The sequence below is a fragment of the Streptopelia decaocto genome (assembly GCF_964273445.1).
Source record: "Streptopelia decaocto genome assembly, chromosome: 12".
NCBI lineage: Eukaryota > Metazoa > Chordata > Aves > Columbiformes > Columbidae > Streptopelia > Streptopelia decaocto.
In genome coordinates, this window is record NC_138667.1 from 4,921,541 (window position 1) to 5,039,627 (window position 118,087).

Sequence of the window (118,087 nt, forward strand, 5' to 3'; positions counted from 1 at the left end):
TGCTTTATATACACAAAAGTTTCCGTGCACTGAGAGCTCCTTTCTCACCTGTGAAAACAGAGCACGGGTCGCATGTGCAAACAGTTGTACTTACAAGTGGCACAGCTGTGTTCGGAGAAGCCGGGTGGAAAATTTAGCCCATAGCAATTTTGCATTTTTCACAGGCTTTATTATGAGCTCTCTGACAGTTTCACCCTATGGTCTCCTGGGATCGTGTCACAGTTGGTTTTCATTTAATGGTGTTAATCAAGAAGTAACTGTGAAACTGATGTTTGTCGTTGCTGCAGCTAGAAGACCATTCACCTGGCAGCAAAAAGAAGTTCATATTTGGAAGAAAAGGAAAAAACAACTACCCAAACGGTTTGCCCTTTGTTCATGTTGGGGCCTCCTCCTTTCTCCCACAGCAAATTCTTTGGCAGTATTAAGTGCAATAAAATGAACCAGCACACAGAGGAAATGATTGCTCCGCTGAGCCTTGCAGTGAAACAAACCCTCATCTTTTCTGCTCAGCTTCTTAAATGCTTTAGTGCAATTGTTCCACTAGATGTCAGGGCCGAGCATGGAGCGACCAGACAAGACCCAGCTCCCTGTTCAGCAGGTCTTGTGAAACAACTGCTATTCTTCATCACCACCCCAGTTACAGGCAGCTCTGTGTGGCCCTCAGGGTCAGCCTGGAAGGCAAACAGCTCTGCATGCTGGTGAAAAAAGGTGCAGGAAACAGGAGGGGGCCGTTCCCTGTTGGTGTCCTGCCTGCCTTAATCTGCAGAGGAGATTTGCGTGCTTGAGTGGCTTAGCGGAGGAAAGCGGAGTTAAAAGTGAGACTGGAATGTGCCGATGTATTACTTTGTGGTGTGCAACATGCAAATGTTTCCAAGGGTCCCTGGGAGGTTACTGAAGGTGCAGCTCCGCAGCAGTTTAAAGCAGATTTAAATGAGGAGGGAAGGAAAGCTCCTGGAACAAGCATGCTTGGCATGGTAGAGCGTAAGGATGGCTCATCCTCCTGACTCTGCCATCCAGAGCAGTCTGCGACCTGTCACTCATGGGAAAATACGTGCTGTGTATCAGATCTCCAGATGGTCAGAGCTCTCAGCTGTGGTGCAGAAAAGTACCCGACAGGGATTTCAGTGCGCATGAACTTCACCTCCCTCTCCTGACCCTGACCTGCCGTTCACATCCTCAGCTTCCTGCCATGACCACCAAGGTGTGAGGCTGAGAACCGACATGACAATGAGACAGTGATGCACTGACCTGACTGTGGGAGAGCACGACGGGGGATTCAGCCATGTGAGTCCAGAGCTCAAGGCTTGGGACTTTGGGAGATCTGAACTGGAGAGTGGGGGCACAGGGGGTCAGAGAGGTGCTGGGAGACACCCTGTGAAGAAAGGCTGTCTGGGTGTCAGACCCTGGGCCCTGAAGCTTCAGGGTGCAGGACAGGATATCTAAAGAATGACCCACAAAAATGATTTGCACAGTTCTCACTAGAGCTGCTTGAACCCATCTCATGGTGCCTTTAATACACGTTAGCCTTTAATAACTTCCCTTGGCTGGACTGGCAGTTACTGGGCTCCCAGCTGGAATGAGTGAAGAGCTCACACAAGGTTTGTTTCTCCTGCGAACAGGAGGGAACATGGGGCCCCCATTTCTGTCAGAGATACTTGCCTAAAATGTCTGGGTCAGGCCTGAGGGTAGGTGTGTCTGCTTGAATACATGAGCTTCTATTTAAAAGAAAGGCAGAGCCACCCTGACTGGTTAGGCTCGCTTTTCTCTGGATTTCTGACAAATGCTTTGTATTCAAAAGGTCAGACTAGCAATGGCACCTCTCACCCTGGAGCAAAGAGTCATTCTTCACTGCCTCGCTCTGCTCACGGCTGGCTGCCCAAGCTCGCTCCATCTCCCTGCATCTGACATCCAAACTCCTCTCAATGACGGGGAGATGCAGCCAAGTCCTGGCATCAGCTGTCAGCTCAAATAGAGGGGAACAGCACAGTGACATCAAAAATGTGTTGATGGGTATTAGCTCTTTACCCAAGTCCTGCCTGTTACTCCCATGCAAGGGAGTGAGTTTTTCTTTTTCAGCAAGGGTCTTATTCTTTTGCTGCAACAGTCTCACAGTCCTGGTTTTGGAGGGGAAACAGGGAGGCTGTATTACTTTCCTCTACGAAACCTGTAGTAAACAGCTGCAGTTCTTGCAAAAGCTACTTGTCATCTTTTGCATACTCTTGTTAAACAAACAAACAGAGATATAGTGCTTAGAAGGTGAGCACACTCCTAAAAAAAAGACAACCCCTCCCCTGCAGCACTCTCTTCTCATGGGCTGCATTTCATGACAGAAAGCACCCACCACGACAAACTCTTTGCACTTCTAAGAGAAAATAATTTCTCCCAGTGACCAGCAGTTTTGATGATTCTTCCATTAGTAGGTGCGAAAGTGCCTCTAGCAACCCTGCTCTCTCTGCACTGGCAACCCTGGGGAGTCTGTGATGAGTCCCAGCAGAAGGAAACACATTGTCAGCTGCCAGACCAGGGAGCACAAGTGTCCCAGACCAGAAAGATAGGTGTTTAAACAAAAAAGCAAATAAAGTGTGGTTGCAAACACACTGGGTAACCAAAACAGAAGAAATCCTGACTTGAGTCAGACATATTTCTCATGCGTGGCCTCATACCCTTTCTCAAGGTCTGTCCTAGTAGATACTGAACACTTGTGCACGTTACATTTATTTTTTGGCACAGGAAAACGTGCTCTCTGGGCCCCCTCCTGCATGACCCGGTTCAGCTCCCTGAGGCGGCAGAAAACTAACGCTACAAAAAGAGAAGAGCCATTAGTTTCTGCAAAGTTGAACTCTGAACCGATAGTGAGTGTGGAGGGAATGCACAACTAGAAGCTGTGCTGGTCCCAGCATAGACCAGCTTAGGCTATTGTGAAACCGTGCCCCAGGTGATCCTTACCTTTCTAAAAGACCTGTCTCTAGACAGAGATGGGGGCAACACCAGCCCTCTTGGCATTGTGCTGGTTTAGATCAGTTCAAGGTAATGCTGAAGCCACTCTCCAAGTATAACTACTTTTTCTACAGGATTCAGAATCCTTCATAAAGATCAGGGTTGGCTGGCTGAAGAGGTAAATAAACACACAACCCCCCGCTCCTGGAGCTGGGAGATGCGCTGTGTCCAAGTAGAGCTTTTCGCACAAGGAAGGTTTTCTCTATGAACCAAACTTATTACAGACAAAGAAATGAAGGAGGTTAACCCACATTTCAAGGAAGAGGAACAAAGCTCACCCTTTCTCCAGAGGATTAAAGCTGATTGCTTAACAGGAATCCAACTTAGGCAGTTTATTTTTCAAAATAGTTGGCAGCTGGAGTTGTTACACAACAGGGTTTGAGACACAGACTTGTTGAAAGAGGGAACCTTGCACCAAACTGCTCAAATGAAGCCTTCCGCATCTTTCAGCATTGGCAATATTTAACACAAAAGATCTTATGCCTTTTAAAAACATTTTGTTAACATTTTTTTCTAAAAAAAAAAGAAAAAAGAAAATAATTCTCCCTGTCTCCACGAGAGTACTTAGACAGTACTTATCATACAGGCATTGAGGAAACCAAATATGGATAAAGTCAAACTGGTTAAAAATTTGAAAAATATTATTTGTGGAAGTATATAAGAAACAAAAAGAATCTTTTCAAACTCTTTGAAGTGAAGGTCTGCAAAATTTATATATTTTTCATTATAATCATTTTATGAGATGATGTAATGTGCAGTAAGCCTTTCAGAATGTTGGATCAGGTTCTGCTCTCACCTGTACCAGCATAAATAAGGAATAACACCTAAGTTACATTGGTACCTATGAAAAAGCATCTGGCCATCATCCTTTCTTTAAGTAGAGAGATTTTGTCTGATACTAAACCAAACCACTGTAAGTATCACTGTTGTTACAAATTAATCCTGTTTGATAGTATAATTAAACTGTGGTTTTTTTCAGTTTTTTATTTTATCACTGAAGGATTATAATCAGTGAAAAACAATAACACTCTAAGGAACCAAAGAAAAGGGGAAGAGAGTAACTAAAATTATCTTTTCTTTTCTTTTTTTCTTAAAAAGGGGAATTTGGTCACAAGCAGTGCAGAAGAACCTCACCTGCAAAATGCAACAGGCTGGGGTTGATTCGGTGTGAATGACATATGCAACAAGCATAATGAACATGTCATATCTTCATGTCGGAGAAAAGCATGTAAAGCCAGAACAGCTGCACTGACCTCAGGGCTGCCCAGCATGACTGAAATACGTCTCTCACATAGTGGGACTGCAGAGGAGCAAACACTAGAAATTATCGCTGATGTCCATTTTCCCATTAACAGGTCAGATTCTGATATTGTCCTGTTGGCTACAGCTATAAATGAAAGGCAGGGTTCGTGCCCCACAATGTGCCTCAGATAAACTTACCAGAACACCAGTGGTACGATTTGGACAGCAGAATATTTGCTAATACTGCTACAGAGTCAGTGGGGCTGATCCTGCTTTCTGCTACATCACTGTAAATCCAGGGAAAGCTCCACTCAGATAAATGGAATTAGTTCACATTTTATTAGGGTAAATGGGCTGACTTTTGACAAATCATTCACCAAGCTGCCATTCAGAAGATTTATTCTCCTTGGTATTTAAATAAATACATAGTAAGTATGCACCATCAACGGACATGGGAACTGAGGGCAGCATGACAGACAAGTGACTGTCTTCTCCTTGCCACACACAGAGACGAGGAAGCCACTGGTGGGGATCAAACCGCAAGGAGACAGGCCAGGTCATTGTGGCTCTGCTCCTCATCTGCTGTATCATTTTAGAAGCAGTTTTCCCTTCCCTGCGCCTCCATCTCCTCTTTTATCATGCCTAGGTAGACTGTCAATTATTTGGCATAGTAACATTAGAGATGCAGTTTTGACTCTGAGCTGCTAAGCTTTCATCTAATAAGAACCTAAGAAGTAAGGCTCTGTTTTAAAAGGGAGAGAGGCTTTTATTCCTGAAAATCTCTCAGCTGTGACACGCAGTTTAGAGCACATCATTTTCAGCAGTTAACACCACAGATACACCAAGTCTCAAAACCAGCATAACCCAGCAGTGCTGCTGAAGGAAATGACCTTTCCCTCCCCTCACCCCCAGCCCACATTCCTCTTCGCTCCCTCCGCTGCTCCCTGCCTTGTGCCAACACAAGTGTTCTTGTGGCCCTGCAATGAACCAGATCAGGGAACTCATCCAGGTTGAAATGAACCTGGGGAAAAGGAAATTGTTTAGTTTTAACCTGGCAGAGTTCCCTGGCCTGGTTCACCGCACAACCATGTGTGTCCTGGTGCCAGCATAGGGAAAGGAGCAGCCCTGGGCCAGGAAGGAGGAGGCAGAGGAATGGGGATGGTGGAGCTCCCTCTGAAAGAGATTGTTGCAGGGCTGGCTTACGCCAGCTTAAAGTGTTTGTAGAAATGCAGCACATATTTGAGATCTCTCTTTAAGGAATATTTGTCTTCAGAGAATTAATGCTTCCCAGGATATTCAGCCTGGGCCATCTGCGGAGCATTGCTTCTCCCTCCTTCACCCCCCGTCCAATACACTGGCATGGAATGAAAGCCCTGGGAAACATGAAAGCAACAGGCCTGGGGATTTTGTGACAAATGCAAAAATGCTCATATTTGTCAAGCCATTAGCAAAGGGGCACAGCTGTTGTAAGAGCCTTGACCCCATGCCAAGTATGCTCCAGCCTGCTGAAGGTTGTGTGCCTGAATCCTACTCACTCCAGCAACTCCCATAGAGATCCCTTCTGCAGATCCGTGACAGGTGCCCAGACAAGCACAGTGGACTCCAGGATGTCCTGAGGAAGATTACAGCATGGTACCTGAGCCACAGATATTTGCTAAAATGCAGCACTGTTTGCATGCGGCCACAGCACTTCAAGCACAGTCGAGCTCCAGCGCTGCAACTGCGTTTGCCCAGCACGGAGCCTGAACGCAGAAGTTCTGCCAGACACGGGCCAGCTCCAGCAGGTCAAAGCTGGGCGGCTCTGGGCTGCGTGACTAGAGCCTGGAAAACCAAACATGGCAACAGTGGAGCAGCTCTGAAGAGCAACAGCCCAGACCATGCCCAGTGGTGGCCCTGGAACTGGAGGCAATAGCTGCAGTCCCACTTTTGGAAGAAGACAAAAAGAAGTCACAGCCTTCACTCCTCAGGGTTGGGAATGAGGGAAGAAGGGAGCAACATTAAAGTCTGGAGCAAGAAAAGAGGAGGCAGAAGTTGGTAAATCCATGGGTGAGGAGCAGATGACAGCAGGCACTTCTGTAACACAGGGCACTGTATGTTCAGCAGCTTCTTTCACTAGCCCCCTTTACCCTTTGGAGAGCTAGGTAAAGCACAAAGCAGGCACACAAAGTCTAGGCTTTGGGTCTGATAGTCTAGGCTGAGTCTACTAGAGTCAAGGGCAAGGCTGTTAGGAACCGGTCAGGCTTCCTGGCTTTGCACTGAGCTGACTGGTGCTCAGCGCTCACAGCACAGAGCCCCAGACGATCTGTTAATAGCTAAGCCCAAAGCCTTTCATTCTGACTAATCGTACAAAGTTCAGGTCTGATCCCAAAGTCCTTGGTCAGCAAAACTGGCTAGAAATGTCATGCGATTTGGCCTCCACCAGATTCCCAGAAATCTGTGGGCTGGAAATGCCATGAGGATTAGGCAAAAGTGAAATCTTTCTTGCAGTTTATCTAGATATATTTTTCCCTGCTCAGCAGAGCAAAAATGTTTCCTTTCATATTTGCCCATCAGTTTGAGGCTTTTTTGTTACTGCTGCCAATTTTTGCCTACTTTAAAGCCTGATAAATCTTTCCTCTTCTCTGCACCATATTATGTTTTCTGGGAGCACTGATTAATCCCTTTCTACCCTCATTCTTCAAAGAACCACCTTCACTGTGTGCATTTAGGAGGAGGGGCTCCAAGGCTACAGCAAGCCAGACAGAGTGATGTTTAAGAATGGAGCTGCCTGCTAAAAATAATCAATTCTAATTCTGGCTGGTTTCCATGTCACTCTCTGACCTTTGGTCAGGCTCTGCTACTTTCACACATTCTCAAAAGATGTATATTTTTCTTATCTCCAGGAATTGCGCTTCCATAGTACTCTGTTGGGTGGGATGGGTGCTGAACACTTGGTTTACACAGTGTGCAGAGAGAGACACTTCCACAAGTTCTACTCTAACTAGCCCTGGTGACACAGGGAATGAAGCAGAAACTGAGGAAGGTTACGTTATGACTTAAGCCAAGGTCCTCTTCTCCATGTAGTAGTGTCAGTGTGAGACCCTGTCACCAGTGATGTGACACTGACCTGCCTACCCGAGAACACCACCTTTCCCTTTTTAGACACGCTGATGGAGCAGGATCATGTGAGCGTGCTGTAGTTTGCTTCCTGCAAAACCATTTGGATCTGTTTGTCCATCCATCCATCCATCCATCCATCCATCCATCCATCCATCCACCTGGTGTTGCTTGAATTCAGGATCACTCATGGGACATTCCATGGGTGGAATGGCTGGGGCAGTAAACCTCTGGCAAGGTAGATGATGAAGATGATCTCCTGGGAACAGCAACATCTTCTACCAGCACAGCTGGATTTGTCCACAGCTGTGTAAACTTTGACTAGCTAAATCCAGCTACTCAGAAATAGCTTTTCAAATCAATCCCAGGCCCCTCGAGCTCAAGTTGAGTGAAGTCTCTATGTCACACAGTCCTACAGCTACTGGGAAGAGCTCCAGCAGTTAAAAACTACTGAGTGTATGACAAGGGAGAAGGAGGAGGTACCAGCCTTTGTAGAGCTTACAGTCTCAGTGCTCCCTTCTCCAAACACAGCTAACACCTCTCTCAGGGCAACTGGAGTATAAAGCATGAAAATGGTTGCAGTGCTTTAATAGAACAAACATGATCAAGAAATGGTAAGTAAAGTTGATAAATACAAATTCCCCACATAGATCAAAGCAGAACTCTCAAACAGCAGAAAACAAGTAGTGTTATTCAACTCTCTCTCAGTCTCTCCAGCAGTGGCTCCTTTAAGACCTCTGGTAAGTAAACTACTCTTTACAGCTACAAGTAAGAAAGTTTATAAAATAATGATCATGTCAACTGAATGCCAGATTTTTCCCTCATATACAGTAACTAATGTATTTGCAGTTGGTGATCAATGTGCTATGATGTGCAGTTCAAACAGTAAAGCCAAGAAAGATATTTCATGGAGATACTTCTAGCGACACATACATGTATGTGCTCACATTTGCACACAGACACAAATCCTGCTCTGGGATTGGATGAAAATAGAAACACTTTCTTGAGGACATTTTCCAAATAAAATAATGAAGAAAAACTCAGAACAGAGAAAAAACTGAGAAATAAAACTGTATGGGCAGGTTTTCCCAGCTGTCAGCTATTTTTTTCTCACTAATTAAGAGAGGAAGGGGATGAAAAGAAAGGAAAATAAAGTAATTTAGGAAATATCACAAGTCTGAAGTTTCAGAGGTATATTCAGAGGGAGGGTTATAAACTCCTTGTGAGGCAGACGAGTTAGTTCTGTAGCCTGCCAATCAAGACAGACAAAAGCCAGGCAGGCTGAGAATTATTGCTGTGATCATTATCAGGAGGGGAAGAGATGAGAAGAAACTAGAACCTGCTTCTCTTCTGTGTTGTGAACACAGCTCAGTCAGTCTTGATGGCGTCACCAGGAAGACGTCCATTCTTTTCAAGGGATGCTGAATCAGATTAACAGTGAAAAACAAGTATGCAGAGACTGGAAGGAATATGAACCACTCCAAGTAAAACTCATATGGAGCACAGGCACTGACAGCTGAAATTCCAGAACCTTTCATTGGAAAATGTCTACTGAAGGAGCAGGGGGCATGTAGTGGGAACTGGCTTTTTTGTGGCAGTATTCACTCATTATTATGCCAAGGATGAAAAATATCGATGAAAAGAAACATTGTAATCGAAATATTTTCCACTGGAAATAAAGGAATTGAGCCATTTGCCTGCTGGCAGACAGTGTGTTCACTCATCCCACTCCAACTAACCCTCCGCATCCCACCTGATGCCTCTTCGCCTCTACTGAAGAATGACCTCCCAGAGCTGCACTGCAACTCAACCCCCTGCCTGAGATCACAGGGAGAGCAACCCAGTCTTTCCAGTCTGCAACAGCTCCCCAGGTATTTTGGCACAATTTCACTGACACAGGCCTTTTCACTTGCAGACGAACCCAGAACTGGAAAAACTTGAGATGTTTGAGGTCAGAACCAAGCATGTCAGCAAAGCAGAGCTGAAAGGAATCTTGCACAATGTCTGTGCACTCCGTGCCAGGAAGCAGTTAGTCCTAATACCCCTCCAGTTTATTAGAAGGAAAGGAGAGGAAAGGAAAGGAGAGGAAAGGAAAGGAAGAGAAAGGAAAGGAAAGGAAAGGAAAGGAAAGGAAAGGAAAGGAAAGGAAAGGAAAGGAAAGGAAAGGAAAGGAAAGGAAAGGAAAGGAAAGGAAAGGAAAGGAAAGGAAAGGAAAGGAAAGGAAAGGAAAGGAAAGGAAAGGAAAGGAAAGGAAAGGAAAGGAAAGGAAAGGGGGAAGGGAAGGGAAGGGAAGGGAAGGGAAGGGAAGGGAAGGGAAGGGAAGGGAAGGGAAGGGAAGGGAAGGGAAGGGAAGGGAAGGGAAGGGAAGGGAAGGGAAGGGAAGAAAGGAAAGGAAAGGAAAGGAAAGGAAAGGAAAGGAAAGGAAAGGAAAGGAAAGGAAAGGAAAGGAAAGGAAAGGAAAGGAAAGGAAAGGAAAGGAAAGGAAAGGAAAGGGAGTAAGAAAATCTCCCTGTCCTTATTCCTACAGATCAATTGTCTGTACATACATATCCCTCTCCTCCCTGTAATAGTGCACCCCTGAGGGATAGCGTGGCCTGATTGCCGTGAGCTATTGAAACTGAGCTGGGTTCTGCTGGGTCTGCACAGTTCCTTAAGGATTCATCCCATCGTCCTCTCAAGTGCAGCTGGTGTGTTTCTCAAGAGCCAGACTGGGCTGATCCCATTCTCTGGAAAAGGACACACATTGTTGCTCAGCCATGGGTGTGCTGGGAAGAAATTCTAGCCGTGGCAAGATTTCAGCAGGCAGTTGCAGTCTGCAATAAAACTGAATTCAGTTGACTACAGCCAAGCCTCCTGTGGGCTCCTGGTGACTGTTCAGACAATCACAGTCCCCAGTGCTGCCTGCACCTACGCACTTGTCCATTTTCACAGGACATTCAGCTCTTTCTTTGCCTTGAAGTCTGTCAGTGGGCATTACAGACACATTCTGTGCATAGCCTTTTCTCTCCGATTCAAAATCTATACTGAACCTCAAGCGAGAGCATCCCGTACAGCAGACTGGCTGTGTTCAGCTCTGTGCACATGCAGATGCTGAAATGGTGAGAGTTCTGGCCAGGAGATAAGAAATCCTGTTATGGGACATGTTCTCCGGTGTGATACACTGGGAAACAGCCATCTACATTTTAAGTGTCAGGCTGGCATACAGTCATATACTAGCTTGTTATAACCACTCTCTACACAAAATGCAAACAGTGACATAGTAAAAAGCTGCATTTGCAAAATTATTGTCAAACACGGTGCAGTGCTGACTCACTTCCCTGTTATTTTCAGTGTCAAAATATTCTGACTGAACACAAATGGTATTTTCAAATTCCACCAAGCTCAAAAAGCATTTCAACCACTGTGTTTTGTTCGTACACATTTTTGGAAACCCTATAAATAATTAGTACCTTCTTACAGCTTCAGACAATGTAGAAACCCATCCCAGCTATTTGCTACCCCAATTACTCATTCAGACCATTTTGTATGCTGAATTGACTCTCACAACATAATTTTAAGCATGTAAAGTTAAGTGGATAAACAATTATGAGAAGTTGGGTTTAATGAAAACTACATCATCTAGAAATCTAGGAAAATCAAACTTTTCACGGCTTTTGAAAAGTTGCATGGATAGGGAAATATTAGTTATTGTTTGAGTCCAAGCTGGACAACAAAAAAGGAAAGGAACAGACTGTTGTTTAGTTAAACTCTGAACTGCAGCCTGTGTCTGGGTTGCCCCAGCAGAAGAGGGTAACCAAAGAGTCCTTGTACTGCCCAAAGCTGTGAATTCTCTCCAGCACCAGATGGTACTTAATTCAGACCATGGAGTGGTGAGAAGATTCCAACACTGTTCTTTGCAGGAAAAATGAAACCCTTTCAACTGGTTAGCCACAGCCTCTGGGCACTTATGATTCTGTTTTCTTTATTACTTTGCTGTGAGTGAGCAGAATTTTCCTCCACCAAGTCACTTGCATTTTTTACATGACACACGTTAAAGCCAAGCTGACCAATACACAAAACCCCTGGGAGCTCTCTGGGCCAGTTGCAGACACAATGGTGATATGAAGAGTGTTGCAGCAGCTCAGTTATTCGTTCCTGACACTTCATATCCAGGACACCCATCTGTGCTTGGAGTCAAGCAGTTTTTCCCTGAGCCTCCATACCAAGATCAGAGTTTTAGGAAACGAAACCAAGTATAATAATAATTCTATTCATTGAGGCTAAGGCTTGTAATGGTACTTAGCCATGAAAAGATGCAGCCAGTGGGATTTTCAAATTGCCTAAGTAGATTACACATCTAATTCCCGTTGACAGCCAATGGGAATTAGGTCCCAAACTCCCTTAGGCACTTTTATAAATCCTATTAGGTGTCTGTCTGCAGCTTTGTGTGCCTAAATACCTTTGTAAACCTGGGCAAAGGTGAGCTCCCATGTTCTTTAGGTTGCTTTTCAGGGTTGGGTTGTATAACAAAGTCAGATCTTCTAGCCTGTCTTGCAGATCTCCAGATTTAGAGTACGAACTCCAAATCAGGTGATTCTTTGCTACCTTTGGAACGTCTGGTGTTAGAGCAGTAGAGCTGCTGAGGTGTGTTCAGAGGTTGCTCACTAGTGTTGACTCATTGCTGTTACAGCAACTCTTTTATCATCAGCTGCCCAACCCCTCAGCACTGCTAGAACAGGTCAGGGAGCCCAGAGCAAAGTCAGAAACCTGAAGCCTTGTGGCATTGAGCCTCAACACTCAAAGTGTTTCCTCTTTACTTTATGCTGCCATAAACATAGATACAAGAGATTATGATGAGGACACAGTTCACCTGAATTTTGCTGTGGCCACAACTGGTTTGTGTGCTTCTGGCTGAAGGGTACACGGAATAGGTGCAGAGTACTAATCAGACTAAGCCGATTCCCTGGAAGCACAATGGTGCAATTTTTAAAAGATCACGGCCATGTTTTTTCTAAGTCTTTGAGAATGCATCTTTTACTGAAATGGCTTTGTCACAATGTGAAACTAAGCAGGCAGAAGTGAAAGCAAACATTCCTCTGCTCTAAAAGGCTCCAGTGCGATCACAACAATACCAGTTGAACCCTACTGTAAGTTAAAGTAGTGCTGGTGACTATTTAGAAAATAATTAACTGAACTTTACATGACATTCAGATGTTTCTTGGCTCAAATACCAGTCTATTCCTCTGCTGAATTCTAGGGATTCAGCAAACAATGAAAAATATTTGCTTAATGGTAGACTTGCATGCTGTGTTCTTCTTGTGCTGAGTCACTGTGTCTGTGAAGACAGATGCTGAAAAGAATCATGGAATAATTTTGGTTGGAAAAGGCCCTTAAATCATTAAGTCCAACCATAACCTATGTTCGACAGAGAAACAACTTTGGTAGAGAGGCTTTGTGTGTGATGAAGACCTGTCATAAATATGAAGCAAATACAGAGTGTTTTTATGAAAGTGTGTTTCTGGGTTCAAAGGCAGCCTTTTAAAGCTCCCCACGGAGATTCTTCAAAGAATGTGGAATTTTTATTCTGTTGAGACAAAATTGCTAATATAATCACTAGAAATGTTAAACAGTCTTTGGTTCGGATTATCTCAAGAAGTGAAGAATGGGCTTGAGAGCGGACATCAGTTTGCAGGGCCACGTGCCCCTCTGCCTTTCCATTTGCATTGCTGGCTATGGATTGAGATCAAAACACTCATGTGATGGTTCAGAACAGTCAAGTTCTGGACATCTACTGCTGAAACAAGAGTTAAATCTGGTACCCTGTTCATATTCACTCATACCATGTGAAGAAAACTGTGCTAAACAGTTTTCTCCAGCACTTAGCTCTGTAGCTGGAACGGTGCAGACTTGACGGTTAATGCTCGATCCTTCACCGCTGCTAATTGACTGATAGGGCCTGTTACTTCTTATCGTGAGAGTGGCCTCAAACTTCTGTCAGGCTGACAGTGGAAATGGATGTGCTACATCTTTCCCTGAAAATCTGAAGAAGGACAAGCTTGGCGTTTGGCAGTCCAGGGAACGTTCCAAGACAAAACTGCCAGATTGTAAAAAGAAAGGCAGACAGATTATGAAAAAAAGCTTGGTTGAAACAATGGGAGTAAACAAGAAATAAAGAAAATAAATTTAAAAAAAAAAGAGAGAACAGATTAGTCCCCAAGACATTTTTCCTTTTATTGATGGGTGTAAGGACAGATGTTTGTGTGTCCGCCCACATATGTGTGTGTACACAGTGCTGGAACTGGAATTTCACATATCTCAAGGAAACTTCCTTATGAATTGTCATGAAAAACTGGATATTCCATTTATTCTAGGGAAACACATCTTCTAAAAAGCACCACAACAGATCTATGGAAACAGACACAGCAGAGAACTAGATGGCTGGTAAAAGAAGTGAAGATTTCAAATTTGGCCATAGCAACTAAGTGGATTTATGAAACACTTGCACTTAATAATCATGTTCTTAAAAGCATCCACTGCCAGCCACTGTTGCCTCTTTTTCGAAAACAACAGTTGCAGTGTTTCAGTTTCACAAAGATGTTTTTGTTACAAAACAAGTATGTGTGCAGGTGCATCCTAAAACAAATGGCTTAGATGCCATTAGTGGGGCTGAGTTTCATTTATGAAGCAGAAAATAAAAAATTACCCAAAATAGATTTTTCCATAAGAAGGAGTTATTCATGATCATTACTGTGGCCATGCTGAAATCAAGAAGATGCCAAATAAAAAGTACACAGATTGTGCAAAGGATAATGTAATCTCAAAAGAAGAGAGATGGCACCTAGTAAATATTGGTATGGAAAGATAAACTCTGAGCAGCAGCTGCACACCAGACACTTCCTCACTCCAAATGGAAGACTGTCTCAATGACTTAGCACTTGCAAGCTTCTTACTTAATGGAGCCTTGACTGGGGCTCTCTGGGCTAAACCATTTAACACAATCCTTTTAGCATTAAATAGCCCCTGCTGCCAATATCATAAAAATATCTCCAAACACAAAAGCATCCTTCATATGCACTAAATACAAACTGCAATTGAAAAAGCCATGATGTTGGACATCTCCTCAGAAGGATTTGAGAAATTTTTTGAATGGCTTGTGCAGGATGTATTTGTGCTCCAGGACAGCTCAGAATGGCCCAGCACTTCTACCGGGTGAGCGGAGAAGCCGAGCAGGTTTGCAGGGAAGCACACGTCACTTATAGCAGGTACTCAGTGGCAAAGAGCTAAATAGTTTTTGAAAGATCTGATTACTGAATGGTTCCCTTTTATTGGCCATGTGCTTTCTCCATGGATGGATTCATTGGATGTGCAACAATAATTGAGTTTCATCCCACGGGTGAAGTCCATTTGGCAACTTAAGTGCAGTCACTTGTCAGGATGGATTTTTCCACAAATGTACATTTTTCAACTTTGCATGTCTTTTGTCAATACCTCGGCTCTCCAAGGGACAGCATGTCAACTTTCTACACTCTTACATTTGACTGGTACTGAAAATCCGTCTGCTATGGTTCTCTCAAGTCTGTTTGATGGGGAAGGCTTTTTGACAACTCCTGCCTCTCCAGAGCTCTTACCTCTTTGTTTTTGTTGTGGGTTTATTTTTTTTACCCCTCTTCCCAATAACAGAACCTTTTTATTCAGGCTAGCAGCATTTATACTCTCCTTTTCTATTCTTGTCTTCCAAAAGAGGAGGCAGTTCCCAGACTAATGAACTCTAATGAACAAACACCTTGAAGCTTGAGGGCTGCTCACATCTTCTCTCTCAACTCAGCCTTCAGCCTTCATACAAAGGTAAGAGTGAAATTCATGACACAGGGGGACACAGCAAATAAAAGCCACACCATTGGGAACAAGAGAGGAATTGAAACCATTGCAAATGAAGAAAGCAGTCGAACAACTGGTACAAAATTAACCAGGACACTGCATTATGGTCTTGTGTAACATACTCGTTTTACTGGGTGGTACCGTGTGCAAGGCAAAATTTTAGATCTATCTGGCAATTATTCCAGAAGGAGGAGACAGGCACTTGGAAACAAGCATCACTTTGTTCCCAAAGCTACCCTCAAGATCGGAGAAAGAGTAGATGGCAGCTCTCACTTTCTTTGTCCAGATCTAAGAATTGAAGGTTCCAGACACAGTAAAATCAATATTGATTGAAATATCAAGAACTTCACAGAAGAACTTTGCAACCGGAGATGATCAATCTGTTTAATTTACTATCTTTTACCTGGTGGCGGCCAGTACCAAATCATCCTGAGAAAGCAGCTGTAGCAAATGATTGTGGATAAGGTTACTCAATGCTGCAAGAAAATGTCCACTTAAATTCCAGTGGGTCAAATCTGGTTCTTGTAGATAGCACAAGAAATAGATGCTGTTAATTTGTAGTACTTTTCCCATGTGACATTCCTCTTGACAATAAACCTCATCAGTTTCATCTTGGAGACTGATTTTGCTCTTTCAGCTTTCCTTTTCATTCATGAAAACCTTTAGCTTTTATGCTGCTGATGGTGTTTGTGCTTTGCTTTCGTAAAATACTAACGGTCAACAGCAGCTTTTAAAGGTTTATTTTGTAAACCAACATGAACCAAACCAAACACATTCTATGCAAGCAACTGAAACAGAAAAGAAGGATGAGGGAAGCATGGAAATAAAAGTCACTAAAGCACCATTTCCTCTCCCCAACTGAAGTCACTCAGGTGAGAACTCTTCATTGCAGGACTTGCATTTGTGCTATTTTGCTGTTGATGCATACAAGTTCTTTTGTGGACTGACAGAGAGAAAAGAAACTCATTAAACAGATTTTTTATTATTATTATTATTTGAACATAGAAAAGCTAGCAGTGTTTTCTTCCATTCTTTTCTTTGGAATACAATCTAATTAACGATTTGGGGGTGGGGGAGAAGCACTGTCTCCCACTTTGAGACAGAAAGCCAGCTCCTCTGACTAATACTGGCTGGATAATTCCAGGCTGGAGAGTCCTGGGTTGCCAGTCTGTGAAAATGTCTCCATCTACTGTGTTTCCATCCAAGTCCAGCTAAATATTCTGAAAAAGGAATTTGAAGGCCATCTTGTGAAGTGTTGCCACGGCAGTTTTCATTTCCAGCCAAACAAAAATGAGACTAATCGTTGGCTGTTTAAACACTGCTTTCCCATCTCCCTGGTTTTTGTTTGTTAGCTTATATCCATGAAATCAAGTACACGTGATCTTTAAGAGAAAACGTTGCAGTGATTTCATTGACCATGTTTTACTGGGTTACCTAACAGCAGTTGCCCTGCACCATAGCTTGAAGATTATTTTGATTTGCCATTTCTTTCACCTGTTTAGGGGGCTATTTAGTGGCATCAAGAGGGAAACATGACTAGATTTCTGTGCCCTCATAGTTCACAGCTGATGAAAAGCCACAGTAGGGCTTTATCTGATGGGACACGACATCTATGATGCTAGTTAATAAACACGAGGATAGCCAGACCAAACTGAAACAGTCAGTGAGCAATAAAGATCTGTTCTCCTATAGTTTTGTGTCGCGTGGTTGGATTCTCCTGTGTGTAAGAATGAACAAACTCCCCCAAAGCAGGAACACAGGTAATAGTGCTCTCCAAGGGGATTCCCAGCTATCCAGCTGAATGCCTACTACAGCCTTTCTACTCCTGCTACATGCTTATAGGGGCATTCATATGGCATCTCTCTCCATACAGCTGTGCATTTCCACAAAACAAAACTTCATATCCTCAAGGCTGCCACCCTTGTATCTAATCGGTTTGAAATTGGCCCAACAATAATTGCAAGGGGACTGAGAGACACCAAGGTAGAAAATGGCAAGATCTCCTAAGCTTTGTATACTTAGGAAATCAGGCAAACAAGACCTTTCTGGCTTGGGATCTGGCACAAAGCTGAGTGGCTTGGACTCCAGTCAAACTGACAACATAACAAATGGGAACACTTAGGGGCTGCAGCCATACCCAAAAATTCTGACCTCACCAGTCTGGCATGTGCTTCTGGTTCAGCCCTGTTCTGCTACCAGTTTTCTAACTCTGGCCACTGTCACAGGAATTTTGGAACTTGAAACCAAGACAAACCTGTCAAGGGCTGACTGTTACAAAAAACAGACAGTGGCCTGCATTTTTCTCCTCCTCCTGTATAGTTTAAGTGCTAGAGAGAGATGGATTGTTGTCAGTGGACAAAAGAACTTACTGGAACAGCTGCATAATAGCAAATACCAGCAATAGTCCTGGCTCTAGATTCTTAGAATTTACTGGAGCTAAAACAAAAGACGGAGGAATCTGGAGATGAGTTTCTGTGAGAAGAATACAGATCATGCATGATTCATCTGAGAGACACAAATTCTACTCTGAGCATAAGTTCTCAAATACGATCTCCTAAATTTCCCTTGGAAAGTACCAGAGCCACTCCAAGGAGGTGTCTAAGGGCATGCCAGAGATAGCTGTGACACCAGCACATAATTCAGAGGGGGTTTCCCCATATTTTGCACTTATAACAGTGGGAACATTTCAAAAACTACGGTTCCAAAGCCTCCCCAAGAAAAGTATCAGATAAAGCCTGAGAGAAAGCTCAGAACACCTAATATCAGCCATTAGTTGGCAATCCCCAGTCCCACATTTTCATCCTAATTTGGAACCCTGCACACACTGCCAGTTGTTAATGTAGGAGAAACCAAAAAACCCAAGTAACTCTGTAAAAAGTGGAACTAATGAAAACTGCTTCTCTGGGGACATTTGTCTCACAGTAGATTGGTTTGATAATTAAATGGTAATATTTTGGCAGCGGGAATTTACCCCATTCAAGACATCAGGGAATCCACAACAAAGAGCAACATTGTGAATGCCCTAGGCACAGAAAAAGCCAGAATTTACTGCTTACTGGACAATGGAGAACCCCAAGAAGAGAACCTTGACCTTAAATGCTTTCCACTAAAGGCTGAGCTCAGCTTGCATTACTTTTTCAGGAGCAGTAACAAGGTCCCTCCTATTCTGTCATTTATTTTCAGGAAACTTGTAAGATTTTTGCATAAATCGGCAATTCACTTGGAGAAATAACCATCTCTGCCTCACCTAAGTGAAATGGTTCAACCGTTTCAACAAATTGTGAGGAGATAGAGTGAAATCCACAATATGCCCAAAGCAGGGAATCAACCTTCATTTCTTCAGGCTAAAAAATAAAGTAGCACTAGGGCCGAATGCAGACTGATGTGAACATTTAACATGGTCTCCCTGCAGGGCCTTCCTGCAAAAATCCACCAGTGTTACCTTGGCAGAAGCAGCTGAGTTGTCCTCCCAGCTTCCGAGATAAGTCAGCACCTTGCTCAGCACTCCCAGTCTCCCACAGGCATAACATGGGCAGTTGTAGTCTTAGCTCTAAAGCTTAAATAGGATCATTTACACTTCTCAAAACAACTTTGAAGGAAGTTTCCTATCTACATTCCTTTAGAATGAATCAGACAGGTCCTGGACATGCAAATGCTGTTAGTAAATGGGTAAGAGCTCAAGCGTAGAGGGAGAGAGGGCAGTGGTAGGAGGGATGAAGTTGGACCAGCATAAATCACTGCCAGAGGCTCCTTTTCACTCTCCCCACACTTTCCCCAGGGGGTATTCACTGCCAAAATTCCCTGTTACTGCCTGCACCCCAAGATTCTCTCCTTCTGAGATGGGTGTGATATGGGTTCAGGTGCTGAGTGGTGGAAACTTTACAGGCAGTTTCATGACCATGGAAAGACTAGAGGATTTTGCCATTTTTCCCAGAGGCAGAAGCATTCCGTGGCAGAGCAAGAAGACAGGCTGAAACAGCCCACCTAGCAACCTTCTGTTTGTAACAGGATATGTTTGTGTGTATGGGGTGTGTTACCAAAAGACAGATTGGGATTTGGAGAAGCTGCAATTGTTCAGTAAAGCCTGGGACACTAACCAGCCTACAGAGTATTATTTCAGTGTTACTTCTGGCCTATTGACTAATTCTTAGAACAAACAGACTTTACGAAATTCAGACTTCAGCTGTGTAAGTGGGTAAAAAGTGGAGCTTTATGAAATCATGAAAACAAATACTGCTTTAAATGAAAAGCTTGTCTCAGTCTGTGCCACTGGCTCCCTCCCCTGCTGCAGTGTGATTTTCCTTGACACTCCTCTTTTTTTTTTCCCTACATTTTAATTGTAAATTAATCACTGACTTGGACATCTCTCTACTGTGCATTAATATGGTTGATATTAACAACAATATTGCTCTCCAGGCATTTGGAATGCGCAAGACTTTTTTGTGCACCAAATGGCCCGTATTAACTTCTGGAATAGCCAGGTGCAAACTCTATTGCAGTGTTCAAATTAGTTCAATTTCTCTAACTGCTTCTCCTATAATTGATGGCTTAAATTATAATAAAGTACAGTTCCTCTGCATGATATATGTTACAACCTGTTATGCTGGATATTGCATTGCTTTGAAACTGCATTACTCTCTACCTACACCGATCAGATCTTTCTTTTAAAGGAACTACTTATGAACCAGAAAGTGTCTTCACATCATTCAGAAATTATACATATGCTCATGCACTTTATCAGTAGCTGACAGAATGGGGATGGCAAAATTAGTCAGTCATGTTCATTCAATCTCACATAAAGACCTGCTTTTCACTATACCTTAAAATTGACAATAAATGCCAGTCGTCTCTTCTTGCCCCATTACTGCATCCAGACATAGCTAGTAATGCTTAAAAGAGATGTATCTTCGTCTTAACTGCTTTTAAATTCTAGCTTCATTCCCTCTTTCTTCTGCATATACTGTTGTTCTCCTCTGCCTGCATCTAAAATACTCTAATACTCTCTTTTTCCTGAAGTGTATGATTACAGTGACTCATATTTTTTTCATATGGAAAAAAAATTCTAAAACAAACAAACAAATCAACCAAATCCTGTTCGCTTATTGACCCATAACTGTTTCAGTTCAAATCTCATCCCTGATGGGAAAATGGGGAGGAATGGGTGGATTTGACTTTGGGGTATGTGCACCCTGAGGTGTGGTCAGAATCTGGGTGCTGGAAACTGCTTCTTGCAGCCCATGGTGAGCTGGCAGGTCTGCTCCAGCACCCAGAACTTGGGGAGCTGCTTGCAGCTGCTCCAGGAGAGCAGCACTAACAAGAACGAACCCCAATTTCATTGCACCACAGCAGAATCTGGGGAACTTGCAGTTCATCAGAAATTAATTTAGAAATTTGATTTTGATCCACTATGGACTGAAGCCAAATTTAAAAAGAACATTTCTATCAAATTGGAAAAGTGGTGTTTCTGCAAGCTCCACTTAAAATACTTCATATTACTTCTTCTTTAAACAGAGATTATAAATGTCATCTTCTACTCCTGAAGACCAGTCTCCTCAGTTTATTCACAGAAAAAAATGAAGGGCAGGTATCAAAGAGGAAGAGTCATCACCCAGCTTGCTTTGTCAAGTGTTATAATATGAAATTAAGGAGCTCCCTCCCCCCAGTCCAAGATGGAAAGGCACATGGTAATGATGTGCCCCACATTCGTGTGGGCAGCAAAGCTGGTGCTGAGTTCAATTAAACACCAGCCACAAACAGTCGCCATAGATGTTGTGCTGCAGATTAAAATATTATCTGTGTTCAGTAGCCTTCAAAAAGGCAAACTGTGTTAAGAACTCTTATGAAGCGAACTAAGAAAAAAATACAAAACATCACAAGGCTGTTCAGTGTCTTCACTACTGCACACAGGACTGGTTCCTCCCCTTCCGTTTCAAAAACGAGACAGTAGAACTGAAAAGATATGGCACAACTTCTGAATGAGGAGAAAGTAACTATATTGCAAGTCTTAGCCACAGTGAAGAAAACAGTGTAGTAAGAAATTGACAGATTTCTAAATTTGCAACTGACAAGGAAAGGAGCAACAGGGAATTGTTATATACTAATTCTCATAACGCTTGAACTGCTAATGCTATTAAGGAGAGGATTTAAAATACACAAAAGGGTCTACTTTTTCACACAACAGTTATATCACAGAATTCATTGCCACCAGGTGTTGTGTAAGCTAATCTAAAAGGATTCAAAAAGCAACCACTTACATTCATACAACAAAAGTCCATTCGGTGCTCCTAAGCAGAAAGCTTGAGCACCAACACTCCAGAACAAAGTCCCCAAGCCACAGAAAACTGAAAATAGGAAAGATGTACTTGGGGATTGATCCATCCACATTCACCAGTTCTTACATTCTCTACATGAACGTCTAATACTTACTGTTGTTGGTGAGAAGATGCGAGATTTGATGATCTGTTCAGGATGTTCTTATATTCAAACAGATTTCACTGAGATGTTCAGGAGACTGAAGCCATGAAAGTATCTATGTAAAAAGATATAATGGTATGTCAGAACACGGTCAGGTGATAGGCTGTTTAGCTTTCCTGAACCGTTCAGAGAACCACCAACTTTTAAAAGAGGTGACTGTTATTTGAGCAGCAAGTACAGTTGCATCCATCTTTCCTATGCCTTTTTTTTTGCTTGCTCTGAGTAAACGATTTAAAGGCAAAAAGTTTACAGATATATGTTGCCTTTGGGTAAAAGCTTGCAGATGTATATTGTCTTAAGCAAAATACGTTCATTTATGACACAAGCACACAAAGAAGAAATATACATCAAGACTATATTGGGGACTAACTATAACACCCAGGCAATCTGTTCATGCCCTGTGATGTGCAAAGAAATTGACAACTTCTATACCTTTGGAGAAGAAATCCTCCCCATCATGACTGGTCATTCAAAACTCATATTGAGAACAAGTTGCTAGAGAACTAAAGTAAATGTATGGGATGAAACTGACAATCCCAATTATAAAACCACTTCACTGACCTCACTGTTTTCATGATACCCAGGGAGCTGAGATTCCCCTTCAATACCCTGCACAAGCACTATTTGCAGACAGTCTTGCAATGCTTCTTGGCAAGCACCTCAATACAGTTAATATCCTCCTGAGGCAGCTTTAATGGATGTGATCGTTCCTTGGCTTTTCATCAACTGACTTGGTGTTTCTCGAGAAGTGAAGCCGAGGGTCCCCCGTGTGCTGTGCCCCGATGGGCTGTGCTGTGTCTGTGTCTGTGCACACTCTGGGCTCCTCCAGCCGCGCTCCTGGGCTGCATTTATTGCAGAAATCCCTGTCAGGGCCTGCAGGAGGAATCCGGAGAGTTCGCCCAAATTCACCGCAGTCGATACACCACGACCAGTGAACAGTCGTGAAGACAGAATGCTTCTCTTTAACGAGTTCCTTGCAATAAAAGCAGGGTATTTTATATCTTATTATAGCCAGACATGACTTTTACACCTGTGTTCTGTGCTTTAACCAGCTGTTTGCACGGACTGTTCTCCCTCCGGTGACTCGCGGGCTGCGGGTCAGGTTGTTCCCCACAGGCTGGGTGCTGCAGCGGTGTGAGGGCAGGTCAGAGCCGGGCTGAACCGGCCCCCGGAGCCAAGGAGGGCACAAAGCCTGGGCTTTAACAGGATGTGACTTCGTGGCCCGCACGACGCGGCCAGGCTCGGCTCGGCTCGGCTCGGTTCGGCCCGCTCCGCCGCCGGCCCCTCAGGCAAAGCCGCAGAACTACAATTCCCATCAGGCCTTGCGCGCAGAGCCAGCGCCCCTCACCGGAGACTAAAGTTCCCAGCAGGCCCCGCGGCCGGCCGGCGCGCGGCTCCCAGCAGGCCTTACGGGATGGCCCGGCCTCCCCCGCCCGCCCCGCCGGCAGGAAGACTACATCTCCCAGCAGGCCGTGCGGCCCCGAGACGCTCCATTTCCGGGAGCGGCGCCGCGTCCCTCGTTCGGCAGAGGCGGCGGCTGCCGGGAGCGGGCCTGGCTCGGCGGCGCGGCGGCGGCTGCCCGGAGCGTGGCGAGCGGGGCCTTCGGGGGCCGGCGGCGGAGGGCAGCGAGGCCGGGGAGGTCTCCAGGCGGTCGGCGCCATGCTGAACATGTGGAAAGTGCGGGAGCTGGTGGACAAGGCGTGAGTACGGCGGGGCGCGGACGGGCAGGGCGGGGGGCCCGGGGCGGCTCGGTTGTGGCCCCTCAGCCGGGCCCGCGCTCCCCCGCCCCCCTCACAACATGGCCGCTGCCCCTCCCCCTGCTGAGGTGGCTGCCTCACACCCACTCCGTGCCCGGCTCACCCCGTTCCCGCTCCCTCCTGACCCTGCTCCCCCCGTCCCTGTCCGATGCGGCCCCGGCCCGTCCTCCCGGTGCCGCTTCGGCCTCTCCGCCAGGCAAGGGCAGCTTTCCAGGGAGTCTGTGGCCTTCCCATTATGGCTGGCAGCTTTCCCGCCCCTCTCGGGCTCGTCTGGGCCCTTCCGGCTCTTGGCGAGCTGTGTTTCTTCTTTGGGTACCCCCTTCCCTGCCGGGGTCCCAGGGAGTGTGTGTCCCTTTTGGTACATGAGCCTTTAAAACCTGGATCGGCTCCTGCCGTGGCCCCCGGGCCCGTCAGGCAGGAGCAGACAAGTCACTCGGAAAGTAGGAGGGGAGTGGAGAACCACCTGTACATCAGGACATTTTCAGAGTGCTTCCAAAGTCGCCACACGCTCTCTGAATGTTTTCCTCCTCCCTAAGGACAGGTCCCTACAGCAGTTGCCATTGAATCCCCACCTCTGGGCTTTTCAGAGGTGGATCATGGTAGAGGGGTGAAATGCTGTGTCCCACCCCTTAAACACTTACATAGCTCAGATACTTGAGAGTTTATTTCCTTGGCTAGAACCTGCAAACTTGGCTAATGTGTTGGCTGTCACGATCACTGTGTTGCAGCTTGAGAACGTGACGCTATTGTTGTGTTTCTCAACCATGACATGAGAAAAACAATTGTTTTGCCACCTTAAATTATCTTTAGGGGCAAACTTGGGCCACTTTTCCATGTGTTGTGGACTAATTATAATAATAGTCTGTAGATTAATACATGCCAAATGAGATTACATGAACTAATAGTTTTGTCTCGCCTTAGAAGTTGAATTGCAAGTTGTTCAAAATTGAAGTTCCATTTTGAACATTTTACACTGTTGTTTCTCCAAACAGTTTTTAAACTGACCTGCTTTGTATGTAGACTTAAAGACAGCAAACTGAAGAGAAATGGCAGCTCATTCATGATAAACAAGTGTTTTGCTTGTGTTGCTGTATACCAGACTGAGACTTTTCTAGGCTAAGAACCAGACAACATTTAAAAACCACCAAGACTTCCATCCTGTTTACTTTTTATAGCTTCTTGCATGCAAAGTCAGCCCTTGCTAAAGTAGTTTTAATAATGTGACAAGTGATATATATATAGCAGGACAACACAAATAGCCCTGTCTTGAGTTCCAGAACCTCAAAGGACACTTTCAGGGAAATCAGGTTTTTGCTTGTGTACTTTTATTTATGTAGGATTCACAATCACTATAGCATTGTCACTGTTTTTAAAATGTTTACTTTTAAGGATATTTTGCAAGTTATTATGTCAAACAGTTCATCAAAGTCTGATTTGGAAAAGACATTCAATTTTCAAACCAGGTGCAAGAAGTGGACATTTCAAATAATAAAAAATGGGTTTTCTTAATAAACTCCAGTTTCTGGGAATAACATTATCCAAATAAAACAGACTGTGTATTTAAAAAGAAAAAGTGGGAGAGAAGTGGAGCTTGCAGAGTAAATAATATTTAGAGGCATCAAAATCAATAGTCCCATTGTATGTGGTGCAGAGTTGTCATAATGTCTTCTGTCTTAATGCCATGACTTACAGAATTCTCTGGAGAAGAGGCTAACTGATATCTGCATCATAAATAACTGCTCATGCTGTGGCAGAAACATACTGAACTTTAACAAGAAAATCTCTCATTAAAAGAGGAATATGATTATATGGGGATTTTGAAAATGTGCAAGTAGCTTGAAATTTTGCTACTTCATATGTCGATAGCTTTATAGTGATTGTTAGCTCTGCATCTTGGTTTCATATTCAGCTGATACTTATCTTAGAATTTCAGCTTACTTGTCTGCTTTTTTTTAACCTTATTTGGGCCTCAGGTGGCTGAGAGCTTTATGAGGTCAGAGATTTTTTTTTTTAAGGTGGAGCACTTGTATTGAACAATTTTCTGATTTTTTTGGTGTGTGAAAGTTCAATAAGCGATGATACGTAGTTAAGCTACTATTATTTTTTTTTTTATTTCAATGTCTGCTGGTTACTTTAACATCAAAAAACTGAAGTAAAAATGGTAGCCTGTTAAAACTCTTCAGAGTTTTGGAACTTAAAAGAAGTTATCAACTACAAAATACACAGTAAAAATTCAAGTTTATATTTGATATGTTGAGGTATTTGGTATTTATATTTTCTTTGGTGTGACAGAAGTTGAGCAGTCAAGTTCATTAGGTTGACTCTGTATCTCTTTACACTAGAATCACCTCTCTAGCATTTTCTGGTAACTCAAAAGTATGGATCTGCATACTTTTGTCCTTAAGAGTTATTTTTGATACTGAACGGTGGTCCTATTATATATGAAATTTAGGAAGACTATGAGATAGGGTATTAGATTTAGACTATTTAAGATGTGAAAAGATACTTTGTTATGTGTCGGTTCTCCCTTTTGTTAACTCCATTGTTCTTAGTTGCTGATGTAACTCTTACTTCTTAAATTTTAAGTGCCTTGATTAGTTACCGTTGAACAGTAAAACCGTGTTCCTGATTGGGCATTGCCAATAAGTTTGGGGCTTAAACCAAATAACTAATAAAGCATGTCTGTGCCTAGTACAATTTGCTTGTCCTAAGCTTTATTCTTGCAGTATCTAAATGAAATGTCAAACTTCTTTCATCCTCCAGTTTCTTCCCAGGTACTGCAATGTGTGTGAGAGTTCTTCAAATGTGTGGAATTATATTGAGTTTCTGTTGAGTTTCTGTTTAGCTTGTACTGCAGAAGGTGTCTAAATTTAATTATTTCTTCTGAAATAAGTTCTTTTTTCACGTTATTTTATGATGTCAATAAATTAACTTCAGAAGGCAGCTTTTCACTAATTTATTTTTTAGATGTTCACTTGCATGGGTTCTTTTTCCTCAATAGGTCAAAACTGAGTTGGAAAATAAACTGTATAAATGCAGCCCTCTGTGCTCAACTTATTTGCTCTACAACAGTAAGCTCAGTTTAAATGGCAGAGGTTTCTGATGGCTCAAGTCCAGGGTGGTGCTGGATACAAAGTTTGTGAGTCGGGTGGCATTTCTGAGTCACTGCTGAAGTAATGTCGGAGATTTGATTCTGTTCTGTCCTAGACTTAGGTCTGCAGTAGAAATATGTAGCCTAAGCATTATATGCAAGAGTTGGCCAATTTTTCTGACCTAACGAGCTGCGTAACAACATCTTAACATGACAGAGTGCAGAGACACCCGTCACATACTTCAGATAGCTGGTTGGAGTATGAGCCCCGAGATCGTTTGGCGGGTGGGGAGGATCCTGGGCACCACTGCTCTGCTGTACTATGGCCCTGCCGCTTGGGCTCTGCACGACCTGGTGACAGCAGCCCCAGATGTTCTGCGGCTCCCGTAGCAGGGGGGTCAGGTCACCCCATCCTACTCCCAAACAGGCCTGTAGTTGCGATGAAACTTGAGGGAAAGTGTTGCATTTGAACTGCTTGTGAGCTGCGTGAGACTCAGGATCTGTGGGCCGGCCAGTACTGTGCAGCAGCTTATATGAGAAATGTCATATTTTTATCAGTATAGGTGCATCTGTACTTTGATAATAAAACCATCAAAGGGTCCAAACAAGTATCTCCTGACTGTGTCATAACAAAACTGGCAAATGTCTTGTGGTCCCTAAGATACAGTTCTGGAGTCCTGGCTATGGAAATCTAGATCTTGGTAACTTCCTTCTTTAATCTTATAAGACAAGTATATGTTGTGCTTTCTGTTCCCTGTGAAATTTTGAGGTGAGCTCTACAAAGAAAACACCCTGGCTTTTTCAAAAGAAAAGAGGTATAAAGAAAGCCTGTTAAAACAGTTTTTAACTTGGCTGAAGCAGAAAGGTTTTAGCTTGGCCTTGTGGCCGAGTTCAAAAACCAGGCTGCCATATCCCTCTAGTTTTGTTGAATTTTCTTGAAGCAGAATCTGCTGATTCTTATTTTCCTGAAAAGTTACTAAATGTTGTTAACCTAGCACAAGGTTTTTTGGTTTAGAGCAGAAGGCAGAATTTGTGCATGTATAATTAACAAGGCTAGTCGAACTCCTCATAGCAATAATTCCTCTCAATATGTCATTCTAATTTAACACTTTTGCTACCCAGTCTCTGTCACAGACATGTAGGACGTGCAGTAAATATGGTGGAAGACCTTCGGACCCATTGAGATTAGATTGCTGCCTGTGTCACAGTGTTATGAGACTTTACAGCCACTTTCTTTAAAATTTCATTACCATTCTTAGCTTTTGTATCTTCTTCATGTATGACCAGAACGTGAGCAAGCTCATTTTAAGCACCTTCCAGACATCAAAGAGTAAGAAACAGTCTAATTAAAAATGTGGTGAAGGTGACAGATCTGTATGTAGTAAGGATGGTATAATCCACATGTTCAGTTGAATTGGTTAAGGTGGGTGAGATAGTTGTCACTGAGTTTTTTAGTTTCTTGGGTGTATACTTAAAAAGAAGAGGAGAGTCTGTGAATTTCTTCCCAGTATTAGGATTATGACTTTGCCATCCTCCTGTTTTTTCCTATTCCCTGCCCAGTTCAGTTGTTGGTCAACCTGAGTCCTGCCTGCTTTGCTCTTAGACACACCTTCCTAGTGACCCAGCAGGAATGTATTTCCACTCCCTCGTGTTGTGAGGAGGGAGGTGAAGCGTTATAGAGCCATATTTTCATAGATTTTGCAAGCTTGATGAGTTACCCAAGTATGTAATATTTTTAGCTGTTTTTAAATGGTCAGCAAATGATCTTGTTTAGAAGGGGCTGTAATGCTTGTACGGTTACTAAATGCTAGATGCATTTATAACACTTGAGCATTTATTTGTAGAGTTAGGCACTAGTGTACTCTGTTCATTCTTGTGTTATGTATATTCAAGGAGGAAGGATTTTTAGTGTTAGTGAAAAAGGATTAAAGAAGCTGCTGTCATCAGGTCCAATACAACCAGGTAAAAGAGAAGTTCCTTTAGTTAATAAGCAGCAGGTTTTCTTTAGCACTTCTAATTGTACAAGCTGTAAAGAGAAGGATAAATTATGGGTAAAATAGAGTGAATTACTGCTTCAATTGTCATTGTAATTCCTTGCTGTTGTAGCCTAAAGCATAGCATGTAAATTAGACCTTGCACTTCAGCTGAGGAGTAGAGGTTTCTGGACAACCCCCACTCCACAGATGAGGAAAACTGAAAAGATAATTGCGTCAGGTAAACCAAGTCACAGCGAGTTGATAACAGTTAAAACTGTGGGTTTGCCAACTTCCAGTCTCATGTTGTTATCTGCTAGCTCATGCTATGTCTTCATTATACTTATTAATATGGTAAATGCGTACCAGTAATTTACCCTACAATGACATGGCTTACAGTTAAAATTCAATTGCCTGTTGCTTGTAGTATGCTCGTGTTTGACCAACATATAGGCAGAATGCTACATATACTCATCTGGGGGTTTTAAATCCTCTTGCCTAACTACCTTATTTTTTCAATGTGCCAGTAATTGTTATTGTTTATGGGCGATTTTCTTATGGTTCATGGAATTGTCCACCCAGACTATTGAGCTCTTCTATAATGAAGTGTTTTTTGCAGGATTAGTAATAGCAGGCATTATGGTAAATGATCCGTCATATGATATATCCAGCAAAAAGGTAAATAACTGTCTAACACTAGTGTGTTGCTATCTGACCTTCCCGTAAACTCCCTTGCTCCAGTTCCAGGATCATTTAGTTTTCTTTATATTTAAGATTGATTTTGGTTTGCATAAGCAAGATCTTCAGAGCAGTGAACACTTCCATCGCTTTATGTAAGGGACAGTTAACCCTCACTGCATGAATTGTCCTCCTATTGCTACTTAAGAGATGTCCTGCTGATAACTGCTTTAAGAACAGCATTTCGTATCATTATTACAAGCAAGGTGATGATTATTATCTCCAGCCCTATAAGGACTTGTCCTCTGCCTGGTTACCAGAGAATGAGACAGCGAAGAAATAGTCTTGGGAATGCAAAGTAAGGCTGTATTTGAAACACATCATTTGACTCCACGGCAGTATGCAGCCGGGTCTGCCAAGCACTTGTTGCAGCACTTATTTCTTAGGGATTTCCTCCTTCCTTTAAAAAACTTCCAAAAAGTTGCTGGTTTTAATAAGGAATAAAAATAGTTATAGTCTTTGGGCCATGTATTTTAGTGTTGATGATAAGCATCTTTGAAAGTGTTATGCTCCGTTATCTCATGTACTTAGATATGTCATTCTCCTGTTTGAATATTCAACTGGTGGAGTAATCAAAAGTAGGTAAACGTTACAAGCTGAAGGGTATATTCGGAGTTAGCGTAAGGTAGAATCACAGAATCATCATCAAGTTCAACCATAACCTAACCTAACTCTAGCACTAAACCATGTCCCTAAGAACCTCATCTAAACGCCTTTTAAACAGCTCCAGGGGAAAAAAAGGATTGGGGAAACTCCCACCAGTGTGGACCAAACACACAAGTTTCATTAACAAACCACATCAAGTGGTGTTTTGTTAGTGCTCTTTCAGATTGCCATTATACACCCTATGGAAGCTAACAATAGTTTGTATTACGTAAGGTGTTGGTCTTATGTGTTTTCAGGGAATCTAAATGATGTTTGGATGTGTGATAACTTCTACGTCCTTGAATTATTTTTAAAACATAGCTTTGCATCGCCTTGCCAGAAATAAGACTACATCTTCTGCTTGGGAAGTAAATCGAGCTTGTCAAACCGAAGAGCTTTACCTACATCACTGTGTAACTGTGGTCAAAAGGATCCAGGTGCTTAGCTGAGCTCTGTGCTACTTTCTCTTGGTTGCATTGCCAGCTAGTGCATGATAAAATATTGGCTGATTTGCATAATTATTTTATATACAAGGTATAATTACTTCCAAAACATTGTGCAAATGCCTAACACACTGCTGCTTTCTCTCCTGCCTGTTTCAAGGTGCAACTCTAAGCATTGCATTAGTCCTAAAACACAGTATTAAAATTCTGATTCTTGTATCTCATATCTACCTCTGTTCATTTAAAGTTTTCAATAACAGTGTTAGAAAAAAACTATTCATTACTTATTTATTCCTGCATCATGTGCTGTGTAAGTAAGGTGGTTTCGGTTGCCGTTCGGGAGCCGGATAGAGGAGCAGATCCAATTGGAAGCTTTCTCTCTTTCTTTCTTTGTCTCCCAAGGGGAGTTTGTAGGTTAGTTGTTTTTAAGTTAGATTAGTTTCCTAGACTCGTTTGCTATACAACTGCACGGGTATTTGTATCGCATCTCTGAGGAAGTGGTGCGGAGTTGGGAGGGGGGAGGAGAGAGAGAGTTAAAGCTGGTGTAAGCAGAGGACATGGGAACGTGTGGCTGAATCTCCCCTTGTAGTTGCCCTGAAGTCTCAAACATCGTCAGCGCTATCACAACTATGAAAACATAACCTAACCCATGAAATCTTTGGTTGTAGTTTCACAGCGTAAGCGTGGGCTGGTGGTAAGAGGTTTTGCAGCCTTCGTCTGCCACAGATGGCATGTTTCTCCTCTCCTCCTTTGGCTGGCACTAACATACTTTCTGCTTGATGAGAGAATCTCTCAGGCTAACCAGTTGTTTTTGACAATTTAATTCTTCACTGGATCAATTCCCTGGTGCAGTTAACTCCATGGTCACACAAATATTTGTACTGGCATAAAGGGAGGAATGGTGTTTGGGTAAGAAGGAGGGCAAGGTACAGGTTCAGTGTTTGAAGTGCACCCTTAGCGTGTGGTTTCACAACAGATTGACGAACTTCAAGATTGTTCTTCCGCTAAAAGAGAATGTCCCACTTTTATACCTGATCATTCACTGTCTTTGCCTTCCTTACGCTGCCACTGTGTAGTTCAGGATTTGCTTGTGCTGTATTTCTGACAGAGCTGAGAAAACCCCAAGCTTTTAGGGTTTGGAGCTGATTTGGCTGCGTGCTGTGTAAGCAGCTGCTTTTGGCCTCATAAGCCCTTGTGTTGATAAGGGAAAGGACAGGCAGGTTGGTGGGGACCCTTTTTTAATGCAGATATGTTTTTGCCTAACTTTATGTATTATCTGAAACTGCACTGTATATGGTTTGTTAGCTACAAAACTGCTCTAAACCATCACAAATCTGAGTTACAAGTTTAAATTTCTCAAGGTTGCTCTTCTGTGTTGTGGATCACTGCTTCAGGCTCCTGAGCTGACCTTCCAATGTTTATATCACTGTTGTGTTGGGGATGTGCATCAATATGTCTAATTCCACTCCTTGGTTCTAAATTTGGGAGAAGGGATATAGACTGAAATAGATAGTTGTGTATCTTGTATGGTGCTCCTTTGAATGATTCAGTCTGGAAGTGACCTCAGGATCCAAAAGGTATTCTTATGAGAGATGCTTTCAATTAAATTTAAAAGCGCAGCTAATTATATTAGAACTACTGGTGGTGTCTATTTCAGTTATTATAGAGTGGTGAGAGTAGTATTCTAAGTAGACTGTTATTTTAAATGTATTAAATCTTTTCAGATGAGTTTGGTTTGCCGCTAAAAATGAAACTAATATGACAACATCAGTATTATTAGTATGTTGTAAGGAAGATACATCAAAGCTGTTGCACTCCTCCCTCCCCTCATCCAGCTAGTGTGTCCTGTTCTAACCAGTTAAATATTGACTGCATGCTTAATAGATATTAACTGGTTCATTTGGGATACAATTAGGAATATTAGTGTATATTCAACTTGTTTAATGAGACTGACCTGCATTTTTTTTTGGTAATCTGTTGTAATAATAATGAGCCCTATTGGGAGTTAAGGAGTATGTGGTTTGTTTTTTTTTCTCTGCTCCATTCTGACTCATAACAATAAATGTTTTTCTTGTTAGTTGCTCTCCCCATCTTGTCAAGCTGTTTAGAAACATTCTAATGTACATTACAGACTGTTCAGTGTTTCCTCTCAAGACTTAACTTCAGTAAACAAGCACATCCCTATGTGGTTCTGGGGAGGTGTGTGTTTTGTGTTCTATGAGACTAGTCAGGTGGTTTCTCAAGTCTATTTTTAACATAAAGGGAAGAAAAAGGCTTTGGATAATCTTAGATAATTTTATTGGAGTTGCAGTGGGTAACCGTATCTTCTGAAAAATAAATTACGTCCTTCGTAACTTACATCTGCAAACAGAGCTGATACCTTAATGATTGCTGTCACTTTTAATTATTCAGTGTTTTGACAATGATTTAATTAGCTATTCCTCCATCTGATCAAGCAAAGAGAGGTGGGGGAAAAAAAAAATCCCTCTTTTCAAAGGTGCGTATTGTCTAAAGGAGTTAACTTCTAGCACAGCGGTTTATCTCTCCTTGCTGCCAAACAGATAATGCATATCTTGAGACAGCTGAAAACTTAGGGCTAATAGACTTCTAATTGGAAAGTGGAGTCTCTTACCCTTTAGGGTAAAACTGTCAGCATCATGTTGTTGTTACTTACACAGTAACTTCTGTAGCTGCAGAAATGAGTTCATAAAAATCCAGTAATCTTATTATTAGTGAGTAAATAAATAAATTGTTCCTTTATTGAACCATAGTGAAATTAGTTTGTTGTAAATACACAGTGTAATTTGAAATTATCATCTGTATCTGGGCAGGAACTAGAAACTGGGTCTCTGAGACAAATGAAACAGCTCTTGTTACTTTTTTAGGACATAAGTTACTTGATCTCCTGGAGGAACCAGTTTAACAAATGATACCTATGAAAGGAGGGGAAACATCATTATCCTCCACAAATAAACACAGCTTGGCATTTTGAAAGTTAATTTGTATTTAATTTACCAGACTCATTCCACAACAGAACACTTACTTTGAGGAAAAATGCATGTTTGTGAACTTGTGGGGTTTTTTAGTTTGCCGTGCTACCCTTTTTATTTAATGTGAGATACCAATTTGAAAATTGTAATGAAATAACGAATATTAATAACATTGATACCTTTTGGAGTTAGTGGAGTATTATGATATGTTCTTACTGCTGGTGCCCATTTTTGGATACTCAGCTGCAAACAGCTGTAGGACACTCTGCTTTTAACTATCGACCAAAGTTACTTCGTCCCGCTGCTTAATACAGTAGTAGAAGGATTTCTAGGTTGTGACCTGCCTTCAGAGAAAACTGAATGACAAAAGAAAATAGGTTTTAAGCTAATTTAGTCTATTTAGGATTATGACTACTGCTTTTTATTCTTAGATACACTTGTAGCAGGAAAGAAACATAATTGAGGGTCATTAAGGGATGAACAATCTGAAGTAGGATTTTAGGTTTTTTCTAAACCATTTTTTTTGTTGTTAATTTACGGGCTAGAGTGTAATAAGCTGAAAATGAAGTGATTGTGCTGTTCCTAGGAACCGCATTTGGATTGATTTAAATTCTGCGCAAGTATTTTTTTCTCAGCGTGTTCTTGGAACAGTGTTTGCTTTCCTCATGCACTTTTTTCCCCTTCCCCTTGTAGCAATTACGCTGGTGTGGTTTAGTGAAAAACTTCAGTTTTCTCTTTCTAAAGACTCACCTGAAACCAAAGTTTTGTTTATGACAAATAAGACTAAAACATCATATCCCAGTAATAGTTCTAGAAGACACAGCAAATAGTAATAAAACTTGACAGGGCAAGAGGCAGAGGGCACAAATTAAAACACATCATCTTGCATCTCTGCGACCACAAGAGCTCTTTACAGGACACTGTAATGAATATCAGCCAGAATACATCAAATGAAAGTGGACTGAGAAGGTACAACAGCCCTGGATTTCCTAATGCTCAGTTTTTGGGGAAAAAAAACTATATGCTATATTGGTAGCTCATAACGTAACTGTTATCACTTCTTGAAGACAATGAAAAAGAAACATCATTGGTGAAAAGGGTGAAGACTGTAAGAACAGATTTTGTGAAGCTGATCAGCTTCTCTGTAGTGACATCAGTATTCATTTTCTGATTTTAATTATCTTCAGGAAATAAAAGTCCTGGAATCCAGTGTTGAGGTTGTGGGATTTTTGCAAACAGCAACAACTGTAGAATTCATTGCAGTGTGTTTAGAAATAAGATCAGTAAATGATAATGCAGTTCACTTTAGAAAAACAAAGATGAAGATGATAGTCTCAAGTGTCTCCCTCTCTCCCACTGAACACCTCCTGCGTAGCAATTGCACTGAAAGACACTTGAATAAATGAAGGAAAACAACTGGTTATGAGCCTGCAATTTGGTAACTGTGTAAGCTGTTGCCTCCTCTTCCTTTCTCCTACTCTGAAAAGTGCAGTGCAGCTTCTGCCTCAATCTTAAGATGTTTCCCAGGACACAAGACTGTATAAATTGGCAGCTGAAGGTTTTCTTGTTTAGTTGCTTCAACCTGCTGCTTGGACCATACTTCTAGATTCTGTTGTTGATGAGCTACGTGTCTCAGGCTTCCTTATCTAATATGACATGAATGCTTTGGTACATCACGGATGAAATGTGAAGCTGTACAGAGTCATAGCTCTGTAGTTGAAAGCGGAAGGAAACTGCAGGCCCTTCAAAGCTGCTCTGGGTGTTAAGGACTGTGTGTGACTTGTGTTGTGAAAGTCGGGGGTGTTGGAGGAGCTGGCAGGAATTAGAGCCCTCGGACAGGCTGGAGGGAACAAGGGTGGTGCATTCGGAGCGGGACTCTACCCTGATCTCTTACCCTTGCCTGTGGATGTGATTGGAGAAGACCTTGTAACAGGTGCTTGCTGTTGATGGAGGGGAGTTATCTGTACTCAGGTTTATTCCTCTCAAAAGGCTTGCAGAAGATGATTGATACTGTGAAGTACCGGGCTGCATGGGACGTCACAGTTCCAAAGTGATTATATAGTAGCAGAGAATTATCAGTTTGTATTAAAAGCTTCAGTGCCTGCATTGTTCAAACTTTGATCAGCCCTCCCTAGTGGAACAGCTAGCATGTGTTTAGAGTAATGCTTAATTTGTAAAAAATTTGGAATCAGGGCAATGTTTTAATGGTACTCAGCTTGTGATGAAGGAATAGCTGAAACCACAAAGATCATTGAGCATGGGCCATGAATGTTAGGGGTGTGTAGCTTCGACAATATTAAACTCTGTATTATCGCATGTGATTATTCTGTCAACACCAAATACTCTCAGTTGACGAATATTTGAAACAGTTCTTTGTCTAAGGAAAGTTTAGATTATTTAGAATTCAGTGAATTAGTAGAACTGAACAAGTCTGTGCCATTCATAGGTGTAGTAACTACCAGGCTATGTTCCTGCTTTTCAGGGTAAAATCTCTAACTATTCAGCTAATATACTCCAAGCATGTATAGCATCATGAGGAGGTTTCCTTAACCAGTCATTGCATTACTGCAAACTCAAAACTGTTACATGGACCTCAGTGGTGCCAGAAGCTCCTAGTGTGAAGTTATTTGTTGAACACATTTCACATGAATAGTGAATGAGTAGTTACAAATATAATAGCTCAGAATTACAGAGGGGGGCTTATCAAAGGGGTGTGTGAAGACACTAATAGCACAGCTCTTTTGACACTCTTAAAACTTAAGATTTGTTTTGGGAATAGGAGACACATTGTCTTAAGTACAGAGGTCATTGCACACCATTCTGTAGGGCTGGGAGTCTTGGTATTCATTTCAGTGTGAGGTTGGTTGGTTTTCTCTCTCTCATCTTCCTCCTCCATTCAAGATCACTCTTAAATAGGAAGCCTGAGGTACGCAAGTGAGTTGAAATGACACACCTTCAAAGCTTACTGTTGCCTCATCTTGGGTGTATCCAGCTTACTTGTCCTCTGAAAACTTTTACCCCTTTTATTTCTTGTTTCAAAAGAAGGATAGGACCTCATTCTTCTTGTAAATACTTCTCTCTCAATATTAAAATATTGTGCCCCAATTTTGATAGCTCACTGACTGAGAGTGCTTGGAAATCTCTGTATCTGCTCAAGGTTTCTGTACACACTTCAAGTGCTTAAGCTGTGGGCTTCAGTGTGGTGTGTTAATACTTTGTGCATACAAAGAAGGGAGTAGCACTGGGTCACTAGGTACCTGACTCAGAAGGCAGCTTATGCAACATATTATGAACACTTGAAATGAGCTTTTTGTTTTGGGAGGGAAGTTGCTCTTAAAGTTATGGGAATGCAACAAAGTAAAAAACACACGGTTGGAGGCTGTCAGCTATGATGAAGAGTGTTGCAGTGTCTCTTTCCCAAATTATGTATTTATATTTTAGTTTCCTAAGTGTCTAGTAGTGTTTATTGGGACTGTCTCTTTTTTTGTGTGCTATCATTTTATTCAATAAAAAGAGCACTCTACGGAAGGTGTGTTTTTAATTAGATTTCTCTTGCTCTTTGTCCTGCTTGGTTAGACATTTGTTTTCCGTATGTCATATTACCTGATTGGATCACACTTGGTGGAAAATTTGTAGTGGCTTTTGCTGAGCCTTGAAGGAGGAAGAGCAATGTGACTGAATTCTCGAATGAAATTTCATTGACTCTAAAAAGCATTTTAATTGTTGCAGCTTGTTTGTTACAGAAGAAAACATCTGAAGGGTAAGGAGTAGGGTAGTGAAGTTGGAGGATGGAGCAAAAATAAATCTAGTTGTGACTACAACATACATATGGAAATCTCTAGTTCTGCAATTACAAAAAGTTATCCATGTTTTGTAATTCCACATTTTCTTTGCTATATGGTTGCTATTGTTTAAACATAGTGTATTGAACTTTGAAAGCAATTAAGCCCACAGGGATAGGAGCTGTGAAGCAGTGACTGCAGTCTGGTAAGGCAGACGATGCTCACACGAGTCCGAGGAGATTGAAAACTTGAAATCTGTTTGAATCAAACCCAGAGCTGCTCATTTAGTGCTGTAACTGTCCCGCCAAAGTGTCAAGTGTGGTCTGAAAGGCAGCTTTTTTCTGCTTGTTTGTGAAATTGGTTTTCGTGCTTAAGATGAATCAGATTTGTTGTAAGAATGGTTTAGGTGTAATTGTACTCTAATTGCAATTAAAATTTGACCTAAAAAATGTGACCTAAAAACTAATACAGAAAAATAATGGAAATACTGTTGCAGTGTTCTTACATTGGAAGTTAAGTGTTTTGATTCATGCTACTTGCTATATAACACTTATTTTGGTAAATCGCCTATTAAGGGGTTTTTTAATGGAGGAAAATGACAATACTTACTAAGCCTTTAAAAATGGAAATGTGGTTTTGAAGAGAAGATTTTTGAAGATGGAAGGATGCCGACTGAAGAATGTCAGGGTGGGTGTTTGGAACCAAAACATCCCCTAAAGAAAAGGGCCTGGGTTTTAGATGAAGAAAAACCTATATGTAAATGTGTTACAAAACCACAGTTAATAATATTAACATGGCAAAATCCTCAGTGAGTTTGAGCAATTATTTACCATCACATATTGCCACTCTACAATTGTTGGCAACTGAAGATATTTAAAGCAGCCATGTATCTGTTCATATAAACCACCAGGGATGGTTTTATGTAAGAATATGGAAGTATTAACACTTACATACTACAAGGAATCTGCAGTAGGAGAAATGAAATCAGTCTTAAATCAACTTGGGGAGGAAGTGTTCATTCCTTGCACAAATATGCTTTAAAACTACCATGTAATTAGTCACCTCATGTTCCTAACACCTGTAAAAACTACTTCAGCTGCAGCATAGCAATTATGAAACATTAAGAATCTAGCGAGCTGCAGTTGGGTGATTTGTGAGAGGGGGGAAGCTTTCCAAGGAACACTTGAGCAATGTGCAGTGGTGGTTTCTGTAAGTGAGAGATCTTCCAAGTTCTCTAACAGGCTTCCATTTAATTCTTAAAAGTCACTGTCCTTTTGGAAAGTGTGTGTGTGGTGGATATGGGGTTATCTTGTTTACTTGGTAGTCTTTTGTGATCAGAAGTTGTAAGGCACAGGAAATAGTTCATAGTTCCTTCCTCCCACAAGTCGTAATTCATTTGTGGCCATCAGGATATTTTTCTTGGCTTATCTCTTTTTGTGCAGTTTGCCTTGCACATCTGCCACATAAATTATGAAGCTGGTAACTTGAAAAGCTGAAAATGTATTTCAGATCCTACTGTACCATAATGAAGGTGACATGTTGGTCAGAAAATGCGTAATTGCAACTTGCATCAAGGTCTGTAATAATGCCTGGTATTCATGTACTAAATTGACTGGTGTCATATTTGTGATGCTTCTGAGAAGTGGTTTTAAAAATCAGTAACTCAAAGCGGTCAAGTATCAGCTAATATTGCGCTGTTACCTCTGTAACCTGAGGTATTTCACCAGGCATTTGTGCAGATGGGTACCCATCTGTTTCTTCCTTGACTGTGGACTGCTGGCTTGATACTTGGTATCCATATGTTTCATCTGTAAGGCTCTAAATCTAAGCTGCGTGTTTTGTAATAAAAGTGACATTACTGACAGGAGCAAAATGAAAATGCATTAAGTTTGTTACATGTTTTTTTGTTAGTTTGCCTTCACCAAGCAAGGAGAGAGATGCTGGCTGAGATTGAATATCCCAGTTGAATAGCACTGAGGGGGAAGGGCAGCACCGTCTTTATTTTGAAGACGATTAATATGTTTTTGTCTGAATAATTGTCCTGAATGTCCATTATATTGTTTGGGAAAATAGCTGGATAAATGATGTCTTATTTTTCTGTCCCCTGTCTGCGCATTAAGTTTTCTAAAGTAGTGACAGGTTGTCACAGGGCAGGGAAATCTGGGGCTGAGATGTACCTTTCGTTTTGACTTTGTCCTAAATCCTTTCCGTTTCTTGAAATGCAGGTTTGGCGTGGTGAACAGCTTTAATCCCTCAGATCCTGAGGGAAGTGATGTTAACAGAACTAAGTGGAGTTAATATACCGAGGTGCTTCTTGCTTGGCATGCTGGCTCTCGGGGGTTTGGGAGCTGGTGCTGTGCAGATCAGGAGCGATTCTTCTTTAGCTCACAGATTCAAATACTCTTTCAGAAGGATTTCATGCCCAGATGGAGAAGCATTAAATGATTTTTTTCTTTAATTGGAAAAAATGTTTCTGGAAACTAATTAACAATTTAATAGATGCCAAGATTCCCACACCTGGGATTAGAGGAGATGTATCCTGTACTCAGATAAGGTGTTTAGCTTTTTCAGTTACCATGTACTCTTCCTAGTTAAAACTAACTTCTGCACACAGTTAAAAGATAGAAAATATAATATTAAATTAACTTTTTAGCATTCTCGAAACCTTTTTGTCTTTTTCCATTCCTGCTTTACAGGAACCTTTTAATCTAGACACTAAAAATAGCCTTGATGCATGACTCACAGAAGATGGAACAGTGGGGGTAAGATGGTGTGTTCCCTCCTTTCCAAGGGCTTCATTTAAATGCATGTGTGTCTGTGACTGGGGGTCTTTTAGATAACTATATTGAGAAAACGTTACTGGGGTCTGTCATATCTCTTCTCCAGATGTTGAAAGTTTGCTTTATTCACTTTATAGTGCATTCAATTCTTTCTTTTAAAAAAAAAAATAAATACGGATGCAGTCTCAAACATCTAAAAGTGAAGCTACATTATATATTTTTTTTCCTTTAAATTGTCGGCCCGTATATTGATTTTTTTGGGAAATCTGAAAATAAATTGCTCCTGTCGTGTTTTGGATGATATTCCTAAAAGATGCACCGTGGATCAGATGAAGAATAGCTCGTGTGTCCCTGTCGAGTCCCATAGTGACAAACTGCAAACTTCTCAGCTGGAAGGCGCTGAACAGCCCAGCTGGCAGTAGAGAGGAGCTGCTGGGAGACAAAGGTGGCCCTTGGACCGGAGGAGCAGAGCATTCGCTTGGCTTCCACATGGGAGTTACTGCTGCCTTTGTTCAGGGGCTCACGGTGAAGCCACCGCCAGGCTGGTAACAAACTGTCCGTATGAGAGCAGGGCACTCCTGCTCTTGTCCGGGTGCCCTTCACTGGAACGGTACCAGTGTTCAGGTGGAGATACACAAGGTGATTAAATGAAGCAACTGCGTATGTTCTTCCTCACTCGGAGTTAAACTAAACTTTCCTCATGCTGTAATTTAATGGTTTCTCAACTATTTATTTTTCAGATGCCATTTATGGTCCTTTCTGGTTGGACAATGCAATTGATTAATTTTTAAAAGCAAGTAGCACAGCATAGAGCAGTGCAAGCGTATTCTTAGTGGATTTTATCTAATAGAGCTTTAGAGATGGTTACTGTAACAATCTCCTTTGCTATGTCACCAAGTGAGGTGACGAGATTTTATTCTGAGTCAGTAACATCTGTTATGGACCAAATTTAACATTTGCTTTGTTTTTATTCAATTATAAAGTCATAGCAAATAAGGAGAAGACTTCCTAAAAATAAAGAAGCTTCTAACAAAATTAGAGGAAGAATGAGATTAATGTATATGAGACTGCCTGTTGAAAGGATAATGCTAAACACGTAGTTATTTAAAAGATCAAATTATGTTGTGTCTGTTTTGGCACATTAAATAACAAAAGGTTAAAAGATTTGTTTCTTGCAAGACTTTGGTATCATGCTACATGGTGCTGCAACAGAGCTGCTCCCGTCCTCCGTTCATCCAGACCCCTCCTGCTCTAACCGACTAATTATTTCCTTCAAAAAGTGTAATTTCTTTAGTGTTGCTGTTTGTTAGAATAGCATTAATGTTCAAGCTGTATGTATGATAGATGTACAAGTGTGTAACACTTGCAGATTTTTCTTCTGCGCTTAGATTTTAAACAGATATTTGCAGAATGGTGTCTCATTGGAAACTGTTAATGGTGGTAAAATGTAGAAAGTTTCTCATCTCAGCTTTTAGTATTTTAGTGCTCCCAGTTGTAGAATTAAAAAAAAGGAAAACAGAAGGTGCATAATCCAGTGATGTCCTTGGAGTAATAGTTAAAGGCATAATATTATGCACATAGGAGTCCCATGTATACATGATATTGTAATTGGTTTGAAATATATATTGAAAAAAAATTTTAACTGTGTAACCAGGTTTCTCATTCCTGCTGCTCAGTCCCTGAGCACAGTGGGCAGCTTCCCAGAGCTTCCAGAAGTGTTTCTAATTAGGCTCACCCTGTCCAATCCAATACCTTTATCATCACTAGAAAGAAACTGTTGTAATGTACCCTTTCTGTGGCTTCTGTTTATTTTAGTTTTCACAAGATTAGGCATGGCATTTCACAAATCTTCTGTGGGTTTAATGTCCAGAACTGTACTGGTGTCCTCAGTGACACCACCCACATCACAGCAGCTCTAATCCTAATGGTGCTTTTAATGGAGAGCTCTGACTCTTGCCCCGGGGCATGTTCAAGGCTTTTAAGTTTGTGCAGAAACATTGACTAAGATCTGTTAGGCTTTCTGATTCCTTAATATGTTTTAAAGTAAGTTCCATTCTGGATGGATGGATATTTATTTATTATCCTTTCATTACATTTAATGCATAAATACCTTATTTTCTCATGGTGCTTATTTTCTCTGTCAGAGGTTTCCTATGCACGTGCTATTTAAAGGTTTCTGCATGTTTAAGACTCTGCTGCTATATGAGCATTAATGCAGAGTTTACGTGTTGTTTGCAGATCTGAACCTTGGCGAGGTATAGACTCTGCTCCTTTCCCGATGAACTCCTATCTCAGGAATATTTCAAAAGGGTGTTGCTCCCCAAAATCTAGCAGAGACCTGTGAGCTTCCTTTAGGAGTTGTGATTTCGCACACTTGAATGTATTGTCCGTGCGATGAGGGAACAGAAAACGCCTGGAAGATACAGGAGATGCTGGGGGGCATGAAGTGGAAATCTCTGTGTGGTGTTTTTTGGGAAGACCGTGGGCATTGAACTATTTGCTCTTCCTAGTGCTACATGCGCAGCAAAGGATCCAACCAAAGTGTTGTTGAATCGAGTGAACAAAGACAAAAACTGTTGCATCTTTTTCTTTAGCAGGTCAGCTAGTACTGTATGTTAATCATTGTCAGGAAGTATTGTTTGAGAATTAACTTTAGAGTTTGATGGTTAATTTTTGAGTAGAGATCTGCTGAGAAAAGAGGCTCCTTCCATTTCTGTTACTGGCTGCATTCAAAGCCTTGTTTCCATGTTTCCAAAGTGTTCCTGGTTCAAGGGGTACAATTTAAGGTGGGATTTTTCAGTGTGGAACCAGCAGTGATTGATATTGGGTGATGAGTTCAGGCACAACAAAGCCGGTTGTAATGTTACCCCTTGGAAGCTATTACTAGAAGCAGCAGTTATAGCTGTGTAATATTTTACAAATGATGGTAATATTCTAATAGATAATTGACCTGACTTCAGCTACAGCGTATGAGTATGTAGAGAACATCTTGTGGTCCTGAGCAGTGAAAAATCTTCACTCTGAAACAAACACTTCACAATGTTGTGAATATTTAATGTTTTAGTAGAATGTTTGTTGGAAATACAGTAATTTAACTTTCCTGGCATAAAAATGATTCTTTTTCCTGGTCTGTGAGAGATAAGGTTTCTTTTTAATTATTTATTTTGTGGCTATTTTATGTAAAAAAAAAAAAAAAAAAACAAAAAACAAAACACTGAAGAAACACTGAAGTGCTTTTCAGGCTTTTGCAACTGTAAAGGTTGAAGTGGCAGATACTGGGTTAACATTTGGGCTGGACCTATTTGGGCTGGACCTTGGTAGCTTCTCAGATCCCCTTGGTTTTATATGAATAGGTACAGAACTTCTTGTCCCCTCTTGCTGGCCGCAACACCACCGAGACATTATTTCTATCTCAAGTTATGCATTAAAGGTACACGCAGTGCTTCCTCTCGTTCCTCACATCCTTCTCCTCATCCACTTCTTATTTTCTGGGGCTTTTAGCACGCTATAGGGTACGACACCTGGATGACAGCTTTCTCGCAATTTACAAATCTCAAAACATAACTTAGAACAACATTCGAAACGATTTGCAATCAATTGAATCCTTAGAAAGACTTTTCTTTGAAAAATGCAGACAGAATTGTGGCCAAAGCAGTGTTGTGGGGGTGTTTCATCTGTGGTACATCTATTCAGCGTCAAAATATGTTAAAATATAATTTATGAAGTGCCTGGAAAACTTTTAACTATATTTATCTTTTTTCCTTTTTGTTTTTTAAAGAGGAAGTGTGTCCTATTGTCTGATGCACTCGGAGATGATCAGATATTTATAACCATTACCCACTGGCTTTTCACTCTATCCATTTATTCATGTGGAAGAATTTAGTCTCAGACTTGAGCTACCTATTCAGTGTTGCTATAAATTGTAGATGCAAACATTTAAAGTTGCGCGTTCCCTTGTAATAAATTACAAGCTAACATTTTGCTCGCTGTCACCATGCCGACTGTTTCAGAGATGTGACAGTGCCCTCTCTTGGCTTTTCTGAACAGCTTTGGTTTTTTTAAAAGAAACAATACTGAAATAATTTATAAGGGGTACAATGAAAAGTAAAAATCATCTGTTGGCACTAGTCTTATGATTTAATAGACTTAAATGTGGGACACAAACAGAAAATCATGCAAAAGTTTGTGAGATTAATATCAACCCTTTTATTTTGGATGTAACTTTCAAAATACGCTTCTTGTGTTTCATGTTTTTGTCCATGTCAAAAGTTTCTGTAAACGTACATATATTTATGTACATATTTATGACAACTTGTCACAAGATTCCCCTTGTGCAGGGTTTCAGTTAGTGATTTGGGGTAAATCCTAATGTAGTCTCACAGGTAATAGTGTGTGTTAAACACTGTCTGTCCGTCCTGCCCGGTGCGTGTCCGTTTGCTCACAAAGCAGAACATGTCCCTGCGATCCGGCACCATTCCCTGGAAGCCGCCCAGTATAAACCGATCAGAGAGCCCCCTCTGGTGTCTGACGGGATCCTCGGATATTAAATTTCTATCAATCGCAGGAAGTCTTGGCAATCACGCTCGTCACTTTTTCCCTTCACATCTGGACATAAATGATTTTTTTGTTGCAAAGGTCCCAGGAATCATGGGTAGGGCAGGGAATGAGGGCCATAGAAAACATGGGAAAGGAAGAATAAAACTGCATTTCCACCTTTTTAGAAATGGTTATTTTTAAGTGACCTGGAACGATGCCAAACTATACAACAGTTCTTTTTTTTTTTCCTTGGAGTTTACATTTGTTGCTGAATTAAATGCGGCTTAAAGATACTTTGTTTTGGAACGCTTTATGCCATTAGATCTCATCTTGGCATTTACAAAAGAGCTTTCTCCTGGTTGCTGAGAACAATAACTTTATGCAGGATAGTTTTAGAAACAGAGTGTGTCTCTCTACTTGTCAGGGTTTGATGGCACTTTCTTCTTTCTTTGGGCATTACTTAATTTCCCTTGTTTCCCTTCCCCCTCTCAACCCTGATGCCACTTGAGCCATGTGCTTTGAGTTCTTCCATAGCTAATGCTGCTGCTAGATATATAGATATATATATATTATTTTTTTTACAGCAAGCTTGCATCTTTTCATGCCTTTTCCAGTCTTAAATTCTTTGCTCGAAGAAATGGAGGAAATGCTTCGTTTTATGCTTCCCCCCAACTCCCCATCACGTCTCACACAAGCTCTTCAAGAGGGGTTATAACAACAACCAACCTTTGGATCCGGACAAGGCACCACTGTGCTGAAAGCTGCAAAGCACTCGAGCCTGCAGCTTTGGGCTTGTGTGTTTGGAGTTGTTTTCTTTTCTTTTTTAATGTTCCATGCGTATGGCAGATAAAGATGGGATTAGTTTACATTTGCATGTATGGTAAAGAAAATGGCAGAAACAGAAGCTGGAGGTGCATTTGGCATGAATGAATTTATAAAACCTTCATTGCTGTTGTTCATAATTACTGCTGTGTTCCTACATGCTTTTTTTTTATATGTATATATGGGTTCTGTTAGCTTGCTGATTATTTATTCAGTCATGTAGCTTATGTTCTCTTTAGACACAAAGTTGAATAAAAACAATACATCAGAATCCGACAGCAGGAATTCTCATGGTGAGATTCCAAGATTGAGTCCAGGAATTTTATTCTGTTTTAACAATTACCTTCTGTGTCCTCCTTTGGACTTAAAGGGATCTCATTCTTGTTTCTGCTGTTCATAGCTCCAAGTTCCAAGAGCTTTGCTGTCCTTGTGCCGCATAAAATTGAAGGGCTATAGCTGGAGTGCAGCTCTGTGCCGGCTCCTGCGTGGACAGTGGGATGACTATTCAGCATTTTGATTTTTTCTTCTAGTCCTTTCAGGTTCAGAAGATTTTTAAGCAGCAAATGCCTTCTCCACATTGTAGCAGAAGATCATTAGATCTTTCCTACAGTTTAGTTAATTGAACTTTGTGGGATGGTTTGTGTTGAACCCAGTCATTTAGAGGGTTTTTTGGCTTCTGAAACCTGTTGTATGATTAAGCAAACTGTCAAACTTTAGATACAGCAGCTGTAAACACGTTATTTCAAATATACTGCAAAGTAGGTGGGGAAAGCAGAGGCCACTAGGTTTCCTTTGACTGATATTTTTGTTATTATTCTATGCTATATTGCTCCATAACTAGAGAACTGTTTCTCAAGCATTCCTCGTATGAATTATGTTTTGAGCCTGCTTGCTCACCTTAAAATATAAGGAAAATCACTGTGTTATCGAATGTATCTGGATGCTTTTAGGGCCACAAAGGAGGTTGCTGGACTTAAAGGTTACCAGTCTGAGAGGTTCATTTAAAACAAACAAACAAAACACACACATTGACTATTTTAATATAACTGTTATGGAAAAACTGCCTCTTTTTCCAAGTTGCATTTCTCTCTGAACTCTTGTAGAGACAGCCTGAGCTCCTTACAGTATATTTGCATTGCTTTAGTCATAATCCGGAGTGCTCTGCAGCTTTTCTTGTGTGCTGTTTTCCCTCAATTAAATAAATTCGAGCTAGGAAACAGACTTTCCAGTGAGTCATATCTCCCTTACCTCACCCTTGTTTGTGAGGTTTTTTTTCTTTTCATTTATTTTTTACAAACTCCTGTTTGGTACTGATATTCTTGAGTTTCTCTTGTAGCACTCATCATTTGGGGGGGAGCGGGTTGGAATCTGCTGCTGATTGGGTTATAAAGCCTCTTGCAAATCACTATACACCGTACAAAGCTGTAAGCAAACCCCGTCTGGTTGGGGAAGCTTGCGGCTTTGAATCTAGTGCTTCGGTTTGGATTTTAATTTGACCCAAAGCCATTTTTACTGGATTGAATCCAGCTGTAATGTAATCCCGGCTTTCTCACCTGTATTCTTGCAGACTAATAGAATAGTAAAGCCTTCTTAAAGATAACTTAAACGTGTTATATGGTGTCCTCAGGGTAACTTCAGCACTAAAGATGTTTTCTTTCCCATCCTGTTGAGGTATCTCATTAAGTGAGATACACACGAGTGTCATTATTAAGTTTTCATGTGTTTCTCAGTTTTGATGCTAATCTTCATGTGTGTTAATTTTTTCCTTTGCAGCACCAATGTGGTTATGAATTATTCAGAAATCGAGTCTAAGGTTCGAGAAGCAACCAATGATGATCCATGGGGACCTTCGGGGCAACTCATGGGAGAGATTGCCAAGTAAGTGATAATTTGGCTCAGTGATGAAGAAAAAGAAAAGTGTGAGACCTGGACAGGCTGGAGAGTTGGGCAGGGTAAAATTTAATGAAATATAACAAAGGCAAGTGTAGAGTCTTGCATCTGGGCAGGAACAACCCCAAGTTCCAGTATAAGTTGGGGAATGACCTATTAGAGAGCAGTGTAGGGGAAAGGGAGCTGGGGGTCCTGGTGGACAGCAGGGTGACCATGAGCCAGCACTGGGCCCTTGTGGCCAGGAAGGCCAATGGTACCTGGGGTGGGTTAGAAGGGGGTGGTCAGTAGGTCAGAGAGGTTCTCCTGCCCCTCTACTCTGCCCTGGTGAGACCACATCTGGAATATTGTGTCCAGTTCTGGGCCCATCAGGTCAAGAAGGACAGGGAACTGCTGGAGAGAGTCCAGCGCAGGGCAACGAAGATGATTAAGGGAGTGGAGCACCTCCCTTACGAAGAAAGGCTGAGGGAGCTGGGGCTCTGGAGCTTGGAGAAGAGGAGACTGAGGGGGTGACCTCAGTAATGTTTACAGATATCTAAAGGGTGAGTGCCATGAGGATGGAGCCAGGCTCTTCTCGGTGACAACCAGTGATAGGACAAGGGGTAATGGATTCAAACTGGAACACAGGAGGTTCCACTTAAATTTGAGAAGAAACTTCTCAGTAAGGGTGGCAGAACACTGGAACTTTTTTCCTGTTAAAATGAGTTTGGAAGTTGCATGTTTGACTAGATGCAATGGTTATTAGGGTATTCATGTAAATAATTATTTTTGTTATAAATTAGAGGAGGTTCTTTTACTGCCTCAGATTTTTAGAATTACTTTTTTTTTTTTTCTTTTGAAGTACTGGTATGTAAATTACTCTATAGATTAAGAAATAGGGATGGCTTTTTCCCTTGTAATGTCATGTAATGTGAATGGGCTTAGATCAAGCCTGCCATCTACTGTCAGCCCTGAATTTAACAAGCTCTTCTGGCAAACCTTGGAGAATAACGTTTCTTCCCTCCTTTTGTTTAATTCTTTAGGGCTACGTTTATGTATGAACAGTTTCCAGAACTCATGAACATGCTTTGGACTCGAATGCTGAAAGACAATAAAAAGAACTGGAGGAGAGTTTATAAGGTGTGTATGTATACAAGCTGGATGTGTTCCAGACTTTGTGTTGCTCTATGAAGGACATAATGCTTGTTGCCAGTATAATGTTCTGATGTAGGTCCTGTTTAGACACTGCTATATCACTTACTCCACTAGCAGCCTATATTTTTTTCATAACTATATCCTTATAATTCCGTTACTGAAGGCAAAGATGTCTTTCAAATGCTGTATATGAAAGAACCCCACGAAATTCCTGTTTTTAGAAGTGTGTCTAAGATGCTACCTAACAAATGTAATACAGCAATTACATTTTGCCGATGTTCAAGTAGTGGAGTAGCTTTCACGTTTTGAAGCTACCCAAAGGAGTTGTTGTGGTGCGCTGTGAAAAGTAGATGACAAGTTATTGTGCTGTCAGGAAAATGTTTTTTGAAGGAATTCAAGAATACCTGAAATAAAATGGAAACTAATCTTAATTTTCTGCCAACTCATAAATCTCTAAAAATGGTAGGTTAGAATTTGAGTAGACCAAATTGTCTTGCAGATCTTATCATACGAGGCTTTTATGTCCTAGTTGTGTTTTGGAAAAATAACTGAATCGTTTGCATTTTTCTTGTCTAATTAGCACAGCACAGAAACTTTTTGCTTAAGATTATATCATGCTGCACTTAAAGTGATGTTCGATGTTCACTGAATTATGCAAATATAACCTCATTTTTTGGAATTGACGTCTTAGACCAGCTTATATTTTGTTTTTCTTGATGCCGGGATTGTAACAAGACAGAATTAATTCTAAGGCATGGTTTGTGCTTTTCACAGGTGCTTGATGTTTTGTATTCATAGTAATTGTTTTCCCTGAAGTACAATATAAATTAATATTTAATGCTATCACACATAGCTACTTAATGTTATAAAGACTGCTTGGAATTGCTTATCGGGTTTGGATAGGTTGAAATATAATGACAGCTTTAGCTGATAAAGGCACTGCTTTGGAGAAACATAAAAAATTGCAATTAAAGTACTATTTAAACTTCATTTGTTTTGTTGCTTACTTAAAATTGTCCTGAAATGCAGTTTTGTGTCTCCATTGCATCCTGCAGAAGGCTTCTTGAATTTTTGTAGGAGTGAGTTTTCAGTGGAAAACATTGGAAAATTGTGAACAAAAAGAGAGAAAAGAAAATGCTTCATTTAGCAGGGTTAACTCTTTGTCTTTAATTGTTGCTGCTATCTTTTAGAATAAGCAGGAGCTGATGAAGGTAGCTGCTTGTGATTTAGTAAAAACAAAATAGAGTTTGACAAATACAGTGTTGATATTCTAAAGAGCAAAAGGTGCATGTGGGGAAAACATGGGGGTTTTTGGTGTGAACTCATAAGCATTTATTTAAAAGGGGAAAGTCTTATTATTTACTAATTTAGGGAGGGGGGAAGGTTTGGTTCTCTATTGCTTTTTTTTTTTTTTTTTTTAAAAAAGAGCTTTTGTTCATGCAATCATAAGGTGCTTTGTATTTTTATAGTCTTTGCTGCTCCTAGCTTACCTCATAAGGAATGGATCAGAGCGTGTTGTTACAAGTGCCAGAGAACACATTTATGATTTGCGATCCCTGGAAAATTACCACTTTGTAGGTGAGCAATAGAAAAATCTTATAAGCAAATTAAAACAGTAGTTGGAGTTGTCAGTCACCTGAACCAGCTTAGAAGCTTCCCCAGTCTAATTAGAATGTGACTGTTGCCAGTTGTGTGAAGAGTGCAGAATCCAAGACGTGGGGCCCTAGAGTATTAATTAGTGAAGACAAGAACTTGCAGAAAAGACTGGCTAATAACAACAGAACCAACACAACATGAGTGTTCGGGTTTATATTAAAATATGCACTAGAGACTGGTCCCCTGTGGTGTCCGTAAAGGAATAGCTTTAATCATATGGGAAGAAAAGGTTAGAGCTCCAAAACACACACATCTGTTTGAAGCTGGGGTTTTTTCCTCCCACCAAATAATATTTACAGTGCAAAGGCAGCAAGGCCAGTGTGTGTTTTGAATGTGAAAAAGGCTGGGAAAGGAGCACGTTTAGCTTGTAGTACATCCCAATAGAAAGTGGTTTCTCAAAATCCAGTTTTGCGATACGACTGAGTTCTTGCAATTAAACTTGCAAAAACTGTACTGAAAAGACTGAGGAAAAGAGCTTATATATCAAAGGGTTAGAATTGTTCAAGTGGAGAATATAATTTCTGTCTCAGCCTTTATTAATGTTTTCAATGTTTCATCAGCAGTCAGGTGTTTCTAAATACACCATTCAGGGAAAATTATGAAAGGATCAAGATGTGTGTTGAAATAAAAGCCTTGGTCATTTTTAAATAAATGCAGTGGACCTCAGTGGCCTTGAGATCTTTATCTGACTGCTGTGGTCATAATTCTAATTTTCTTATCAGTTTGCTCAGTATTGCTCCCTCTAATTTATTTTATCTTTTCCCCCTCTCTTCCATCCATCGTCTGTATCCTGCATTACCTACACAGATGAAAATGGCAAAGACCAAGGTATAAACATACGCCAGAAGGTAAAAGAAATGGTTGAGTTTGCTCAAGATGATGATCGACTTCGAGAAGAGAGGAAGAAAGCAAAGAAGAACAAAGACAAATACATTGGGGTTTCTTCAGACAGTGTTGGAGGGTTCAGATACAGTGAGTACGATGCTTTCTTCATCAGGGACTGACAATCTCGACTTTTCATTTCGCTTAGATAACACAATTTAAGGCATTTCTAAGATACTCCTTTTGATGCTTTTTCTTCATATTTCTTTAACTGTCAGTGATAAAATTAAAAAAGAAATCTTGCCCATTTTCCCCCACATAAAAATTTAAATTAATTACTTTAAAAATCTTTAAGTTAGTCTTTTTTAGATAATAACTAACTAGAAGCTTATACAAATGACATTAATGCATTGGCTTAGCCAAAACTTAGCTGTCTAGTTTTTATCCATAGGCAGAGTCTCATTGTGAAATGAATGGTGCTGTAGCAGAAGCAGATAAATAAATGCTCTTGTAAGTCAGAGTTTCTTAGTATTACAAAAAAGTAGTAATGGTACTTTCTACCCACCACAGCACAAGAGTTACTACACCTACTCCTGCCATCCTCCTTTAGAGCTGTTGGTTAATTTGGGTGGAACAATGTAGATATTGTAACACCATTAGACGTTTTTGTTTTCCCAAGTAATACTCTTCGGACACTTGAAAGATATCTGTGGGTTATCTGTACGGATTCTGATGTCTGATATTATAGGAGTACCTTGTAAGTGATGGTGCTTATACTTTAGGCATTTTCCAACACAGTTATTACTGTCTCAGTTAGTGTATGTTTAAAATCTGGTTTGATTAGTGCTGTAGATCCCATGTGCTTTTTGAAGGGCTCCCGGAGGTAATAACCAATTTGCTGTGTGTAGACACACTGAGCTTGCACAGCACACCCGTATGCGGGCTGGAAATTTGGTGCACCAGTGTTCATCCCTAAATCCTGGGGAACTGCAGAAGCCAGTGAAGAGGTCGTAGTTAACACCAGAAAGAGAGAAGATGCAGTGTTCTCTGGTACCCTGGTTAGATAAAGCACACAACCCGTACGAGGTTCCGCTCATCCAGCGTGCAGCTTCCCCTGCTCCTCAGTCCCACCACAGAGTGCAGCAGGGATCCGAACTCGAGCTGGATTTATGTCTGATGTGTCCCAGCATGTCTGTGATCCAGCTGTTGCTCTTGAGATGTTTATCCGTGTTTTCTTTGGCCTGAGTAAATCCTTGGCTGCTTTTATTAGGCGATGAGTCCCAAAGTCACAATGACACAAGGCTCTGGTTTGGTAGAGTTGGTGACTTCTTTGAGAGAAGGGTTTGGGTGTAAGGTCTGAGTAGCAACTGTGCAGGACCTGAACTTCACCCTGTTCTTCTCTGGTGCTCTGTATGTTTTTGTTTTTTTTTTTTAACCCCTCTTCACTGTGTGATTTGCTCTCTGGTTTTGACAAACTACTTCTCCATGTTCCTCTATTCTCCCTTTTCATATGCAGAGTGGTTCTTTCATTGAGCTTATTTTTTGACTTGCTCTCTACAGAGTCGTGATCTACCCCTGGATGCTGGGGAGAAGTGTTATCTCCATATGCAGTTTTCATTTGAGCCTTTAAATTTAAAGGACTATCTTCTTTGTCTTGTATTTCATTTTGATGGGGAAGGGGTTTTAATTATCCCTTTATTTGGTGAAGAAAGTGGAAAAAAAACCCACCAACTTTCTAGCAGCACAAAACAAACTTTCTCTCAGGTCACACTTCTAATCTAAAAGATTCTCTTTATTTATGTATAAAATACTTGTATTTTCCTTAGTTCTTTTTGTCCTGAAATACCAAGCTCTAAGGTTTTCTTATTTATTTTAAAATTGCTGTCGCACAAGGAAACCTTCTAATGGAATCCACGTTAAGATGTTTGAGAGCCTGACATAAACTGAAATAAGGCCATTTTATTCTCCTGCAAAATTTAGCAGTAGTACATTCCTTAGCAATTTCTCCTTTTCCAAGGATAAAGATCTCACCGAGTATAATATCTCATTGATTTCTACCACGTTCTCTACTTTGAAAAAGTTTGTCTGCACTTCACGGATCTAAACAAATATCATCGGAGACTTGGCACTTACCTCTTCAATAAGAAAATATATCCTGTGATAAATGGTATTATTGGACAGATACAACTCCAATTTTGAACCTTGTAGTACCGGAATCCATCAGTTTCTTTTTCTTAAAATGGCTGATTTAATACATCTAGAACATGACCTGAGCTACAATGTAATTTGTATGTAACTTGAAGTAATGAACTTTTCACCATTCTTCCTTTCTGCTGCTCAGTTTTGCTCAGCTGAAATAAAAATTGGGTGTTTCACACATTTCAGTAGTACAAAAAAGGTAGTTTTGTGTGTGGTGGCCCAAAATTGAAAATATTTGTCTAAAAGTGTTGTCTAGAAACTGAGTTCTATTGGGTTGTTTTATCTACCTGTATTTTCAGTAGCAGGTCTGATATAAGAGCACGGTACAAGTTAGGAAAGTGTGCTTTGCTTCCAATAGTTAAGTCTTTGTTCAAATTTAAGTGTTTTTTTTCTTTTAAATTAAATTCAGGTTGGCTGGGTGTGTATGAATAAGCCCAGGCTTAAGTGTTTTAAACTTTCTCATTGAGATTGTACAGCAAATGTACTTATTTGAAGTAAAACTCTCAGCGGTTTGTAAGCTGAAATGCCAGTATGGTAGTCTTGAATACTTGATTAGAAGGAAAGACGGTTTTGATTGCTTGATAGTAGCGTTTAGTAAAGACGTTCAGGGTACTCAGTGGCTGCTGGAAAGGTGAGTTGCTTCACTGCGTGTTCTTTCATCTCTTTAAAAGGATTTTTAGTCATGCATTGCACACTTATGTCTTTCAGTATTCTGCAACTATGCTTTTATGTGTTCATGGATGTCAGCCTATTCAAAACCCATCACTTTACCTCTGAGCACACAGCTTGGCCAAGAGTGGAAGTTGATGCATTAAGTGACTGCTACAAAACCAGCACGTCCCGTTTCTGATAAGCTGCTTATGCAGCCAGGGTTGATTGTGCCCCTTGTGCTTCTTCAGCAGAGTCCAACACTGGCCTGATGTGCATTAAAATTGTGTCGCTGTCACAAACAAAAGTCTTTGGATCTGCATTCCTGCCACTTAATGATTTGGGTTACCTGCTGTGCCTTGCTGTAATGGTGTTGATTCAGCACTGTGGGAGCTTTCAGTTTGCTTTGAAAACTTGTAAAGTTTTTGTATAGAAGGCAGGGGGGCTTGAGAGACATTCCAAAAAGACCGCAGGCATTTATTTTTTTTTCCGGTTATCTTTAGTATTTCTTATCTTGATGCTTTTACACAGGTGAAAGATACGATCCTGAGCCCAAGTCAAAATGGGATGAAGAATGGGATAAAAAACCAGCTTTTCCATTCAGCGATAAGTTAGGTGAACTAAGTGACAAAATTGGAAGCACGATCGACGATACCATCAGCAAGTTCCGAAGGAAAGATAGAGAAGACTCTCCAGAAAGGTGCAGGTACTGGAGTTATTTTAACATTAATTTATTCTGTGAAATTGCTATTGTGAAGCTCTTTGACATTTCTAATCATTAGTTACAATACTCTGCCATTCTTTTTGTCTGTATGGAAGCATTTTGGGCTTCATTATTTGCTTCCTGGACTTCTTATGCAGCTCTTCCTGGCCTTGGGGAATAATATAGCTCTGTCAATGGGTAACTGCTCTTGGCTGCCTCCCATTACTGCCCATAGCTTAGATAACTGCTGGCAAAGCAGGGAATTGGGCTGAAATTTCCTAAACTTGTCTTTTTCTCAGCAATTCAGTGGTCTTCCTTGCGCCAGTGTACTGGAGGCTGCCATTTAATGCTACAGTTACTCCGAATGCTGAAGTGCTGAAGAAGATGATGTAAAATTACTTAGACCTACCTTGACATGTTGGTTCTTCCATGAGTTGATCTCAGGAAGAACAGACTGCAGGTGACTTATTAAAATGGCAGTTTTCAGTTGAACATTCTCAAGAAACTTGTATTTTACGTCTGGCTGTTACGTTTCTTTCAGTAAGGAAGAAAACCTGCCCTACTTTGCCTGTAGAAAGACCTTTACATACATCACACTTCAACAGGTGCATTGAATTTTATTATCTGGAGATCAGATTTGTACTTAACAGAATCTGAAAATGTTACAGAGAAGGTACTCAAGTATATTGAAATCATTCCCTTTTGGGATACAAAATTCAAATTTGCACTGAGATTTGATTAATAATTTTACAGGAATGTCTTCAGATGCAGTCAGACATTTTTATACGTATGTGTATAGAAATGCACATGCACACATGCATATATTACAAAAATAATGATAATGGTAGTATTTCTGAGGAAGAGGCAGGTTGGACTTCTTGCTAGGGCATTAATAAATCATAAACATGGTGTTCTTTGCACTCATCAGGGTTCCGTCTCAGAACTTACTATCAATAGACCACAAAGAGAGGGGATCAGAAGAAAAGTAAACAATTTCAGATGAAACAATGGTGCATTGCCGTGTGCTTTTCTGTACTTACCTTTCAAAAGCAGCTTGTCACACGCAGCTGGTGAAGCTCACTGTCCGCACGCCATGTAGAGGATGTACAGTAAACGTGTTTTTAATCTTATCTCCTTTGCTTTCTTTCCAAATGGCTCCTGGTCTCTTGCTTGTGCCGGTGTAAAGACTTGCACCTTCCAGTGTATTAGACAGTCCTTTCTGCACTCTAATCTTTATAAAAAGCAACTTATTTTGAGGACTTGTTCACTGTACGTCTCTACCCCAAGTTACACGGATCTTTTTCTTTGGCTAATACTACATTTTTCATTTTCGTTTTGCTCTTGTAACCCTCGTCCGTTCTTTGTTTCTTGTATTTTTTGCTAAATGTCGGGTGTGATACCCATCTCAAAATTTGTGAAAGAAACAAACTCAGGTCTTGAAATAAAAGTAGGATTTTGGGGGACATAACATGAGCAAAAACCAATTTGGTAGCTGCAGGTTATCCTGCCGTAAGGAGGAATCCAGGTTGCAGCAGCGTGGCTTTGTGGCTTCTCTTGCATTGCTACCAGCCTGAAATTTCCTTTTGGCTTCTCTTGCCATGGTGATTAGGCAACGTGGAAGGGATTTCATCAGTGTTGAAAGAAAGGGGGTTTCCTTCTGCAGAAGGCATCAAAAGATCTAAGACGACCGAACTCAAGGTTATAGAATATCTGTCTATTTATACTTAAGGATACCACAAATACAAACCTTATAATTCATGCTGTATTAACAGAATACGATATTTTGTGGGAAGTTAAATATTGAAACTGAAAGAAACATTAAATTTTAATTATCATGTGACTTAAGCTCACAACAGCATAACATTGTAAACGCTTCATGAAATCCACGCATTTCTGTGTCTTTACACAGAAGAAGCCTGCAAAAATTTACTAGTTTATTTGTGGCCTGCTACTATATAACAACATTGAATTAAGTTGCTGTTTCCCCTGGAAAAGTGACTAAATGGTGATACTTGCTCAGCTGGCAAATCTGCTGTTGTATGTTCTATTGTTTCTATCTTAATAGCTTTATAAATCATTACTACCTCAGTACTGTAGAAGCCAATAAAGGTCTTGAAGCACAAAGAAAAAATGTGACTTAAGCATCTTCATGGTGATTAATGGAATTTGGCTGACACCATCTTTATCTCCAATATCCACACCAGAAGAACTTGGCCAAACTTCTGGATTTGTGAGTCTACTTGCAAAACTTGTAGTTTGCATAGAAGAAAAAAGAAATGCTTGACTTAAGCAAGAAGAGTTGAAGCTGTGATGTAGGTGGCTGGAGCTGACAGTAGATTCCAGTGAAACCACAGCTCACACAACTGACTCTGACTGCCTCGTCTGCCTTTTTCTTCTTCTTTAGAAAGAAAATTTGAGTACTGCTGTTGGGGAATTGGATTCTTTTTATCCAGTAATATATCCCCTTGGAAGTAGAGACGACCAGAAACAATACCCCATGGGGTGGGCAAACCGCTGTTGTTCTTTCATAGCTCTTGTTAGAACTTGGCTTAAGCGAATAAACCAATTGCTGCCCTGAGTCTGGCCTCAGATGCTGAAGTTCTGTTTCCTAAATGAGCTGTAGATATACAGAGGTTATTCTGAAACGCGACGCTTTTTTCATAAGAATTCTTAAAACTCTGTCAAGCCTTGTTTCTCCAGTATTCAGAAAGGTTTCTACAGGTAACAGAATAGAAAGGAAGCAAAATCTGTAGTACACCTACACAAAGGGTGCAACAGCCGTGCTAAAAGGTAACTCCTGTGTATGTAAAGGATTCTTTTTGTAGCAGGGTTTAATGCAGGTAAAGTACCAGTAAACTTTTTAAATTGTCTTAAAGAATGTTCAGGAAAAAACCCAAACACACCAGAAAAAACTTAAGGCAAAGAAAAAGGGGTCTGTTTTAATCATTTGGTACAGTGCTAGCTATAACTTTTGTTTTTAAGTTCGTTTGGCAATTCTCAGATGAAGCACTGCAATTTTACTCTTCTAAGCACAGTAAACACACTTAAAGGGAACATTAATTTGTATTATTTCTCCTTTTTTGTTAATATGACCATTAAAGAAAAATAAAAACAGATCTCCTGAGACAGTTTGGAAGCAGTGCAGATTGTCATAGAAAATGGAATATTGTAATATTTGTCCTGCTTTCTGGCATATATGTTTAACTTATTTTCTAAAGAGCTTTTAGACATTTATTTTGCTGTAGATCACCAAAGACCTACTCTTTTTCATTCTTATATTAGTGAGGTTGGTCTGTACCAGTTGTGTAGCAGTAGGTCCCTTGACCAGACCATGATGGTTGTCAGTCACTTAACCCACAGACCATGTATATGGACTGGACGGGCTTTGTAGTGATGACAAGAAATATTTTGCAGCCATTTTGAAGAGCCTGAGCCATAGTTGTGATTGTCCTGGTCTTCGACACTTCAACATGCCTCTAAAAGGCAACTTCATCCACGATCTTCTGGGACTTTTAGGGTGGATGTGCCACGTGGGCTGTGCTAATGTGCAGATCAGGCTTCTCTGGGGGCTTGTGTTAAAATCCCGATGTCACAAATGAAAGCGTGGGTAGTGGTCCTCGGGGTGTCTGCGTGTGCAGGAAGCCTGTTGGCAGAAACCAAAGCTGGACCAGTTACAACCTGTTGTTGTAAGACAGGGTTGAAGTGCCTTGAAAGGATGATGGTACGTGGTGCCATTGGAGTTCGCTTGTCTCTGTAAGGCTGGTTCTCACAGATGCCGGTAGTTGCTGAGTTGCCGGCCACTAGGTTATTTTTCTTTTAAAAATAAAAAGTTTAAAAGGAGTGGGCGTTCATATTTGCTGATGTTAATGGATGGAGCCATCCGCAGCCGTGAGCAGGTGATGTGCACAGAGGAAACGACACACACAGCCCACTGTTGTTAACAGAGAACAAAGGCTGCCCTGTCAGAGTATATTGCACTTAGTGGCATATTCCCATTGACAAAGGGACAGCCTTTCTTAAATTTTGCGGTTTTAGTATTCTAATGCATTATTTAAAATATAAAAACCTTCCACTTTCAACTATGTTGCTAAGGGAATTACTATTTCAAAATACATTTCAATGTATTTAAGCTTTCTCTGTAGCAATTTTCACTGTTATGTACAAATCTTATCTTGATGGTAACAGGCAGTGTGACTGGTGGGGCAATTGGCTTGTTCGTGAAATACTTAAAATATAAAAGTGGAAGATGTAAACAAATTAAACAGATATTATGCAGTGACATCTAAAAAGTTTCTGCCTAAAACAGTGACACTTCTGTTCTTTTACATTGTAGGAATAAATGTGTGTTCTCTGATAGAAATTGAATGGCATCTTTGCATTGTATAATTCTGTAAACACTCTTTTTCCACAAACCTTTTAAAGAATGTAAAAGCCTGTTTATGTGGAAAGGGAAATGAGATGAAATAGGAATGGAGTTCTTGAAACCTGAAAGGTAGTACCTGTATTTGGTTCACTGCTTTCTGTCTCTTGGCGTAAGCACTGAGCAGACCTGCCAACTGAACGTTCTCTTGCTGAAGTGTTACATAACGTGTGGGGGAGTTCCTGTCAGAGGGTAATTAAATGTGCTGGATTTAAACACCGATTTCCTATTATCCTCTGCCGTGGACTTGCAGTTGATGTTTCACAAAATAACTTGCTTTTCTTCATTGCTTTTGTACAATAGGTGCAATGCTGTGTTAGGTAGATGCATTACGTAAGGGTAAAATTTCTCAAATGGAGGAAGAAGCAGTATTTTTATTACGAACCATTGCTATAAGGAGCTACAGTAACCAAAACTCTTGTGGGTTAAGCCAGATATCCACTCAAGTAACTGAGGAGTCCATCACAAATTATATTCTATTGCTTTTGTTTTTCTAGTGACAGCGATGAGGAAAAATCAAGACGAGGTAAATCTCCCAAAGCCGAATTTAAAGATGAAGAGGAGACTGTGACAACGAAACACATTCATATTACACAAGCTACAGAAACTACCACCACCACCAGACACAAACGCACAGCAAATCCTTCAAAAACCATTGACTTGGGAGCAGCAGCACATTATACAGGAGACAAAGCGAGTCCGGACCAGAATGCTGCTGCTCACACTGCCCAGCCTGCAAAGGTGAGACAGTAAAACATGACGTTGGAAACTCTTTTCTTCTGATCTCTGAGACACTTTACAGTACAATTTTTGTTAAGCAGCCTTCAAGGAACTTCAAAAATGTTTAGTTGGGGTTTTCAAAGGCTGTGGAACAGTTTAATTATTATTAATTGTGTGATTGCTTTAAGATGTAGAATTTTTAAAATATATTCATTACTATGGTTTACTTTCTTCCAGAAAGCAAAATGAAGATCTAGGCCTGAAGTGTGAAGGATTCTCTGAACCTGCACACTTACTGAAAAGTTATCAAATTCATCAGTTATCATAAAAAAACTGAGCCCGTATTAGATTTTAAATTTAGCCAGGTTCCAGTGATTGTTGACTTCAAAGATAAATCTGCCATCACTCCAGAGCAAAAGAAAACAATCCAAAAAAAGCCCTCCAGAAAACCCAGACTACTTAAAGTCATGTAGGATGAGTGGTTACATCATGAGATCTGTTGTGTAATTTATTCTTCAGGCTTCTGTACCCTCTGGCAGCAAGTCATCTAACGACCTGGTTGACCTCTTGTTCGATGGAGCCAGCCAGCCAGTCCCAACAGGTAGGTACATTTTGGTTTGATTTTCTTAGTGTATGTTTCGAACCAATTCTGAGGATAAGCTTGTTTGATGTTACTTAGATGTAACGGATAAAATGAGAAATGAATACTGAAAAACTTTGGAGCTGTCTGGAACCTTTTGTAACAATGTACTCTATGTGCGATTGCATGGGACTAATAAATGTTAGCAGCACAAAGATTAACTGCCAGATCAGTCTGTCAGAAGCCGTGTTTGTAATGCAGTTATTCATAATTAATTCTAAAAGCAAGTGCAATCCATTCACATTCAAGCATTTCTTATGGTGCTATTCAAAGGCCAGGCACCTACATGGTCTTCATATAAGCTTTCATCTAAAGCATATGGCAGACTTGTTTCTTTACCTCATTTTAGCTTGGCACTACCATGGAATAGGAAAAGGACTTCCAGGCACTTGTGGACTGATGGAGAGTTTGTGGGCAGAATTTTTGCTTAAGGATCACTTTGAATAGCAAGTAAAATTCAAGAATGTGCATTTTCATAGATAGAAACTTCCTATGTAACCCTCCATTATAAACAAGCAACTTCTCTTACTATATATGGGATCACATTGACGTTATTTGTAGATGTGTAAGTGTGTATCTTCGGGCCAACAGATACTCAGCTCCGGTCTTTGTTTTAAAGACAATGTAAAATCACAGAGACTGTGCCAAAAAAAAAAAAAGGCAGTTCAGTGGCTGAAAGCACACGTGGGTGACAAAGTGGACACATTCGTGCATGTGTAAAATCTACTCTTGCCTCTGCCCGAGATTGTGCCACTTGTAGCGGGAACCCCTGTAATATGTCACACTAGGTGTTGTTATTATAATATATAATGAGTACTGTCCGCCACACAGTTCCTTTCATCACTGGGCTACTGAAGTGGTAACCTGTGAAAGTAGTTAATAGGAGGGAAATTTTCATGGTAATTTAGTATGAGAGATCTGAGTCTTCTCTTTCTTATTTTGGGTAGATCTTTAAAACTTCATGCTCTTTAATTTTTTGGGAAAGTAGGTAAGTTTATATGTCTGTTCTGAAATAGGTGTTAATTCCTAATGGTTAAGAAATAAAATTAATTTCATGCATCTGTTCTTTTAGGCACAAATGCCCCCACATTTTAGGAACAACTTACTTTGCGTTATTTTGTTAACTTCATGTACAAAGGTGCTCGTTGTACATCGGCATTACCACAGTTCCTGTGGAATATTACGATCCTGCATCAGAATCACTACCCTGAATCGACACTGAAACATCTCCTATCCAGTTCTTATGGGAAGAGAGATTAGAGCCTTTTTTGGTTTTATTTATATACAGATGTGGATGTTTTTATTTTTATGTATAAAAATAAAATCACAGTGAGCATACATTTCCACTTCAACTTGAGCCTTCCTATATTTCAAAGGGACTATGGCAGCTTCCATATTACAGTGTATTTGAATCTTTCCTCAGTTTGGCTCTTTGCTGTAGCAAGCCTTTCTTCTTTTTGCCTTTTTTTCTTCTTTTTCCAAAGCAGCGTTTAGAAATGGTGTTGAGAAGAGGCGTGTTACCAGCTGCTCCTGCTCAATAACCTCTTTGCTGACCTGGGAAGGCAGATGGCAAGGGTTCGTTTGAGGATGGCTCACGTTGAGCAGATCAGCGCTGTCCTTCCCGTGCAGGTCACTTGTTCTGCCCGCTGCTCCCCCCAGCACAGGGTGTGGGGACATTCCCAGTGTCAGGACATGGGGACAGGGTCAAACGCAGCCTTTGGTCTGTGCTGTGAAGGAGCCAACAGGGAACTCGTGAATTCAGGGAACTCAACATTTGCTTATCTTTGTGTTTTCAGATGCAGGAGGACGGTTGGTGAGGCTTGGGGGGTGGCACATCACATAAGCAACACAGTTTGTATGTGAGGGGGGCAGCCGGTTGCCATGAAGGGACAATATGTTTGAGAAGGCGTTGAATCTGTGGTGAGACCTGCTGGAAACACCTTTTTAATGTTACTGGAGATGAGTGTCTTTAATCTTAGCTTGTGATACCTTTCTGTAGAGAGTTACCACATTCAGCTTTTGCTGGAACTTGATGTTTCATTTAAAAACAGACAATAGAGGTAGAGGAAAAGTTGACTGAAAATGTTAAGGGGTTATTTCAGGTTTAAACCTAGTTCTGTTTTTAAGATTAAATTAATCCCTAGATACTTTGAACAGCCCAGGGATAAGAGGTGTAGCATGAGAGTATTGATTCTTTTTTTTGAGGATATGGTCAAGCGTGTGTCATCTGTGTTGCTCATTCTGCATATAAATCCTCAAGCCATTAACCTGTTCTGAACTCTGTAAGGACACAAGATGAAAAACAATTATTTGAAAATGTGCTTTGCAGTGGGCAGAATAAACATGATCAGAACAGTTTTCAGCTTGATATTTCGCTGGCTCGTCTTACCCTTTTTCCTTCTCTGGTTGCAGTCAGTATAAAACTTGTACATAAACATATGTAAGGTGCTTATTAGATCACTTCAGAACTTGTGTTGAAGAAATTTCTTCACTTTGTGTGAAATCTCCTCCCTCTTGAAAAGGTGGTAAAAGGATTCAGGTAGTGCTATATTTTTGAAAATTCAAAGAGACCATCCTCGTGTTCCCTTCTCGTGTTTTATATCATATGCTGCATGCTCAGCAAAAGACATTTCCCCTTGGAAGAACAGTCGCCTTCCTGTCAACGTCTACAGTAAAATAACATTAAAAAGAAATACAAGTACACATGTATCAGGAAGGGAATGGTTCCTTTTATTACTGCTAGCCATTTATTAAAAAGGAGATGGTTCTAGTTTAATTAACCCAGTTGAGAGCAGCAGATGGGGCAGAATGTCTTGCAGCGATAAGACAATTCAGAAATGGCACCAGATGTTGGAAGCTGTCCCTGGTGGTGTTTGAGTGCAGCACAGATGTTCCAGTCCCACCTGGCTGGCTTCTAAGCACTGCAGGCGAAGCAGCTGTGATGTAACCTATATAATGTACGCATAACACTAAAAGCAAAATAATTGAACTGCTGCAGCTCCTTTTAAGGGTGGGACTGCTTGGAGGTGAAATCTTTGAGGACAAACAAATAAGGTCAACGTCTTAGCTTCCTCAGGTCAGTGCAATATCTACTTAAAAGCAATAGCAAGGATAATTTGATTATTTCCTTTTTGTAAACTGTTTATTTTATTTAAAAAAGCAGTTTTCCAGTATGGTTCTTGAATCTTTCTGGTTTTACGTCTTGGCTGTATTTTTTTTTAGTGAAAATTTGTTACTATTCTGTATTCAGCAGTTAATAATTCATGTGCTGTATGCAAGCGTCTGGTTGGAAAACTTAATGTTCCTGCGGTAGAAAAGAAGCAAACTTATAAAAAAATTAACAAAAAATCAAGCTCTGTCCTTGAAATCCCAGTTCAAGATCATTGCAGAATCATTCATGCTTTAAGTAACACAAAAACTACATATAAGTCAACGTGTAATTTTTCACAGTAAGCATAATAAATCAACTTTTTTTTTTACAATAAGAATGTTCGGCTTTTATATGTAATACTTCCAAAGCTTTAATTTTACAAGCTGCCAAACTAGTAGCATCTCTCACTAGTAAAAACCTTGTTAACCTTTTAGAGATAGCAAAGTCTTGAGTCTTTTAGTCCTTCCCTAGGAAAACACAATTGCAAGCTCTGCAAGACAGTTGGAAGTAATCCAGTTGATTGTTGCTCAGGCTGGTGTAATTACAGTATGATGGTGAACGGGAAAAACAATGTCCAGCACAGAACAGCTTTCCTTCATCAGCCCGCGTGCGGTTGTTGCAGTGGATCTTTGCACCACCCTCTAACAGCATTTGGCTCCTTCTGTTTCTAGGTGGATCAACTGACCCGTTTGGAGGATTTGCTGATTTTAGTTCAGCTGCTGCTTCAGCAAGTTTCCCGCCATCACAAGGTAGGATTAATTTACAGATTGAAATGCTGGTTAAGGGCAGAAAGAAGGGAAGAGACACCACATGGCATTATTGAAAATCACTTCCCTTTCCAGGGCAAACTGGATTAATGTAACTGGACCACAAGTGCTATATTGAGTAAGGAAGGTCTCTACAATCCAGCACAGCACATCTCATCGAACCTGAAACTTTTCATGGGCTTTATTTCAGAAAAATGTTAGTAGGAATTACAAATATATCCCTGTTCATCTAGTAATATAAGCATATAATAGGACTCAAAGCATAGCTTCAAGTCTAATTCTGAGATGCACTGAAATCAGATGCGACTTCTGGAGAGGAAAAGTAAAACCTGAAATAAGTGTGGGTCCAAACGCTGGCTGAAGAGCACTCACCCAACAATTGAAAAAAGAGCCCAGCGTGTCCCACTTTTGCAGTGGTGGGCAAGGAGCTGTTTTAATTGGAGTTCTACCGTGATGAATGCTTCAGGAAGACAGTATTTGTGTTTCCAGAATGATTGGAAAATTGGCTGTAGCAATAGGACCATTCAGATTATTAATCACTATAGTCTTCCCAGTGTTTCATGTAAGGTTATTCAACTATTTTATTTGCAATAAAAAGTATTTATTTTTCTAATATTTCAACTAACAGTTTTCGGGTTTTTCAGATATGAGTAGGTATTAATTATTAAGAAAAAAAAATATGAGCTGCTCTGGTATGGCATAATGAGGAGAGCCTGAGACAGGCTCTTTCCAAAGCTTCCAGTGGTGTCTGGGTTACTAGTGGACGCCTCATATGCTGGAGAGGAATTTAGCCAAGCTGTGTCTTCCACACACAGCACAACCTCACTGATGGCCATTGAAGTTGCACATATGCGTTTGTGGGATGAAACTGACCAATGCTTTATTTCAGCTTGGCTAAATAACAATTTGTTACGGTCTCTTTCCCTTTTCAGAGAAGCGTGTTAAATAAAAGATACCCAGATCTTTCTTAAGTCAGGCACAAACAAGTCCCTGCCCATCACAAGAGCAGGATTTTAGTAGCACTTGTTGGGACAGCACTCTGGTTTGCCCTGCGTGCATGGCATGTGGTTCTGAGCTGTTGGGTGTCCGGACGGCTGGCCGGTGCATGCACAGTCATTTTGCCTGCAAACACGCAAGCTATAATGTAGACATGGCCACTGTCTGAAAAACATTTCCCTTAAAATTGGACTGAAAAAAACAGGTACTGGGAAGCTCCCTGAAGCGATTGGCTTCCTTCTGTTGGAGAGTTTTTGGGAGCCAGACAGGCCAGTGCTGCAAACAGCCATGGAGTGGAGGGAGCTCCTGGCTGCCTCTTGGGCTGTTGATCTGGGCAGCAGTGCTGTTGGTGACTGCGGGTTCTCACCAAGGGGCTGGGATTAAGTCAAGAATAAGAGAAAAATAGTAAAGAGGTTGATCAGCAAACCTGCCTGCGAGCCAGCTTGATTCAGCATGTTTAGATCTCTTCCTTTATGTTGCTGTGTTGGGAAAACTGTACAAGGCATGGATTAGTTAATACACCTTTAATCTGCTTGGCCGGAAAGAACTGCTCTGATGGTGGTTTTTTTTTTTTTTTAAACAGGCTTCCTTAGTGAAAACCAAGTTGTTTTGCAAGCACAAAGCCGCCTACTATGCAAATAATTTGTGTGTTAATACAGTCTAAATTGATACAATCCTTTATCTGCATTAACATGATTAATCTATTCCAATCACCATTATGCAAGGGACAAGGAGTCCTGTGAAATGATTAATCATTCCTGAACAGCGTAAGCCCCTCTAGAAATCTTTTCCTTTTTGATTAATCATCTTTGAAGTTCTACTGAAGGGGCAAAACCTTATCCCTTTTACCCCCACTTCCATTATTGGCGCCCAGTGCACAGGTCTGAACACAGAAGGAGCACACTCAGCATTTACTTATCTATCAGGAATATTTAAAGTAGGTTTTAATATTTAATATGTAATACTAATTGAAACATTCTAGTAGAGCCCTTCTTTGTGAGGGAGATCAAAGCAAATGTTCTAGTAAGGCCCTAAGCTAATGAATATTTGTCCACTTCGTGCACTGATGTTGTTGGCAATACTTGGATTTTGTGAACAGATTTATTCTCCTACTATTCTGTAAATTCCAATGTATTGTTAAAGACAAAGACGACTGAAGGTTGAAGGTGGTTGTTGATGAATATTTACATGGAACTGGAAACCAGCACTGGATTCATGTACTCCAGCTTTACGTGTTTGAGTTTTCATTTGCTCATCTAAATAAACTGAAGGGATGATTTCACTGCTTGCTGGAACTCAGAGTTCATTGCATATGGCAGTGACATTGCTTGTAGCTGCAGTACCAGAAGTCTATCAGTGACATACTCAAAATCTGCTCTGGGTGATGGCCCAAACTTGGACCGAGATTCACTGTGTAATGAGAGCTATTTAAATGGCGTTGCTGTATTTTTAGCATCTCCTGTAGATGTTTTTGTAAGCGTTTCTTCCCCTATCACTCCTGTGAAGTAACCCTTTAATAGAAGAAAATGTGGTTTTTAAGGGAGATAACATCTCCTCCCATTTGGCTCTAAGGTTTTGACACATTCTCAGTTCACTGGTTTGTGTCTCTGGACATTTATGATCCTGAAATAGCCGCCCTTGCAGTTGTCTACAAACAGCTCATACTGTTTGGCTCTTCACCATAAGATACAGAGAGCGCTGTAACTTGTGTTTTCACTTAAGTGCTTGTTGCAGAAAACCTGGTCTATTGAAATTAAACAAAGTTTAAGTGATCAACTAAGATTTCAGCAAAGCTTCTGCTGAGGGAATTGTTAGATCCAAGATTGAATTTCAGCTTCAAGTCAAGGCATTCAGACGTAGAGAGCTTAATGTGTTTCACTTGAGCACTTTGTGGGATGGGAAGAAATTATTCCTTATCACCTCAAACAAGAATTCCCTGGCAACCCGCTTTCAAAGCTCTGGGTTTTATTTCCATCAGCATTGTTTTATACAAGAGCTACTAGTTGTATATAAACAATTTTTGAAGTAGTTGTGTTTGTTTTTATCATGACGGTATTTGCTGTATCAAGTGGCTCATTCCTGACAACTGTTCTCTCAGAAAACACCAGATAACTGAGATAAAAACTTGATAAATATTATCAAAGTTCTGGGTGGTGCTTTGACTAGAGTCTCCAATCTCCCCCTAAGTGATCTTTTGGTCATATTTCTACTAAAGAAAACCTGTCCCTACTCGTCTCGCATCCACAGGTGATGTTATCAAACATCCTTCTTGTTTCTGTGCATGGGTGTTTCGTATTCCCTTTGCTACCTTGTTAAAATTGTTGGAATATTCATGAGGGGGAGTGATGTCCAGATGGAGGTTCTACCTGCAGATGTTAATGTGGACGGACACAGATCAGCTCTCATTTGTTTCAGTTCGTGGAATATGGCATTTGTTCAGTGCCTTTCTCTAACTCTTCTGCCTTTCTTTTCTCTTGTCTTCCTTCCTCCCGCACTGTTGCCTTTTCTTCAGGTGCAGCAACAAGTGGAAATGGAGACTTTGGTGACTGGAGTGCCTTCAACCAAGCTTCTCCTTGTCCCAGCGCTTCAGCTGGAGACCTCTTCAGCAGCACGGCACAGCAGCCGTCTATGGAGCTCTTCAATAGCTCACAGCCATCATCTGGCCAGCCTCCAACTGCTTCAGATTCTACTGATCTTTTTGATTTGATGGGTCCCTCTCAGACAACCATGACCGCTTCACAAAGTATGAATTTCGCTATGATGAACTTCAATGCCGTGGGCATCAGTTTACCCATGTCGAGGTCACAGGTACGCTGCTATTTGTACAGCTGGCTAATGACCTTCCTCAATTAATCTTTTGCTTTCTCCTTAATCACCATTTTGAGAATTAATCCATTCCCCTCCGGGAGTGTCTATCTAGTCACTCCAATATTGCGATCAGCGTGTTGTAAGAAATTATTGTCTGAAAATGTTTGCATAGCCTCCTAAAAATAAAAAAGGCATCAAAAGTTCTTGAAAAGCCTCCTTTTATAAGCTGGTCCTCCCTGAGGTGATCTTCATCGTTCTGTGGAGTGTTGCTGCTTTGTTGGGGAAAACGAGGTTGAGGATATTTTAAACCTTCAGAATCTTACAGGTTTCCAGCCTCAAGTAGATGGAGGTGAGGACTGGTCTGTTCTTCAGTGGGGAGTGGTTTTGGAAACCAGAACAGGACAGCTTGGTGTTCAGAGGAAAAAAATCAGTGTTAGAGTTCAAAACTTGACTGCAGGCGATCCCTGTCATTCTACATGTTCAATGAGAGCTTGATATTAGTGCTTACAAAATGCTCTTTTAACCCGTTCTAGTGGCATAACAGCACATGGCAACACTGCTTTGGAAGAGCTGATTCGTGGCTAAGATCTCATTGGCTTTTTATTGTATTCTGTGGAAAAAAAATCATGCTTGCTGTTTAGTCCTGATGCTTATTGATCAATTGTTTGAAGTAGATACCAACAAACTTTTCTTTTTTAGCCTCTGCAAAATGTGAACACTATGATGCCGAAGCCTAATCCTCTTTACAATGCAAGCACAGAGGTGGTGCAGAAGAACACAAGCAAAACTCTACCCTCAACTTGGTCAGATCCCAGTGTAAATATCAGTTTGGACAATTTAGTGCCTGGGATGCAGCCTTCCAAACCCCAGCAGCCATCACTTAATACCATGATGCAGCAACAGAGTAAGTGCTTATTGCGCTGTTTTGCACAACACTGAGCCCTGGTTGTATTTAGTAGGTTGTCCTTGAGATGGAGTATTCTGTCAGTTACTGTTTTCCTACGTTTTGTCATTATTTCTTATGCTACTGTGATGGTTCTGACACAAGTGGGATTTTCTAAATGGAGACCGATGTGCAAGGAGTCTTGTGTCCATACATATGTTTACTGGAGAGCTGCTGTATCTTGATTTTTAGGCTTCCTAATCTCCTGGATTTCTCTAGAATATACATAAAAGCATGTATTGTTATAAAATGCTATTTCAAAGTTTTATCAAAGTTTTCTGAGCCTTCACACAGAGAAACATGTGAAATAGCCACATTTTGGGCCATCATATCTTTGTTCACAGCAGTTACCACGTAATTTCTTAAATACACCTTCAGCATCAGGTTGCGACTAATGATTTTTGCGTCCTCTTTTTGGCAGATATGCAACAACCCGTGAATGTCATGACTCAGAACTTCGCAGCCGTCAACCTCAATCCTCAGCCCAACATGACGCCTGTTCGACCCCAGACAAGCCCGTTGGGGATGGGAATGCCCAACGTGATGTTGGGTACGATGGGGATGGCGCCCATGGCCCCCTCGCCCATGCTGAAACAGGGAGTGATGGGAATGAACGTGAACACGGGAATGCCGGCAACAGGAATGGGTTTGGTGGGCATGATAGGAATGGGGGTACCCAATATCTCTATGACCCCCCTGACTCCTGGGACTATACAACCCAAGCAAGATGCCTTTGCAAATTTTGCCAATTTTAGCAAATAAAGATTGTAAAAAAAATAAATAAATAAAATGAAATTAAAATAAAATAAATGGGCAGACTGAATGAAGGATTTTTAGCTGCACAAATAGAGCTGGGGAAGGGATGGAAAACACTGATCAATACTTTTTGTTTTTTCTTTATCAAAGTGTCTACATAAAGAACCAAAAGCTATTTTCTAAGTGTTGAAATAACTCGTGTTCGAATTCCGGAGAGGCGAAAGGTTCTTCTAAGGAATGTGTTAGATGATTTTGCAAAATAATTTGTATTGAGACCTTCCAAAAAACCTTTCCTATGTAGAACCACCAATTTTAACTTTGAGACTTGATGGAAGACTGGAATGGGAGCTGGGTAGAAATGTTTGAATCTAATTTTATACTTTTGTTTTCTTGAAGAGCTTGACTTTCTTTTCCCCTCTCCCTGATCGCTTGGTCATAATTGGATCATTCCTTTTACTACCACTGAGTCCACAATTGAAGTCACTCAAGTACTATGATCAGTTTTTTATAAGAATATATATTTTTGTCCAAAAATGGCTTACATATGTGATTATGGCTAATTCAAAGGGACCTGGAATGTATATAACTTTTGCTAATGTTCCAGCCACACTGCTCTATTACCCAAATTTTTATTGTAAAAACCCTCTCTTGACAATTTGGTGATCAGCAGATTTTTGGGGTCCTATCATGCTTCTGTTAGTACTGATATCCAGTGCAGGTCTGGGAGGAGCTTTGGCCAAGACTGCTGGAAGGTTTCCTTTCAGAAAACTCCAGAAAATGCACTTTCTTGCAGTTCTTTGACAGTGGCACTTTGCATCCTTTGGACCACCAGGATCCCAACGGAGCCGCTGGTTTAGGGCATTGGGATCCACTGGTTTAGGGCATTGGCAGCAGGCAAAACGCAAAAAGTAGTATTTATTTTCTGCGTCGTTACAAAAAATAACAGGGTGAATTACACTGATGTAAATCTCTAACCCTACCTAATGCAACACCATTGGATCTTAGCTTTTCTACAACATTTGGTGATTCTTTTGTGTAAATATGGCATTAGCAGCTGTGGAATCCAATAGAGGAGTAAAATATATATATATTAATAAAGGAAACCTGTAGCAGTCGAAGATTTTACTGATTTACTGAAAACAAAAGAATGAATTACGGTTTGGGGAGTTTTTGGTTTTCCTTCTGTAATTCTGCATTTGAGTTCACATGAATCATGGTTCTAGAATCTGGAATACAAAGATGTTATATTCACAAGCTGGGAATATGGGTAAGAATAAGCACTATACTATAGGTATGAAATTTATTGCCTCCCTTTTCTTATGTTGAATTTCTTTTTTATTATTAAATTGATAAAACTTTGTTTCCATTGTATTCATAATGTTCTGTTATACATAACATTAAAATGTTCATTAAAATCAATGTTGGGCTGCTTTTCCTTTCATTCCATTTGACATTTATGAGAGCATTTGGGAAAAAAAATAATTATAATTTGGGCAAAGTAATTTTTATAAATAATTTAAAATTGTTTAATGACTTCTTATCTGAAGCCTTTCCTATCTGGCTCTACTGTTAGGAATTAAAAATGAAGCAGGCAAGATATCCTGACCCGCTCCAGCCTTGCTAATGCTCCATCTACAACATTTCTAATTAGGCAGAAATTCATGTACTTCAGCTAAGTGGTAATGAAAAGTGATTCATTTGCTGAATAAGAGATGAGAGTGAGTGTAATTAGCTGACTGCGGTTTTTAATCTTTCAACAATTCAATGTGTTTAAATTAGTTTCAAAGAATAGGAGCTTTCAAGTGTTGTTACATCAAAGTAATCAAGGCAGGCTTGAACGGCTGAGGAAGAGAGATCGCTCTGGTTCCTGCGCTGAAGCCTTTAAACTTATTTGGAATAATCATCTTCAAAACCTCCAGTTCTAACAGATGGAAAGATTCAAACTGGTTCAATATGTGAAAATTGTGGTGGGAGGAAAGCTCGTTCCTGGGGTGGTAAATGGGTGGCAAGGAATCCCAAACCTAAACCATGTTGCTGACAGGTGCTGCGCTTCTTGGTGGTCTCGAAGGTTTTCTGATGAGGAGAGTGAGTCTCTGCATAATCCTGTTCTTTTAAAGTAAGTTTAGCTGGTTAAATTGTTGGCTTTGAGCTGAAGGATCACGTCTTTGTTTAGGTTGCTCACGTCTCCTCAGAGGAACCGGAGATTTTGCTTCTAATCAAGAGATTAGTTATAATGAAACACGTTTGTTGGGGTTAGAATAGCTCCTGTGGAAAACATTGGGGCAGTTTAGAGTGGATCTTTGTGGTTGTGTCCACTGAATCTTAGCCAAGGGTGCATGGGCTTATGGAGCAGTTGTACTGAACTGATTCACCACCTCTGCCGTGTTCATCTTAAGGATCAATATCCTCATGATTAAAAAGGTTGTATGGAGTGTGAAAAGAGGTTTTTTCAGCCAGCCACGTTATCTGCAGGTGGATGAGAACCAAGTCCTTCGGACCAAAATAAACAGCAGAAAAGGAAAGCTGGAAAGATCCCTTCAGCCCATGGGCCGGGCAGCCCGCGCTCCCTCAGCCCGCGGTGACGGAGCCTGTTCGTGGGTGGTTCATCCCATTCTCTGCCCCGCTACAGGACGTGGATCAGAGGTCACAGCGTAACAGAATACGGTTTACATCTTTAGATAAAGCAAATATAAAATGAGGCTTGTTTGCTTAAAACAATCTTGAACTTGTTTAAGACGTATACCACAAAATGTTTCCATCTCTGATATTTCAGGTATGAGCAAAATAATATATTAAAAATTGAAATTATCTTTCCAGGTGAAAACATCAATGAGCTGTTGTGTGAATGGTGACAGATCTACCATTTATTGGCTGCTGCCGAATAGAACTTGACTATAACCTAAATCATGCTGCTGTGCTTGTTGCTCCAACTCTCTTCTCAAAGCCCAGTCCAGCTTGGCTTTCCCCCTCTGCTCCTTGTCAGGAATCTGGAGTCCTTGCTCTCCCCCAGACTATTCGCAAGTTGTTACCTACATCTTATTTTAAAATTAAAAAAGAATTTTTAAAAAGTGCTTGTATTATCATCATATTGTCCCAAGCACACGAGGGTTGCAAACCCGGCCCATGAGCCCTGTGACCGTGGTCATTGCCAGCAGAGCTGGGTGAGCTTTTCACACCAGGCTGAAAAGCAGCAACTCGTGCGAGTTTGGAGCCTACAGGGAGTAAATAGCGAGAATTTGCTGTTTGTGTGGTCGTAAGATCTAAACTTTTACCACCTCTGCGTTCTGTAGCTTCTTAACTTGATAAGAGGTCGGTGAAGTAGTGAAACCCTTTGTACAGGACGTCCCCACTTGGGAGGAGAAAGGGCCGTCAGAATCCAACCCTCTGTGTATTTTTTATAAAATCATTCAAAAAAATGCATCTTGATCTGTACAAAGGAGTCATAAATTCCAGCACAGGTGCAAGTTCAGTGATAACTAGAGCACCCACCATGTTCTACAAAAGAAATTCTATCCGAAACAGCGAAACAAGGGTATTTATGGCAGCATCTGTTCCAGCTCCATCCGTCAGCTCAGAACTGTCTGACACAGCTTAAGGGAGGTGGGGGAGGATTTATCAATGGGCTGTTTACATAATGCAGGCAGGCGTTGTGCGCTCAAGGTGATACCGGCTAGAACGGGATAACAAATACCTAAAGACACTTTTATTCTCAGAGGCTTTTGCTCCAGGCCTCGCTCTACAAAATTGCCTCCACGTTGCTCTGTGCGTGACTGTAAACAGGTTTATAGCAGATGACATTTTATAGTACTATCACTTCCTTCTGATTGAGGCTTTGAATGGAGATGTGGGGGGGTTAATTCTTTTTTTCTTCCCCCCGCCCAAGTTCTATTCCAAGCTGTCGCTGATTAAAATTCCAAATTGTTTCACTGGGTTTGCACATAACGTTGAAACTCTTCATTTTAAGCGAAATATTTGACCGGCAAAAACTAGAAATATAAATGAGAGAACTGGAAACTAAATACTGAATACCTGTATACTAGCTGTATGCTTCCAATTATTCTCTTTTTTTTCCCCAGACCATTGGATTTGGAGCTGACTTAATTATTTAAATGTTGTCCTGGGTGGCGGGTGGTTCTTGCTGTGCTGGTGCTGCTAAGCCCGGCCTTGGGGAGCTGCCGTTGGAGCTCATAGGAAAGAAAGGAGAAAGGAGAAACCAGCAAGTTGCAAAGACAACCGGGTGAGCCTGGTTAATGTTGTGAGACTGAGAGGACGGCCCGTGGAACGTGTAAGTCAATCTGTGCAGCCTGTTCAATGATCTGCTCACAGTTCAGCTGGGGTGCTGTGGAAATGTGCTTCTCCGTGTAAAACGACCTTTAAAAATGGTGATGTCTCGTTTTCATTTTGTATGTGCTTCTGCAGCCGCTGTTCAGATATCGGAGGGTAAGAGCTAAAGGCACAAATTCTGCAGAACGTGGAAAATGAAGGAAGGTGCCTTTGCAAAGCTTGGATGGCTTGGAGTCCTGACATGGAGTCATCCAGGTCTATGGGAGCTCTGCCTGTGTCCAGCACAGCGAAGGCTCAGCCTATCTCTGTTTCAAAACTGGTTTTACCCACAAATCTACATTTTTTTTTAATCATACCATAAGGTACTGATGCAGTAATTAACTGGTTCTTTAACAGAGCTACAATTACTTTGTTTCATGATAAGTGAAAAAAAAAAAAAAAAGGCATTCCAAGACAGAGCTACTTTCGACATCTGGGAAGCTCCTAACAGCTGGCTATCTAATGAATATGCATCTGCTTAAGAGGCTGTAGGCCATTAATAAACCAATAGATATAAAACAGAAACAATCTTTGTCAGCTCCAAATGAGATTGGATGCAATGTGCTGTGAAGTGTCACTGTCACATTGAATCGAGCGGGGAGGTGGATACACAGCAAGGGCTGGAGGGAGCGGCCTGGCCCGGCCGGTTCTGCTGCGTTTTCCCTATTTCTCCCGGTACCGGTTGTGTCTGCGGCACTGACGGCCCTTTGTTCACCGCTCCAACTACTCTGGGTTTGCTGACAGAGGATGCGTTTTCTCCTACACGAATGATCTGAGCGACACAGGAGTTGGTCACGGGAATAAGTGACTGGGGAGAAGTTACAGGAATGTGATAAAAATGCACCCATTTGACAGAGCTGGGGCTTTGTAAGGGACTGGGAACACCCCTTGTGCCGTGTTGTACAACAGGATGCTTGTAGGGTGAAATAAACACTCTTAAAAACACTGACCTCGTGTGACTGTATAAATCTCTCCGACCCCCTAAGAGCTGTATCAGTGCTTGTTCAAAGGTGCACAGCACCATGCGTTATCCCAACCTGTAGCAATGTTTGGTATATTATATCTATATTACTCTGCACCTTCATTTCCTGTGGCAGCTCCCATTAAATGACGTGGATTTAGCGTTATTTTAGGCATCCTTATCCCTTTTGCACAGCTGTTTAATCCAGCCCAGGTTAGTCTGGCCTGTTTTTCCTTTCGGTCACACTGAGCAGGAGGTTCTTGCAGCAGGGAGAATTATTTTGATGAGAAATTTTAACAGCGTCGAACTTTCCTAAGAGATCCTATTTTCCTATTGATCTTTTTTCCTATTTGATCTTAAGTCACAGCGATGATACAAGTTCCTGTCAGCTGTTGAATCAGAGGTCAGGGTAGCTGGGATTTTTGGTTCTAGGGAACTAGAGCAGTGTCTTGTACCCCATCTGGGTTCTGCTTCAGAGCCAGACTTAGCCTGTATATGTTTTAGTTCCCAGCAAACTCTCTGTAAATTGAGATTTGGAATTGCTTTCTTCACAACTCAGTTGTAAAGGGCGGTCTTACACCCAGCAGAAAGATCACTGTAGCGTTACGCTCTTTGCCCCCTGATTTACAGGTTTTAGTTATGAGAAAATGACACCAAGGTGAGTGCCGTGTAGTTACCGCAGATCTTTTCTAGCAGCTTCTAAAGAGAGGAAAACTATTGCACTCTGTGTCATCACATTGATATAATTTAAGCCCAAATCTGTTAAAAAAAATAATTCCTAGAATAGTGTTTTTCTTACCCTTAATTACTACGTTTCAAAACATGAGATTATTCAAAGTCCTTTCCAGAGTCGCAGGCGCATCCGTGACCAGTTCAGCTTCTCAGGCTCCGGGTTTGACACCAAGGGCCGGTGCAAACTGGAGGGGCGAACTCTGGGTGCCAGACGAGCGCGTCTGTGGCTGTTCCAGGGGCACGTTCTCTGTTCTCGGTGCCCGTGGCTCCGGGCAGGACCGAGCGCTGGTCCCCTCGGCGCAGCCCCTGCCCCCCCCGGGCAGCGCCGCCCCCATCCCACCATCAGCAGGGCTAAGATATTACGGTTTTAATCTGTTTTTTGAGCCAGACAAAAGAACAAGCTGTAAAGGAGCACTGTCCTTTTAAACACTTCAACTTTTCAAGGTCGTTTGCGAGCTTTTATCAATCGGGAAGCTAAATTCATACAAAAAGCATCTATAATGAACCAAGCATATCTTGAACCTTATCCCTTCAGCTGAATATGAATTATCTGGGAAGGTGCTTCAGTGGCCACGTTCGCCGAGTTCAGCATCCCCGTGAACATTTCTAAAGTTCGCAGAGAAGCCGCTACTATTGTGGTTTGGTATCTATCAGTTTCTTGTCTTTTTTTCTGTAATTGATTGATTAATTATAGCATCTTAATGATCTATTTAAAATAAATAAACCATTTACACTATTTCAAAGGTATTTTGTGATGTTCAGCTGATATTAAAATAGCACCAGCCTTATGTGCTTTTTCAGCAAGTGACCTAATTAGTTAATAAAGTAATTGAATATTAAAAAGGATGTTGCAAGTGATTAAAATTTAAGAGCCTTCAGAACATTATTAAAGCTATAAATCATACATCACTGTTTTAATTTGCATAGCTACAGAATTACTAATGGTCCCACATGCATAAGCTACTTGGCAATTAGTCTTTTAACAAACTGTTGGTGATACTGTGAGGTTACCAAAATCTTTCCCCATTTTTGGTTTGCAAACAACTTGAGGACGAGACAACACTGAAGGTTAAATTCCCAAAAGCCAGGAAATGTGGTTCTTTCAGGTGTATCTCTGCCCTTGCCTCTCTTCACCCCTTGGCCCTTGTCCCTCTGGCCAGGGGACCAAATCCTCCCTACCTGGTGCTGGGACACTCTCCATTGTCTCATATGTACAATTGTCACGGTGCCACATTCCTTCCCCATCACCTGGACCCCAGGTCCATCACAGCACCGGGGGGGACTCAGCAAAGAGTGGGCTGGTGGCTGCTTGATCTTTGTCCCAAGGATGTTGCCTTTGGGCTGTAGGAAAGAGCTGAACCTGCTGCCTGTCACCTCGCGCTCCCTGTGCTGGGGCTTGCAGGTCACGGGCATCTCAGGTGTCTGCAAACAAAAAAGGGTTGGAAAAGCATCACTGACGGGAGGTACCTGCTCTGCAGGAGGGTCGGCTGCCCATGGCCCGTGATCGAGACCTTGGGTTGGCTGCGGGCAGGAGAGGAGACAGGATGACAGTTTTCAGCTTAATTAGAGACAAACTGCTTGGCCAGATGCGCTGCCCCAGGTCTCCTCTCTCACCAGCAGTGAGTGCCTGCGCGGTGATGGTTCTCGGCATCACGAACACGGGCCGGGTCCGTGGGCACGGGCCGGTGCGCAGGCACAGAGTGGGTGTCTCTCTGGGTTTAGCACTTGCAGCCTGACCACAGAAACAACGGTGCTGTGGGCAAAGTGAATGACCCGGTGTGCGCCAGAGCGCAACCCTGACACCGGCGGGAGCCGCCCAGAGCTGCCGAGAGGGAGAACAGCCCAAGCTGCGGCCGTGGCCAAGCAGGCGGCACAACCTCGTGAGAGCTCAGCAGCCTCTTCCCCCGCAAAGCATCACATCGCGCTGCTCCCTCCTCCCTGCCCAGCACATCCCTGGGTCCCTTCTGTCCCCCAGACTTGTTTGTGCCCATTCCAGGGAGAGACTCACAGCAAAGGGGGTGCCCGAGGAGTTCCTGGTTGCCACCTTCATTCCCCCGGGAGAGGGGCTCTGCTCTCTCTTTGGGCGCAGGGGCTGGGCCCAGCCTGGCTCTGGCTCCCAGCTCGTCCCTCCCCGCGCCGCCCGGCTCCAGCTCCTGCGTAAGCTGGGACCTTCATCTTCTGCATCCCAAGTTCCTTTTTTAACAGAGCACAAAAAGCCATCACAGAACCATGTTTACACGCAAAACAAAGATGGCATTTCCACCCAGTCAGCAGAAGCCTTGACGTAGTTTTAGCTATTAAAGTGCATTGGCTGCTACGCTACCAGGAGAATTTCTTTTTTGCACTGCAAAAAAACTTTTCAGGAGCTTCCTTTGAAGCCTTATTGAGGTCGGGGCTGCAGCCTCCTGCAATCTTTCCATATCAGCCTGCAGCGCTTTTTGAAAACCCTTACACTGGATATTGTGACAAACGCCAGCTCTTTGTTCATGAGTTTACACTTGGTAATAGGTGTGAGGGTGGGCAGGGGATGGCTCTCGGCAAGCGATTCACACTCTGCTGCACTAACATTTGCCGTATCTTGAAGAGCTGGAGCGAGCTCCATCACATACTCTCAGAGCACATCACATTGTGGGGTTTACTCCACTGCATCACTGACCATAAACGATACACGATTTCTGCCTGTGAATACGTGCCGAGATACGGGTACCCATGGAACACAAACCCCTGCCTGTTTCACAGCCTGGGCAGCATCTGCCAACGTTCGCTGCTTCCAGCTGTGTTCTGGTACACCCAGCACCAAGCAGCACCAACTCCTGCTGTCCTCCCGCAGCCAACGTTATCACCCCCAATGGCCATAGGACTCAAGCTCCTTTCACACCCAAACCGCACACAGCAGTTGTTTCACACCCAAACCGCACACAGCAGTTGTTTCACACCCAAACCGCACACAGCAGTTGTTTCACACCCAAACCACACACAGCAGTTCCAGCGCTGCCGCTCCTGCCGCCCGGCCCGGTCCCCGTCCCCTCTGCTAAGGGCTGCTCCCCAGCGAGGTCTTCACATCTGCATCTGCGTCCCCTCTGTGACAAACCCGGGCATGTTTTGCCAACCCTGGTGTTCCCTTTGCAGGCTCTGGTGCAATCAGTTTGCAGAGAACACCACTAAGCCAACACACGATGACAAATTTTGGGCCAGTTCCTGCCTCCACCTCCTGTTGTCTGTCAGCCCCTGGCCTGGACATGAGGGGTCTTTCCCAGGGCCTTCAGCCAGGCGATCACAACTATTATTACAGGAGAACTTGTAAACATTTTAGCCTATTGAGGTGGGAAGCCCCGTTCTGCGGAGCTCTAACACGGAACTATTCACATGAGCGCTGCGGCATCCAGGGCCTGAGCCCAGCGCAGCAAAGCCCGGGATGCAGCGTCTGCTGAGCCCCCGCACTCCCGGGCCGGAGCTCAGTAACAGCTCCCTACGGATTTCTGGCTGCCCGCTGTCACCTCCACCCGCTCCTACAGACACGGGTGGGGCGGGGAGGACACGCAGTGAGGAGCGGGGCCACCCCCTCCGCGTCCCAACGGGGGAGCGCAGGTTCCCGGGGCGGCGTTTTCCGGGAGAGCGGCTGGTCCCGCCGCCCCTGCCCGCGGGGGTTTCCCGTCCACCTACCGCCACCTCGTGGGGAGCGCAGCGGCCAACAAGGCGGGGGGGGCGGCTGTTCGAGCTCTCCCCTGTCAGGGCCAGGGAATGGGCCTCCGGTTCACTTGATTCATCCCGGTTCCTGCAGCACCCGCGGGTTTTCCACTCGGTTTTCCACTCACGGGCTTGGGAAGAGTCCGCCTGGCATCTCCGTCACTCTGCCGCCCAAACCCGAATGGAGGATCTGGCCAACAAACTCCCAGGTGAAGAGCGAGCAACCTGAAGGGCTGGAATGCATCGGGGATTCTTTGAAAAATGCTTTTTGGAGCATTTAGTGCGCGTGAAAGAGAGAAATCCACAGCCCCTGAAAATTTCTCCAGTCCTTTCCTGGAGAACAGGACAAGCGCATCTCGCCCCCACCACGGTGCCCGTCCATCCCCTCGGATGGGATCCCCACAGGGTGCACCAGACCCGGGTCCTCCCTCCGTCGTGGCCCTTGCAGAGCGGCAGTCGCAAGAACAGGGTCCGTGTGGTTTGAAACCACGTCCCAGAGGAGTCCAGACCATCAAAATCCAGCCTAAAAGCCTCTGGACAACTGGTATGAATCAGTCTTTATGCATACAGTCCAGATTTAAACTATAACCAGGATCGGAACCACTTACTCTCCTTTTAAAAAGGATCTGCGTAAATTTTAAAATCCCAGAGCGATTTCTTCACAGTTCGACCTGTGAGCTTTTAGTGCTAGAGTTAGGTTATAGTTGGACTCAATGATCCTGAGGGTCTCTTCCAACCGAAATGATTCTATGATTCTTCTCGTGCAGTGTCAGATGGGGCTGCTACGGGTACCCCGGCCCGTCCTTACCCGTGCACCCCATTTCCCCAGCGTCAGGCAGGGACGCGGGGTGAGCGACCTCGTGGGCACAGCCGCCCCAGCGGGCTGTAACAGCACAACCAGCTGAGCTGGTAACAGCGGAACCGAGAGGAGGAAATTCCATGCGATCCCGATCTCAAACACTTCGGCTGACTAGAGACCAGCAGAGACAACTGGCACACAAAAGAGATTTGAGGGTGACACTGGTGGCTATGATAAAAATACCTGTTCTAAAACTTGTCAAAGGCTGCGAAATGTGAAAGGAGGGATAAAGCAGAGAAGTGCTGAGACACTGGCAGGTGCAGGCGGAGCAAGAACCTCAAAGCAGCCATGAGGATCCAAACAATTATCTTCTCCTGTTGAAAGCTGCACCCATGGCCAAGGCTCATAAAGGACACAAATATTGTGAGATGCAATTGTCTTGCCAGAGCTTCCCAAAAGCTACAGCTCCATTCAACAGAACTGACGTTATCAGAATACCCAACCCAGCTGGTGCTGCTGTGTGCTCTTCAGTTCCCATCCACTGTTCATTAACTTCCTTCCCACACCTCTAAGACAGGCAGAGTGATATTATTTTGTAGACTAACACACTTCTGAACACACAGATGAATGGTTTGCCCCAAATTATGTGACACTGGCATCAAACGTGGTGGTCTGCACATCCAGGCATCTCTCCCGACTGCTGCAGTAGAAGCTTCATCACTGACACAGGTATATTGAACAAGCACAAAAAACATGCTTTGAAGCAAACTGTTATATGGATATGTTTATTGCATTGCAGTCTTAGCACTTTAAAATATAAACATTTATATCTAGAAAGCAGAATATTGCAAACTCAGTGTTATTCAATATGTTCATAGCAGCATCAGCTTCCTAAGAAACAAAGTATTTAGGAAGACAGAGAAGGACTTAGAAATGAGTTGTTACACTCTCATTTATCACCATTTGACCAAAACATGGTATTGCAGCTGTGAAACAGATATTGAAGTCACCAAATCTGACCTTGAAGACATAAGTAATATCAAGACCAAAGTGCATCATTGTACCTGATATCCCGCACATTTTCAGTTCTCCAAGATATCAGGCTAACAGTCAAGTGCCTGAAGAGGGCAGATGATCTACGCACCTGTGTCACCTGATGTATTACAGTTTTAATAACAATACTTAGCACTTGAGTAGCACTCACCACTTCCCCACGTCCTCGCGAGTGGCAGTAGAGAGATCAGAATTTGTCAGCACTCAACTTCCAGTCTCATATCAGTCTGGCAGGTCACGCTGCTCCTCTTGGGTTCATTAGGGAAGTTTTATAGACGACTAATTGGTTAACAAGTCCCAGTCGATGTGATTACACTGCATGCATGCACCATTTGAAAGGAGGTCAACACAACTGCTCCCCTTGTAATGCCCACTTTAGTTTTAAAGAAACCAAACACCTTTCTCATTTTCTCATCTCAGAATGATCTGTCACGCTGAAGATACAATGACACAGCTGCACTTCTCTCTGAAGCACTGGAAATCAGAAGCCATCGCTATAGGTGCAGGAACAGCTTTCATTTCTTTCCTGAGGGAGAGCACTGATCTTTCAAGAGGTAAAAAGGGTGGATATGTTTTTATACAAACTGATCACACTACTTTTCATTCTAAGCGAATACAAGACTGACTGAAAGTCTCAGGTGTACTAATTTTCTTCAGCTAAGTCATCCAAGTGTACACTATGAAGCTAGCAGCTAATAAAATAGTTATCCAGGAACATCAGAAGGCATTTTCCTTCCCTGACAGGCCTTCACTTCTACCAGCTAAGAGCCAGAGCACTTACAGCGACATCTAAAAGGACTTGTAAACATGATGACACAAGCCATCTCTGATTTTCCTCCACTGAAGCGGTCCTCTCCCCGCACCCCAGGAAGCTGACAAGGATAACCGAGCCTCCTACTGGCCCTGCCTCTAAAGGGGAAATTTGCTCACTTGTTTTCTCTCCCACTGGGTTTCCTCTGCAAAATTTTACAGGCAGGATCCAATGTGCCAGTGATTAGGGACGGAGTCTGGCAGAGGCTCTCGAGGTGCAATTCATGTGCTGTGAAACACAATGTAATACAAGCCACCCTCGAGAACTGTCTCTGTGCTCCCCTTCGCCCACACGGCACCGCTGCCACGGCCGGCAAAGTCACAACCTCCCATTGCAAGGAGCTGTCACTGAGCAAAGGAATTCCTCCTTTTCCTTGCCTACTTCCCCACTTTCCTCATGCCATGAAAGCCCATAGTTGGGAAAGTGTACGGAGAGGTACATGTTATACTTACAGTATATTACACACATCTTTTTTTCCATCAAGAAAAGTCTTCATCAAGCGCATTGTTGGAGCAGGGACTGGCCGGCTGCCCTGCACAGCTCTTCCCAAGCGGCCTCACTTGTTTTCTGCCCAGGCTGCTGATGGGTAAGAAAGATGGCAGCACAGGATGCTCTTAAATAGTAAAGTTTTTCTCCGTAACATTTCTACCGTTTAATAATTGATGCTTTTTCCTGACGATACATCAGCAACATCTGACAGAAAAAGCTGTGATTTTTGAAAAATGTTTTGCTTTCCCAGAAAATTTTACCTGCTTTACTTGCATCCAGTTGTTCCCAATTTCACATTGGGTTATAGAGTCAGAACGGAAGAAAAGCCATGCAACCTCCTGAACACAGGTCTTTGCTTCTAATGACAGCGGCTCTTAAAAGCACCTTTTAGATATGAAATGCACATTACCAACTACATGAGCAGCACAGTACTTGGAAGAAAAAGTTTTAATAATGTTTATCTGGAGGTGAGACACAGGCATTGCTGGAAATTCTGACCAGATGAAAGTTTCTAAATGAAATGAGTGCATTCTTATCTTTTGGTCCAAGGATATCCTGCCAGTGTATTAATATTTTGGGTAAATTAAAAACTGAAGCTCAGCTTGGGCTCCATCCTCCATTACTGGACTTCTAGCTCATTAGCGAGAAGGATATTACTAAGATTTTATGTCTCTCTCCTTGAGTTCCTATTGCAACTGGCCACCCACCTTCCTTTGTCCACCTGGTCAGATCTCGCCATGGACCCCGCAGCATCTTGAAAAAAGTAACACATCACAGGTCCTTGTATTTGTCATCTTCTTATGGGAGAGTATAATGCTGCCAAGAAAACTTTGCGTGGAGCTACTGCTGTAGATGTCAGGACTGTAAACTGGAGTTGCTTCTCTAGAAACTCGCATTGTAAAGTGACGCTGTTGATACTCAAGGCTGGAAAACGAGCCACATCTCTTTGAGCTCTATTTTTTGTGCGTGCTCTATCGCTTTGAGTTTGGGCTTCTTCAGGCCCACCTACCACGAAGCCTTGAAATGGAGAGAATTAGCTTTGAAATTAGTACTTCGCTCTAGCGAGAGAATTTTCCTTCACGAGAAGGAAAATATTTATTTATCCTCTCTTCTTCCAGTTGTGGTTTCATGCATTTGTATTTGTGCATCTTGATAATATCCCCAGGAATAGATATTTTTGGTCTGCAATCCCTTAATTACAGTAAGAATTCCACATATTCTGCGATCCTTTAGCTTTTAAATATCATTTCTAGTAAGCGCTAGCTTTTCACAACATTTTAGCAAAGGCAGTCTTAGGATTGCTCTAGTACAATCTTCACATTTTTAAGCCAAATGTCCAGAAGTGAAAATGCGGACTGAACTGGTTCTGGGCTGCAGAAGATGCGTCCTGCAGCATTGATGTTTTATACTTTGCAATGCAGGCAGGAGAGAAAACATCCACGTACTAATTTGCGGCATTTTGCAGCAACGCTTTGAGGCAGACACCAAATAGAGCTGAGGAAAGCGCTTTCCTGGCCGAAGGGATCACTGCACTGTTGCCGCCGTGCTGCCCCTGACAGGGTGCAGTGCTGGGCCTTCCAATTCTATCCAGTTGCAGAGCTTGCAGTTTGATACAGTGGTTATAAACCTGATCTATTTCATCAAAGACAGGAAGTTTACCTCAAGATACACATCCTCAGAAACTCAGGGTGTTTTTACAGGTTGCTGTCCCTGCTGCTTTTCCACTGTCTTTCAAGATTCTGGATGAAAGCAGTTTCCACCTGTCGCATTTAAGTCAGTGACAATAAGGAATAACAAGGGAATAAAAAGTGTGGGCAGCATGTGGGGCAGAATGTCAAATTCAAGAGAAATCAGATATGGTTTTTCTCTGTTTCTTTTCTCCTGGATGCTTCTTCACCCACGGTGATTCAGAGGGGTAAGTGGGTGACTGCAACACCACACTAGGAAGACCTGGCACTGTGGCAAGGAAAGTAAGTTTAAAAATATATTAAATAAAGGTCTGCTCCAGCTGATCCAAGATAAATAATTCTTCTGACCAAATAGTTCCAAAAGTCTGCAGAGAACAGCATGAAAATAAAGAATAGCTACAGGCTATCTGGATGCAACACGGTTACAGTCCTTAGGGAGGGGAAAACAGCGGGCAGTCAAGTCTGATCCTGCTGAGAAACCTTGTCCCGCTTCCAAATGATGCAGAGGAAAACTGCATCAGAAATAACAGATCCAGAAACTGAAGGACAAGAAGCAGATGGAAAACAGCACTCACCGACTATTTCAGTAATCACCTGGTGAGGACACGCTAAGTATCTGTCTTTACATCAGCAAAAGCAAACCAACAAACAAAACAAACTTTCAGGCAATTAACAAGCCGGACCAGTTGAGAGAAGGAACTAAACCCACACTTTCTACAAGCTCTTTTTTCCTTTGGCCTGTTCTACTCTACCACGACAGCCCTGCTTAAGAAGTATTTGATAATGAAAACCCCATCCAGACTATCTGCAAAGGTCTCTAGAATTTTACCACCATATAAAGAAACTCGTCACTGTCAGAGTAACCACGAGACTCAGCTCCCTACTGAACTGCGCCGGCAAGGAAAAGATACACGATGACACCAGGAGATACATCTGTGATATCACATCCCAAGACTACTGCATTACATCGATTCTGCAGCTTTCATTGTGACATTTCACAAGTTTCACATTCGCCTTCTATCTTAGAAACGATCCTGAAAAGTTCTCAAATTATCACAATGCTTCCTCCATAGCAGTTCAGCAAACTTTGCTCCTCGCGGTAATTTGGTGCCTCACCATGAACACGCTTTAGGAATCACCACTGAGCACCAGGCTGAACAACATCCTAGAAATAGTGGCAGATTGCAACCAGTAGGTGCATCCTTTCCAGAGTTCTTTGTATGTGGCCCATCACTCTTCCACTCTCACACAGCCCCCTGTTCCTACAAGTGCCTCTTGCTCCTGCTCTTCATTCTTTAGTGTAATGACTTCAGGTGTCTGTGCTCACAGCATCTTTGACACCGCAGCAGAGGAACAGCCAGAAAGAAATAACCAGAAACAATAAAAAACCCCACAGACCTGATTTGTTTCCAAGGATTGTTTTCTTAAAAAAAAAAACAACCAAACAAAAACCCCACAACAACAACAACAAACAAACAAAAGCAAACAGATTTACATGAATACTTAAGTGAGGTAGAAGACTTCATTTCAGAACATCACATTCAATTTTATTCAAAGAGCAACTTTATCTGAAGTATTAACCATGCAAGCGACAACACACATACAGGATCACTTGCTTAGCCACAATCACGATGCTTGAAAAAGACAAAAATCACAAAAGCTACGCTTGAAAGAGACAAAATTCATTAAAAAGCATTTTGATAATGGGCTTTAGAAGATAGAAAGCAGGGAAAAGGAAGACCCTTTGGAAGATCTGAAGTTGTGGAAGAGGCTGTATTTAGGAAGCAGCTTGAAAATAATGAGAGATGGATATGGAAGTAGGAAAAGAAGGAAGAACCACCAGATAAGCCATTAAATCTAAATTGGAAGAGAGAATTTTAACCAACTGAGAAAAAGACAATAGGGGAGAACAGTTTAATAATGAGGTAGAGCAAAAAAAGTAGACAAACTGTACAGTTCGTAACGAGGTTTGTTGACTGAGGTGATGGGTTTGGAAGAACGGGTCAGTGATGACATAAAAATCAAGGCACAAATGCAAGTCTAAGCACCAGCATTTTTCATAAAACATAAAAAAATCTCATAGATGTGAAGCAACAAACACCTGCAAGAGAAGAACTTCTGATGAAAGGAAACGCTGAGACTTCTAGTAGGAACTGAAAACTTGGTGGTCACCTGGCAAGGGAAGAGCACAGCAGTACAGCCACAAAAACATTCACAGTGGTTATATCTTATTTAATGCCCAAGGCAGTATGAACTAGGCCAACAAAGAGAATCAAGAATATGTGGTAAAGAAAAGCAAGAATTCAATTAGATGTCATAGTACATAGGCCTGAGTGGAGATTTGACACCCTTTGGTCAAGTATGAAGGAAAGAGGAGAGGTGTCAAACCCAGGTGCCTTTGGCATGAATGGAAGAGGCAGAGATAGTTACCCCAGGCAACTGAAATCAAACCAAACCCGTTGGAAAGCAGAAGGGAAAAACAGCCCACAGCCAAAGAAGAAAAACAGTCACTGGTTCTGGACAGTTGGAGACCACACGGAAAGCCAAGCAGGAAAGGTTCGGAAAGCCAGGACAACTAGGGGAGAATACAAGAACGATCTTCCTAAACCAGAGTTTAGAATGTCCTGAGGAGACAAAGTACTGACAGGAGACAGGAAAGGAAAAAAGGAGAGGAAACAAGAACCTCCAAGAGAAGAATCCTTTCAGTCTCAGTTGATAGTAGGAAGGGATTATAGCAATAAAGCTATGCATTGTAAAAAACTGTAGATATTCTGTAGATATTATTTCCTTTTTTTTTTTTCCCTCCCCTTTGTTTTTTTCCCCACTCTCAGCCACCCGAGCCCCATGTCATCTGAAACACTGACATAAACATTTCAGGCTCCCCCAGAGGCATCCAGCTGCTTTGTGTGTCCAGAAATCCCTGCCAAATGATTCCTGTAACTCACCCGAGCAGCAGACATACCCCTAACAAGCAGCAAGCAGTATGCTGCATTTGCAGCGACAGAAATACACGTCATTGAGAGTACAGTCGCTTAGTTTGAGGACTTAGGACCTCTATATGCAATACAAGACCTGCCATGAGGCATTAAAAGTTGTTCTACCCACTGTCAGACCTGACCATTACCCTGGCAATTTCCCAGCCTCATATTAAACACATGGAGCTGCTGCAAAGCATAAGGTAGTTGAGATGAAAACAGGAATAGCACTGTGAAACCTAGTTTCCTTTGGCAAGTAGGGGAACAGACTAGATAACAGAACAGTTTCATTTACCCTCACATTTCTGCATGTAGCTTTTGAAAAGCAGTTTAGAGCTGCCAAAGCCTGGCCTGATCTACTGTAGCTTAACAACCTTGCTAAAATAAAACCACTGATGAGCTGAGTGTGATTTTCATACTTCAGAACATTTCTAGGCACACCTCCAAAGCTTAGTTCAACTGGAATTAGATGATGCATCATTCATATGGATAGGAAAGATCCACAAAGATTTCTGCTCCATGAGAATCGCTGGAGACACAGCACCTCTAGTTTCAACAGAGGGGACTTGAAAGGCGCTTAGATACAGTACAGTTGTGCTCAGCACAAACACTTAAATCTGAGAAGAAATAACTACATCTCTGCAAACTTCACTATCACACTAAATAGCGAATGGTTGGAATATAAAAGTACCATTTTCCATCTGCATCCACAACATTCCCAGATAAACTCCAAATATGGAGGTCCCTGGATCAGCTACATTAGTTGCTTGCTGGTGACACAGGGCTAAAGCACAGCTTTACAAAGAGAAGCTGAAGCTTTGATATGGAAAATAAATTCAAGTCTTGCCATCATTCACAGAAAAAGAGCAGTTTTCAATAAAGAGGTCACACAGGGCATTACAGAGCTCCCTATGGCAAAGAGGCTAACGGCCATAAGTAGTATGTCATTCCACCTTTTCATATACTATCTCAAAATGACTGTCAGTATTATGTCTTCAAAATAACACATCCATGTAACAACTGTAGATAAACTGTTGGTTTCATTAGCAATCTTCTCTTGAGATTATTCAGAACATGCAAAAAAACATTTGTGATTCACTTTGGGTAGAGATCTAATCTTAAGCTCCTTATGTGTGTGCCACAATTAGATGCTCTGAGTACACCGAAATTCTCTTCCAACCCTCTCCAGGTCGCATCTTTTTCAGGAGCAGTGGGATCTGCGCTTACCTCCCTCACCTCCCAGAAACAACTGCCTCACTGACCTCGTCCTGAGACCCCCAATGGAGAGTTAAGGAGGCTGCTTTGGCATCCAGCTCAGGATGCTCCAGTTAGAATTATTTCCTCTACCTTGTTATGGCAACAGGAAACCAGTCACGGTACCATCATAATTAATGAGAACGCTAAATAGCAATGAGAGCTGCAGCCGCAATTCATGCTATCAAATAAATACGCTGACGAAGGCTCAGCCAAGTCAATGTGCTAAATGGACAAGCAAGACATTCTCTCCTCGAATAAAAATCTGGTTTATGTGACGGGTGAACACCTGTTGATAATCCACTTTGGGCCGCCTTTTTCTCCGTGACTGACTTCTTGCACGGGCACCGCCAGCGCTGGCCCCCTCTGCGTGGGCAGTCCCGCTGCCCACATCAGCTTCACCTGTGGCAGCCAGATGCAAACTGTCACCTGGCATCTTCTTTTCTCCAGCTCTGCCCGAGCGTTTCTGTTTCTCACGCTCATCTTCCGCTTTCCCTCGTCCTGATCCAACTTTCCGCCTGAGCGTTTGAGAGTCACTTGTCAGGGCCAGCTCGTCGGAGACAGTCTTTGAGTCAGCGCCCTTCTTGACTGAGGACTCCTGCAGCTTGAGTCTGTCAAACAGCTGTAAAAGAACATTTGTGTTTGTGACCACATTTATAAAACAAGAGAGGCTGCTTATTTGGCATTTCCACATGGTATTTGTGTGTGCAATCCCAAATCAGAGCTCACAATACAAAATCAGTGAAGAATCTTTCCCAGCAATAAATACTATATTTTCTTGTCAAAGTCAAGCTGCGACATAAGGTGATGGATCTCTCGCATGCATGTGAGTGTCTTTAATTTGGGGAGCAATTCAGATGTGCAGTAGCATTTAACTTTGGTCAGGAACAACAGAAAGCAACCAAGTTCCTCCATTACTTCACTTTCCCCAATGTTCTTGTAATGTTGTCAGATATTAGAGAGATTTCCATCCTTCTGTCCTTAGGCAGGACATGAATCCCCGAGACAAGGGAAGTAAAGAGTGTATACTGAAAAAGTGATGGACCTTTTGTGTTCCCCAAAACAAACTAAAAGAAGCTGCTTGGGCATTCCAGGAGATGAGCAGACTAAAAACAATAGAAAAATAATAAAAGATAGAGCAGCAAATTCAAAGCACTGAATGAACTCATTAATCTAAGAATACATGGTGATGAAACAGGAAAAGAAACTGCTTTGACTCTGTCAGCAGGCAAGCTTTTATGATACACTGACAAGCGCAAAGGATTCCCAGTTAGCCTTCCCAGCAACAGGATGGAAAGCCAGACCCTGTCCGGGCGGGCTAAAGAAACAATGACAACTCCATTACTTTTAACTCATCTTTAAAAAAGGAAGGGTGGGATCTATGAGAAAATACATTTAAATGACAGGAAATTGAAAGCTAATTCCTCACAATGAAACTGCATCTTTGTGATGCCTCTCTGATGTTCAAAAGGCCCAGAGCGATGCCATTCAACAGGCACAGCCCTGTCACTTGTTTTTCCCTTCACTGTTCAGAAGTTCATCTATCATCTCGTCAGCTCTCAACTTCATAAACATGTTGTTTTTTGCGGCTGGAACCTAGAGAGTGTCTTGCTTTGGAGCAACATGCAGAATCTTGGGCTTCACAGTACCTAGACCAGAGTGACCAAACAGACGTACTGTTTCGTTGGCTGGAGACAGGAGACTGTTGCTCCATGAACATTACTATGTTATGTGCTGCCAAATCACACGGCAGGACAAATGTGGAACAGATCAGTCCCAGACGCAAAAAATGCAGAGCACAAATAAATCAAAACCCACAGAATGAGCTTACAGAAGATCAGCTTATTGCACTAAGCAGCAGCAGCAACTGTGATTGAAGATTAGGAACTCTAAGGGGAACTTCTCTCACACTGAACTATGGCGAAAATACTTTCAAAAAGGTCAGAAAACTGTCTCCTCCCCCATCATTCAAGTCATTTTAGAGACAGCTGTAATAGAAGAAGGTAAAATATTTCAAATGTAAATATAGCTTTCCAATCAATATACCCCTTTTAATACTTTGAAAAAGGAGATCCTAAAAAAAAGACGAAAACTGGAGATGGTCACCCACCCGGGTTAGTGTGAGCTGAGGTTCTGCGTAGAAAGCTTTGCCCATTACTGGTTTCCTGTATGTCTCATCCACGTCTGTCAGGGCCTAGAAGATAAAAGAAACCGAAAGGTCCAAATTAAAAGAAAAAATGAAGCAGCTTTGGAGCAGCTTTGTGTCATAGCATTATGAAATGATGCTCTCGCTGTACTTTGGACATGGCTTCTTAATCATCTAAGTTATACTGAGGTATAAAAGCAACAGCAAAGCCTAACATCCACTCTGTATTACTCGCAAAATCTTTCTGAGCTTCACCAGCAAAATCCTTTCCCCCCGTCACCTATTTCCAAACTTTTCACAGCCCCAGGCTCACCAGTATTTCATAGATGCTTTCCCATCCACTGTCTTTAAGATCTGCATGAGATAGAACACAGGGAAAAGCTTCTGCCACTGACATCTCAGTGATGTGGTAGTGAAAGAAAACAGAGAAGTGACTACCACTAAAAGAAGATAAGGTTTTGCAGAGAAAGCTTTGGAAACTTCTGATATTCCTCATATTCCACCTTCCTGAGTTCTTATACAAAACCTTTAGAGCTGTTGGGAACACTTCGAAGCTGCTCTCTCACTTAAAACCTCTCTAAGATGTCCAGGCACTTCTCAGACATACCAACCCAGCACCAACCATCACTTATGTCTGAAACCCAGTGCTCAGTGCCAGAGCAAATCAGCTTTATGAACCTCGCTACCACATTCACCTTCTCAAAATGTAGTTTGCTTAAATGTGTTGCAAATTTCAAGCTTTCAAAATAGCCACTACAAATCAACGGGTGGAACAATAATTACCATATTCCAGAATTTGTCGAATGCAACCAAAAATCCTGTGCAGACTCCACGAAGACCTTTGAAAGTGCGGATGTGGACGTTGATTTTTACGCCATCTCGGACACAGCGATGAAGTTCTCCCAGTGGGCTGCCTTCATGGACTGAAACAGAAAGAGAACATCACCCATCTGCAACAAAATATATATATATATATATCTATCTATCTATCTCACATGTAGAAATTTACTCTATGTAGAAGTACAGCAGATCTTGGTACAACACTTGTCTTCACATGAAAGGAACCAAGAAGCCCCAGAGCACTGTAACACACTGCAGTTGTAATTACCAGACAACCAAAACTCTCCTTAATGTGAGGACAGAAATGGCTTCACTGAATATGAAGGTTTCACTTGACATAACCCACAGCCAAATCAGCTGTGGCTCATAATCTTTTTGCTGCATTTCAAAGGCATACAAGTCTTCATCCTTCAACGATGTACAAGTCGTTGGCAAAGAAATAAAATTACTATAAGCAGCAGCCACCAATGAAACCATGTTGAACTACAGAACAATAATGCTTTTAGTCGGGGCAAAACCAAAGGAATTCAGTAAAATATACAACATACCTGGCAAACACAAACTTTATCTACACACTATAAATCAAAGTGGAAAATACCTAGAGGGGTAGATATTTTTACTTTAAAATTTCCACCCGTGCCATGGTGAAGCCGTTCCAGTGATAAATTACAGGTACTTGTCTGCTTGTGCAAAGGCAGCCGCAGGATTGCTGCGCGATTCCAGCTGCGGGTCAGGGGAAGCACCGTTCTCAAATCTCACACGGTTCTTCAGATTGATGAAAATATGCAAGTCGGAGGTGACCTCTCACCTTGTGCTTTAGCGACTATGTATTCAAGGTTTGATTTACACACTAGAAAATGCATCCTGTGAGTACATAATGTTACCGTGTGACAGCTGACCTGCAGTATTTGGCTGCATGGTAATTCTTAGGCACAGCAGGGGAATCTAAAGCAGTTTCTTCTGAATTAACCTAATCACATTTATTTTCTGAGATCCATTGTCTTCATGCCAGCTCTCTCTGGCCAGGTAGCTGGAGAAAATTGCTTTCACACCGGCATAAGCTGCCTCAGTACCTCCCAGCTTTGTTTATGGGGATCTTTCAGGAGCCTCTGTGCTTCATTCAGCCTGACTGTGAACTTGTGTTCTGAATTCACAAGCCCATCACGGGAACCACAGATGACACCATCACTGCATCAGATTGATGCTTTTAATCAGATAACAGTATTTTTACTCACCAACCTGAAATGTACATGATTGTTTTAGTTTTAGCTTTTTTTCAGATTTTAGATCCAGGGTTTTTTTTAGATTTTAGATTCCTTTTACACAGGAATTTTTTTCTATGATTTCTTATAAAATCCAAGTACAATCTTTATTTCCAACTACACTTTTGCTTGTCGACGCCCCATTAAGCTTGGTGGAAAACGCCACATTCCAGCTCTACCACATCTAGACCATCTGTGCCCTTCCCACTTTTCCTTGCTGTGTAAAGTTCCAGTTCGCCAGGGAAAACCTCCAACTTCACCTGATTAAAAGGGCAAAACACACCATCCAAAAACCTTTCAGCAATCTGATATCTGCTTCTCAGAAAACAATGAAACCGGCAACACAAAGAATTTAATTTTGCAACATATCTCTTCTACAAGCATCAAAGCCTGCAATGACCAGGGTCTGCACACAGCTAGATTTGCCTGTGGCTTTTGATGTTGTTAAGTACCAGTATTAATACATCTTCAGTCCATAAGCAAAAGTTACCTAGTTGGTGTTGTACGCAAAATCCAATCCCTATTTGTATAAAATAAGCACATGCTTAATACCAGGATTCTGAAGATGGCTAAAAAACTACTGTAAGCCAGAGGCAAGTACCCCAGGAAGGAGAAAATAAAGATCCAAACTCTGGTTAAGTTCAAGTCCTTGTCCTCAGGGTAGACTTTATTAAGAGGCAACATTAAAGCAAAGCAAGTCAGAACAGTTGAAATAACTCAGAACACTATCAAACGCCTTTCTAACTTCTCTGTGGTAACCGCTTGCATGAGTTCTCTGCCCCCTGGTAAATGCAAAGTAATTAGAAATAGCTTCTCCTGAACTGATCCAAACCAGGCACTGCTAAAGCAGCTTCCTTTGCACTTTCATGGCTACTGAAATCACACTCATGACAGGCAAGATTTTGGCTCCATTTTATAGGTCTAACACACTAAATTTAAGGAGCACCTTATCACAGCTACCTGGGAGCACAACATCACGACAGTGCAACGCAGTAAACCACGTATTACACTTATTTTCAGAGGTGGCTACGGTCCTAGAATCCAAACTTCAAGCGCTGGCCCACCGGCTGTGCAGACAGGCCCCCTACTTACACCGAAAACACACAATTTTGGCTATATATTATTATTAAAAGTCTCCAGACTGCTGGATAGCACTTTTTATGTCAGTTGTGCCAGTCTTCTTCAAAGTCGATGCTGTCCGGCCTTAGATGTCGGAATACTAAATACATGCTCTTAATGGAAGCATGTAATTTATTTGCTAGGCCACCACTAAAGTTAATTTTTACAGAAGTGTTTTGTTTTGTTTTTATTTCCCTCATAACAATCTAAACACAGATTCTTTGTATTAAGATCCTAAATAAATATTTCAGGTTAATTATTTTGGAAATCTTACACCAAGAGAACCTCTGCATTTGTGCCGAGCATTAAGCTGACGTGATGTTTAGGATCATGCAGAACCTATGGCAATGCATATATTGTTTTGGTGTCTAAGCATGAAAAACATTCTGTGTTGGGCATTCAGAACTGGGTATCTTGGGCTTTGCCTTTTTATAAAAAGAACAATAAGGTGATGCTGATTAGAAGAGATACTTTGACTCCAATAAAAGCTCTGTATTTTAATTAAATGCACTTGACTTGATAGCAATGCTGTTTGGCTCTTGGTGTAGGTGCACAAGTTGCACCCTTTAATGTTCAGGGGCTCTCACCCTGACTATACACAAGAAACTTGTATCATCATCGCAGATGATGAACTTAGCAACATCACAGCTGCCTCCCACGTCAACCCACTGCTCTGTCATCATGTTATTAGAAATGCCAGGGCTGTATTTATGCCCCCAGGTTGTAACCAAGTTAGTAACCAAGATATAGCAGTGTGTTACAGACTCATGCTGCGGTTATTTACAACTTAGAATCACAGAATGTCCCGAGTTGGAAGGGACCCACAGGGATCATCGAGTCCAACTCCTGTCCCTGCATGTGACAACTCCACAGTTCACACCATGAGCTGCATGGACTCAAATCTGGTTCCTGGTTTAAAAAGAGTACTTTCCAAAGCACAGCAGTTTCTCATCCTTTTTACCGTGAAATCAAGAGGATGAATGCAATTAAAGAAACAACACAGGACATCACCGTAACACACTCGTGTCACCTCTGAGTAATCAGTTCTGTGAACGCACCGTTTCCCATTTCTGGACACAGTCCCCCAGTCTTTCACCCAGCACACATGGACCATTTTCCACCCAAACATCATCATTTCCCCCTCTCCACCCACACACAAACCGCTGTCACCCAACCGCTTCCTTCAGCTCTTTTCAAACCTACGAAGTCCCCGAAGCTCCATCCCAACTCCACACCTCCGGCCACATCCAAGCCCAGGGTCCCTCAGCCCCCACACCCGCCGCCACCCCAGGCTGCCTCCTCAGCCCTTACCCAGCCCCACCTCACTCCCCTTCCCCACCGCAGCCGCCCTCAACTGCCACCTCGCCCGCTCCTTCACCCCCAGGACCGCGCTCCCTCCGCCCGCGCCCTTACGGGGCATCCTGGTGAGGACGTTGCGCGGCGCCCGCCGGCGCCTGGCGGCCGCTCCACCCTGGGCCGCCTCCTGCTCGGGGCCCGCGTTGACCATGAGGCTGCGGAGGCGCTGGATGCGCTCGGGGTCGGCGGCGGGCGGGCCGCGGCGGGCGGCGCGGGCGGCGGACGGGCCGCGGCGGGAGGGAGCGGCGCGGCGGCCGCGCGGGCGGAGCAGGCCGCGCTGGAAGCTCTCGTACTCGGCCAGGTTGTTGAAGCAGGGCGCGGCGGGGAAGGGCAGCGGCGTGCTGGCGGAGTACAGCGCCAGCAGCGGGTCGAAGCGGCTGGAGCTCACGTCCAGGCGGCTGGGGCTGGGGGAGCGCTCGGCCCCGGGCCGGCGGCGGGACCGCCGCTGCTCCGCGCCTCCCGCAGCCCCCTCGTCCTCCTCCATGCCGGGCTGCGGGCAGCGGCCCCGCTCGCCCCTCGCTAGGGGGCGCCGCTGCGCCGCGCGGAGAACCCCGGGGCGGGGCCAGCGCGGGGCGGGCGCTGCGGAGACTGCGCTGTCACTGAGGTGATTCCGCTGCCACTACGGAGGCTCCGCTGACACTGAGGTGATTCGGCTGTCACTGAGGTGATTCGGCTGTCACTACGGAGGCTCCGCTGACACTGAGGTGATTCCGCTGTCACTACGGAGGCTCCGCTGTCACTACGGAGGCTCCACTGTCACTACGGAGGCTCCGCTGTCACTACGGAGGCTCCGCTGTCACTGAGGTGATTCCGCTGTCACTACGGAGGCTCCGCTGTCACTGAGGTGATTCCGCTGTCACTGAGGTGATTCCGCTGTCACTACGGAGGCTCCACTGTCACTGCACTCTGCTTTGCACTGGTGTGGCCTCACCTGCAGCACCGTGTGCAATTCTGGACGCCACAGGATAAAAGGGATATTAAGCTACTAGAGAGTGTCCAGAGGAGGGACACGAAGTTGGTGAAGGGTTTGGAGAGGAAGGCGTTTGAGGAGTGGTTAAAGTCACTTGATTTGTTCAGCCTGGAGGAGACTGAGAGGAGACCTCATGGTGGCCACAGCTTCCTCACAGGGGAGGAGGAGGGGCAGGCACTGAGCTCTTCCCTTTAGTGACCAACAGAACCAGAAGATGTGCCGGGGGCAGGGGTCAGATTGGACATGAGGAGAAGGTTCTTCACCCAGAGGGTGCTGGACACTGGAACAGGGTCCGCAGGGAGGTGTCACAGCCCCAAGCCTGACAGTGTTCAAGAAGAGACTGGACAACATCCTCAGACATATTAACTGTGGGGCTGTCATATGCAGGGACAGGAGCTGGACTCAATGGTCCTCGTGGGTCCCTTCCAACTCAAAACATTCTATGATTCTATGTTTTCCTTCCTTGCTGCACCCTCAGTTAACTCCCACTGTGATGCCACCACTGGTCTCTGTGCCGGGACTCCCTCTGCAGCCCAGCCTGAGCCCCCAGGTTGTTCTGGGTGTGCTCCCCAACACTCCACCTGCCCTGAGCCCCAGGCAATGAAATGGCACCTGGGCAAAGGTGGTTGCAATATAACTTGCATTTTAATCCATAAAAGGGTGTACAGTGCAGAAACATTTCTCTGAAGAAAAGCAAGGCAACGTGTGTTAATGCTGCAGAGTGGTTTTACCATAACAGATTCCACCACCTGCCATTAATCTTTCATAATGGGTTCCCGTACATTTAACACTTCCTGTTCTGGTTGCAGACCAACTTCAGAGAAAACACCTGTTTCTTCACCAGGTCACAGTACAGGACTTCTGCAGCTACACAAATACCCATAAGTATGGGCACAGGTCAAGGTGTGTGTGCCACTAACGCCAGTCCACTTGATCCTCAGGAAGATTTATTTTCTTCTACAGCTACAAAGTCATATATATGACTATATGCATGAGGGTACCGCAGGGAGTTCCTTTCTCTGGCATTTATATTAATATAAATTAAAGGCCATGGCTGTACAGACAATCCACATCTTGGTTCCAAAGTCTGCATCCACATGTAAAGAGATACGTTTACTTATTACATATTATTGTAAGTATAACTTAATTAGAAAACACTCTTAAGACCTACTACGTACCCATTTTTTATACACACACACACAATGCACATACATTCTGTAATATATTTATGTATCATGTACTCATAACATATATTATAAAAAACCTACATAATACTTTCCATGCATGAATCATAGTTGCCAAAATAGTTTTTCATCTTTAGTCACACTGCAAAATCCGAACGTCACCACCTCTGGAGCAGATGCTTTATATGTAAAGTCTGAAGTCAGGCACCAGGTGGTAACACATGGCATAGCAAAGTCAAGTTACATTTGTGTTACAAGACTAAAAACCCCTGGTTAGACAGATAGGAAGTTCTTAGCGGTAAATGACTGGTGCAATGATTCATTCAGAATCATCATCTCACAATCTCTCATATCCTCTTCCTGCGAATTATACAACTCATTCTACAAACTAAAACTGATACATGTTGTCTCATTGAACTGACTTAACTGCTCAGTATTTGCACACAGCAGCAGAGGGGAAGTCCTGTGCTATTTTAAATTCATAGAATCCTTGTTTATTCTCAGGAAGAAACTGCAAACTAGTATTTTACATCAGTATCTGTTTAGGGGTTTGGGTTTGGTTTTTTTTAAAAACACACACACAAAATGCACATTTCCTTAAATGTACAGGCTCTTTCTGTGGGGAGGGTGAAAGCAGTGAGTAGCCCGCTGTGTGAATTCATGGGAAACTAACTCAGTACTCATCTTCTTCAGTCAGATTTGATCCTCTTTCCATTTTGATGGCCAGTCCCAACTGCCGATTATCTATCCCTTAGCAACACCTTGCCAGCCAGATTACTGTTCTAACACCATGTTTTTGAAACTAGTATGGTTAAAAGCAGTAATAATATGCTTATAAACACCCATTATATCATTATAGTTGTATTTCTATACTGAAATAGGTTATTTCCTTCAAATTGCAGTTACATTGGGACGAGCTCCTTTACATTAGCAGAAATATTTCTGCTCTGAGAGCTTGTGTGATTTAACCGTTTTGACAAAGGGGTTTAACTGTTAAACCAGAACAAAGTTGTGCGTAGATCAGGCAACACACACGTCTCCCTTCCCTCTAACCAACACGTACTGTCAGGACCGCTACATCTGCATCATCCCCAGGAAAATCAGGGAACAGCAATGCAAGCTGGTGTCAGTTCATGTGTTGCCACCCTTCACTCCACTGGAGGAGACAGATGACTTCCCAGGCCATGGATGATGAGAGAATGTCTACTCACATCTTAAGAGAATCTGAGTCTGTACAGTATCTTTATTATTACCTTAACTGTTCGGAACCTTCACCAATTACTAGTAAAAGTTCCAGAAAAAAGAAAGGCCAAGTAATAAACACAGTGGGGAAGATCTTTTATTTATTTTTTAAAAGAATAAAAATCCTGTACATCTGACAAAAGCTTGTAAAAATCAGTCACAGGAAACTGCTGGGCTACTGTATGTCCTTTCTGTAAGAATCAGACAGTTTGTCACTAATCTGACCGAACACACTGGGATTAGAGTTTAATATCAAATGCCAATTGAAGTATTCTGGTCTGTCTCAGTTGAAACAAACAAACAGAAAAGGAATTATTTTCTCTTCTGCTTTTAACTGTTCAAATATACAAGCTTTTTTTTGTAGCTCAGCAGTTCAGTAAGATATCTCATGGTTTAAATGCTATAGAAATGTATGAAATTTCTATACTCTGTTTCTACAAATACACATGTAGAAAGGAGGAGCGGTCTTAATTTATGATGGGTTCTTAACATTCAAAATACAAGGATATGCCTATATGAAAAACTTATATTGTATGTCAGACAACATATGAGTGTCTTGTTTTCAGGCAACAACATTGCTAAAACCAATGTAGTTGCTGAAGAGGGTCACAGGTTCAACTGAACCAGCCACCAGTCATACTTGCCAACAATGCCAGCAGAGCAGCATGTTATAGTCAGTTACACTCAGAGGCATCAACTATCCTCAGCCAGAATTTCAGGATATTCCTCCCAGAACTGGTCCCCGATAATGTCACAGTGCAGGGGAATGACTTTAGTCCTTGTTCGGGTCACTTCAACTTCCTTTTCTTCTGCTTCCTTTGGCAGTTTTATTTTCTTAGTCATGACTTCATTAATCTGAAGATACAGTTGACACATAAACAGACATATAAGGCTCCAGAGGGGATTCACAAATGGACAAGAAACAAAGCTACAACAAAAGCAACTATCAACACTAGCATACTGCAGAATTTGAACACTGAATGTTTTTTAAGAGAATCTTCTCAGTTTAAAGACTGATACATGAGCAGTTGAAACTGCATGTCATCATCACATGGCTTGAAGAAATTACCTCCAAATTCATATAACTGATTGCAAGTATTCTTGAATAAAGCACAATATTTAATTTGGAGCTACATAAAGCAAACAGGAAACCTTGCAAATGTCTACAATTACCAAGGAAAAAACATGCATAAGGAACAAGTGCGGAAAAGGACTGAGCACACTATGAGCTGAGCTACCTTACTGAATGCCAATTCATAATTCCTTTGCAGTGGAAATACTTGGGAACTAATCCAGTGAAGGGCCTGGCACAAGCCTCAGTGATTACCATATCAAACTGACAACAGTCATTAAAATGCAATTTTTCAGGAAGCAAAATGCTTCCTCAATTTTCAAAGCTGCTAACAGTAAGAAACCAACTGTATGATTCATTAAACAAGAGAGATGTATCCTACAAATACATCAGGCTTGGGAAATTCTACATATACATTGTCATCTGTTGATACATGTTTTGTTTCAAGTCAATCTGTACCTAAACCAGACTTCAGCAACTAGTTTTTGTACTATGCTCATAGATACAGATATCTCAAAACCACCTCCAAAACAATTAATCATCTTACACATCATTACATGGCAAATATGGTTAGTTTTAAATGTATGTCTATGTATACATATATTTGGGATACCTCTGTTGATCTTATAGTGTAGCTTGTTTGACACAGTGTAGCTATTTAAAACATACGCATGAAGCAAGTGGTAATATAGTTTTTTACCTTCTGCCATATTAAGACAGTTCCTTTTCTATACATCAAAGGTTCATTGTTGTAGTTGATGTTGAATTCAGAAAATAAGATTTCATTCTTATCTCCAGCCAAAGTTCCCTGCGAGGAAATGAAAAGAAAATACTCTTACAGAAAACAAACAAACTGAATCTCTAGGGCAGAAGACAAGTGAATATTGGAAGAGTGACATTTATGCAGGTTTTTCACCTTTACATTAGGTGGCTTAATTACCTCTCACAACAGAGGAATTGTTTCCAACTGCCTAATGAAGATATTAAAACAGAGAGGCTTCCGATTACATTTTCACGACAATCAAAATAAAGTTAACAGACACCAGGAGAAAACAGAAATAATCTGCTCAAGTCTACATAACGAGACAAAACACTATAGAAGGGACTGGGAATCAATTGTAGCTGAATCCTGCTATTGTACTTTGTGCTTATGGTTACTGGCTATTTATATGATATTTTTAAGATTGCTGAAATTGTCAATTAGGAAATAAAAATCCTGCTAACACCTAACCACAACCAAATGATTTGCTAATCACATTAACATCTGTTGAATCTACAACAGCAAAATTATTACAGGAAGAACAGATGAGCCAGTCAGTGCTGCTGGGTAGACAAGACTCTTTGGAGCTAGGAAAAAAAAAAGACCTCAAGACAGTCTTACCTGGAGTCTCTCCTGTGCTTGCATGGGTGTCAAACCACTTCGCTGTACAAGCATCCAAAACACTGTATTATAAAGGTTATTAATATGGCCTGCAGAGGAAGAGAAGAGAGAAAGAGTATTTACCAAATTTGAGTTACTACTCAAAAAGAACACTTTATTTCCAAAGTCATATCCAAGAAACAGCCAAGAATAAAGAGGAATTAATAATATCAGTTGCTTGAGAAGACACAATCTTTCTGATTCATTTTTAAGGTACTGCATACCATACAAATGATTAGAAGATAAATTTAATTATAAAATTCTGACAAGTGAGAACAGAGGGTGAAAGGTGTTTATGTGTAATGTAAATTACCTTCATTTGAGCAACAAGGAGTAGGTACTAACAAAAACCTAGAGAACAAATCCAACGGTCTGCTCTAACCTGGAATAAACAGCAGTTTTGACTGCTACAGTTTTGCTACATGGCCTGAATTTGAACATTCATATCTCTTCAGTAAAGATTACTTGGCTAGACAAACTCAGAACATAAAAAATAATAAATAAATTGTATTAATAATTCTACTATTTCCTGGGCTGAACTCACTCCCAGGATGCAACAAATACAGTTGTAGCCTGAAGACTCAGAATTTCAGAGTATTTCTACATCCATACAAAGCCCCAAACAATTCTCATGTTGTTTATTTAAAACTGTGACCACAGCTGCTCTTCTTTCACTGATAACCTATATCTACACACTGGAAATAAAGGCATTCTATTCAGAGAAGAAGAGAACTCAACTGCACAAATCTCCATTTTCTAGAAACGCTTACAATCTGCTTGTCTCCAGCTGAGGTAGTCCTTCAAATTTTGGTTGCTTGGATACAAAACAATTCGTCCATCAAATCCTGGTGGGTACAGAAGCTGCTGGTCCTTAAAGTAATCCTTCCAATAGAAAACGTAACTTGAGGCAAACTGGGAGACCACATGAGTCATGAACTTGCTTGCAAACACAAAGCAAAAGGAAAAAGAAATACATACATCAATATGATTATATATATATAAATATCTGTGATTATCTGAGTATCAATAATTTGGTGGACAGCAGATTTTCTTAAATAATGGCTCAACAGATCAGCAACAGCGTAAGAGTCTTTTAAAAAACAGCAAGTACTGAGAATCAAGTAACAGACTTCGGAAAAGGTAACATTTTGTTAGAAAAAAAGTTTATTCCAACAATGTTTGTTTCTAATGTTGTTTTATGAAAACTTTTAAAACTCTGCATGACTAAACATATTTTCCTGCAAGATCACATGCAAAGAGTTCACATGAAGAACCTGAACTAACTGTAGCGTCTGCGCCCAAACACAGCCCTGTTCCTCACCTTTGCGTGTAGATGAAGGCAAATCTAAATTATAGAGTTAGAGACGTTAAGTTCACTCCCATATCAAAACACCTGTTACCTTGCTCTTCTTTTAAACCATCTACTCTTCTTTTTGAAAACAAAACTATATTCGTCACTCTGTCCATAAGCAATAGCAATATCCTCCAATTCTTCCATCACTGTCTGGGCACACTTGGTCATCAGCTGAAGAGCACGGTCATCATTTGGCTTTTTGAACTCATGCTGCTCAGAAAACCTTCAAAGCAAAAACAGTTGAATAAGAATCCCTTAAACAGCTAAACCATTCAGTTTCATATTTGCTTTCTGTGAATATTGATTTCCAGTATCCTGTCAATATGGACACAGAAATCCCTCCAGGTATGAAAGACAGTAACAAAAGGTTCTGTTATAATTCTGGATAACCCATTCTCTTTCCCATCAGTATCTCACCCTAACCAGTCCTTCAAAACAACTGGTGCTCCTAATTTTTTTGGAATAAGAAGATGACAAATACTATTTTCTGCAAACTCCCTTTTTCCCAGGGTGTCTTTTAGTCCAACAAGGGCAACATCATCAGTAAAACTGTCACAATATGAGGGCTTTACCAGGCCCGCATGTGACCGAACCAGAGTCCAAATCACCAGCAAGAACACATCACCTACCACTCAAGAGAACTGTGTTCTATTAATCCCGAAGAAAGGCAAATGTCACACACACACACTGACTCCAAACATCAATGGCCCCTGAAGACAAAACACCAGTAGTTCTCCTGTGCCCTGGAGAGGCCAAGTGAAGGGCAACAGTGCGTCCTGGCAGCCGGACAGGCTGTGTCCTGGGTGCATCCAGCACAGCATTGCTGGCTGGGTGAGGGAGGGGATCGTCCCGCTCCACTCTGCCCTGGTGCAGCCTCACCTGAAGCACTGTGTGCAGGTTGGGGCACCACAGGATAAACAGGATATAAAGCTACTGAAGAGTGTCCAGAGGAGGGACACGAAGTTGGTGAAGGGTTTGGAGAAGAAGCTGTATGAGGAGCTGCTGAAGTCACTTGATTTGCTCAGCCTGGAGAAGAGGAGACTGTGGGAGGAGGAGACTCCTGGAGAAGAGGAGACTGCTCATAGCGGTTACAGACTCGTCACAGGGGCAGGAAAAGAGGCAGGCACTGAGCTCTTCTCTCTGGCAACCAATGACAGAACCCAAGGGGATGGCAGAAGATGTGCTGGGGAGGGTCAGGTTGGGCATGAGGAAAAGGTTCTTCACCCAGAGGCTGCTGGACACTGAACAGACTCCTCAGGGAGGTGTCACAGCCCCAAGCCTGACAGTGTTCAAGAAGAGACTGGACAACGCCCTCAGACACACGGTGTGAACTGTGGGGTGTCCTGTGCAGGGACAGGAGTTGGACTCCATGACCCTCGTGGGTCTCTTCCAACTCAGGACATTCTATGATTCCAGGGTTCATCGGGATTAGGGAGGAAAAGGAGGATCTGCAACCCCCGCGCCTGCAGAATTCGCACAGGCCGGCAGGGAACAGCCCAGGCCGACCCCACGGCACCAGCCCGGAGCCTCCTCCCGCCTCAGCACCCCCATGTGTTCCCTGCCGCACCCCAACCCTCCCCCTCCCGCTCGCTGAGGCGTCGCCATAGCGACCACCCCGCTATAAGCGCCCCGGCCATTGGCTGCCCGCCCGGCCTTCACCTATGGAAGTTGCGGCCGTCCAGCCGGACCACTATCCAGCAGTTGGGCAGGCACGTATCGTCCGCCTCAAAGTCCCGCACGTACTCGAACTTGCTCTTCGCCATGGAGACGTGGCGGCGGCCGCTGCCGCTCAGCACAGCGATGGCTGATGCCGCCCACCGGCACCTCAGCATGGTCAGAGCGGAAGCGGAAGCGCCCTCTGAGAGCGCGGCAACAAGCCCTTCTGGACGACCAGGCGGACCTCTCCATGGTTTCAGCGGGTGGGCGGAGCGTGGCGAGGGGCGCACGGCCGGGCCCGGGGGCGGGGCCTCCGCCAGCGGTCTCCATGGCGACCGCACTGTGTGGCGGGAGGAGGGCTCGCTGCGCGCTCATTGGTGGGCGGTGGCGGCGCGAGGGCGCGGCGGGCGTTGGCGCAACGACCGCAGGGGCTGAACGGCCGCGGCTGATGCAGCGGGGGCAGCGGCAGCGGCAGCGGCAGCGGCGGCTCCGCGCCGGGGCTGCCCCGGAGCCGCCCCCGGGTCTCCGTCGACCCCCGCCGGAGGAGTCCAGGGGTCCCCCCAAGCTGCTTCACATCAAAGTCGAGGAGCCCGAGGCAGAGGAGGGAGACGGCCCGGCCTGCTGCGGGGACAGCAGAGGGTCAGCGGGCGAGGTCAGACGCTCCCCGTCTCCATGGTGGGACAAAGAGGGGAGCTGCGTTGTCACCAAGAGAGAAGGAGACCACGAAAGGGGCAGTGGAGAAAACCAGAATGAGGTGAAGGTGCTGGAGAACAGGGGCGAAGGGAAGGAGCCCTGGAGAGCAGCTGCTGCCAAAGCAGAGCCGCCTCCCGCGGCCCTCGGGGTGAAGATGGAGAAGGACGATGGCCCGGCCGGCTCCCCGAGCGGCCCCGCTCAGCCCAGCCCCGCTGACCGCAAGGCACAGCTGTGCCAGGGCTTCGGCATCCTCCCTGAAGATCTGAAGCTCCCGGTCGTGTTTCACCCCTTGCCTCCTGGAACCCGCATTCAGATCCAACGGCCTCTGCCGCCGGAGCTCATCCATGTGACCAAAGTGCCGGTGAAACAAGTGCCGCTTAAAATGCAGTCTTTGCTGGAGCCTTCCGTAAAGATTGAAACTAAAAACGTTCCCCTCACAGTACTGCCCTCTGACTCAGGTATTCTATTAAGAAAGCTTGCCAGGGTTCAGTAAGAGGCACACAGCTGACAGGTTATCAGAGAAGAGAACACAAGTAGGAATATTGTGTTGGAGAACCATCCCTTTGAGTAGACTGGAGTTTGTGCAACTCTCCAGTGTAAGATGTAAACATACGGGAGTAGAGTTCTCTATCGGTTTATTAAAATCAATGCAGTTTTGTCCACTTGCTCCCTGACTACATTAAACCCCCTACAGGAGTGTTCAGAATCGCACCAAGTTGTGATTGCAAGTTTAAGGTCAGGAATCTGCTTGATTTTTAAAGCTATGAAACATTCGTACACCTCTTTGAGAAAATCTGGATCTGTTAAATCAGGAACATATTGAAACATCTAGATTAGAAGCTTACTTTTTTTTGACAGATATCAAGGTTTTCAAAATTAACGACTTAAAGTGAGCGTTTAAATACTAGAGGTCTTTTGCCCTTTATTGATAATGTGAAAGAGTTCATTTCTAAGCCCTTTTCACAGAGGAAATTTCTTGCTCGGGGTTCAGTTGTGAGTGGTCTGGGGATTCATCATGTCACCAGCTCAGTTTAAATACAGTCCGTATTTACAAAGCCAGTGAAGGGTGTCATGTAACAGTTGTTTGGTAACACAGGTTCCTACAGCAAAAAAGTGTCCAAATCTGAGAAAAGAGTGGAGGGGAAAAAAAAACCCTCAACCAGAAGCCCAGAACAGCAACAACCTCAGCTGGGAAGCCAGAGGCTGCACCAGTGTGGGACTGAACTGCTGCACCATCACTGGAGCTGGTCCCTCCATCATTAGAGCTTTGGAGACAGTTCTGGTGGTGATGACAAATTTGCAGTGATATGGTCTGTACTATACAATGTTTAGTTTATAAATTCATAAGTTTATTGATTAATAAGAAAACCATCTAGTCAACCGAAATCCAAACCAGTGTGTTAGCGGTCCCATAGGCTTATTTTATTGTTTCTTTCTTTTTTTTTAACATGTAACAAAAGCCAGGTAGATGATTCCTTGTGCAGTGGTTCAGCAAAGGTTACCAGAGGATGCTCCCTTAGCCTTAATTATTTTTCTAGGAACTGCTCTCCAAACGCCCATCAAGTTTCGTGTGTTCCAAAGCTCTAGTAATTCTTTTGACTGTTGCCAAACATCCTCTTGATGTGCTATTGAACATAGCCTGTATTGCGTATATTGTCTGGAAGATGATCATCTTTCCTCGTTTCATTGCATAGGTATGCCAGATACTCCATTTAGCAAGGACAAAAGTGGCCATGTAAAGCGTCCAATGAACGCGTTTATGGTGTGGGCAAGGATTCATCGGCCTGCCCTAGCAAAAGCCAACCCAGCTGCCAATAATGCAGAAATCAGTGTTCAGCTTGGACTGGAGTGGAGCAAACTGACTGAAGAGCAGAAGCAGCCCTATTATGATGAAGCTCAGAAAATAAAACAAAGGCACAGAGAGGAATTTCCTGGTAAATACATATTTATTTACTTGAGTGCTTTAGAAGTGCCACACTTTGGAAAGATGGATCTCTTTCATTAGAGCAAGTAATAGAGTGAGAAAAAAAAAAATCACCAAAATTTCAAGCACACAGTCCTTCTGTCAGCTTTCTAGTGCCTGAAAGTGTATGAATTTTTTAAAGCATCCAAAATGATGTTTCATAGGCTCTGATGTTTCTTATGGTCCTAAACTACTGCAGCTACAGCAGCTCTTCTGAATGCTTTATGGCGAGATACTGAGTTTAGTGTGAAGGGGGCCTGTTGCATTATTTTACATGCTCCAGAAGCTGCTGCCCAGGTGGCCTGTGGTGACACATGCGTCCTTTCCTTAGAAGCAGGAAAGGGAAACGCCACAGCAAGCACGAACGGCACTGTATTCTGTGGGATTCAACATGGAGACTTGGGATGCTAAAATAACATCATGGAAGGTGTTTCTCAGCCTTTTGTCAAAAGATTTAAAAATTTGTACCCTTAACAAATTGCTTCTCCATAACAGTGCAGTTCAATAAAACAGATTATAATGACTTTGAACAGTCTTTTTAAAAGCTGTTGAGATACCAGGTGTCACGATCCTTACTCTCTCTGTTGTCATAATCTTGCTAGTTCAGGATTATGGCTAATCCTGGTAGACAAGAACTGACAAATCTCTCATCAATAAGCAAAAGATAAGAGCGGCACTCTCTCTCCTGCCCTCCTTGCACCATTAAAAAGAAAAAAGCTTCTTTAAAGTTTCATTAAGAGTTAATCTATGTTAACTCCTCCCCACTGTTCTGTATTTCCTTGTCTCACAAACAGTTACAATTTAGTAACATAAAAACAATGCCCAAATATGTCCATTTTATTTCCACCTCTGATTAAATGCCCTGTTTGCTAGTTCACTGAAACAAATAGAGTTTTGCCGTTTACTATAGGAGCAGGGTTTGGACTCATTTTTTAAGATACTTTAGAATTATGGATATCACGGCTTTACATAGTGAATGAGACCATCCCAAAAACAGGATGTCTGCATCTCTTTTCATCTCTGACAGGTTGGGTTTATCAACCACGACAGGGCAAAAGGAAGCGTTTCCCACTGCCTGTCTCTGCTGTGTTTGCCAGCGCTCCTCAGAGCATCATCACCACAAATCCAGCTGGCATTTTTCCCTTCCAGCCGCCTGCTTACTCTGTTGTCATGCCCAACGTTAAGAACAGTATCGGACATCCCGTCTGTGAGTTTTCAGTAGTAAATGATTTTAAAAATTTGGAATTTACCTGTTGTAGTAAAAGTTATACTTATGGCAGTGTAGATATAGCTGAAACAATTTCTCAGTCTTTCTTTACACCACTGTTTCTATTAGTCCTGCCCTGCACTGAACCTCTGCACTGTTTCCTCAGCTTCCTAAATTCTTCCAGCTGCTTCTTCATTGCCCACAGATCTTTGTCTTTGTAGCTCCTGGTTACCTCCTGATACCTCTACATCTTTTTTGATCTCTATTACTATTACAGCTTCAGCTGTTTCTTTTTCTTGTTCTGTCTCTGCCTCACATATATCTTACCTCACCAGAAAGGCAGTTAGCAGGGTGCTAGTAACATGTGTGCTGCAATATTAAAGTGGTCACTAAATCTGAAAAAGAAATATTTCATTTGCGCATTTTCCATGAACAGTTACTTAGGTATCTGCACACCTGGAATAGTTCTGTATGGTCAATGTAATAGGTTGTAGCGTGAGAGCCCACAGGCAGCTACAATAGTTGATGTGCTAATTTTGTGTTGGAAGAACTCTCTATGCACAAATAGTGGATTTCAACAACAAATAGCTTAGATCCAGGCAATAGCGTTTTTCTCTAAGCATGCTGACAAGGGCTTCTCTCTTCTAATAAACCAAGAAAATGAAAATGCCTGTTGATGCTGTGTGGCAATATTCAGAGATTTAAAAGAGAGCACTCAGCTTTGTTCTGGTGAAGTTCTGAGAGATGTGATCCCTTCCCAAATCCTTCTGTAAATTTGACTGAATAAAGTTTTGTGGGGTTTTTTTACCCCTAGTATATTTCGTAATGTTATATTGTCCTCAGATGCTACTGTATTTCTTTCCAGAGTTTACTATCCCATTGTGGTTGAAATGATTCTTAAATACAAACTATAAAAATGTGGACACATTTAAATCCTGTTGACTCAGAATTGAGAGTCTTAGAGTAGGTACTGGGGGTTGAAAATACCTGTGCAATGTGTTTTGAAATCTTTCCCTATAAAGGCATCCCTGTGGATGTGCCACGATTTGGAAGTGTACATTCAAGTGTATATTCTGCAAAACGTTTCAAAGTGAAATGGGCCAGCTAGTGTGTTTGTTGGTGAAACAAGTAAGAAAACAGACTGGAGAGTGGGGTGTTTTAACTGTTGCTTCTGCTCTTCACTGCTGCTTTGGTACCACACAGATTTGCTAACAATTTGGCTTACTCCAAATCAGCTAGTAGGTTTGGGAGGTCTTCTGAGCTTCAGGTGCTAAATGCACAATCCAAGCCCATTCTGTGGCCATATCAGGACAAGACACAGCCCTCAGCAGCCTCGCAGCCTCACAGCCTCACCACTCACTAGCCAATTCCTTTGTCTTTCACCCTTGGGTTTCTGTAGAAGGAAGCTTAGATGTGTGGGATCGCACCCCGTCTGTCAGAACACATGTAGGTCAGGCGGTGTATGACTGTGAGTTGCAGGGAAGTAGTGTTAGAAAGTGGTTTTGGGGAAATGGTTCTGGCTCTGGCTGCGGTTTGCTACGTTACTGTTTATGAAATCTCTTCCTCTGTTCATGTCTGATAAATAACTGTTCTGTTTCCTAAAGGTGAAGCTTCTCCCGCGATCCGTCTGCCGGCTTCTTCCATCCAACATGCTGGTCCAATTACTCTTTTCCAGACTACTAGTGCAAGCACCACACCAGTGGCTGTTCCAGCTCCAACCCTGCCCCTGCGCCCTGTCATTTCACCACAGCACTTTGCTGACCCTGCTCAGACAGAAGCTCTTGATGTATCATCTGGGCTCAGTTGCTCTCCTAAGAGACCTACCCCAGTTTTCATTGAGAGCTTCAGCAGAAACCCAAGTAATGTAACCAACACCAATGGCAGATTTTCTGTCTCTAGTAGCGAGTCCCCAAAGGAGTACCCAGGGGTTTCTGTTTTCCCTAGAGGGGTGCCTCTTCCCCAGGCTACTCCTTTTCTTCACTCACATCTTTGTGAGTCTTTTCCCATCAGTCAGCCACACAGTCTGTTTGGAGTGCCTCCTCGCTTTTCATTTTACCACCCTTACTTTGTACCTGGACCGCACTATTTCCCCTCAAGGTAATGAAACCCTTCTTTTCAATACCAGTAAGAATAAATACTACACATTTAGTATCCCGTAGGTATTTCCTAAGCTAAGCAGGCACAGAAAGGCCCAGTGCTCTCCCAGCAGCAGCTGTGCTGGTCAAACACAAGAAGTCTGGTAGCTGACTAATGTGCTCTCATTTCACAAACCCATGGCTATGCTTATTCTTTGTGAGGCACCATTTTTCTTTCAGGACCATGCAAAATCAAATGTAACAAATTATTACGACTATTAGACTTAAATTCTGCCTGTTTATTATTCCTACTAATAGCAACAACCAGTATGTTCCTACAGCAATAAGACTACCTGGTCATGAATTAGGGCTGATGATGACCCATCAAACTCAAAAGAACTTAATGAGCTGATAAGTGCAATACAATATATTTCAATTTTTGAGGTCCCTTAAAGAAACGCAGGGCACATATTCCCCAAATTGCTAAAGATGAACTTAGCTTAGCCCTTGGTCTGTGAAATTAGAGTTTTGTGAGGCCTTTGTGGGGGAGAGGAGTGTTCTTGTTCCATAAAAGACCATTCTGAGTTCTCACATTAATGGACTTCTGACAGCTGCCAGCTTTGCTAATGCCAGGATCTTTCTAATACAATGATTTATAAATTCTCTTTCCTATAAAATCTTTTATTGCATACAAGAACCATCATTTCTGAGTAGCATTGACAGTGCAAAGACATGCGTGCAGATTTATGCACTAAAAATTCAAATGTTAGATTGGAAAGCTGAATAGTCTCTTTGAAACCTCAATAGACACTGTATCGATGTCTTTATAATGTCTGTACTGTAGAGCTCTGTTACTTCTTCACATACTTTGTTTTCTTAACAATGTAGTTCATTTCTGTAACTGTGTGTCATTCTGCATCAGAATAAAAATTCAGACTCCTGACACCAGAGGGATACAGTGACATTTGACACAGTAACTCCTGCAATCTACTGGGGAGTTGCTTTTGAAAAATTTATCACTGTACATTCTTTAAATAGTAACATTGTCAACCACATGTTGGGCACAAGGATTCTCTCACAGTCTTCCTGTTTAATAACAACGTAACAGTGCAAGAGCTCCCTCTGAGAATAAATAAGAGCGTTTTACCCCAGCCACAAATTTTGGCATACAGAAATAACACAAACTGACTTTTGATGCTTTGTTTTACTCTTCTATCAGTTAACATAGCGCAGGCTTATCCGATGGTGGTTTATCCACATTATTTCATTGATAAATACAGTGGGTTTGTGTTTGTTCTCAAAGCAACGTCATGCATGTATCTAGCGTGAAAAGGTGCATGTATACAGATATGGAATCTGTGCATGACTGTTGTTATGGACCCAGTGTTTAGAATAGGCATGGCTTAAAAATATGCATGTTTTTAATATTTCAACAAGATAAACTGACTAGCAAAGAACATAAGTGTCGTTCTGGTTTTCTTAGCTGCAACCTGCATTGCTGAAAGCCAACTTTCCATCTCTTTCATTGCAGCACATGCCCCTTCAGCCGACCTCCATTTGGCTGTGGGAATTTCTCCAGCTCAGTGCCTGAATGCCTTGGCTGTTATGAAGACAGGTACCAAAGAGCAGAGGTGATGTTTTCGGCTCTGGACAGAGACTATCCTTTCAAGGAATACCCAGAAGGAAGCGTCCGTGAGGAGCCCCGCAGCTGTGAGAGCCTGGACGTGGTGTCCTGTCACAATAGTGGCAGCGAGGAGCAGTATTTAAGCCCCCTGCCACAGCTGGATGTTGGAGCGTTGGAGGAGGTTTTGTCAGCCACCCCATCTTCTCCCTCCAGCATCCACCTTATCAACGTAACTGACAGCGACGAGGAAGACGAAGTAAAGTTGTTGCAAGAATTGTAATTTTTAAAACAAATTTTAATCCAGAGAAATATCATAGAATGGGAAATAAGTGTTTTCCTCAACACTGCCTTTTCAACCAGCGTGTTCAGTGGAAAACCCGTGTAGCCTGAGTGAGCTGTACAGGTCATTTTGAAGAGTCTGGTGACCTGTTTGTATTTTGAGAGGTCACACACAGCTCTGGGGAGGACAAAAGCCCCTGGAGTTTCACCTGCTCCATCAGGGAATGGTTTGGGCTCTGGCTCAGGAAAGCCCTTACACAGGAATTCAGCTCTGTGATAATGTGCTTTCCTGAGGAGAGCTGTGTTTAAACACATCCTTTTAATGCCAAAATAAGCATTTTGATGGTATTTGCCATAATTTTGTAGGTATTACTTTAGGAATTTTAACAAGTGAAGTAATTCTGGTTTATGACTGTACTGTAATTCTTGCTGCAGTAAAATACTAGAAGGCCTGGAGAGTGAAGTCAAGAATTATTCTACAATGCTTTATTTTTTTCCTTTGGTGAGACAGTTGTAAACGTATTTTGTTTAATTTTTGACTGTAGTTTGTATTTGTGGTAAAACTGCTATGTAACACACTGAAAATTTACATCCGTTTCAGTAATACCTTGGTCTGCAACCGGTTCCTTTAATAAAAATGGGATTGTCCAGAAGCTGTGGTGAGTTATGGTAGCACCTAGAGACAGAGGAAAATGGATGGAATCTGGCCCTGCGACCTACTCTAGTGGGCTGTGCCTTGGTTCCTGAACATAGTTATTACTGTAAAGAATTCTACAGAGAATACCAAATTCTCTGAAGAATATCAAAGGCTTTTAGCAGAGACGGTATCTGTGCTGAAATCAGTCATGAAATACAAAATCTTTTGGCCAAAATTTGTAATTTATGTTAATATTTTTTTCCTCCCTTGTTTTGTGGAATAGAATGTCACTTTCTTCCAGGAATCCTATTATTTTACTGTTGTTCCATTTGAATAAACTCACCTGAACAATGTACACCTGGTGCTTCATTTTAAGCCATGGACAATGAATGGAGTGGGGACAGATAAATAGTAATGCATGGAACCCACAGACTTACTGTGCAGCTGAGCTGCACGTGCCTGCAGTGATACTAGTATTTATAATTTATAATTTATTTATAATTATGTATTTATAATTATGTATTTATAGTTATTTATAATTATGTAAATCCATCTACCAGAGAAATATGGGAAGAACTGAAAGCTATGGTCAGAGAAGCCCATCCATGCTGGGCTGCCAGAGAGTGCTAAGGAGTGATTCAGAGGGAGTTTGACCATCTCATACAGAACATCCTGTATTTTATGGGTTATCACACTGGATCTGTTGGCCCTGAGTGTCTTGTCAAACCTGAGGCTTCAGCCCCCTTTATCCATAGGGTCTGCATTACTGATGAAGACAGGTACAAATGAAATTTCCATATGCCTCAAAAGTTAGTCCTAAGTCAGTGTAGAGTAGGTATCTTCTGGCTTCTTTGCATTGTAAGTTTTCAGTCTTGTATCAACATTTTCATGCTTTTCTGCTTCTGTGCGCTTGTAACTCCATTTTCCAAGTCCCAAAACAAAGCAGCTCATTTGAGAACTACTGCATTTTGTAATTAAAGAACACAAAAGCATGAAAAATCCTGGCTACCCTCCATGTTGCAACCATGTTGTAAGCAGCCTCCTGCTCCCCCTGCATCTGCAATGCAGATGAGTCATTAAGAGTAAAGTCTTATAAATAGTAGAAAATGCCTGTTCATTTCTAAATTATCTTCTCACTGGAAACTGATCTGGCTCCCAGGAATGCATGTGGACAAATGCACTAATTCCTACACAAGTACATTTAAGGGTATAAAACAGCTGTTCGTGGGAGTATTCTCTAGGTCTAACTTCCCTCTTATCCCATTTTCTTTTTATACACTATGGTACAATATAAGACATATTGCAGTGCACCAGGATCTAGAATGGTTGCTTGCTATGGATAATACAAGTTTACTTGCTCCTGTCTGGGGGTGTCAGCACTGTTTGAAGGGAGGTGCCTCCGAGCTGATCACTTGTACCCGGTGCTTGTTGTGAACCTGGTGCTGATGGCTCTGAGTGAGCTTCAGTGGACTGAGGGATCCAACATTTGCTGCACAGCATCTGCCCGCTAATGAGAACTTTGCTGTTTGTTTAGGAAAACACCGTGTTATACCCTCAAGTGGAAATCTGCTCTGTTTAATACCACAAAGGCCAGAAGAAGACTGAGGTTTAACACATCCTGGATGTATCGATGTGAAACAAAACGTAGGGCTGATCTCTCCTTCCCTTCCCAGCGAGACCTGAAGTCCTGAATCTGTCAGTCGGGATCTGTGCCTGCAAGTCTGTGGCGTTGCACTCAGCCCCCAGCTGAGCTTCCTTGAAGATCATTGTGTCTTGTCCACAGCAGAAGTGAAAATTACACAAGCAACCCATCCAAACCTGGCTTCCTCTGAGTCATTCCTTAGCATGCTCTGGCAGCCCCGCGTGGGGAAATTCTCCTGTGATCGAAGAGGTTTTTAGCTCCCATTTTTGGGTAATTTTCAGCCCACCTTTGAACTTCTCTCCTAAATGCAGCCTCCTGAAGTGCCAAGTATCTGTGCTGTTCTTTCTCCCCTTGCAATGTGTGAAGCCGGTCACAGGGAGGGCCAGTCCCATGGTGACCGTGTGCTCTCCTGCTCCGTGATGGGCCAGAGGGTCCTTGAGACATGAGAAACATATTTTACTCTCTTCTAATGTTTTTTGTCCCTCTTTCTCTGCCGTTTACCTTAATCTGAACTAGAAGTCACCTTGCATGCTTCTCAGCTTGAAAAACAAATTGGACGCGGCTTTTCCAAAATTTGTTTTCCTCCTGCTGCTGTAAAGGTCTAAGACATTCAGCAGTGCTGCATCACTGCCTCTGGCTATCCGTTTGCAGAGATGAGCTGCTTCTCCAAAGTTACTGTACAGTTTTATTGATCGGATGTTACTAAAAGCCCTTGTGCCTTTACACTTGTTGCCCTTCTCTTATGAGAATTAACTACTTCAGTATAATCAGCATTGTATTTGAGAAATCTGCAGGCGGTGTGGCGAGGGCTACAGTGCTTTACATATACAAACATAGTTAAAAAGATGAAACGTGTCTGCATAGACAACCCTCTACCATTAAGCTCACTTGCTTGTAGGAATGAAGCAGAAGTAGCAGCAGCGACCCACCCTTTAAAAGAAGCAGAGAGAGTGCTTTGATATTATTTCACTAACAGCACATTGGGACAAGCCCTTGCCTGGTACCTGATCATCTTACAGCACTTCTCCCTCTTTGGCAGGACAGCTGCTCCAAGGCTCTTCCAAGTGTTACCACTGTCCTACATGGGTGGTGGAAAACCAAAGCTAAACAGAAGATTCTGGGCCAGCCAAAGCTGTTAAGACTCAGAACAATGAAGTCCACTGTTAAATCTCCAGTTCCTTAGTGGATTCACAGCCTTCCTCCTTTGATCATTTCAAGTGATCTGAAGGAGAAAAAATGTTCTGAAAAATGGGAGATTTCACATTCCACTGAAGTCAGCCGAAGACATAAAATTTCTTTAATCAGTGCATATGTCTGAAATGCAGAGGTCAGGCAGGACAAAAAGTCTTCTACCTTCTACTTCTAAGACTTTGATTCTTGGTAACATTTTCTCCAGTGTCAGCAGGAGTCTTTTCAGAACAGTTCGTTCAACAACCTTTCCCATTTCTGAAGAGAGAGTTCCAATGAAATATTACTGAGCCTTTAGTCTGATAGGCATTCGAGTCATTCTCTGCAGGTCTGTTTCTTCAGCAGGTGTTCTCCTCTCTATGTCTATCTCTTTCCTTCTAGGTGGCTAACTCCTAATTTACTGTGAATATAATGAGAGAATCATCATATTTTGCTTCCCAGCTGACAAGACTAGTGTTGGAACACCTTGCAAACTGTCCAGTAAGTGCAGAAACCCCACTGCAAAAGTATTCTCAGCAGCTTTGACCTGGGGGAGCTGAAACACCTAATTTTCAAACCTAGTGAAGGACCGACACTTGCTCTGGGTGCTGCATGGAGGCTGCAGTTAATATGTCCATCCCTTGATCATGGGGAATGCAATAGATAAGGGAACAGAGCTCAGACTTCCAAATTCCCAACTGATACCTTTAAGGAGGCAATTGCAATCCTGGAGGAAATGGGTCTGAGCCTGTGTAATTTCTAGATAACCCAAAGCCTGACCCTGCTCTTTGAATCAGATGAATGTCCTATTTGCTTCGGTAAGAGCTTTTTGAAGAGATGGGCACAGGCAGGATCTGACTCATCCTGTGCCAGAGGCAGGTAGCGTTACAGCCTCTGAGCATGGTTAATAGGGCTGGAATATCCCGAATCTTTCCATGCAAGGATGTCCCAGCAATGTAAGTGATATATCATATATCTATAGATAGATTAAACTATATATAACTGCACAATCTGTGGTTATATTTTTATAGAGGGAGTTTCTGGTGATTACAAATTAAGATACCGATTCTCATATTACCAAGATCCAAATATAAAAATATCGCTGTATAACAAATGCAAATATTGTCTGTAGTTCATTTTTATTATGCAGGAATGCTGACAAAAATCACAATCAGATAGTTATTGGCCTAAGTATTTTAACAGTCTTTAAACAAGGCTCCTTTTATATAATTGTATGCCTATATATATATATATATAATCTTCTTATAGAGAACTAAATGGAGCAGTCCCTGTGAAGATTTGTTGTACTGGGAAGATTTGTCGCAGTCTTTCCATCCAAATATACACGTTCATCACCAAAGTACTTTTCTTTCCTTTAGATAGACAGAAATTTTATGTAGGGATGAAAGCAGAATAGCTAGATTTGTGTCTAAATTTGGCTTGCATTTCTCCTTATTTATAGTAAAAGCACAAACAATAGCGCTGTTGTTTTCTTCTATATTACAGGCAGCTATAAATAAATGGGAAAGTTCACAAAAATTCAATATTTCCCTTCAGGATACTCCATATGATTAGAAAACAGCTGACATATGGTCCCTGGATTTTTGCTCTGGGAAATAACTTGATTTAGTGGTGTGATGAAAATTCATGACCTGTCTGTGGGTCAGCCAAAATGTCATTTATATCCCACTCACCCTCATGGTTCTCTCCAGGTGTCCCCAAGGTGTCCTAGCTTTCTTCTGCCAGGATGACATCAGGAATGAACTGGCCTTCGCAAGATCACAACTGTTCATCGTGTGAAGTGCTGGGGTGTGGAGTGGACACATACGAAAGTCAGAAACCAAATGGGCATCTGCAAATGGAAACAGTCACATTTCCTTTGGGTACAGTACAGGAACCAGCAAAGACCTTCAGCAAAGGAGACCTCGGTGGTTTCAATAGCATAAATAAACCTCTGGACAAGAGACAAAATTACTATTATCTAGCAAACCTTTATTCTAAACAGAATGTTAATTTCTTATTGGCCTGATTTACTGATACATTCTGAAACATAGCCAGGTGCAAATTCTCCCCATTTCTTCAGCTGATTTCCTGCTGGTTCACTTACAGAGGCACTTCAAGGAAGAGATGAATGGAAAGGGTGTCAGACGATGGCTGTCTGACGAGTATGACTAAGAGGTGATGCCTTTCCTTGCCGTCAGTCCACCCTTGTGGCTTTGCTAGCGTGGCTGTAGCTGAGCTGGCCAAGAACCACAGCAGAAATACAGTGACACAAGGGAAGTCAGTTGCTTTTCATGGGCTCAAGGTGCGCAAGGAGCATCTACAGCACCATGGAGCTCAGATGTTTGCAGCTGGAAACCTCAGCATGACCCCACTAACTTGGACTCTCCTCTCGGTGTGACTGTGACCCCACTGGGTCTGGTGGGCCCCTGGGTGCTCATCCCCGTGAAGGGCGGAGGACCAGCAAAGACACGATGCAGGGACTGCAACTGCTGGCTCAGCCCTGAAGGATGCAGGAGAAGACAGGGATGCTCCTTTGGGAGCCTCACGGGAGAGAGTGGATATCCATGAAGGGCAGCACAGGGAATATGAGCAGTGGATTCTCCCAAGCCCTTCTCCAACCCCAGCCCATCCATGTGTCTTAAGGGAAGAGAGGCAGTGAGCATCTTTTTGCTTCTTTTTGCACAGCAAATTTCACTCTGTATCCCTTCAGCTGTCCAGGGGCAACACACTTCCCAGGAGCAGAGGGATTTAGAATGGCTCTGGAAACATGGGTTCAGCCATGAATGATTTGATAAAATTACACATAAATAGAATAAACAAACAAATAAATAAACAAAGCCATAGCACAGCTCCTACAGAAGCCTCTTGACAACTGTTTGGCTGCTGCCCTCCACCAGCGTTCTTTGCTAGCTTTAGAGGGACAATGGATTT

The 118,087-nt window shown here is 42.3% G+C and overlaps 4 protein-coding genes across 5 annotated transcripts; 2 read left to right on the forward strand and 2 right to left on the reverse strand.

The window, feature by feature from the left end:
* The first annotated feature begins 23,141 nt into the window (after positions 1 to 23,141).
* On the forward strand, positions 23,142 to 70,892 carry CLINT1 (clathrin interactor 1). The gene is made up of 12 exons (XM_082063844.1): positions 23,142 to 23,366; positions 46,997 to 47,101; positions 48,133 to 48,229; positions 49,714 to 49,822; positions 50,708 to 50,872; positions 54,101 to 54,275; positions 59,190 to 59,433; positions 59,932 to 60,013; positions 63,875 to 63,952; positions 67,479 to 67,774; positions 68,474 to 68,678; positions 69,139 to 70,892. Exons 1-12 carry the CDS (start codon positions 23,326 to 23,328, stop codon positions 69,477 to 69,479), a joined length of 1,938 nt encoding a protein of 645 aa, XP_081919970.1. The 5' UTR covers positions 23,142 to 23,325; the 3' UTR covers positions 69,480 to 70,892.
* Positions 70,893 to 80,744: 9,852 nt separating this feature from the next.
* On the reverse strand, positions 80,745 to 95,452 carry LSM11 (LSM11, U7 small nuclear RNA associated; the record flags this gene model as incomplete). The annotated part of the gene is made up of 4 exons (XM_082063852.1): positions 80,745 to 88,867; positions 90,356 to 90,439; positions 91,175 to 91,314; positions 95,026 to 95,452. The coding sequence occupies 4 exons, from the start codon at positions 95,450 to 95,452 to the stop codon at positions 88,463 to 88,465; spliced, it is 1,056 nt and encodes a 351-aa protein (XP_081919978.1). The 3' UTR covers positions 80,745 to 88,462.
* Positions 95,453 to 98,443: 2,991 nt separating this feature from the next.
* Positions 98,444 to 104,051, reverse strand: THG1L (tRNA-histidine guanylyltransferase 1 like). Of its 2 annotated transcripts, XM_082063677.1 has the most exons (6): positions 103,870 to 104,051; positions 102,257 to 102,433; positions 101,627 to 101,796; positions 100,818 to 100,906; positions 100,137 to 100,244; positions 98,444 to 99,219 (listed from the first exon to the last, which is right to left on the reverse strand). In XM_082063677.1, the coding sequence occupies exons 1-6, from the start codon at positions 104,040 to 104,042 to the stop codon at positions 99,058 to 99,060; spliced, it is 879 nt and encodes a 292-aa protein (XP_081919803.1). In that variant the 5' UTR covers positions 104,043 to 104,051; the 3' UTR covers positions 98,444 to 99,057. The 2 variants fall into 2 exon arrangements, with proteins under 2 accessions (XP_081919803.1, XP_081919804.1); XM_082063678.1 differs by lacking the exon at positions 103,870 to 104,051 and having other exon boundaries at positions 101,627 to 101,792; positions 102,257 to 102,397.
* Positions 104,041 to 111,708, forward strand: SOX30 (SRY-box transcription factor 30; the record flags this gene model as incomplete). The annotated part of the gene is made up of 6 exons (XM_082063920.1): positions 104,041 to 104,275; positions 104,448 to 105,017; positions 106,254 to 106,493; positions 107,550 to 107,729; positions 109,334 to 109,826; positions 111,336 to 111,708. The coding sequence occupies 6 exons, from the start codon at positions 104,041 to 104,043 to the stop codon at positions 111,706 to 111,708; spliced, it is 2,091 nt and encodes a 696-aa protein (XP_081920046.1).
* Between the last annotated feature and the right edge of the window lie 6,379 nt (positions 111,709 to 118,087).

Excerpts from the sequence above, each read along its gene's own strand:
- THG1L (XM_082063677.1), bottom strand. The coding sequence starts at position 104,042 with ATGCTGAGGTGCCGGTGGGCGGCATCAGCCATCGCTGTGCTGAGCGGC. Across the intron at positions 101,797-102,256 it reads TGGTTTAAAAGAAGAGCAAG|CAAGTTCATGACTCATGTGG; the intron begins GTAACAGGTGTT and ends TGTGTTTGCAAG. Across the intron at positions 100,907-101,626 it reads CAGCTGGAGACAAGCAGATT|GCCATATTAATAACCTTTAT; the intron begins GTAAGCGTTTCT and ends CTTCCTCTGCAG.
- CLINT1 (XM_082063844.1), top strand. The coding sequence starts at position 23,326 with ATGCTGAACATGTGGAAAGTGCGGGAGCTGGTGGACAAGGC. Across the intron at positions 47,102-48,132 it reads CTCATGGGAGAGATTGCCAA|GGCTACGTTTATGTATGAAC; the intron begins GTAAGTGATAAT and ends TTAATTCTTTAG. Across the intron at positions 67,775-68,473 it reads TACCCATGTCGAGGTCACAG|CCTCTGCAAAATGTGAACAC; the intron begins GTACGCTGCTAT and ends TTTCTTTTTTAG.